Genomic DNA, 109312 nt, shown 5'->3' with positions numbered 1-109312 from the left:
TTTAGGAAAAAAACATCTGTGAGGGATTGTTCAGATTAGATAATTAGGGTGGGAAGGCCCACCCTAAGTCTGGTTGGCACCATTCTGTGTGATGGGATTGAAACTCAGCACTCTTCCGTGTTCACATGGCCGGCTGTCTCGAGCTTCTGTGGCTATGCTTCCCTGTCAGGACAGGCAATCCCTCACACTGCCAGCCCAAACAAACCTTCTCCTCAAGTTGTGTTTGTCAGGTATTTTATCAGAGCAGTGAGACAAGCAGCTAACACATGGAGTGAATTTCCCTTAATGCAGCCCCATAGACTGCAGGGTTCCTTTTTAGCCCGCTGTTGTGTGACTGAGGGATTACAATTCATTACCTCCAGGGTGACTACTATCAGTTTCCCTGGATACTTACACACACACACACACACACACACACCTGCTGTCCAATGAAGGGTCCAGCTGTGAAGGCAGGAGAGGGACTCTTGTCTGAGTCCCAGGCTTGTCTGGATGCCAGAGTGTAGGTGCCCAGTAAGCAGTCCTCCAGGGGACCAGGGCAGCCTGCATCACCTCCTGTGATTCAGTCCTAGAGAGTCACATGGTCACAATCATCCTATTCTATTGATGGAGTGGATGCCAACGGATGGCAAAAGGCTGAGTGTCGGAGAACATGAAGACATATTTAAAAACAGTCACATGTTCCCAAGAACATGAAAATCCACCTAGCAACCACCCATTTGTCCGTCTGTCCATCCATCCACCCATCATCCATCCACCCATCCATCCATCCATCCATCCATCTTGAAGGTGCAGCCCCATGCCCAACTCACAGATAGAATCCATGAGACCCACAGCTCACAGCTTGAAGCCAGTGCCTTGAAGGGCTTGTATCTTGTGGTCTTTCTAGAAGCCACTGTCTGCAACCTGCCCCTCATAGATGGTGGAGGAAGGTAGGTAATAAAGAGGAAAGGGTCTCAAGACAATAGAGCTCATTGGTATTGAGTCTATGTAATCAGGATCTGGAAAGGCCTGTGGTCCTGCCTGCCAGTCTTTTATGTGCCAATGGGTAGCTAGATGAACCACACTGGGAAGGCTGGACCTTAGTGCTTTATGGTGTTTTGAAGCAGCACCTCATGTAGTCCAGGCTAACCTCAGGCTTACTAAATAGACAAAGATAACTTCTAATTTCTAATCCATCTGTCTCCACCTAAGTGTTGATCACAATCCAGATTTTTCTCTGAATTCCTCATCTGAGGACCCTTCTCCATCTCTGACAGAGTAGACAAGAAGTGGGATTGCACAGGAAACTTGGAAGACCTTTGTTTTCTGTTCCTGTAGCCAGAAGCAGGGGAAGCTAATGTTAGATAAAGCAAACTGCCACGGTGCCACGGTGCCACGGTGCCACGGTGCCACGGTGCCACGGTGCCACGGTGCCACGGTGCCACGGTGCCACGGTGCCACGGTGCCACGGTGCCACAGCTACCGGGAGATCTGTGCAGTGTGGGTGAGGAAATTTTAGTCTGCAGAAGGTGGCTCCTCAGCTTGGCCCTGCTCTTCCCTGAGACTGAGCTGCTTTCAAAGGGAGGTGGCTCCATCAGGTGACAACTGATAACAGTTGTCAACTTGACAGCATCCAGAATCATCTAGAGATAAACCTCTGGAGAGGCCTGGGAGGAACTTTCTGGATTGAGTTAATTGAAGTGGGAAGGCTTAAAGAAGGTGGCACTGTCCCACGGATGATTAAAGAGGGAAGACCTGAGCACCAGCATTGTGTCTCCCTGTCCCAACTGTAGGTGCAGAGCGACTCGAAGCCAGCTCATCCTCCAGCCGTGGTGGACTCTGGCCTCGAACCCTGAGCCAAATCACTCCTGCCTCCCTTATGTTGCTCTGTAAGATGCCTTGTTACAGCAGACAGAAAAGTAATGGGCTCAACCAGCATTTGTTCCCAAGTAAAGATGACATGGACCATGTGTCCCATTCAATCCATGATGGACTCATGACACATGTAAGAGGTGAGGATGCTTGTAAGCCACTGGGATTGGGATGCAAGATCTTACTTATGCTAATGGGTGCAAAGGCACTGATTGGAACTCAGTCTTCAGATCTGAGTGATCCAGAGTTTGTTTGTGTGTCAGTTATCTACTGCTGCGTAACAAATGGCCCCACGATTTAGCAGCCCCAAGCAGCACGTGTTCGTTACTTCACAGTCTGAGTGGACGTTGGTTGTGAGGAGGGCTTAGCTAACCCCTCTACCTCAGTTTCTCGCAACAGTTCCATTAAGGCGCTAGCCACAGCTGGAGTCTTCTCTGGCGTTTTAGCTGGGGAAGGCTTCACTTCAAAGCTCACATGATGTTGGGGCACTGTGGTCCTTTACAGGGCAGGCCAATCTGGGATCAGACTTGCCCCAGGTTTACCTAACTCTGTGCATTCCTTTGGAGAACAGGGAGGAACCAACAGAAACATTGCCAAGAAACCGAAGGGACCCTGAAGTGCATCTGCTGAGAGTGCATCTTCAGCTCTCTCTCTTTCTCTCTTCTAAGAGAGAGTCTTACTACATCTAACCCTGTCTGACCTGGAACATATTATGTAGATCAAGCTGGACACAAAATCATGGAGGTCTGTCTACCTCTGCCATTTGAGGGCTGGGATGTAGGCCATGAACCATCAAGCACAACTGGTCTCTCTCTTTAAGAAAAAAAATCTGTGGTGTGTGTGCGTGTGTGTGTGTGTGTGTGTGTGTGTGTGTGTATCATTCTATGTATGTGCACATGCACATATGGAGGCCAGAGGAGGGTGTTAGATGCCCTCCTCTGTCACTCTTCACCTATTCCTTTGAGGCAAGGTCTCTCCCTAAGCATGGGGCTAGGTTAGAAGTGAGGTCAGCCTGGTCTAACAGAGTAAGTTCCAGGACAGCCAAGGCTACACAAAGAAACCCTGTCTTGATAAACGAAGAAGAAGGAGGAGGAGGAAGAGGGTAGAGTGGGAGGGGGGGGAGGAGGAGGAGGAGGAGGAGGAGGAGGAGGAGGAAGAAGGAGAAGGAGAAGGAGAAGGAGAAGGAGGAGAAGAAGGAGAAGGAGAAGAATACTCCTCAGCAATCCTCCTGTCTCTGTCCCCATCTGAGCTGCAGTTATAGGTGTGTTCCAGGGATACCCATGTTACATGGGTGTTGAGACCCAAACTCCAATCCTCATAATTGTGGATGAAATGCCCTTAACCGCTGAGCTATGTCTGTAGATTTTATCTCCTTCCCCAGCCCTGAGCTGACCTCTCATACAGACTCTCTCCATGGCTTTCCTTGTCTTCAGATGCCCTGTCTCCAAAGTGATCCTGTTATTAATTAGCTCTTGACAAATAGCCAAGAAGCCACAGTGGCATACAGAAATGGTCATGTGTATCTCACCCACCTCACTGCAGCTCTGGGGCCTCAGGGCAGGAAATCCTACAACTTAGTGCAGCTCTGATCCAAAGAGCTTTTATTGATCTGGGGCCACTTAGGTACCAGAATGCCATTTTACTGATTTCAAATGGCAAAAATATGACAGAAGCCCAAAGGCTTCCAACTTTCACAAGTGCCTTGTTGTTAATTTCTCATTGGCTGGAGTAAGTCACGTGGTCCAACCCGAGCCTGTCTACCTAGGGCAGCTAAAGAGACTTGTGCACTACCTCATCAAAGTTTTGGGAGTGAGAACACACCCAAACACTTTCCCTCCCTCACCCCCACACACACCATGTTGGGGTCTCAAGTTAGTTATTGAGACGCCAGGAGTAAGTGTACGGCATATATAGGGCAGGCTTGTGCCTCCCCCTGGAGAGAGAGGTTTAAGGAAACTGACTAGCAAGCGCAGGTGAAGGGAACAGGTTGGTGAGGCTCCTCAGAGGGTCTGGAAAAGGGAGAGGCTCAATCCACCCATCCCTTTCTTCAGTCCTGTTCTTCCCAATTCAGGACACACCCATCAGCAGGAGGCCCTGGGAAAGATACCAGAGGAGCCAACACCCAACTCACTTGGGGCAAGGTCTTGATTCGCTGGCGGACATCCTGCCTGAGCTCTGAGAGCGCCCTTCTCTAGGCCAGCCTGTGGTGGTCCCTGCTTCCACTGACCTTCGCCACAGACCTTGACCTTTGGACTTGGAGTCCTTTCAGTCCACACCTCCTGGCTTCAGTTTGCTAACACTTTTATTTTGGTGGTGTTTATATTTGTAAGTTTGTCTTCTATTTTTGGAAGATGGCACTGGCTTCCTGTTTGCAACCCGGGGTTTCCTTTCAAATAACTATATTCAAATAAACAGGGTGTGTTATTTGGCAAAGAAAGAGTATAAAGGGGTGGATGCCGTGGGCCTGTGTTTGAATCCACGCTTCATGAGTCTTAGCTTTTTTGCTGATAAAATGTGGCTGTCCTTTTCAGGGCCGTTGTGTTACATTACAGCAAATGTTTGTCAAGCAAGAAGCTTGACTAATATCCGGAAGCCCTGGGTTCCATCCCCAGCACCACAAAAACTGAGAGTGGGGTACACGCTTGTCTTTCGAACACTTTGGGCTAAAGACAGGGGATCAGAACTTCATGGTCATCCTTGGTTATTTAGTAACAACTTGGAGGCCAGCTTAGGCTGTCTCAATAGCAACAAGAATAAGCTAATGCTGGTAAGGTATTTGACACATGGCTAGTGGTTAGTAAATATTAGTAGCCACTGGAACTTTCCCTTCATGAAAAGCCTTTGGGTTTTTTGTTTCTCAGATGATCATGGGACAGACCTTAGCTCAAAGTAATGTCTCCTGTCCCCTGTGCAATGACTCTCTTGCTTGGGGAAATGAGTCTTCATTTGCCTGGACCAATTCTACCAGCTGGAGGCCTGGGGAGTGACCCTATGTATTTAGGAGTATCATGTTCCCCAAGGAATCTCTAACTTAGACCCAGTGAGAGCTTCCCTCTAGGGAGATTTGCATCTCCCTAGGATTTTCAAATGATGCCCGTGAACATCGAGATGCAGAGGCCTGGCTTGGCGTGGTAGGGGTGGTGGTATTTGCCATGTGTACCTGTGACCCTAGCACTTGGAGGGTTGAGAGTTTAAGGGCAGCCTGGGTTACATTAAAGACCTTGTCTCTAAAAACTAATAAATAAATAATAAAATAAATCAAGGGCTGGCAAGATGGCTGTCATAGTTAGCTCAGCTGTCAACTCGACACAAATCCGGAGACACCTGGGAAGAGGAAAGATTGAACGGTTGCCTCATTAAGACTGGTCTATGGGCAAGTTGGTGGTGTATGTTCCTGACCAGTACTGCGGGGAAGCCATCCCTGGGTCCTTTCCCAGGTCCAGGTGGGCCTGGACCATATAAGGTATTGAGCAGGCCCAGGAAAGCAGTCTAGTAGTCAGCCTTCCTCCACAGTCTGTACCCGTTCCTGCTCCCAGGTTCCCATCTGAGCTCCGCTTTCCTCAGTGACAAGCCTCCCTGAAGTGTAAGGTGCAACCAGTCCTTTCTTCTCTAAGTTGTTTTTGGACCTGGTGTTTATCACAGCAGCACGGGCAGAGGATAATAGGGCACTTGCCACTAGATGTGAGGACTTGAGTTCTGTTCCCAGGATCTATACGGGTGGAAGGTTCTCTCTGATCTCCATGTGTGCTCTCCATACACACAAGCCAATAAGAAAATAAACAAATGTAAGAAAAATACTGAAAACAGAAATAACTGACGCGGCAAGACGGCTCCGACAGGTGAAGGCACTTGGCGTGCAAGCCTGGTGATCCACAGAAGCATCGCAAAGGAGAAAATCAGCACTGCAAAGTGCACTTGTGCATAGGTACACACAAACACACACACATAACACACACATACACACACACACAGAGACAGAGACAGAGACAGAGGGGGGGAGGGGGAGAGGGGGAGAAGGAGGGTGAGAGAGACAGAGACAGAGAGAGGGGGAGGGAGGGGGAGAGAGAGAGGGAGGGAGGGAGGGAGGGAGAGAGAGATTTAAAAATGCTTAAGAAAAGAAAAAGAAAAAGCAAGAGTACAATGCCCAGTTGAGACCACAACTTGGACCCTCTACCATGTTGTTAGGATTACAGTAGTTAGGATTACGGGCCTGGCCAGGCTTCAAGGACTCTTAAGACTGGTCCTGAAGGTGGGCTAAGTTACGGTTTGGCCCATATCTACTCCCCCTCTCCAGGAGGCACCCTGTGAGTGTGGCCTCTGGGCCTCAGGGCAAGGTCCCACTATATTTTCCGTTTCTATCATAGGAAACTTAGGCAGGAGAGATTAACAACTAGCTAAACTAGTAAGAGACAGAGAGGACTGCTAGGAAAGAAGGGGGGATCTCAGGCTCCTGACCCTGCTGTCAAAAGAAGAGGGGTAATAGTGATGAGAAGGGCAGCGATGCTCCCAGCGGAAGACTTCCAGCTCCCTTGAACTTTGCAGAGTGCCACTGGTCGGCCCGCCAGGGAAAGGGGGGTCCCGGTGGCCTCCCATGGTCCCGCCCCCTGGATCGGCGGCTCCTGACATCATGGGCAGGGAGGCGGGCTCGGGAGAGGGCGGTGGGGAGGAGGCTCGGCGGCCTGGAGGGCGGAGGACGCTGCGCAGTCCCAGCCTGGAGCTTCAAAACAGCCGGCGCCTCGCCCCACGCGCAGCCCGCCACTGTGTCCAGACGCCCGCGCCCGGTGAGTTGGGGGCGCGCCCGGGGACTGCGGCGACGTCGGGGTTCCGGGATGACAGGGGAGCGGTCTGCCCTCTTTAGGAATCGGAGCAGGCCGGGGGATCCGTGGTTGGCAGCGAGGGGTTGGTGGGCGGTCCGTGCGGCAGCCCCGCTGCTCCTTCTCCGGATTTCTGGGGCGCAGACCTTCCCTTTGGTGCCCCCTAAGGCCACCGCGCCGCCCCTGGGTGGCATTCGCCGCCTTTTGCGTCCAAGCGGGCGGGAAAAGTTTGGGGAAGAGTCAGGGCGGATCCCCTCTCCTCCACCACCTCTAGCCCAAAGCTCTGGAAGTTCAGAGTAACCCACTTGTCGCCTGTGGTACTCAGCGTCTGATTCCCAAGCAGTCCCAATCAGATAGGACCTGGTCCGCGGGTCCCGGAGGGCCGCGCGCTCCTCCGGGTCTGGGCTCCGTGGCGCCCCACAGCGGCGAGGGGCAGCTTCCTTGGGTTCTTAACGGTGTCCCAACCTGGGGGGTAAGCTCCCACCATGGCTCCCCGCCTGCTCCTGACTACTGTGGCGGATCTGTGGGCTTTAAAGGGAAGGAGGGATGGTAGCCATGATTCCACGGGAAAGGAGGTATAATTGAGTGTGCATGCGGAGCCTGGAGAAGGACTGAAGCTTCTAGGCTCAGTTCAGGAGGGCCCCACTACCACGAGGCACCTAGAACCTGCACGTTCAGTGGTAATCTAGTGGGTGGTGATCTTGCCAGGTGATGGAGATAGCTGGAATTTTAGACTGTTTAACAGGTACAGATTTAATGTGGATGGTGGAAAGTTTTGAGTAGCGATAGTGGTGGCTGTTACTCAACATTGCTGGTTCACTTCAGGCCGTGTGCTTGTAGAATTACAAATGGTTTACATCATAAATGCCATGTGTATCTTACCACAGTGAGAGGCACGGGAGACACCTCTAGCCACCTCCCTCTGCTTGAGCATTCTGAATCAGAGAGAAAGCCTAAGGCTGTCCACCTTGCCCTGTACTTTCAAATGAGGGCTGGGGCTCCATAGGAAGCATCCATGCAGGTTACGGAGGCGGCCCAAGGGAGGAGGACGGAAGGCCAAGGGGACACGATTGCGCTCCGCAGGCCTCCTGCTCCCCTCCTCCCAGAGAGCCACCACAGCACGCCCACCTGTTGAAGGTGGGCAAACCTGGCCTAGAGGCCTGGCAGAGTTGGCCACACCTTCTCCCTATGTTCCTGCGTCCCTGCTCATTCCCACCAGGAGACACCTCAGTGGGCTGCAGGAGACGGGGAGAGACCATTTAAGAGGTGTGGGTCCCCCCCCCCCCAAGGTATTATTGGGCAGATAGATACCAAGCCCACAGCCTAGGGAGGCACGAGGGGTGGCCAGAAGGTGCAGAACCTGTTTTTCCTCCAAGGGGTTTTGGATCTTTACCACCTCCACCTCCGCCCCCACAAGAATGGAGAGTCAGAGAGAGCCGGTCACACAGCCTGGAGCCTTCTCTGTCCCTCAAATGCAGAAGCTGAGGCTGGCCTGCAATCTGGGCAAGGGTGTTTGCGTGGGAAGCTGGGGAGGGAGCCAGTAGGGAGAGGGAGGGGGAGGGCAGGGCAGAGAGGTGTTGCCCCACCAACAAGGGAGGCCCCCTCTCAAGTTCACTCTGCCCCAAAGGAGAATTTAATTGTAAATACAGAGCATATCTATTTAGCAGCCCCCAAACACACACACACACACACACACACACACACACTCATACTCACACACACTCACACTCATACACACTCACACTCATACACACTCTCTCACACACACACTCATACACATACACACACACTCATACACATACACATACACTCACACACATACACATACACACACTCATACACACTCACACACTCATACACACACTCACACTCACACTCATACACACTCACACTCATACACACTCTCACACACACTCATACACATACACACACACTCATACACATACACACACTCATACACACTCACACACTCACACACACACTCACACACACATTCTTACAGGTAATGACATCTGGATCCCTCTCTCTCCTTTGTCTTATCTTCACCATAGGCACTATGCACAGGGAGGGCCAGTTGCCAGTGTGTCTTGTTTCTGCCCGGGTACACACTGCCACTCTCCCACCTGTGGTCCTCCCTCCTCCCAGAGCCTCCCTGTTCATCAGTGAGGTGCAGTGGAAGGCAGTTCTTTGTCACAGTGAATCTACTCTAAGGGACACCACAGGAACTATATAAATACCTTTCCAGGACACATGGGATGGCTTGGACCTTGAGGCTGACCAGGAGTCACGAGTCCAGCCACCTCCTGGGGGACAGCTAATCGTATATTTGCATGTCGCGATGTGTGACTGTGGCCCATGTCTGTCGTCAGGTGGGAGCTCTGACAGGTAGGCAGCTCCTTCAAAAGCTCAGCTGGAGCCCACAGGTGGGCGTGGGGAGCAGACCCTCTTGGAAGAGTAAACTAAAGGTGGACAGATAGCGGCTGGAGCAGGAACATGTGCTCCTCTGTGCTCCAAGGGAGCAGAGGCTGAGCCTGGGGGAAGATGGGGTCCCTGTGAGAGGATGAGAAGATACCCCTGCCTCAGCCCACCGCTAGTGAGGTGCTGTCTTGTTCCTTGCAGGTGTCGCCCTAAGACCATGATTTAGGTGGGATGTAGACAGCCTTTGTCAGAATCAGGGTTTGCGCACATCTGACTCTTGTTAGGCCCAGGCCCAGGAGGGCTCTAAAAATATCAGAGGCAGGGCTGCCACCCAGCCAGAGTGCTCGCTGGAAACCTGACACCCCAAGTCAGGCTGGTGGCTGGGACAGATAGCGATGACCATGTCGGGCCTTTGGGTTCTAGAGACACTTGGACTCCTCCAGGCTGGCCAACCTGGAGTCAGGTGCCTGCAAAAGGAGCGCTCTCCACATTCACTGGGGTGGGCGAAATAGGGAAGACTTTCAGGACTTAAAGAATGTCGAAAGCTCCATTTTTGACAGGGAGTCACATGGTATGAGTTGGTGTCAGACCCAGGCTTCTCTCTGGACATAGACCCCGGCTGAGGAGTTCAGTGACCTGAGGGGGTCAGTGGGATCACAGCCTCATGCCGTGAGGGACTCTTGTGGCCTAAGTCATTTGTCTAGTATTCCAGTGGAAGAGTGTTAGGGAAAACGCTCAAGGACTGGGCCACTTTCCCTGAGCATCTGGGAATTTTCAGTCTCGGGTGCTGGGCTCTCGAGAAACTGGCTCATCTCGGGGCAGGATGTAGGGAGGAGGGGGCTGGAAAGGAACCAAGTAGATAGTCCTTCCTCTTCCCAGCTGCGATACTGCCTTCACTTAGTAAGTTCTGTCAGATTCTGAGGTCCCGGGCGGCCGGCACCTTCCTTGGGCAGCCAGGCTTCTGTTCCGTGGGGACTGAGGGCTCCAGGCCGCTGCTCCTTTCTTGCCAGGATCAACTGCACCAGTTTCTAGAAACTTCCTAGGACTTAGGGTCTAGAGCTGAGTGAGGGGTCACCAGTGTGGTGTTTGGTATTAATATCATTCTCAGAAATCTGGGATGCAAGATAAAGGTTATGAGCAGACTACAGAGGCACAGCTTAGACCTCATTACAAACTGCTCCTACACGCACGCAGCAGAGCCCCCATGTAAGATTTTTCTTGTTTTAAAGATGTTATTATGCTTATCTTATTTCATTATGAAATAATGAAATTATCTTATTTCATTATCTTATATTATGCTTGTGTGTGTGTGTGTGTTGGCATGTGCACATCTCACGGCACAGGTATGTAGAGGCTGGTTCTCTCCTTCCGCCCCCTGAGCCCTTGGAGTTGGACTCAGGTCTTCGGGCTTGGCTTGGTGGCAGACACCTTTACCCACGGAGCCATCTTGCTGGCCCTTGACATTTCCTCCTGATGTGCTGTCACCAACCCATCTTGTCACCTTACCTTTCTTTAAAATGAAAGGTATTTTTAAACATTGCACTGAGTAAATATGGCCTGAGATAATTTTCCTCCAGGTGTTATGCATTTCTGCTGGTGCCCAGGATGATTTTAAAATAAAAGGTCTATGACCTGACATTGAAAGAAGAAAGACTAATTATATATTCTCCTTGGTTGGCATCTGAAAAAAAATCATAAGCGGTACATGAATCTATAGCTTCACAGATACTGCATGGTGTCAGATGAAAGTTGATGTTTTTTAAAACTCTAGACACCTTTAAAAATTAGTTAATAAGCACAGGTGACTTTCAAGTTTGACAAAAATCTTAGTGCTCTGTGCTTTTTCAGAAGGTCTTTGTCTAATGGGGATTGGAATGGACACATTTCACACATATTTAGTATAACATTTTAAATAGTTTTATGAGAATCTCATACATTCATACAATGTATTTTGATACTTTAAATAATGTATTATTATTATTACTACTACTTTTTGTGTGTGTGTGTGTGTGTGTGAAGTCACATACATGTCACATGCATGTCACAAAGGAACACTTTTAGAAGTTGGTTCTCTCCTGCTACCTTGTGAATATTCTCAAGCAGCTGTCTTCTGTCCCCAGTCTTCCAAGGTGACTGTCATCTAGTCAGGGGTGCTGAGTCAAGGTGTACCTGTCCACTCCAGGGAAGCTTGTAATATGATGTGCTAGGACTTCCTTCAGCCATGGGGCTGGCCGTATTTAGTATTCTCCTGGTAGCCATGCTTCTGGGGGAAGTTACTACAATATCCTTCAGGCATTTTACACAGTATTTTATAGCATTAGGAAGAACACGTTCAGGCTGTCAAGATGACTCATAGGGAAAGGTGCTTCACCACGAGGCTGCATGACTGATCTTTGTTTTGTTTTTTATTTTCAGAGACAGCATCTTTCTTTATAGCTTTGACTATCCTGAAACTCACTCTGTAGACCAGGCTGGCCTTGAACTCACCGAGATTCACCTGCCTCTGCCTCCTGACTGCTGGGACTAAAGGTGTGTGGCACTGCTTCCCAGTGCATTATTGAATTTTTTTAAATAAAATTATTGTGATGTGGAGATAGCTCCATCAGAAACGAAAAAAAAAAACTTGATTTTGACTCCCAAGACTCACATTAAAAACAACAACAGCAAAAAAACAAAACAAACAAAAAACTGAGTGTGCTTGCCTTTCTAGTGCTGGCCACCAGGGATGGTGGACCCTGGGGCTTGCTGGTTGGCTGACCAGGCCTATTGCTAAGTCCAGACTAGTGAGAGACTCTGTCTCAAAAGCAAAGAAGGGAGGGAGGGAGGGAGAGATGGAGGAAGGAAGGAAGTAAAGTGTACTGAGGTCCCTTGGCCTCACATGCACATGAGCACACACATGAACACATACACACATGATCAAAACATGCGAGGAACAGTAAAATGGCTGACTGGGTAAACAGTCCTTGCTGTGGAACCCTGACAGCCTGACCTGGAGTCTCAGAATCCATGGTGCAAGGAAGAACCAACCCTGGAAGTTGACCTCTGATGTCCACATATGTGCTGCAGCGTGTACACACGTGCCCATGCTCACTACACACATACACACATGAAGAACAATAACCAAAAAAAGCTATATATCAAAGTATGTCCTATTTATATAAAAATGAGCAAAACTCCCATTACATGTTCCATGCCCTCATATGAATTGCTTAAGGAACAAAGCCCAGAAACTTGCTAGCATCATCTAGATTAGCCTCTGAGGAAGGAGGCCAAGGAGCCGATGGAGCCTGAATGAGCGAAGGGCTTCCTGTTACAATGAGTTGGTCCTTACTGCACTGGGGGAGCAGTGGGGTTTCACAGGTACAGAGGCAGGAGCCACACAGGGTGCTCATGGCCTTGAGACCTCAGCTGGACCACAGGCGGTCACGGTCATCCGGGAACAAGATGGTGAGATGAGCTGTCATCCAGCCCTGTGGGCATCTCTGTGGAATGGCACATGATGGATGCCCAGTGAGTAAGATATGTTCTGTTCTGGCTGCTGTGGACGAATACTAACAGTGGTTTGGAGAAGACAGATCAAGAGTACGCTTGTGGCAGTCATCCAAGCAGGTGACAGCATCAGGACTGGGTGTCCAGGGCTTGGCAGAGATCTCAAGCAGATGGGTGAGGTCTCACACTAAGCATTATCTTGACATTATTGAGAGCAGGAGAAAATGGCCCCTACTTAGCAGTGTTATCAGCAGTAATGACAGTAATTACCAATGCTGCCTTTAGAGCAGTTTGCCCGCCACGTGCTGAACCTCCCTGCACTTATTTAAAGGTAGAAACTGTTATTATCTCTGTTCTCATGAATGGGCCTGTGAAGGAACATGCTCCAATCTCACGGCTTGCAAGTTAGGATCTGCTGCTGGGCCTCCCAGACGCCGTCAGACACAAGTCAGAGATCCCCCTTTGATTCTTCCTGTCAAAACCCAACATATGCTTTTTCCTCTTGAAATAATCTGGGTTTTGGGGGGCCCAGAATGTTCTTTTGGTCTAGAAGTCCTAATGGGCATCCTAGATGTCAAATATAGGTGATCTCAATCGTCCAGAGCTCTCTATGACAAGATGACATGTTATCTTTCTCCTTTGCTTCTTAGTGCACTCCGTATGTGAAAGTGCATGTGTGTGTGTGTGTGTGTGTGTGTGTGTGTGTAAGGCCAAAAGACAACCTCTTCTGTTGTTCCTCAGGCGTCGTCCACCTTGGTTTTTGAGGCAGGGTCTCTCACTAGTTTGGAGCCTTCCAAGTAGTCTGGTCGGATGGCCAGTGAGCCTCCGAAGCACTTGGATTATAAGCATACACCAGTATTCAAAACATTTTTATGAATAAATTCTGGGGGTTGAACTCAGGTCATCCTACGCAAGGCAACCACTTTACCAACTGAGCCATCTCCCAGACCCTCCTTTACATAAGACTACGAATACAGTTAATGTCGTGAAATGGCACTTTCTTTTTAAAGTCCAAAGGTGGCAGGGGAACTTTTTATCACTATAGAATGTGTCCTAAAGTCCAGCCGGATGACCATGGACCCAAGTACCTAAAGGAGGCTGAGTTTCCCACCCTTAGTGAATGCACTGACAGCATCGCCAATGGCTATGGCTGCTAGGGCCATCTTTCCCTTTCCCCTGCAGGACCTATTTCCGATCCCTCCCCCTCTCGCTCATTAGGACCACCATCTTGACCTAGACCACATCATCTTTCTTATTGATAGACTGTCCAAACTTTTGATTCCCCTCTCTCCCCTTTGTCTTATCTTCACAGAGAATTGTCCCCACATCCACCCTGGCCCTGAGATCCACCTTCCATACGTGCCCAGAAGGATCAGACAGAGGCAGAGCTGGCAGGTGGCTCTCTCTCTCTCTCTCTCTCTCTCTCTCTCACACACACACACACACACACACACACACACACACACACACACAGAAATGAGGCTTTGCATGATATGGCTCCAAAGTCTTTGGCTGGCTGCCCATCAGAAACCACCCAGAGAGCTGTGATAAAATGCAATTCCCAGTTCCCAGTGGCGGGAGTGACATCAGCCCCTTGGGAGGGTGGGGCCACTCCCAGGTGGTTTTTCAGGTCCCCCAAGAGTGCTGGGCACAGAATTGCTCCTTCCCTGAACTCACCAGTTTCTGTTGCTATTCAGCCCTTGGCTGCCTTTGTGCGCTGGTCACCGGGCTTTTCCTACTTTCTCTGACTCTTTTTGGTGTCCCTGTGGATTGAACTGAGCGCACCTCGATGCTAGACAAGAGCTCTGTCTCTGAACTACATTCCAGCCTTCTTTCTTCTTTTTAAAAAGTTGACAGTGGATCTAAATTGCCTAGGGAAGCTTTGAACTGACAGTCTCCTGCCTCCACCTCCAGAGCTGAGATTCTGGGCTGCTCTTAGGGTAGGTATCCTGTAGCCTGTGGCGTCCTGGAATTCAGCTGGAGATCAGACTGATATCACATTCCAATGTGGCGGGAAGACTCCCCCTCCAGAGCAGTAAGATTACAGGCGTATACCACCATCCCTGGGATGTGCTAAGTAGGCAAGCAGTCTACCGCTGAGCCACACCCCAGACCCTGAGGTCCCTGCAGGTCCCAACTCTCGGTCTGTTTGGGTTTTTTTGTTTGTTTGTTTGTTTGGGGTTTTGTTTTGTTTTGTTTTTATTTTGAGACAGGGTTTCTCTGTGTAGCCCTGGCTGTCCTGGAACTCACTCTGTAGACTAGGCTGGCCTCGAACTCAAGGATCCACCTGTCTGCCTCCCAAGTGCTGGGATTAAAGGCGTGCACAAGCAGCAGGCTCCATCTCTTAATGCGCTTTTAACATTGTTTCAGCTGTGAGTAATGTGAGCTCCGTGCTTTCAGAGGAACACACTCCTTAAGGCACACTTCCTTCCTGGTCACTTTCAGTGACATTGTGTTAAGAGTGACTAGAGATCGGGCAGTGGTGGCACACACCTTTAATCCCAGCTCTCAGGAGGCAGAGGCAGGTAGGTTTCTGAGTTCAAGGTCAGCCTGGTTTACAGAGTGAGTTCCAGGACAGCCAGGGGTATACAGAGAAATCCTGTCTCGAAAAACCAAAAACCAAAACCAAAACCAAAAACCAAAAACCAAAAGACAAAACCCTAAAACAATACAAAACAAAACAAAAAAAACCCCAAAAAACCAAAACCCAAAAAACCAAAACCCAAAAAATCAAACAAAAAAATGCCAAACAAACAAAAAACAAAGAAAGAGTGGCTAGAGATGGTAAGCTCGGGGACCCTGCTTCTCTGTCCTCAGAGTCCATGATTGCACCCCACCAGCCAGCACAGGTGCCCCAGCCTTCTTGGGCCCCTAGGCAGGAGTCTCAGAAGGGGGGATCTGTGAGCTGGGTGAACAGTTGGAAGCTGCAGGCTGCAAGGATGGTCAAGGGAAGGGGGCACAGGGCAGGGCATGGAAGAGACCAGAGATGACAGCCAGGACTGGGGCTGTTGCCACCCCCACCCCATACACACACTTGTCTCTGCTGGGGTCACAGCAGACCAAGGGACACCTGTTTATGTCCTGGAGACAGAGCTCACTCTTCCAAGTCAGGGGCCTAATCATGGGCACAGCAGGGTGAGGGCCGAGTGCCTGAGCCTTCTTAGAGATGATTTCTGTGGTTAACAAGAAATGTTCAAGAACAAACGAGAGTGACATGTCTTAAATGCCATGAGACTGGCACGGTTAAGGGGCACACCTGTAACTCCTCACTTGTGGGCAAAAGCAGGATGATTTGTTCAAGGGATTTCTGAGGTGTAGAGCTAGTTTGAGGCCAGCCTGGGCTATGTGAGACTCTTCTGCTGGGGAGAAAAAAAAAAAAAGAACACATGCAAACTTCATCTGTTTTAAGGGAAATCTGAGCAGTAAGTAGGGCAGGGTGCGCCTGACACTCCAGGGGTCCATCCTAGGTCCGTCACTGGCTGGGAACCTGCCTTCCTAGCTGCTGAAAGCATGGAATGACGGACAGTACCTCAGATTCCCTGCCGTCTATCCTCTGGGAAGCTGTGCTGTCACCCCGTCCCAAGTCTGTCCTCCAGAGACGGCTGCTGGGCACAGGAGTAAGGCCGGGGCACTGAGTCTCAGGGTTGGACAAGCCTGTAGTGCTGCTCATTGTTTGGAATCCCCTGCAGGCTTGGCAAAGGTGGGGCTTCACAAGGCCACCTCTCTTCCAAAGAGCTCCGCCAGAGGAATGTCACAGGCTGCTCCCACGGGACCCACTCAGGGACTGCCATGCTGCACACTGCTTGTCTCCAGTCCCTCCGTCTGCTGAGGAGCCCAGGCCCGCTTAGCTTAGCAGATGCTTACCTGCCCCAGAATGCTTAGAGACAGAGCTGGTTGGAGATCAAGGAGGTGACAACGGGCCAGGTAAAGAGCTTGCCTTCCTTGACAGTGCTAATGGTGTAGTGTGCACCGGTGGGGTCTTGGGATTAGAAACAAACAAAGCAAGCCGCGTGCTGCAGACGTGGAATTCCAGCTGCTTGGGGTTCAAGGCCAGTCTGGGCTACAGAGAACATTCTTGGGAAGCCTAGATAATGTAGTGAGGCAGCAAGAAGAAGCTGTAGATGCATCGGGGCAGTAGGCAAGGACCCGCCCGCCTGGCACGGGAAGGCCTGGAATTCTATTCGTCTCAGTGGAAAAAAAATCTCCCAGAAGGCAGCATTCCTTCCTGAGTCTCAAAAGAACACTGTCAATTTCTTTTTTAAAAAAAATTATTAATTATAATTGCACTGTAGCTGTCTTCAGACACAACAGAAGAGGGTATCAGATCTCATTACAGATGGTTGTAAGCCACCATGTGGTTGCTGGGATTTGAACTCAGGACCTTCCGGAGAGCAGTCAGTGCTTTTAACTGCTGAGCCATCCATCTCTCCAGCCCTCAATTTCTTTTTATACACAGTATATAAAAGCATAAACTATAAATTGTCCACATATTTTAAATCCAACCTCAGCACTTGGGAGGCAGAGGCAGGCGGATTTCTGAGTTCGAGGCCAGCCTGGTCTACAGAGTGAGTTCCAGGATAGTCAGGGCTATACAGAGAAACCCTGTCTTGAAAAAAACAAAAAAGAGAGAGAAAAAAAAGAAAGAAATCCAACCTCAATTCATAATGTTAGGCAACTGGTCTTTAAGATATTCTTACCTGAGGACCTGTGGGATGGCCCAGTGGGCCTAGACACCTGCTGAGTAAGTCTGGTGGCCTGCGTTCAATCATGTACCCCACATAAACGTGGAAGGAAAGAGCAGACCCCATACAGTAGACCTCTGCCTCCAGGTGTGTGCCACGTGGCGCTTGCACACCCATACACAATAATCAATGTGATGAAAATTCTTAAACACGGTCAGTGGGCAGCCGTCAGCCTGCAGGGGTCAGTTTTCTCCTCCGTCGTGTGGATCCAGGGGGTCAGACTCAGTCTTCAGGCCCTGTGCTTGCCGCTGCTTCCTGCAGAGCCCGAGTCTTCGGAGATCAGCTGTTTGAGCTGTGCGGGCTTTCATCTGATCAGACAATACCTCTCCACATCTGGAAAGACTGTCGGCTTGCTCCAAAGCCTACGGCTTCTAAATGTGGATTTTATCCCAATTACCTTCCCAGACAAACTGACCCATTACACACTCCTACGGGACTTGATAGCTCTGGTCTGAAATTCTCCTACTCAGGAGGCTGAGGCGGGAGAAACACTAGTTTTCTTGTTTAAGACTATCTCAGAACTTAGTTTTTAAAATGGCGGTCAGGGAAGCTGGAAGTGTGGTTCAGTGGTAGGGTGTTTGCCCAGTGTGCAGGCAATTCAGTCCTCTGTATCACAAATTTAACAGCAGAAACGGAGTTCCCACTGGCTGCTTATTTGTTTTGATTACATTTACTTATATCTGTGTGGAAGTGGTTGGGCACAGCTTTGCCAAAGCACACGTGTGAAGGTCAGAGAACGGCTTGTAAGAGTCAGTTTTCCTTCTAATGCGTGGGTTCTGAGGATTGAACTAGAGTGGTCAGGCATGGAGCAAGTGTCTTTGTCCGCTGGGCCATCTTACCGCCCCCACCCCCAGCAGTTTAATGGGACCAGGCACATAGCATTAAATAAAGCAAAATCCTTCTTCAATTCCCCTCCACCCCTTCATCTTGGCTTTGCGTTTACACATGGTCTCCTGATCTGTCAGAGAACTAGCTGGCCTGGCCCTTGGGCCTTCAGCAGTGAGGGATTCGGCGGCCTGCCCGTAGGTGGCCTTGCCCCTGTGACTGTCCCAGCATGCTTTCGAAGGCTTTCCTTAGTGAGGGAGGATGCTTCCTCTTATAAAGCTGCGGGCTTCAGAAGTGAGCAAATGTGTCTGGCTGCTCATTCCACAGTCCTTGGACTACGGTAGGGACAAGATGCCCTAAACACCCCTGTTGTCCCCACGACAGCTGCCTGCTTCCCCTCCCCCTAAAGACAGCCCAGGTGGTTTGCTCTCCTGCCCTGCAAGGGTGCTGGGCAAAGAAAATTGGCAGTGGGGAAAGACAGGAGATGGGGCAGGGGATTCCAAGGAGTTTATGAAGAACACAGCTCGAGGTCCAGAGTGAGCGAGAGCAGTGGCCCAGGGAAGGCAAGCTTGCGTGGCCCTGAGTGACATGTTCCAGTGGAAGCGGTTACATGAGCCCTTCATAGTCATGGAACAACAGGAGGTCACAAATCAAGGCATTTTCCAGATGCACTGGTCAGGGGCAGGTAGGTGGATACGGGAGGCGATGTCTGCACGAGGTCTCACGCTATCTGCTGATGTCTCAGCTCCTGTGGTCGGTGGCTGCCGCTGTGGTACGCTTGAATGTTCCAAGAGGATTCATCTGACAGTCACAAGATAGATGTGGGGTCTAACGCCCATGAATTGCTGTCAGGAGGATTAAAGATAGAGCAAGGTAATCTGGACTGGCCACATTCCAGCTCTCTATGATCAAGGTGCCATCGGTCAGCCCTGTCAGATCTTTACCATAGGTGTGGCCTTGTCTTGTGCACCTCTGCTCACAAGGGTCTATTTCCTGACTAGTGATGGCCGCAGGCCCATAGCATCTGCTGTGAGCCGGGTCTGGTAAAATCACTTCCATCTGACTATCTCCTAGCAGCTCCAGAGGTGGGTATATCCCGCACTGTTTTTGAATGGGGAATTTGAGGCACAACAGTTATACGATAGACCCATCCAGTCTTCCCACTCCAGTCTGTGGCAGTCTTTTATTATTATTATTATTATTATTATTATTATTATTATTATTATTTATTTATTTATTTTAGACAAGTCTTCGGTAAACCTTGGCTGGCGTCAATCCTGCTATATAGCCAAGAATGACATTGAATTCTTGATCCTCCTGCCTCCACTTTCCAAGTATTAGGTTCCCAGGCGTGTGTCACTACGTATATCCAGTCTTATGTGGTGCTGGGGATCAAACCCAGAGCATTGTGCCTGCTAGGCAAGTGCTGTACCGCGGAGCCATGTCCCCAGCCCAGCCTGTCTGTGTACCTCATTTTGTGGGAATCACTTCCTGCCCCTGGGCTGATTGATGGCTCCTTCCTGTATTGACTTACTAGTTAATCAGATGGATACCTGGTTTCCTTGAGCTGCCTGCAAAATCCATCTGCAGAAGTAACAGCTCTTGTCCCTTTTGAAAGAGGAAGCGGCCATTAAAAGGAATTCATCTGGGATTACTTCCGAGTCACTAATATGAAGTGCTCTAGAATGAAACAAATATTGTGAATGGGTGCACGGACTGGGAGCACCCTGAATCTGGAACCCTCCTTACCCCTAGGAACCCCTTCCAAGCCAGCCCCCACCACACACACCCAAATGCCTGTGCTGCAAGCACCTCTGTGGGGTGCCTGCTGGCTTTACTGGATACTGTTAATTATGGGGCCTGGGCCGATGACAGCCAGGGTGAGCTCGGTCATTGTCTGGGGCAGGAAGCAGTCCCTGGTGGGATAACCGTAATTATTCAACATTCAACAAGCATTGTGTGTGAGGTCATCTGGCTGTGATACTTGTCATCCTGGATTGTTGAGGGTGTTTTTCTATGACAGAGGAGGGCTGACCTCTACACTCAAGGGTTTAGAGTAGCCGTGCTCCCTGCTCGAACCTGCATGTAAGCTTAACACACACGTGCTGAGCAGCCTTGCCACTGGGGGAGATGCGAAGTGGTTTCTGTCCTTGAGGGACTCCCACTGTAATAAAGCAGTGTCACCTCCAGGTATCAGTCAGCTACTGCTGGATACAAATCTTCTCGGAAGGTGACAGCTTCAACAAAAAGCGCAGCTTTGGTTCATGATTCCCCAGGTGGGCACTCTGGGCTGTGTTCAGTTGGGCTCTGGGAAGGAGAGAAAAGTTGTGGTTCTGAGGCTCTATGTTCAGCTAGGGTAGGGATGCCTTTTCCAGAATAGCCTGTCTGTGAACCATGTGGCCTTATGTACTCCAGCTAGCCTCAGGACAGAGGGCTAGGGGTGGAGACATATGCACCTCTTAAAGCTGTTAGTCAGGATCTGGGCAGTTTCCTTTCTGCCACCTTTTGTAGATAAAACAAGTAGCCAGGTCAGCTGGGGTTCTGAAGTGGATCCTGCACCGCTGTTCCCTTTACACTCCCGACAGAACAACTGAAAGGGAGAAAGGTCTGTTTGACCTATGATGTCTGAGGGAGTTCAGCTGTGGGGAAGGGAAGGATGGAGTGGTAGGAGGGTGTGGCCCCGGCTCCTCAGTCTTAGTGGACTGGGAGGGAGCTGGTATGAAAGAACCAGGGCTCAGGCCCTCAGCTGCAAAGACCCACCCCGCCTTACCTACTTCTATCCAGGACCACCTCCTAGAGATCCCACAGCATGGGACATGGAGATGACATAGTGGGCAAAGGGGCTTGCCACCAAGCCTGACAACCTGAGTTCGAGTCTCAGGCCTCACACAATGGAAGGAGAGAACTCACTCCCAAAAGTTGTCCTTCCACCTACACACACACACACATACACACACACATACACACACATACACATACACACAAACACACATACATACACATACACACACACACATACACACACACACATACATACACATACACACAAACACATACATACACACACACACACACACACACACACACACACACACACACACGCACATGCGCACACACACATTTACTCCTAAATATAACCTGTTCAGCCCATGTGATTTTACTCTTGTGTGTTTTCAGGGCTGGCCATTCTTATACTGTCCAGCCATGTTGGCCTTACCACCCGAGCAGTGCTAGGGATGGTTGTTGCTCTGTCTGGCTTCCTGGGATTGGGGTTATTCCCCTTTCAGTGTTTGCCTGAATTATCCAGTGAGTTTATCTGGGCCTGGAGCTTTGCCGCCATGGCTGCCCTATAGCTCTTCGGGTCTGTTAAGCTTCTGCCAGCAGGAGCTTCAGCTCCTGTTGGGCACAGGCTCCCCTACATAAGTGCATCTCAGCATCTTGGGGCATTCTCTGGTGCTCACCTTGGAGACCAAGCTTGGGTGTTATTTATGTCACCCAGGGCCTACCATACCACTACACACACTGGCAAGCCACATCTGTTTATTTATATACACATATATTTATATCCGGGGCCTAAGAGCTCCTGTGATGCACAGAGCCTACAGTATTCAGGTATTCACATGTCACTGGGTGCCTGGTATACAGCAGGTGCTCATTATTTTGTGAATAAAGGCCCCTTGGGAGAGTCTGGTATACTCAGGCAATGCACGTTGGCTGCCCTCATTGCTGATGCCATGGTTATTGCGCCACTGGGCTAGAAGACCTACAGGGTGCAGACGAGCCATTCAGTCTCTACGGCTTCTGCACTGGGATTCCGCCAAATTCCAGTGTCCCGCCTGTGGCCATTTCCAGGCAGAGCCAAGGGCTGGCCTTTAGCCCAGAGCCCCAGAGTGAAGCCTGAGCACGGGTCTGGACAATCCAGGGCCCGTGGGCTTCCACTGTCCCCAAGGCGTCCCAGAAGCCCCGATATTCCCTTCTGGCTGGTGTCCAGACGCCGGCCCAGGAGGCTGCATTGGGCTCTGTCTGCCTGAAAACAGGCCAGAGCTGGCTTTCGGCTGGCAGGCTGAGGGAGTGAGCGAGACCCGGGCTCTAGGCGCCTGGGGAGGAGGCACCAGCTCAGGGTGGGTACCAGATTTCCTCAGTCTGTATGGCCTAGCATTTCCCTGGCTCACCCTTCCCAGTGCTAGGCCAGTGCCCATGGAGCAAGACTGTGGAGGGCTTTGGATTAGAGGACTGCCCAGATCTCATCAACTAACTTAGGTCTGCCTTGGAAGGCCCCACACCTCCAGCCTGCTCTTGTGTCTGTCCTGGGAATTGTCCTAGCCCAGGCCTTGGTGTCAGTTATAGAAAGGAGCAGGAGGGACAGAACAGCCATCCAAACAGTAGATCCTCCCTAGGCGCTTGGTTTCTCTACATGGATGTGGCCTGTGCCAAAGCCACTTCCTCTTGGCGAAAGTTGAGGTCCTGGGCTTCTGCCTTGGGGATTATATGAAGAAAAGACAGAAGCGGACCCTGGGCTGCCTGTAGGCCAGTCCCGAATCCTTCCTATCAGCGGCGCCTTGCTAACAGTACGGCATAATCCTTGGCAAGGTGAGAGTGGTGTCATTGGAGGGCCAGTGAGCCCTTCTGTGTTTCCCTTGGTCTCTGAATCTGTGAAGGAGTGGGAGAAAGAAGGACAGAGAAACAGAGAAGAATCAAGGGTTGGGTCTTTCTCTGAAGCCGTCAGAAGCCTCAGTTTGTCATCTGTGAAATGGGGCTAACAAGGCCTTGCTCAGCTTCACGAGGCTTTGACACCAAGACTCGTTGTGTAAACACAACTCCACCCTTCATCAACAGCAAGTCTGGTTTCATGTGGGATGGATCCTCTGGGCACCCATCTCCTGGAATCTGTTCTAGTTCCTACAGGTCTTGAAGTTCTAGCCGCCCGCCCACAGCGGGATTTGCTGGTCTTCCCTGAGGAATGCTGTGTGTGGTTGGCTCAGCCTGGGGCAGCCGCAGCTGCTGAGGCTGCACATGGGAAGGGTCTGGGGAGGACAGAGCCAGAAGAGGAACAGAGAGAGAGGGAATGCCCTCTGCGAGGGGTAGAATTGTACTGAGGGCTCTGTAACCAAGGCCTGTGTTATTTAAAAATTAAAAAAAAAAAGTGGAAGAACATATAATAAAGTAGAAAATAGAAGGAACAGAGACAAAGGCAGATGAGGTGGCATTCTTGGGGGAAAAAGACTGGAAAATGTTTGTATGATGACCAGACAGGGATGACAATTAGCTGCACAGAGACACTTAGGTGATAGGAGAGGGGAGGGGCGTTGTGTGTGAGGGAGGAACCTGAGTGCAGCAGAAATGAGGCAGAGTTTCCTCAGCCCAGTGGAGGGAGAGAACCACTCCTGTAAGTTGTCCCTGAGCAGCCCAGGCCACCCCAGCACACTGACTAAGCGATGCAGTTAACAGGCTGTCAGGACTGCTCAGAGGGTAAAGCTCACTACTTCCGGTCCAGACTACCTGCATTGGAGTTCTGGGAGGAGAGAACCCACCGGCTCCCCGCTGTGGCGGGCCGTGGCCAGGGTTGCGTGTAAAATAAACAGTTGTAGTAAGCATTTTAAAAGGATGTTAATAAGCGGCGGAGGAGACAGCTCAGTGGTAAAGTGCTTGCCTTACAAGCAAGGGGACCAGAGTTCAGATCCCCAGAATTCAAGTGAAAACCAGTCAGGAGCTGTAATCAGTGTTCAGCCCCTCCCTCCTCTGGCCCTTTCCCATCCCCCTTCCTCCCCTCCTCCCTCCCTTTCCCTCCTCTTCCCCTCCCCTCCCTCTTCCTTCCCTCTCTTGTTTCTTCTCTCATCTTTTTTTTCTCCCCACTCTCCCTTTCCTCTCCTCTCCTCTCCTCTCCTCTCCTCTCCTCTCCTCTCCTCTCCCCCTCCCCCTCCCCCTCCCCCCCTCCCCCTCCCCCTCCCCCTCCCTTTCCTTCCCCCTCCCCCCTCCCCCTCCCTTTCCTTCCCCCTCCCCCTCCCCCTCCCTCTCCCTCTCCTCTTCTTTTCTTTTCTGGGACAGGCCTTCCTGTAGGCCAGGCTGGCCTCAGACTCACTGTCTGTGCCACCAAAGCTGGTTTTGAGGTCCAGGTCCTCCCACATCTATCTGAACACAAAGTTTACCATAGTAATTTTCTCCAATTAATTGCTTTAAAACCTGAATGGGTTTGTTTGAAAAGATGCTGTGTATCACTGCTATAAATGGTATTATGAGAAAGAAAGAATCTTTTAAAAATACAACTAATTGTATTAATTACAGAATAATCATCTAGAGTACTATTAAATTCTAGATACCAGCAGTGTGGGGCATGAGTGGGGAGCGGGGAGTGAGACAAGGTTGACAGCCAGCTCTGTCTTTTTCCATGGGGTATTCAGAAAAGTTAGAACAGGCTCTTCCACACTATGTGAGGAATTAGTGCTAGCTCATGCCAGGCTGGTACACATCCAAAGCCAGGCCTTGGGCTGGCAGGATGGCCCACCGACTTAAGGTGCTGGCTGCCAAGCCTGATGACCTGAGGAGGCGTGCTAAGCCCACAGCTGAAGAAGAGAACCGGCTCCCCCAATTCTCTGATTTCTACATGCAATGTGTGCTGCATGTGCGCTTCCACAAATACACACACAAAAAATAATGCAATCAGGTTTTGTCTGAATACCATACTTTGTTAAAACTTCCATTCGTTTTTTAGGAGTTTTCAGTCTTGTACGTGTGCATGTTTGTGTCGTGTGAGCAGGACTCTGAAGAATACTATTACAGTCCTGGAGATTTGTCCCGGTGACAAAGGTCTTTCTGCAGATGGCAGTGCTGGCCTGGCTGGCGAGTTTTTGTCGGAAGGTCAGGGGTGCAGTTATTTGGAGGCAGTGTGTGGTGGCACTGGGCGTAACGCAGCCTCAACAAAGGGGAATTTGTCCCTTAGCGGAGAATTGGAGGAATCTCTGAGTTGGTGAGCCAGCTGCTTCAGGAATGGCTGCCCGGCTGCCCTGAATGTCTTCTGTGGCTTTATATCTCCTGGGTCATGTGATAATTTCTGGTCTCAGAGACTAGCCCTGTGTCAGCCCACAAGCCTCAGTCAGTTCTAGAGGGAATAATGGGGGGGGGGCAGGAAGCATGGTGGGCAGAGAGAACTGGCAGAGGGGGTAGAGCCTGTGTCCATCAGAGAAGGTGGCAGGACAGTTGGTACCAGAAACATTCAGACTTGGACGATTCCATTTCACACCTGTGGGCACTCAAACTATTAAGCTTCATGAAAGCTAGGTCCTTACTTCATCTGTGTGTCTCCATGACACACACACACACACAAACACAACATCTGGCATATCTAGGTCAGCCCTCTGTCATTGAGCTAGACCTCCAGCCCCAGAGTGCTTTGTGATTACAAAAGAAAAGTCAGTGAATGCAACAGACCATAACCAGCTGACCAGCTAGCCCTACCAGCGGTGGGACAGACAGACAGACACTCTGTATCTGCTGGTGGGATGTACTAAGCCACATTTCTTAGGTAGCATTCCTGCTAAGAAAACAGCCTGCACTGAATGATGGGTGTGATAAGTCTTAGCTATCAACTTGATGAGATCTAGAATCACCGGGGAGACAGATCTCTGGCCAGGCCTGTGGGGATTACCCTCTCTAGGTTGGTTACTTGAGGTGGGAAGACACATCCACCATTCCTCGGTCTTTGGGTGCACAAAGAGAAGAGCTGACCACAGGCGTCCAGTCCTCTTCGCTTCTTTGCCCACATTGAGTGCCTTCCATACCGTTGAGTAGGCCTGACTTTCCTGAGTGTGCTATAGGACTTCGACTTCACCTCACAGTTGCTTCCTGTTCTGAATTATTCAGATTTTCCTCTATCAGAGTTTAAAGAAATTTACCCAGAAATCTCAGGGACTGAATATCCAGTCTTGTCAATCATAATCTCAGTCCAAGGTATGAGGTTTCAATGTCACCTCACTGCACTGGCCCACCCTAAGTGCCCATCCTAAAGGATTCTGGGAAGTGTAGTCTTCCTGTGGGATCAGAGAGAAAAATGAAATCAAACCTATCTACTGTACATCGTATGAATATTTTTTCAGGAGCCAACATTGCTCAAATGTATATGTAAGCTTAACTCTGTGGCACATACCTTTAATTCCAGCACTTGGGGGGGCAGAGGCAGGTGAATCTCTGTAAGTTCCAGGTTAGCCTGGTCTACACTGAGTCCTAGGCCAGCCAGGACTATATAGTGAGACCCTGTCTCAAAGAACAAAAAGCAAAAAGCACCCAAAAATGTATATATGTGCACATATGGTGTGTGATATGTGTGCATGCATGCCACCACACACATGTGGCAGTCAGAGGACAACTTTGTGGAGTCCATTCTCTCCCTCTACCCGGAAGTAGGGTTCAGGGATTGAACTCAGGTCATCAGGTTTCCATTGTTGGTGTGACAAGTACTTGTAGATCCATGTGTCTGGGCTCTGTTGCTTTTGAGACCGGTCCTTTGCAGGCTGGCCTCTTGAACTCACCATGTTGCTAAGGAATTGGAATTATAATCCTCCCTCCTCCATTTCCCAAATGCTGGGATTACAGGCATGTGTCCCATGCTTATGCAGTGGTGGGGAATCAAATCCTGGGCCTCCTGCATGCGATGCAAGAACTCTACAGGTCTCAGCTCTGAATTAGAGAGAGGTTTGAGTTGACCTTTACTGCCTCTGCTCCACCTAGATCCAACACTGCAGAGCTTTCCAGACTTTGGTATTGTGAAGGCTCCAAGCAGGAAGATGAGAAGAACTGTCATAAATTTTCTGAGATCCTGTTAAAAGTCGTTGATTTGAGTTTTGTCTTGTCGACAGGTCTGGATTTGCCTCTTGCCGTCTTTGTCTCCTCATTGTCTCTGGACTTGCCCCTGACCCTTTGGCCTTTACTGCCCTGTGAACATGTTGGTGATCCTTGCCTTCATCATCATCTTCCACATCGTGTCCACAACACTCTTGTTCATTTCTACCATCGACAATGTAAGTTCCTGTTCCTGTCAGTCACCAAAGAGTCCATAGATCGGGGAGAGAACAGGGAGCAAGTGACTGTGACCCAGATGCTCTGGAGCTGCAGTTCCAGATGGATGTGAGGCACCATGTGGGCTCTGGAAATTGAACTTGGGTCCTCTACAAGAGCAGCCAGTGCTCTTGACTGAGCCATCTCTGAACCATCTCTCCAGCTCCTGTTTTACTTTGTAAGTTAGAATACAACATAAGTTCTCCAAAGCCTTGCCTGCTATACTTCAGTCAAGGAGCTAATATCTAAAATACATAAAGAACTGCAAAACTTTTAAACACACATACGCACACACATACACACTCATGTGTACACATGTGCACACACATACATTCACACACATGAGGGTGAATTCAGCTCCCCTGTGGTTCTGAGCCTACACACACACACACACACACACACAGAGAGAGAGAGAGAGAGAGAGAGAGAGAGAGAGAGAGAGAGAGAGAGAGAGAATATAAATGGACCAACAAATTGAACAGACAATTCTCAAAATAAGTACATGTAGCAAATAAATATTTTTAAAAGTGTTCAACATCCTTAGCCATCAGGGCAATGCAAATTAAAACTCCTGTGAGATTCCACCTCACCCTTGTCAGAATGACTCTGTCAAGAAAACAAATGACAGCATTCTCTTCAGTGGTGTAGCCACTGGTACGTTGCCTTCATTCCAGTGAATAACCCTACCCACACTCATGCAGACACGCCCAATTAAACTCAGTGGGTCACACAACTCTCAGGAAGACCTGAATGTACAAACGAACTTGTTGGAAAGAAGAGGGGTTCATTGGGGGGGGGGTGAGAAGGAGGAGAGGACACCCACGTATGTATGAAGTAGTCAAAGAAGCTAACGGAGACAAACAAGATCTCCCAAGGATTTGCAGCATGGTGGGGTGGGAGGGGAGGATTCTAGGACAAGTGTGAGGCAGATGCAGAGGGGAGGTTATGGTGTAGGAATGGTCAAGGGCAGGGCAGGATGAGGAAAGAGAAGATCAGGAGAAGCAATCAGCACAGATGGACTTCAATGGTGCCAGAGGGAAACCCAACACTGTATGTCTTGATTATTTTTTAAATAAGGTAAAAATAGACCTCCCACAAGCCCAGCTACTCTACACATCCAGGAGGGAATATTCCCCAGGGCCCTCCATCCTACCACAGAGACGCTCTCACACACATACTTATTGCTGCTGTGTTCCCAATGGCTAGCGGTATGATAACTCATGGGAAGGCCATCTTGTGCCTTGCAGATGGTCTAGGAACATCCCTGGCCTTTGACACTGGGTGTCAGTCTTGTTTCCTCTCAGAGCTGAAGGAATGTTTTCTCCAGATGTTGACAGCTGTCCTACAGGGAGCAAAATCAGTCTGTATGACCTGCCCAGGTCATCTCCTCCCGGTCCGGTCCCCTGCACCTTCTTACTAGCCCGGCACCCGTGTTAAGAACTCGCTCATGGACTCCCAGTAGATCTCATGAGTGGAACTTTCTAAACTCTCCACAGGCCTCTCACATGTAATTTGTTCCTTTAGCGTCCAGCTGGCAGCTGCATTATTATAACAGCAAGAGAGTATTTGATACCCTCTCGGCCCTGGGCCGTAAGTGATGCTTCTAACAGAGACCTGGTCCTGACACCAAGGCTGGGCTTCATCTCATCATTTCAAACTGCAGAGACTGTTAGAGGGAAGAAAACTGCTCAGAAGGCCAAGTCAGTTGGGGATCTCTAGGAGTGTGTGTGTGTATGTGTGTGTGTTGTGTGTGTGTGTGTTGTATGTGTGTGTCTGTGGTATATTGTCTGATAATCTATGTGTGTATGTTTGTATGATGTGTGTGGTGTGTGCATGTGTGTGTGTGTGTATGTGTGTATGTGTGGTATTGCCTGATAGCTATGTGTGTGTCTATTTGTGGTATCTGTATGTGTATGATAGCTATATATGCATGTGTATTTGTGTGGTATGTGTATGTATCATGTGTGTGTATGTGGTATATGTATCATCTGTATGTATCATGTCTGAGTCTGGTGTTTGTGTGTCTCTCTGGTGTGTGTATAACATTTAGATTGTCTAATCTGAGTTGAGTGGGCCAACAAAGGCTGTCTCACACTGGAAAGGTTAAGGACCGACCCCACAGTTGCTCAGACCTCAAGGCTGGATGGCTCTGCAGGACTGAGCCTCTTTCAAGGACTCCTGGGGAGCTGTTGGTATTCAGTCCATGGTGGCCAAAGATACCTCATTCCCATGTCAGCAAAGGGTGGTAGCGGTGGTGGACACTATCAGGAAAAGGCACATGCACACAGACATAGAGACAGACACACACTGCAGATAGACAGACATACCAGACACCACACACACACACCACACCACACACACCACACCACACACACACACACACACACACACACACACACACACACACACTATCTTCCTTCAGCTTCCTCCCATCCTGGTCACCGAGCTCCCTGGGTAGATAGCTCTGCCCGTATTCAGAGCAGGCCTTATTTTCTTATCTTACTTTTCTGTGTCAGCCCTCTTTGGAAACACCCTCACAGACACATAGACGTGAGTTAAAGTGCATATGGCGCCCAGTGCTGCTCACATACCCACTGTGATCGTAACGGTGGCAACATTAATCACTACACCTGTCAGTGTGACAGCCCCCTTGGCCCCCTTCAGCCTTCTTGTGTGCATCATCCTGAGTTGTATGGGAGGTGGGGACCTGCCGCTGATGGTTCCCAGAAAAGGAATCAAACCCCCAGTCGGTCCTGGCCCTTGCTACACTGTAGTAGGAGGTAGAGCCAGGACTCGAACCATCCCCGAGGCTCCTGGTTCTAGACTCTGCCAAGCGAGATGAACACAGCATGCCTGTTGGAGTGGCCCAGCTGGCTTGAAGTGTTTGGAGCTGCCAAGGAAAGGTCCTGAATTTTGTTCTGGAATTTTGTTTTTGTTTGTTTCCTGCATCGGCTCCGTTGGGATTCCAGCAAGGTCCCAGGCTTAGGGGAAGGGCTGGACAGACCTGGGACAGGAATGTGCTCCCATCCCCAGGGGTTTCTGTTAGCCTGACACTGAGAGGACAGGTGAAAGTGTGACAGCCATGCCTGTGAGCCTAGAGGGTGTGCAGGAGGCGGTGGGCCAGGAAAGGAGAGGCCGATGCAAGGGGCGCGAAAGGTGCTAGGCTAAGGCAGAGAGAATCCCCGCCGGTCGCAGGATGCTCCACTTTCAGATTTCATTTTAATTCTTTGTTGTTTGAATACTTTTAACATTTTTTTTTGTTTTTTGTGTGTGTGTGGTTTTTTTGTTGTTGTTGTTTTTTGTTTTTTGTTTTTTGGGTTGTTTTTTTTTTTTTTTTTTTGGATTTTTTTTTTTTTTTTTTTTCGAGACAGGGTTTCTCTGTGTAGCCCTGGCTGTCCTGGAACTCACTCTGTAGACCAGGCTGACCTCGAAACTCAGAAATCCTCCTGCCTCTGCCTCCCAAGTGCTGGGATTACAGGCGTGTGCCACCACCGCCTGGCTAATTTTTTTCTTATGTGTCCACGCACCACGTCTTCTCCGCCCATCAGCTCTCCTGGCCCCGCGATATCATGCTTTCTTCCCCACATGCCCCTGCCGTTCTGGTAGAACCAGCCTCCACTACCCTTCAGTATATTTCTCTCCCGGGTCATGAGGATCTGAGCCACTGAAGATCCTTCTGAAGACCTGCAGCCTGGCATCCCGTGGGACTCAGTAGACACCCAGAACTGACCTGAGGCCTCTTGACTCGCAAGTGCATCTGGACAAAGTCCCCAGGGGACTCGCTTGGGGTCTGCCCTTGAGAAGCAGTGCGTCTGAGGAGGGCCACGTACTCCTCGGCCCAGCAGGACCCAGGATCTGCATCCTTAACCAGTGGTCTGTTCTCTTTGCAGGCCTGGTGGGTAGGAGATGGCTTCTCAGCTGACCTCTGGAGAGTGTGCACGAACAGCACAAACTGCACGGAGATCAACAGCCTGAGCAGCGCTGAGGAGGGTGGAGGTGAGTCACCTCAGCTCTGTACTGGTTTCTGGGAGACCTAAAGCACCGAACACAATCTCTGCATGTCGTTTCATTGTGTGATCCGGGATGGTGCATGGCAAATTCAGATTTTGATTTCTGGAACTTTCTGGGTTCTCCCTTCAACGGACACACCTCAAAAATAGTCATTGAGTCCAAGAGTACAGAAGCTGCTGCTGTGGAAACCTGGCTGTCTTAGCAGGTGTTCTGAGGGGCTAACCCTGCCAGGGAGCACATTCCTGAGGCCCCCGGGAATTCCAAACCCACAGCAAGGTCACAGCCCTCCCCTGACTGACTTTCTGCTTTTGGTGCCCTTTCTGGGCTTCATCCCCAGGTCCATCATGGCCACCAGCCTCACACTCTGCTACTCACCGCCAAGGAACTATTCTAAAAGCACAGAGCCATTTTTTCTCACAAAACCAGTTTCTACATTTGCTTCGTCACAGGATATGACTCACCTGGGGCACTTGCTAAAAATATATGATCTTGGCACCCATCCCAGAGTCATGGAGGCTGAGTGAGGAATCTGCATTTTAAATAAGCCATCCTAGGTGGCTCCTTGGAAAATTTTAATAAGTAATGTTCAAAGCTATGGGGTCACAACCTTGGCCCACTTTGAAATTCCCTAGGAGACTTTAGAAGTGTTCTCAGTGCCTGGTGTTCTGGTTCATTCTTGTCTCAGGGAAGTCTGGTAATATTTTTAAGAATACAGCTATCATTTACAAATGTGGAAATGCATACTTCTTAGGGGTTCCTCGGTGCAATGGGTTTTGACAGTTGTTTATAATCCTGTCGAGCCACACTGAAAGCAAAAGCAGAGCAGAGGGTCCCTGAGACCGCACCAGGTCCTCGACCGCTCCCTTGGTTCCCACCCCCTACTAGCTTATTTACCCCTAACCCTGGACTTGGGGGGGGCATCAGGCGACACGCTCATGCTGGGGAGGCTTGTTTATTTACCATAAGGAAATAGAAAGCAGGACCAGGTGTTTTCTGTGGGACCCCGTGTGCAGCTTAATGCGGTAAGAGCCATCGCTGTGAACGCGCCGCACCAGCCCTTACAATCTAAGCCCCCCAGCCATTAGGAAAACTAGAAAGGTTGGGCCCTGGCTGCTGCTCCTTTAAAAGTCTCCTTTTCCCAAACCAAATAGGTGGGAGCTGCCATCCAGAGCAGGGAGAAGCCAGCCTTGGTTCTGGCTTCATCCTCTGTCCGAGGTGGCAGCAGCAGCGTTCACACCAACCAAGTGTATCCAACCTGTGGCCCATGGAGCACGGCGACTAGGAGTGGGGCCCAGCACGACGCTGTGGATTCATTCACTTAAGACACAAGCTTACCTTGGCTGTGCGGATCTCAGTGTGAAGTTTATAGATGACAACCCCGAGACAGTCCTGTGACCCTCTGTGTGAAGCCTTCATCTTCTGCCCACAGGTTACTCTGTGATGCAGGCGGTGCAGGCTACCATGATCCTCTCCACCATCCTCTCCTGCATCTCCTTCCTCATCTTTCTGCTCCAGCTCTTCCGCCTCAAGCAGGGTGAGAGGTTCATCCTGACGGCCATCATCCAGCTCATGTCCTGTAAGTGAACCTGGAAGCAGCGTGCACTGCCTGTACACACACGAGACAGCCTGTGCTGCCTGTACACACACGAGACAGCCTGTGCTGCCTGTACACACACGAGACAGCCTGTGCTGCCTGTACACACACGAGACAGCCTGTGCTGCCTGTACACACACGAGACAGCGTGCGCTGCCTGTACACACACAAGACAGCCTGTGCTGCCTGTACACACACAAGACAGCCTGTGCTGCCTGTACACACACGAGACAGCCTGTGTTGCCTGTACACACACAAGACAGCGTGCACTGCCTGTACACACACAAGACAGCCTGTGCTGCCTGTACACACACGAGACAGCCTGTGCTGCCTGTACACACACAAGACAGCCTGTGCTGCCTGTACACACACGAGACAGCCTGTGCTGCCTGTACACACACGAGACAGTCTGTGCTGCCTGTACACACAAGACAGCTTGTACTCGCACACGCGCGTGCACACACACACACACACACACACACACACACACGCACGCACGCACGCACGCGCGCGCGCGCGCACACAGGACAGGCAGAAAGTGCCTTTTTTTTTTTTTTTTTAGAGACAGGGTTCTGCGTAGCCCTGGCTGTCCTGACTCTAAAGTGCGTACATTATTCAACAGCGGACAGTCTGCCCTCGTCTTTTCCTTGGGCTCCCTCTAGTGGAGAGCCGAAGAAACAATAAATCAATCCCAAGTTCAGGAGTGGCCTTCCGGCCAGGTAGCTCTATTATCTGAGATCCACCTTTCCCCGTCCTCCTCTCTCTTGCACACACTAAGGCCATGAGTCTAGCTTTCCTTCTCAGTCACCACTTTGGACGGCATGTAGATTTAAGGTTAATTGGAACAGACCAGGTGACACTCAGACTCCTTCCTGCAAAATGAAGCTCTTCTCCCGTAGCTTGGGTGTTGTGGGGGTGTGGGGCAGAAGGAACAGTAAGGCAGGCAGAGGTGCTGTGAGGGCCAGAGTGACGAGGGAGACCAAACAGGCTCTCCTAAGCCATGGAAGGGACTTTTAAGGTCTGTATCCTAAGCTGGTGGGAAGCCATTAATAAGTGTTAAGCTAGATCCAGATCATAGCACGGTCAACAATGTTTCTGAACCCTGCCTTTGTTCCTGACAGGCCTGTGCGTCATGATCGGGGCTTCCATCTATACAGACCGGCGCCAAGACTTTCACAATCACTCTGGGCTCTATGACTTCGTGAAAGAAGGCAGCTACGGCTACTCTTTCATCCTGGCCTGGGTGGCCTTCGCCTTCACCTTCGTCAGCGGCTTCATGTACATGATCCTGAGGAAGCGCAAATAAGCCAGACGCCCGCTCTCCCAGGGCGGCCTCCGCGGCCACACAGCCATCTTGTGTATAATCTTTTTGTGTGTGTTTTTTCTAGCAAACATATTGTTTCCTTTAAAGGCTTTTATAAAAAACAAGAAGAGGAGGAGGAGGAGGAGGAGGAGGAGGGTGAGGAGGAGGAGGAGGACACAGACAGAGAAGAGGAGTTTCTGCATTCTTGGGATCACAGACCAGACCATGAAGGCAGGCATTCTGAATGCCTGCTTATCAAAAGTCTTAGCAAGGCCCAGCAAGGTCCACAGGATGCTTCTCATGGGGGTGGGGTGGGGTTGGGTGGGGTGTTCCGTGGTGTGGGTGTGGCCAAAGGTCAGGAACGCCAGTCTTGGGAGCAGGCTCTTTGTAGGGGTCTGCCTTGCCCCTCTTCCCTGCCCACTCCACTCTAACAGCCACAGGTGGGCTGATGAGGGCCCAAATGTGGGTCATCTGTGCTCAGATATTAAACCTAAGTTCCTGTAAGAAGTGGGCAAAGACTGGCCCTGGTTTGTCTGTAAGGGACTCAGAGTTTCCCATCCCCCCTGCCATGAGTTAGGTCATCACACTAATTTGTTGATGTTTGCTCATGTTTGCCTTAAAGATAGTGACCCTTGACCCAGATGTCATGTTCAGGCATTGGGTGTCCATAGGGTAATTCCATAGGGCATCTATTACATGTCAGTTCACAAGTCTACTTTCAAGACCCTCAGAATCCTTTATAGAAGGGGCGGGCCTGGGTGTCTGAATTTCTGATGAGCTCCCTGCAAAATGGTTAAATGCACTAAAACTGGAGGGCAGAGCCCTAGAACCGGGGCAGCAGAGCCACCCTGTAGATGTTACCAGGCTCATCACAATGAGATGGCCCCACTGCCAGCCACATCTTAGCCTCCACCAGCCCTTGCTGCCTCTTCCACAGATGCTTACATCTGGGACACTTGTGCCCTACTCCCAGACCATAAGCCTAAACCTGGGAGATGGTCTGGGCAGCCTCCTCCTTGACCTACATGGGAAGATCTCTCCATTCCTTCCTGCTCTTCTTTCTAATGCGGATGCTTCCATTAGGTCCCTGTTTCTGGAGCCTTGGAAGATCTGTTTTCCATTCATTTATCCACTCATCTGCCATTCAATATGAATGGATCTTGTCACGTGTTGGGTGCAAGGGTTACCCTTTCAAACAGTCCCTCACGAGACTCACAGTCTAGTGAAGAATACACCCCAGAAACCAATTAGAGAAGCTGCCACCATGATGGAATAGCAGGGATTCCAAACCCCCACGGTGAGAGGAAGCCCACTTCCTCTGTGTCTTTAATGTGCCTTGATAAATCTCTGTGCACTGAAGAGCAGTCCCCTTGGTTCAATGCCATTCATTGGGTAGTGCCCACAGGGTTTCACTAGAGAATACTTCTGTAGAACATCCTATACTCCCCACAGGGAGACAGGGAAGGGGTCCCAGAGCCATGGCTCTTAAGATGGTCCTTGAAGGAAAAAGTCCAATCATTTCCAAGTGTGCCCTGAAACCTGAGGCCATGGGGAGGTTTGCAGTGGTCCTGGAGGAGTGATTTCCGCACCCGAGACGCAGGAGCTCTACGATGGCAACCTTCTTCCTCTGACATCCTTTTCCATTTTTGAGTTGGAGAGGTGATTCTGGGACAGGATGTGTATATTTGTGTTGTTTAAACACATTCACATGTGAGCTGTTTGAGGGGAGCACTAACTCAGTGCCAGTGGAGCTGGGGATGTTGGGTCTGAGTGGCTTTAGTACCATCATTGACACCCCCTTACTACAAACTGACTTCCCTCCCTTCCTCCCGCTCTTCTGTCCTCCTTTCCTTCCTTCCCTTAGAGGCACTGCCAAGGTGGCATGGGCGGCAGCAACAGGGCAAATTGCCCGAGTGAACTTTTTACAGCCCACTGCGGCTAGATCTCAGCAGTCACTCCATGTCTTTTGAGGAAGGAGGCCAATCTAAAGTGTCCTTATACCTTTCCCTTGGGGTCTTTTCTGAAATAGTTGTTTAAAAATTGTTCTGATGATCGTGATGGAAACAGACCACCTTAGAACCAGAGGCACGAAAGCCTGACCTGAGCCAGCACAAATTCCCACCTCAGGAACCTCCGGGGTTACAGGCGTGTCCTCATCCGATGCGATGGGCATGGCCCTGTGGGTTGTTCCTGCTTGCCACAGTGGCCAGCAGTCAGGGCCTGTGACGTGAGAAGTGTCTCTCCTGATCTGTGCCCTGCATTCGGGATGCTAAGAAGAGGTGAGGGTCCTAGGTAGGATGGGCTCTCAATCGGTGCTTATCACTAGTTATCAAAGAACAACAGCAGAGTCAACTGTGTTATCCAAGAAGCAAGTATTAGGACCAAACCTGTCACTGTATTTAAAGGAACTTTAGTTTGTGTATCTTACATTTTTATAAAGTACTGTAATTCAGGGGGAGGGGCATGCAACAGAGACAGATTAACCCATGTTTGTCATTTGCATTAAAATTATTTTGGGTCTCTGTTTAAGGAATTCGGGTAATGTTTGTATGTTGTGTTTGTTCGTGGTCCTGGATGCAGGTCCCTTACCATCCTCTGCTAAAGCTGTGGGCCTGGTATAACCAAACAACCGAGCAAACTGGCTGATGTTCTAGAAAGTCCCCTGTGGACTAAAACTGGATGTGGACAGCCTGTGGACCCACTACTCCCAAATATAGACTCACTGTGCAAGCCACCCCTCCCCCGGAACTGCGTCAGTAAACCCACCCAGGTGGGTGGTTATTGGTGGCTGGCATTTTTGGTGGCTACTCTGTGGTTTCTCTCTTCCACCCTTCTCTACCCCTTTTCTTCCACCCTTTCAACCCCCTGGCACTAGGTAGGAGGAAAAATGGATAGAGAGGACAGGGGGTGATGTTATATCGTTAGACTACTTCCTGCTGATTACGGGCATCAAGTTCTTTTCTGGGAGCTGAGTCTTCCCTGAAAGAATATCTAATTTCTTTTTCTTCTTTGCTTAACAAACAGTGACCAACAGCAACCAACAACCAACCAGCAATCCACATTGCCTTTCAGGCCGTAGCATTTATATATCCTCTGAAACGTCTCCAGAATTCCAAACCCTACACAATTACAGAAACTGGCTACAGCTGACAAAATCATGCCCCTGCTAGAGCATGAGGCAAATCATAGTCAGCTGCTGTGGACAACCTGAAGCAGTGCCACATCCCACCCCTGGGATTAAAGCAGAAACAATAGTTCTGTGTTTTTCAAAGACACCAAAATTCCAAAATTGTCATTTACCATATAGCAAGGCAGAGTTTCATTTCCCAAAAGCAGATGTAACAGGCAAGTGCTATGGAAGCCAAGAGATTAATATTGACTCTTGTTTGGGGATAGGTATGGATTTGGGAGCAGAGCAGCCAGATTTAAGGTGTGTGTGTGTGTGTGTGGGGGGGGTGTTAGTATTTAATGTGGGGCAGGTTTAGGAGCAGGGACTGATAATGCACCAGACCTCTGGTCTGGGAGGTTTTTGAGTACTCCCTCGAGGGCATGCGGGGTAGTTAAAATCGGTTCTTGTCCCGGTGATCTTACCTGCGTCCTTCACCAGCAAAGCAGCAACTCCACAATATCTAGGCAAGTTGTCCACCCTTGTGCAGCAGAGTCCAATTTCTTAGGCCATTTGCCTCTTCCAAGGACCCATGGTCTGAGTCTGTACCCCTTCCGCCATGCCTTTGTTACACACAAGCGGAAAGGCTTATAGATGTCTGGCAGGGCAAGTGCTGGGGCCTCGAGCCTCTGAAAAGCTTTGTCCGCCTCTAAAGTCCACTTTAAGGTACTCTCCTGCCCCCTAGTGGCCTCATAAAGAGGCTTTGCAATCTCTGTGAATCCTGGTACCCAGTGTGCAGAATCCCGATGAACCCAGGAACTCATGAATTTGATGCCCCAGGTCTTGGGAACAGAAATGTTGAGAACGTTTCTTTTCTAGCCTGGAATAGCAGCTGTTGCCTGCCTCTCGAGTATGAATCCGAGGTAGCTGTGCTCTTTTTTTTTTTTTAAACAAACCCTCAATATTCCATCCGGTCTAGCTTTCTGACTTAGCAAAGGCATCAGTTGCCAACGGCAAGTACCTTCATCTGCAGCAGCTACAATATACTGCATCAATATCCTGCAAGAGGGTTATCTGGGGCTGGGCCTGACTTGTACTCACCCAGGTCTTCATGTAATGCGTCGTCAAAGATGGCGGGCGAGTCCTTGTACCCTTGTGGTACAAGGGTACCGTGTTAGTTGCCCATTGAATCCGCTCTCTGGGTCGCCCCACTCGGAAGTGAACAATGGCCGACTAGTGGAACTAGTGGCAAACTAAAGAAGGCATCTTTAAGATCCAATATGAGCTGGGCGGTGGTGGCGCACGCCTGTAATCCCAGCACTCTGGGAAGCAGAGGCAGGCAGATTTATTTCTGAGTTCGAAGCCAGCCTGGTCTACAGAGTGAATTGCAGGACAGCCAGGGCTATACAGAGAAACCCTGTCTCAAAAAAAAAAAAAATCCAAAAACAAACAAAAGATCCAACTGCTCAATAGGGAGTAAGGACACCATGGGATGAATATCTTCTACCCTTTTGTTGATTTCACTTAAGTCTTGCACGGGCTGATAGCCATTGGAGTGGCGTTTTCTTACTGGCAAAGGGGTGTGTTCCAAGCCGATTGGCAAGGACCCAGTATCCCCTGCTCTCATAGTCGAATTATGTGTGGCACTATTCCTAATCTTGCCTCCCTAGGCATGGTGGACTCTGGCCAGGCTGGCATTGACCTTTAGCTGCATCAGGATTGGTGCATGATGTCTAGCCAGCTCTGTGGGATTTTTCTCAGCCCATACCCCTGGGATTTCTTCCCATAACCTCCCTAGATATGGGTCCTTATTAATGTTTGGAGAAGGTATGACATAGTTTATATTCATCCAATGCCACAGGCAGGACATGTACAGGGCCATTTGTTCAGGACCTGCACTCTCAGGGCTAAAATGGATCTGTGCCCCCATTTTGGTTAGGAGATCTTGGCCCAAGAGCAGATATGAGCAGTTTGGGACCGCCATAAAAGAGTGAGTTACACATCCCATTCCTAGATCTACTTTCCCACAGGTAGTCCATGAATATTGGTCAGTCCTAGTAGCCCCTTGGAGCCATGATTTTTTTATTGGATAGGAATCCCAGGGGTTGTTTCAGGATTGAATGTTGTGCCCTGGTATCTACCAGGAGATCTATTGGCTTCCCTACACCTTTAGGGTTACCCAGGGCTCATGGAGGGGATATGAGTCCCAACACCCTCAGTCACTCAGTTCTTTTATCTCCAAAACCTTTGATTTTCTCTTTTGTGCTTCTTGGAGCATTCTTTCTTCCAGTGGCCTGCTTCTCTACAGTGTGCACATTGAAGACGGGGCCTGTGCTCTAGGTGAGGTTGTCTGTCCTTCCTGGGGACGGCTTGTTCCCCCCCCCCCCCCCGTTCTTTTCCATATGCTGTATTCTTCAACTCGTGGGCATCAGATCTCTCTCTCCCAGTAGCTGCCAGAAGCGCCTTGGTGAGTCCCCTAGTCTACCTAACCTCCCTGTTGTTAAAGATGTGTTTGGCTATAGCCAGGACCTCAGCCATGTGCTTACCTTCAAATCCTTCCCATTGCTGGACTTTTCAGTGGATGTCTGGCGCTGCCTGGTTGACAAATGCCAGGTTCACAGCAGATTGATTTTCCCTTGCCTCTGAGTCCAGAGACGTAGATGTGGTAGGCTTCCATCAATGTTTTGAGAAATGCCCCTGGACACTGATCACCTCCTTAACTTGTATAACTTGTCCTATCTTAGACAAACCTTTGGGCCTCTTAGAAGGGAGCCGACACTTTGAAATGTAGACTTAGAGAGCGCCTTGAGTTTGCAGGAGCCCAGGGAGAACTTGGGAAGTATAGTCCCAACTGGAGCCCGAGGTCAGGTGGCCAGGCGTCAGACAAGCTGCCACTAGAGGGCGGCTGCGACAGCGGAGGCAGAGAGGCTAGAGGTGCGGCTGTGCACTCTTCAGGTCTGCTCCTTCTGCCCTGCAGGCCCAGTCCTGACTTTCTCTAACTGGCTCAGACTATTCCTTCTCTCCCCCGGACTCCCCTGTTCACTGTATGTTATCTACTTCTTTTTCTACCCATTGAGCCCTGAGTACCCTGGCTTTTGTTTTTAAATAAGATGATGATATTTTTTTGTGCCTCTGTGTGTGTGTGCTCGCTTACCACAAAGGAAGGGGGCCAGGAGGGTGTTGCATCCTCTGGAGCTGTTGTGACCTGTCTTGTGTGCTGAGAGTTGAATTCAAGAGCTGCAAGCACTCTGAACCACTGACCCCTCCCCACCTCGCTTTTGTTCTTTTCAGTTTCGTGAGCAGAGCCTGCTGATCCTGCCCTCTCCAAGGTCTTTTAACTCCGGCTTCATAATTTTTTGTTTTTTTTTTTTTTTAAGTAAGTTATTTACTTCACATCTGATTGCAGCTTTCCCTCCCTCCTCTCCTCCGGTCCCCTCGTTCTTCCCTCCCCGTTTCTCTGGCCCCCCCTCCTTTTCTCCTCTGAGAAGGGAAGCCCTCCCATGGATATCAACAGGCCTTGGCATATCAAGTTGCAGTAGGACTAGGAACATCTCTTACTGAGCCTAGACAAGGCTGTCCAGTTAGGGGAAAGGGTCCAAAGGTAGGCAGCAGAGTCAGAGACAGCTCCTGCTCCTGCTGTTAGGGGGTCCCACATGAAGACCCAGCTGCACATGTGTTACATATGTGTAAGGGACCTAGGACGGTCCCCTGCGTGCTTCCTGATCACTGGCTCAGTCCCAGTGAGGCACTATGGGCTGAGGTTAGTTAGTTCTGTAGGTTTTCTTGTGGCATCTGGCATAGGAGAAGGGCTTCCCTAGCTCAGGGCTGTGGCTGTTGTAAACATCAATTTGCTGATGTCCTGCAGGTGCCTGCTGCTTCTCTTTATCTGCAACCTGCACTCTTCAAAACTGGGTTAGTCAAGCTTCTTTAAAGGAACAGGACCCATAGAATATGAATCCCCTGCATCCCTTAAAGAACACAGGACTCGGCGTGCACACTTCGCCCTCAGATCTCTTTCAGGTGCCAGTCCAGGATGTTCTTTCTTCTTCACACCTGGCTATTACACAGATAAAACTACCAGCACACTCTTGGGGGTCTTTTAGATAGGCCCATTGGAGGAGTACCCTGACTACTGCACCTAGAGAAATCCAGACTGGTCATGGACCCAGTTCCATAATGCTAGTTAGAGTTACCTCTGAAGGGTAGTAATTTTAAAAATATAAAGAGAAGCCAGGCGGTGGTGGCACATGCCTGTAATCCCAGCACTCTGGGAGGCAGAGGCAGAGGCAGAGGCAGGCGGATTTCTGAGTTTGAGGCCAGCCTGGTCTACAGAGTGAGTTCCAGGACAGCTAGGGCTATACAGAGAAACCCTGTCTTGGAAAAAAACAAAACAAAACAAAAAAGTAAAGAGAAGTTGAGAGAGACTTTCTTTTTCTCTCAAAGATAGTTAACCCAACAAGTTCTCTTCCACTCTTCCCCTTTGCCAAGGTCAGGCTGTGGCGACCCCATTGTGGGATGAGAGCTGTGCTCTTCACCTACGTCAGGGATAAAGACAGAGGCCATCTTAGTCCTGCTTGCTATCAGTGTTCAGGTTCTGGCATACTCTTTTTACAAAAAGAAATTGCCTTCCTAAATTTTCCTTTGTCCTCTGCTGCCAAGATTGTTCTTTCCTAATAGAATGGTTCACGTTGTCATCTCTGGGTGACTGTCCACAGGAAAGCCTTCCTTGCTCTCACAGACAGCAGACTAGCTTCCACAGCCTCAGTGGCATCAGATATCCTCTCACGTATGCTGGATCTGAAGTGAACTGGTAGAGTCTTCTATCATTCAGGTTTAGATTTCATGAAAAGGCAAGGGCATAGTGTGGCCTGAGGTTAACTCACCAGCTCTGAGGACTCATTTCTGTGTGTGTGTGTGTGGGGGGGGGGCTCCTCAAGGGAGGCTGCATTCAGGAAGATCAAGGCAGAAAAGCTACAGCAAGATCATTTTAGGCGAGATTCAGGGTGCAAAGGCCAAAACAATGGAGATCAGGGAGGAATAAGGCTGGAGATAGAGACTTCAGTTGAGAGGCGTGCTCCCTCAGCTGCAGAAATAAGACACTTCTGCCACCTAGTGGTTATATGCTAGAATTGTTCTCTTAGAGAAAGAATTTCTGCCCAGTGTTTTTCTCCACATCAGTGTCTGGCAAAAGATATCCCATAATCCGTTAATAAATGAACCCATAGATAGATCTCTGAAAATTTAACAGATGCGTGGTAATATAGCTTAGGTTGCCTGAAGGGGTGTGTGTATGTGTGTGTGGGTTCTTTAGCATGTCATAATTCTTTCAGCTCAGGCTGGCAAGAGGGCTCAGTGGCTGAGGGTGTCTGCTGCCAAGATGGGTAACCTGCGTTTGATTCCTGGGACTCACAAAGTGGGAAGAACTGAGTCCTGCACAATGGCACCCAAATACCGCACACTCATACACATGCACACAAAAAACCAGTCAATCCATCAATGTAAAAATCATTTAAAATCTAATTCAGCTTAGCTGCTAATCTATCCTTTGTCTGGCACTATAATCCAAATCACCAAGGTCTGGACTCTGCATTGCCCAGAGTAGTAACCATGCTATAAATTTACCAAGTCAGACTCACAGAGAGAGGACTGGACCTTTGGTCCTACTAAACTGCCGCAAATGTCTGTGTTTGCTACAGTGCATACCAGGCTGTGAACAAGATTTGAGAGTGTTTCTGGCTGATGGTACATTTTATTTCCTCACGAGTAAGGTAATATGAATTGTCCAAAGCTGGGTGGTGGGTGATGTGCTTCAGCCCAGATACTGGGGTAGGCTGAAACAGAACCAGCTCCACAGCGCCACCTACAGCATCTGATCCCCACTACCACTCACATGAAAATAGAAAGCCAGGGTTCTTTCCTTTTTCTTTCTAGGTCTCTCTATGCAGCCCTGACTGGCGGCCATTGAACAAGGTCAGCACCTTGTCTCTGCCTCCTGAGTGCTGGGACCAAAGGTGTTTGCCATAGTTCTGGGCCAGCTCATGTTATTTAGGTCTGTCATATTTAGGATTCTGGTGCAATATGAAGTTACGATCATTCAGTGGATTCTGAGAGATACAACTGATAGGGTTATAGCAGGACACAGGAAGGTAGGCAAGATCTTTACTATAAAGTTTTATTTGGAGAAAGGAATGAAGCCCCTACCCACTGCCCCCAGCATCCGTCCAGTCCTGAGGCCGGGTCACTGCCCTCTGAGCATGAGTATCTATAGATAAGAGACTCCTCCATGTTCGCAGCCTTAACGCAAGTGTTCGTTGTGCTGGGGTCTCTCTCAGCTCCTGGGGGCTTTACTAGGACTTCTTCCCTCATGGTCTTTCTATCTGGCCCTACACCACTACATTTTATTTAGGAGGTTGTCTATAAATGCTGCTTTTTCAGAGAGATGGCCCAACTCCCCATTGTCTACTGTGCCCTGCAATGTGACCACACACTGACCTTTCTCCCCAGTCTTTCCCCTTACCTTTCAAATGGCAATCAAAATTCTGTTATATCACACGAATAAACATACAGAAAAAATGTATTTGAAAAGAAGATGCAGGTGACAGGCAGCAGGAGGTCAAGGTCGGAGGTCTGGGTAGACTTTCAAAGAAAAGCATTGGAGAGAAATGCCAGGATTGCCACTGTGCCCCATTTAAGCCTCTCACTCCATACAAGTTTTAACACCTGACTCTGCAAAGATGAGAGACTGGATAGAATGGTCTCCTGTATGTCCTCAGAGCCACAAATACAGTCCGTTCTCTCTAAGAGAGGTAGGCTGCTGTCACCATCTAGGGGAGGTCTTTGGTGGTCAGAGTGTTTTTTTCAAATATGAAATTGGCTAGCTTAAAGGGAAGCTGGCACCTATATAGCCGTTCCAGGATGTATGTCCTGAAAAAAACCCTGCTTCTTGTTAAAGATGGGAAACAGGGTTGGGAAATCGGGCCAAAAGTTTAAAATGACCCATGTAATTTTAAATATGAAGTAAAATGCTCCATGGTCTTAAATCATTACTGCCATATGTGGTTCCTACAGTGGCAGTGTAACTAGTTTTAGGGCAAAACCACAACAGTACTGGCAACTACAACAGGCTAGACTCACCACCCATCCCAACATGCCAATAAAACTATTGGGGAAAAGCAGAGGGAGGTTAATCCATGAGGCCACAGTGGGAAGCAGTGAAGATAACATATTCTAATAACCACTAGTTCTCTTCTAGGTACTGACATAAGCTCTAGGTTTAAATAGAGAGGTAAGACATGTGCAGAATTGTCCATGTCAAGATGAGCCCTTCTTGCCCAATCCTCCCAGAAATCAGGCTGCAAGAGTCTGAAGAAGTCTGTTCTGCACCAGGGTGCTGTCCCCCCATGGCTAAGAGACTGATCTGGTGGTGTGTGTCATTCTGCAATGTTATGTACATCCCAGAATCCAAGATGACCATAGGTTTAAAACTATGACCTTACTTACCTCTGTGTCTTCAAACGATGGGCAGATTCAAAATGAAGGCATGAGGGCATGGAGACATGGGGGCGTGGGGGCATGGGGGCATGGGGGCATGGAGGCATGGGGGCAATGGAGGCATGGGGTCAATGAAGGCATGGGGGCAATGAAGGCATGGGGGGCAATGGAGGCATGGGGGGCAATGGAGGCATGGGGGCAATGAAGGCATGGGGGCAATGGAGGCATGGGGGCAATGGAGGCATGGGGTCAATGGAGGCATGGGGTCAATGGAGGCATGGGGGCAATGAAGGCATGGGGGCAATGAGGCATGGGGGCAATGGAGGCATGGGGGCAATGGAGGCATGGGGGCAATGGAGTCAATGAAGGCATGGGGGCATGGGGGCAATGGAGGCATGGGGGCAATGGAGGCATGGGGGCAATGAAGGCATGGGGGCAATGGAGGCATGGGGACAATGGAGGCATGGGGGCAATGAAGGCATGGGGGCAATGGAGGCATGGGGGCAATGGAGGCATGGGGGCAATGGAGGCATGGGGACAATGGAGGCATGGGGACAATGGAGGCATGGGGGCAATGAAGGCATGGGGGCAATGAAGGCATGGGGGCAATGGAGGCATGGGGGGCAATGGAGGCATGGGGGCAATGAAGGCATGGGGGCAATGAAGGCATGGGGGCATGGGGGCAATGAAGGCATGGGGGCATGGGGGGCAATGGAGGCATGGGATCAATGCAGGCATGGGGGCAATGGAGGCATGGGGGCATGGGGGCAATGGAGGCATGGGGACAATGGAGGCATGGGGACAATGGAGGCATGGGGGCAATGAAGGCATGGGGGCATGGGGACAATGAAGGCATGGGGGCAATGAAGGCATGGGGGCATGGGGGCAATGGAGGCATGGGGGGCAATGGAGGCATGGGGGCAATGAAGGCATGGGGGCATGGGGGGCAATGGAGGCATGGGATCAATGGAGGCATGGGGGCAATGGAGGCATGGGGCAATGGAGGCATGGGGACATGTAGTGGTTCTTCCTGGTTGTCATCTTGACTATATCTGGAGTAAAATACAATCTAGAATTGGAAGGCTCACCTGTGATCTGAGTCTGGGAGCTGGGAGATACAAGTTTCTGACCTGGATCTCGGCATGGAGATCTTGAGGCATATTGGCTTTGAATTCCAGAATATTAAAATAGGGAGATATCTGACTTCAAAGTCATCAGGGACAATACAAGTCCCAGATCCAGGCATGGTGGCACACACCTTTAATCTGGAACACACCTTCTATCGGAAACCTACTTAAGGCTATTGGAAGGACGATTCACTCTCTCTTCTTTACCTGCTTGCCTTGTGGGACTGAGCATCCGCTAGATCCTTGGGCTTCTGTTCACAGCTGCTGCTAATCATTGCTGGGGAGTTGGACTACAGACTGTAAGTCATCAATAAATTCCCTTATTATATGGAGACTACCCATAAGTTTTGTGACTGTAGAGAACCCTAATTCAGGGCATGTAGTCATGTAGCATGGGGTATGAGAATAAGAGGGCATGGGAGGCATACAGGCATGAAGGCATAAGAGCATGCAGGCATGAGGGCAAGGATCCATGGGGGTAAGGGGACTATGGGGGCATGGAGGCAGGATGGCATGAGGGCACGGAGTCATGTGTGCATGTGTATATGCGGGCATGGAGGCATGTGTGCATGTATGCATGGGTGTATGCAGGCATAGAGGCATGTGTGTATGCAGGCATGGAGGCATGGAATCTATGCTTTTTTAGCATAAGTACCTTCAAAGTGCCCATTTCCTTGTGTTTGATGCCATCACAGTTTTGAGGGAATTCTGGTGCTGGCTCATCTGGCTTTGTAGGCTTTTTGGCCCAGTGATAAAGTAGTAGAGAAGAAGGGGACAGGTGACAATGACAGATGCTATAAGTGAAAGAGCCAGCAGACATGTCATCAGACAAATTCTCCCGGGAACCATCTTTGGTTTCACATAGTGCTGAATGTAGCACGAGTGACTTCATTTATTTTTTCTTGTTGTTGTTGCTACCTTTGCACAGGGTCTCATAGTATAGCCTAACCTGTCCTCAAACTCACGATTCTCAAACTTCAGCCTTCTGTGTACTGAAGTACTTCCCTTGTGATTGAACACCCCTGGTTAACTGCTTTGTAATCTGGTCTGGATTGTCTGTCCCAGCTGTGCTCCTCTGATCCCACATCATAGGCTATGTGGGGAGAGAAGCAGGTGCCAAGGAGTCGGTGCTAATAAACCTTTTGGGAAGGACAGGATTCAAGCAGGTAACTGATGTGAAAAGAATGGTCCTTAGGCCTGGCTTCCCTGGGGCCCATTCTCATCATTCATGTTTGCTGTGTAGGTGATATCTTAGCATCTTAAAAATACTGCTCATGAGCTGGGGAAATAGCTCAGCAGTTCAGTGCTTGTTCTGTTCTTCCAGAGAACCTGAGTTTGGTTCCCAACATACACATGGTGCTAACAGCCATCTGTGACTGGAGTTCCAGGAGATCTGTCACCCTTCTGCCCCACCCGTAGGCACAAAGACATTCATACATATAAAATATAAAATTTTAAACCCTGTCAGGAGGTGTACTTCTGCAGAATGTCAGCAGTCAACAGTCAGGAAGTTTTGCATAAAACACCACAAGAACATATATTTAATGAGCTAGTTTGAAAAATAGCCATTCTAGCCAATTTTTCATGAATTTAATTGTAAAATAAGGATCAAAACTTTAGAGGACGAATATTTCGGGCAGTCATGGCTACTCTTGCAGAAACCTCAGCAGCAGAAAAACCATTTATTTCCATTGCATTCAGCACTTGAAGAAAGTGATTATGATTGGCAGCATTAGGCTAGGTCTCCCAGCCATGCATTTACATTTTTGTTTCAGGTTAAAAGAAGACATAATTTGTCAATAACATTTTAATGTTCAAATCCCCAAGTGCAAGGAACAGCACAAGCTGCCCAGATTTGATTCTCGATGTCAAGTGTTCCTTAGCTACACGATGAAATGTGTACTGCGTCAGTCCAATAGATGGCAGCCAGAGCTGCCTGAGCTAACTGAGCTATCAGGCTGGCTGCTGGTGGGTCCCATCAGAATGGTACAGAGACCACAGAAACATAAAAATTTGTACTGAACAATTCACATGTTCCGAGTTATATGTGATGCAAAATTTAGAAAAGAGAACTCTAATAGGGCATTTGTTTGCTTAGTATAGCAGCATACAACTGTACTCCCAGCACTGAAAAATTGAGGAGTTCAAGGTTATCTTGAGTACACGGTGAGTTAAGGCTAATCTGCATACACCAGGCACTGTCTCAAACAACTAATGATTGAAAGAGCACCAACTGCGCTTTGCACATATCCAATTCAGATGCCTTTAACTCTTTAGCCTTTGTATAATATTTCGGTTTAGACACACAGATCTTCCCATTTCTAGACATAGCTATACAGGACATTCATTGTACTATAATCACTTTAGCTTATTTAATTTTTACGTGGTCTTTTAAAGTCTTTGCCATGGACATACATAGTTAAACAACCCTGGTCAAAGTAAGGTCCGCTTCAGACTTTGAAAAGTGTTGATGAAACCTTTCCGGTTGTCACTGCTGGAGAGGCTCGATCTAGTTCTTGTAAGATCTAACTTCTGTCTCTGCTGCAGCCTGCTCCTCCTCCTCTTCTAGGGGTGTTTTCTCTCTGAAGATTTTTTTTCTGGAATTCAAAGCAACTGTTTAGAACAACTTCTCTCTCTGCTTTCAGTCAATATATAGGAGACAGACATGATGAAGGCAGAGATGCCATCCATGCTCCCCAAGGAGAAGTCAATACTTCTCAGCAGACAAAGCTTTTAAAATGTTTTGACTGTTCTAACACTGAGAGAGAGGATCAACTTCCTCTACTCTGTCTTTGACTAGAGCCAGTTAGTGCAAGGTAGTGTGTAGGGTAAATCTGTAGCTACTGGAGCTGAAGCCACAGCTGCAGATACTAATGTTTTCATATACCTATGGAAACACATGTGCTGTTTTGAATGAAAATATCCATCGTAGGTCATTTTCATGCTTAATCACCAGGGAGTGGACTGTGAGAACATTTAGGAGATGCAGTCTTATTGAAAATGTGTCCATTAACAAAAGCCCATGCCAGGCCGTGTCCCTCTCTCTCTGCCTTCTGCCCATGGATCATGATGATCATGGACTAACCCTTTACAACTGTAAGCAAGCCTCCAGTTAAATGCTTTTTAAAATAAGAACTGTCTCAGTCATGGTGTCTTTCCACAGCAATAGAGCAGTAACTAAGACAACCATAATTAGCTTTTCCTTCTTTTTTTTTTTTTTTGGTATAGAATAGAGTTTATTCAGTGTAGGGGATGGGAGTTAGTGGTAGAGAGAGGTGGGGGGGGGGAGAGAGAGAATAGAAAGAGAGTGGAGGCCGGCCATGACCACGTGGAGGGAGGAAGAGCCCCAGGGGCAGAGAGGTGAGAGAGTGTGGGAGAGCGGAGAGCAAAGAGCCTTCTTCTTCTTTTTTTTTTTTAAGGAAAATATGGGTGCAAAATTCCCAATGTATCTGGGGTAGCGGAATTGCAGTTAAGGCACAGAAAGAGCCTTTTCTTGTTTAGAAGTATGAAAGAGAGAAAATTCTCAGACTGTTGGAAACAATATTATGAATAAAACATCACAGTTGCATAAACTGGTGATTCTGTGGCTGGTAGAGGACTGAGGAGGCTACCTGGGATCTAGAAGGAAGAGGCCGGCATGAGTTGAAATTTGTAGGAGAGATAAGGGGAGGGAATGGGCACATGGCCTTGGATTTCTGACCTTCCTGCCTCTGCCTCCAGTGTGCTGGGATCCCACACTTATTTTATGCAGTGCTGGTGAGTAAAGCCTGGGTCTTGGGCATGCTAGGCAAGCCCTCTACTTGGTGAGCTGCCTCTTTAACCCTAAGACTTGTTGAAGTGAGTGAGGGAATGTCATACTACTGCACTTTGTCTGGCATCGATTATTTAAGCTTGGAAGCTGCAAGAGAAAAAGGAAATGTATTTGGGTCTGGGAAATTGCAACAGACTGACTTAGTGCTCCCCAAAGGCTTGGGTTGTATGGAACTTTTAAAGCAAAGAAAGAAGACAGAGGAGACCCCACCAGTTACAAGGAAAGGAAGTGACAGGTTCAGGAAAGCCACCTTGACACTTGGCTGCACTAGATGAACTGTTAGGATTCCAGCTGCAAAGTTTGTTCTTAGCAGTTATAGTTTTAATAAAAAGACTTCACGAACCAGGAAACACTTCATGCTGAGGTAAAAGGTTTCCTTGGAATAACTGCAGCTGCATCTTCCATTGTTAACTCTGTGGCCTTTGCAAAGTCTTTGGCCTTGCCAAACTTATCCCTACACCAAACCTCAAGACTTCAACCTCCCCACTCCCCACAGGCCAACAATTCACATGGCCAGGCTGTGCATGATTCCTGAGTCTTGAGCTTTGCTGGTTCTACTTTGAAATGCTCTTAAAAAGTTGTTTTTCAACACAATTTCCTTCTAGATTCATCTTTACTTCCAACAATTCTCCCTCTAAAAGACCTCCAGGGCCAACAAGATGGCTCAACAGAAAAAGTGCAAGACAAACAGGCAGAGGTCAACCTCAAGAAAACTGATTCCCAAGGGTTGTCCTCTGACCTACATACACTGAAGGCCAGGCATGCACGTGGATCAGCTTTGATCCAGGCTCTTCCTGTTACAGAAAGTCGTCTTGCACGTATTCTCTCCTTTTCTAAGGCTGCATTTGTTTTTTTTTTTTTTTTTTTTTGTCAGACATAAAGAATTTTATTAGGTTAATCTTTTTCCCATGGTATTTTTTCAGTAACTCTACGACAAAAGTTAAATACAATTTGATATTTGAGAAAAGTCACTAAAAATAAACAAACAAAAATAAGAAAAAATAAAGTACTGTCAGACAAGCGGAATTCCAGAAGGGAGGAGCAAACAAGCAAGCAAACAAGAAAGAACAACACCCAGAGAAAAGACCAAATGACATGTTACAGATGAGTCTCTCCATGTCAGCAGCCACCAGAAATGGCACTTGATGAATCTATCAGAGTAGAGCAGCATCAGCCAGCTCAGATGCCTGGAAGATCCCAGAATGCTCAGTTTATCCCGATACAGGTGCTTTGGGACTTTGGGGGATCTGAACCAAGAGCCTTTGGAGGTCTGATGAAGTACTCTCGTTACGGAGGAAACACATTTAGAAAGGCAGTCACTTATTCTAGGTGCATTTTGAATGAAACCCAAGGGTCAAGAATAGAGAGCAGTGCTAGAATATTTGCCTGAAATGTGCAAACCCCTAGTTCAATCACCAATACTGCTAAACACCATCAGCTAACTGGATCAATCAATCACCCAATTACTAGGAGTACCTGAAGTCAAAACTCCTTCCTGCATCTAAGATACCTGTTTTCCTAACAGCACAATATTAAGATTAGTCTAGGGATCTGAGTGTAGTGCAGATTCCTTTAATCCCTGTACTTCCTAGGCAGAGGTTGGTGGATCTTTGAAACTTCAAGGCCAGCCAGTTATATAATGAGACCCTGTCTCCAGATTATGTAGTCAACCAACCAATAAGCCAATCTAGAGAGTAAATACTAAAAGTTCTCAATCATATGTGGAAACTAAAACACGTGGATCTCACAGAAGCAGTAAAAGGTAGGAAAGCAGACAGAAACACTGTTCTAGTGTACACTACATAGGACACTAGAGACTGTGACTGGAGACTGTGACAATTTCTTGTATGTTATTATGAATGTTTAAGGAGATGGCGATGCTAACTACTGTACTTACTGATGTACACTGCATACATATATCAAATCATCATACTGTATTCCATAAAGACATGCAATTACATATCAATTAAAATGAAGTGACATTAAGATTTCATCAGAATTAAGATCTTGCCTCATCTCAAGAATAAGAGACCAGCATTGAGGACAGCATTTGCTCTGCTCTGCTAGAGGTGTGGGATTCTATAGGAATAAATGCTATGAGGTTCTGAACCTCATGAACTGCTAAAGCAATGCCACTTCCCGACTGTGTAGTGGACACACAGGGCTTTGTCTGCAATTCCCACTTTAATCCCAGCATTCAGGATGCAGAGGCTCTGGCCTACAGAGCAAGTTCTAGGACAGCCAAAGCTATACAAAGAAACCAGGTCTTCAACAAACAATGATACTTTTCTATCCAGATGGCCAGCTCTTGTGGCCTCCTTGTCCCAGTACACTGTTAATAGGAAACAAGGCATTCCTACCCCCTTAATTCCTGCACCCCACCTTTGCTTCTAACTATCACTGCTAGTAAGGGCTTGCTTTTCCTTAATCCACTCTTGAAGTCTCCCTGGAAAGGCTATAAACTCCAGCCTTGGCCTGAAGGGGTCAAGGAGTAACAGTCATAGAACTTTGTGGTATACCTTTCACAGGACACTTCTTTCTCCTGGTGGAGGGCTTGGTCCCTATCTGTTGCACTCTGGATCTGGAATAGCCCCCAAAGGACCCTGTGTTGAAGGCTTGGTCCTCAGCTGATGATGCTATTGGGACATGGTGCAATCTTGATGAGGTAGGGCCTGATAGAAAGAAGGGAAATTATTGGAGCATGTTCTTGAAGGGGACACTAGGACCCTGATCTCCTCTTATATCACATTTGATTACAGGTCACAAAAGCAGCTATACAACAGACTACAGGCTGAAACATGCAAATCAATCTTTTTTCAGGCCACCGGAGGTATTTTATTATGGCAACTGAAAGATGACCGACCAACAGTGTCCAGATGTCCTGCGCTTTCGTTTTGCCAGCAAGAACGCACGCAGGACACTAGGATCCTTCTGCAGCCAAGCTTTTATTGAAGCTTTTCGTGGAGGAAGACCCCGAGCCCAAAATGGGCGCTGCTTATATACCCCTTTGGTGTGGCGTGTACACAGTTAATTGGCTGTTCACTCATCACCTCATTAGAATGCCCCGGGATGGGCAGAGATTTGGCGCGAAAATACTCTTGCACATGCGCAGATAGCTTGTTTACTAAGAACACTGAGCTGGCACAGCTGAAGCCAGCGCCATCTTGTAATGGCGAATACTGTCACGGCTTTCCACATCCAGATGTCCCTTTAACAGGAAGCTTGTGGAGGTGGGCAGACACCCTTGTTGCTCTGTACCACAACCAGTTTCTTACCAAGAGAGCCATGCTTTGATTAGGGCAAATTAGGTCCAACCGTGGACCAGAGGAGGCAGCACATCAAAAAGCACATAAAACAGAAACATTTTATTATTCATAGGTCTGTGAGAGAAGAGGGGTAATCACAGGACTTGATGTCAGGAGACAGCAGGGTGCTCATCCAGTGGGTGGCAAGGGAATGTAAATTCAGAGGGACTAAAGCCTTCACTTGGTGTCCAGAATGTTACCTGAAAGGGTTCCCTGAAAGGCTTCTGACAGGTGGCTTTCAAGCTCTATAGGTCATATAAAGAGACCGTGACTGCCACGAGCATCTACGCAGTTCATACAGATGTAGGGCCCATCAATCCAGTTGTACCTTGTTATCTCATATAAACAGAGGTCATGGGAAGCAGTTATATAGAACAGACAAATAGACCACACTGAGGCACTATGAGTAAGTGGAGATTCACATCCTCATTAAGGATAACTACAGTCTGCTTCTGGTATGAGAAAGTCAAACCGCATCTAAAATGGAGGCTGGGACCATTAAGTTAGAACTTACTACAGCAACTGTGTATCCAGTCAATGTTTCAAGTCTCATTCAGTAGAACCTGTTAATTTAAGAAAAGAGAAAGGGAGAAGGCAAGAGAGAAGGGAAAAAGCTAGGCTCAAAAAACAGCCCCCCCCAAAAAACCCCCAAAACCAAGCCAAAACTCAACCAACCAACCAACCAAACCAAACCAAACAAACACAAAACCCAGAAGCTGGTTTAACAGAGAAAAAGGAGAAACAGAAAGATGAATCAAGTTGCTCAAGCCTGAGATAAGTATCATTGGCTTTAATTAATTGATTTAATACTTTCCAAGGGTAGCCTGGCAGCCCACTGTCCCAGTCAGTTCCCCACAGCAGTAGTCACCGTGAGATTCCCTCGTGCAGCAGGGATGAACTGAGGCTACAGAACTAAAAAATAGGTTGGGACTCAGCCTATGTAACACAGGAACAGAATCATCCTGTCGCAGCCTCCCAAATACTATTACAGGAAACCCCACTAGGTACCACTAGAACAAGGCACTTTGTACAGAGCTGGTGGGGACTGCACCAGCCTCTCCATGGCTGTTATTACCTAGTTTGTGCCAAGTAAGCCAATCTAATAAATCCTTTTGCTACCCACATTCAATCAGTTCTGTTCTTCCAGAGCAGAATGGTTCTCAACCTTCCTCATGTGGTGTCCCTCAGCCATAAAATTATTTTTGTTGCTACTTCATAACTGTAATCTTGCTACTGTTATAAATTATAATGTAAATGTTTTCTGATGGTCTTTACATAATATTTTTATTATTTGGGAATTTCACCCCATGAACCTTCACTTCCCAGTCCTCCTAGGTACCTCTCAACCCTTGAGCAAGAAAACAGAGGAGGAGGAGGAGGAGTCCAATTTTGTGTTGTCCACATATTCACTGGAGCATGGTGGGCAGCTCCTTAAAGAAAAATGAGTTCTTTCCCACCAACACACCTGCCAGACGCTATTAAGTGTGGAATATACTTCAGCATTCTTATCACAATTTTTAAGAGTTCTTTTTGATAACCTCCTGTTTAGGCTTTTATATTTTTTGCAGGGAGGGGGATAGGGGTTGTCACAGAAGCCTTCTATGTCCCTCTTCCTCAGCTGTGAGTCTGCAGACATTGAAGCCAATGCAAAAGTAGTTTCCATGTCCTTTATAGTCAGCAGGAGCATCAATCATGGACTTACACATCATTTTTGTGACAGCATGGACTACGGACATCCACATGGTCTCTGGTGTCACTATAAACATAGACATCAACATGGCTTTCTGCTGCAGCACTGGCCATGAACACCCTTGGCAGCAAACCAAGGACACCAACATGGTACCCAGTAAAAGTACCACCATCATGGCTATTGGGAGCAACTGAAACCAAGGACATCAACTTAGCACCTAGTAACAGCATGGCCCACTGACATAAACATGGCTTCAGGCAGTGGGCAAAGGCCAGAGAACCAACACAGACCCCAGCTACTGTAGAACCACAGACATCCACACAAACCTTGGGCTTTGAGATGACCTGAGCAGTGGACTATGGATACCAACACGGCCTCTTAGGGCAGCAATCCATGGAGGTCTTTCTAGGAGATCCAACCCAGAAAATGAGCCATTCTTTATCTTGGACACTCTGTTGTTGCTCAGAACCAGAACAGTTGTATGACTGGGCAGTGTATTCAGGGGCTGAGTCCACACAAGCTCCAGACTGCTGCACACCAACCTGGTGGCCCGACTCAGCAAGGCCACTCACAGCCTTCTTTCACACCTGTCACATTTCTAGTTCTGCCTGTCTTCACTGTACACTTACTGCTCTGTTCCTCAATCCCTCCCACCTCTCTATTGCATAGTCATTACTACTGCATAGTAGTGGGATTGGAAACTACAGTGTGTCACCCAGTATGGTTCTTTGCAGCTTTACACGCAAATATCTATTCCAAGGAGTTGGTCTGGTTCAAGGTCTCTGAAGCACCATAACTACTATACTATCCACTGCTGAGAGTTTTCTCTGATATCCTGCTGTTGCCCAGAGTCAGGGTAGTATTGCAGTTAGGCAGGGTATCCAGGGACAGGTTCAGTGAGAGCCTCCTGGCTGCTACACACCTCCTTGCCTTGAGAAACTAGGAAGGGTACACATTTGTCATTCTCTGGCATGTGCAGCTCTGTTCCATCCTCTTTCAGATTTCATGAGACCACTTTTTAAAAGCATCTTCCTAGAAGACTAGCCTCACCCCCACTTAGTTATTCCAGTGCTATTGTGAGCCTGCAGACCCATTTTCAGTGCTGAGTGACCCGTCAGAACCTCCATGGGTTCCTCAGACTCCTTGGAGCTCCACAGCAGGTGCCAGTGGTGGCCACCATCTTTATTTTTTCTTCCAATGGTCTTTGGTGACCCCTGTGAAAGTTCTTTTGACCCCCAAAGGGGTAGGAACCCAGGGGTTGAGAGCTACTGTTCTATAGAACACAGCATATACTAGACTTGCATTGTTACTTCAGCTTCTGTAGCTGGGCTTTTAACATGGGACCCTAAGGCAGAAAAGATGATGTGTAAATCTTGTTCCATCTATCCATCCCTATCACTATGGCATACACCTTATGGACCTAGGAACCAGGCCCTTGGCATTGAATCTTGAATTTTTATGGGGTTAGTGCCTATGACTTCTATGAATTCTGGCATAATTTTCTCATCTAAAAAAAGATGTGTCAAAATGTTATTTTTATAAGCCTTCACAAATCTAAAGCTATATAGGACGTTGCAATAAGTCATTTTCTTCTATTGGCAATTGTATAGGCCTGGGTCTCGGACTCTGAGCCACCAGCTGCCATTACTCAACATTCTCAATGTTGGCTTTTTGGCAAGTCTGAAGGAAAAAGCATTTTTGTCTTATCTACAAGTACAGGCAACTTTTATGGGGTATTAGTTTTCTGTGCTGTGTGGCAGAAATGTTCCTTGAAAGGACAAAACCCAGCAATGTTTACCCCTAAAAGGTCGGATGGTAGCCTTCCTCTGGGCATCCTGTGATCCTGTTAGCTTTCCAGATATACTGCTGATATACACAGTTACCTCAACTCTTGCTATCCACTACAAAATGCCTGAAAACAGGCAGGTGACTACATCTGGAAACAGTTTTCCCCTTTAGTTCTTTGAGACAGGTAATTGACATGTGGCCTTGGCTGCCCTGGAACTTGCTATGTAGACCAGGCTAGCCTTTATCTGGCTCTGCCTCCTGAGTTTTGGGATTAAAGGCATGTACCACCATGCTAGTCCCAAACCTGCTTCTTTCACAAGCTATACAGACCAGTCTGCCCTTGAATTCACAATCCTTCTGCATCAGCCTCCCAAGAACTAAGATTTCTATATGCCACCACACCTGATTAACTCATGTTTCATAAAGAAACAGCTTTATTTGTGAAGATGGAGTCATCTCAAATACTAAGGAAAACGGTTTCTTGATCATATCTCAGAACTTCCACTGTATTCCAGAAGGGTACCGTACTTGAAAATCATGATTCAGTTTTGCTTTTTAACATCCCAGTAACTAGCTATCTAGTCTGTTTCTTTTGGGTGGTGACTTAAGGCATCTCAAGTCTCTCCTGAACTGCTTGTACTACATTCACTTCAGTGCAAGGTATGCATAGGGTTCTTCTATTAGAACCTTTAGTGTTATGTTCTCTGAGTTCTGATAGAAGCCAGGAAATTGGCAAAGGGAGGTATTCAGAGTAATTAGGAATCAACGAATTAAAGCCTCAAGTCTGGGAGAATAACTCTATGGCTGAAATAGCAGGTTGAATGACATTTTTTTATATGAAGCACTGTGCATTTTCATGTTCATAGTACACAGAGTCTAACAGAATCATTTTTTTTTGAAACAGCCTGTCATTATGTAGCTCTGGCTGGATTGGAACTTTCTATGTAGATCAAGTTGGCATTGCCTTTGCCTCCCAAGTCCTGGCATTAGAGGCATGTCCCACAATGCCTGATCTAACAAATTGTGCTATTTAGGCAAAACATCCAAGCTATTTCTCTCAAATGATTGCCAGCCAAACAAAAACAAAGACAAAGGGTACAAATCAATAGCATGCTTTAGAATAAAAACAACAGGAAAGAATTTCTGTATACTAGATATGGCAGAGATACATTCAAGGATGACCTACCTCTGGCAAATGGTTGGTTTTGCTTATAGCTGATTGTCAAGAATGGGAAAAGTGGCCAGGCAGTGGTGGCACACACCTTTAATCCCAGCACTTGGGAGGCAGAAGCAGGTGGATTTCTGAATTCGAGGCCAACCTGGTCTACGGAGTGAGGTCCAGGACACCCAGGGCTAAACAGAGAAACCCTGTCTCAAAAAACCAAAAAAAAAAAAAAAAAAAAAAAAAAACAAAACAAAATAAACAAAATAAAAACAACAACAACAAACAAACAAACAAAAAAAAAAAGAATGGGAAAAGTGTCTCCTTGTACCTGAGGGCTTCAGACACAGTAGCAATTCTATAGCCACCATAAGGACATATAGTGGCAACATGGGTCCATGATAGAATACATATGAAAACACAGATAAGTATATATTGAATGCAAATTAGAAACACACAAAATTCCAAGACGATCACAATACATGTAAGACTGTCCCCAAACAGAGGGTTCACAAACTGCAACATGGGATATTACAATGTACAGTTAAACACTGTAAACAAAACATTCAAATAAGAAAACATGACATGTATACAACATAAAATTACTGAGGACTTTTAGGAAAGGATTTCAGAAAACCCAGGAACAGATTTGATATTACAAAATGGTCCATATCTCCCAAAAATGTCTTTTGATTGGACAGCAAAATAATACTTTGTAGAAGCTAAAATTTGAGATAAGGTGCAAGCCATCGGGAGTGGTAAAGCTTTAATTTCTGCAATTTTCTTCCAAGCCAAATGATCAGAGTTCTCATAGCACAGGAAGAGGTGGTAGCTCTCCACGGGAGCACACTTGGGGTTGACCTTGGGAATGTTCCATGTCAGGGCAATGCTTGTGGGACTCAGCACTCGCTTCACTTTCAGCTCAGGCTTTTGGGGAGGAAGTGTGTCTTGGATTTTGTTTGCCATCTCAGGGAGTGGTGCGGGTGGCTCTGGGAGAGGTGGAAGGTGTTCAAATAAACCCAAATCCTACAAACACATTTGTAAGAAAGTCCATTGAGATCATTTGGTGAGTAGAGACAAAAGTGCTCAGCTCGGCCTACAAATCTACGTCTAATTCTTCAGACCTTCAATAAAGCAATAAAGTTATTTTTAAAAAATGAGGCTAGACTCATGATTTTGTTTGCGTGCGCCCGCTGATACATCTATCAGTGTTTCTACACATGTAGGAGGTTGGAGAATAACCTCACATGCTATATTCCTGGGGAGCCATTCACATTGCTTTCCTCAGACAGGAACTCTCACTGGGTCCTGGATCTTGGGTGTCACTGCATTAAGCTAGTCTGGCTCAAGAGCAAACTCCTGTGATCCACTTGAGATCTGCCTTCCCAGCTCTAGGATTACAGGTGAGTACCACCTAGTTTGGCTTATCTCATTTTTAAGCACGGGTTATAGGATTAGACTCAGGTCTCCCTGTTTGCAGTGCACCTTAATGGCTGAGCCAACTCCTGGCCTCTAGATCAAATGTTTTCAAAACAGAAGGTTCTTTTGAGGTTGAGATTTGTTTTTGAGTGCTCCTAGGAACTAGACACAGTACCTTGCACATGCTGGGTAAATGTTCTACCTCTGAGCCACATTCCAAGTTGCTAGAAGAATGATTTCTACACTGTGGAATATTACTAAACCATAATGAAGGATGTCTCAGGCATTCTGGAGAACAAACCATCTCATTTCAACATTTTGTTTCCAAATACTGCAGTAATTTCTCCAATAGCCTCATCAACAATGGTTATTATTCCTAAAATAAATGAAAAACTGTATTTGTTTTCATTTCTGTAGCTTCTGAAAGTAGTAATTGAAATTTTTTTATTTTATGAGTGGATTCACAAGAACACTTTAAGAAAAGCCATTTTGGTGTTTTCTAAGCTGAAACGTGGCTCAGATGTTTCCAGAGTAAGACAGATAAACCCCACTCTGCTGGAGTGAACATCCGTTACCCAGCATTTCAAGTTAGTACCTCATTTCCATTTTCTGCCACTGGGATTATTTCTTTTGATCTTAAAACAGCTTTCGAAGTTGACTTCAGGGTGAATGATGGGCTTTCTGTGAACAAGACAGTATAATTTAGAGCTGGGGGTGTGTCTCAGTGAGGAAGCACTTGTCTACCATTAGTGAGGAGGCCCCAGCACTATAGAAAAATGGAAATAAGTAAAATGTACTTGGAACAAATTCCCCAGTATTTAAGCAGTTGTACACCTTGGGTTGTAGATACAGTTACAAGGATAAAATTCATATGAATATACACTTTTGATTCCCTCTAAGAGTAAATCCTTCATCATGCAACTAGGAACTAGGTATTTACATGTAGGAAAGGGATCCACAGTAAGTGACAAAAAGAGGTAGACTGTTCTGTTAGATCAATAAGGTCTACAACACAAAGCTACTTATAAACACATAAAATATGTAACAGCATAAGAATTCAAACAAAAATTCCCAAATGAAAATCCCAAAAGCTGAGGCAACTCTCTTCTGAGGCATGTGTTCACAGGGAGAGAGTTAGAAGATGTTGATTGTGTAAAAGGGGAGAGGAAAGGAAAAACAGATATAACAGGAAAGGAAGAAAAACAGAGGTGGGGAGGGTGGAGAAGCTTTAGTGGAACCGAGGGAAAGACGCATCAAGGTGTGTGGGTGGTGTTAAACAGCCAGGCAGAGGACATATGGGGAGGATTAAAATGGGTAGAGAACACTATAAAGGACAAGGGCTAGATCAGTAATCACCATGTGAGCTCTGTCTAGCTTGATGACCTCCCCTATCCCTACCGCAATTCCACAATGATTTGCTTGTACTTTACTTCTCATATATAAAGATTATTAATATTTTACATTTGTCAGTTTTTTTTAACAGTGGCAGGGAAGAGAGGGAGAGAGGGAGGGAGAGAGAGAATGTGTTTGTCTGTATTTTGAGACAAAGTCTCATTATCTAGCTCTGGCTGCCTCTGATCCACCTGCCTCCACCTCTTAAGTATTGGGATTGAATATGCATCCCACCATGGCCAACTATTTTACAGTTATTAAGAAACTGTCTTAGAAGACGTAATGATTTTTTTTTAATCTTAATTCTGAGAGTGTATGTAGGTTTTTAATGATGTTTTAATTAATCAAACCTGGATTTGCCTGAAGTCTTCAAATAAATCATTATAAAACAACTGTTAATAGTTTAACACACAAAAAAATCCTAAGAAACAAAATTTCATAGGAGTAACACTACTTATTTCAAAATATTAATCAATAAGCCCTGGACAAAGCAACACAGGCCTAGAAAAATCTCAACTTTGTGGTGGTAAGAGACAAAGGATTTCTGCCAACTGGTGGTATTGCTCTCATTAGTGATGACAATGTTTTAAGAAATATTTTCCAGTTCATTCTCTCTCTCTCTCTCTCTCTCTCTCTCTCTCTCTCTCTCACACACACACACACACACACACACACACACACACACAGCAACAGTGGCATTGCTGTTTTGTGTTCCTAAAGCAACAGCAGCCAGAACTATGTTATTTTAAGGTTCTCATTAAACAGGTGAAAACTATGGCCTCTAGTTTCAATTTTTTTAATGTTGTGTTTTTGAAATGATCTACTCAGAGTTGCAATTTATACCCAAGAAGATACTTTTGAAACCTGAAACCATCACCAAAACAAGATATAGAATACTGTTATCTAACCATGTCAAAGTTCTTGCTGTTATCTATGCTTGCTTTTTGAGACAAGGTCTCACAGTGCTCAGGCTGGCCTTGAACTTCTGATCCTGTTGCTCTACTTCCTAAGAACTAGAATTATGGGCATGCAGTATTATGTCCAGCTTATCTTTGGTATTTGTTTTAATATCTCTCACTTCTGACCCCACAAAAATCAGTGGTTTATTGTCACTAAAAGTTATATATATGTAAGCTGGGCAGTGGTATCACAAGCCTTTAATCCTAGCACTTGGGAAATAGCCTGTGGGTTTGAGGCAAGCCTGGTCTATGGAGTGAGTTCTAGGATAGCTAAGGCTACAATACATACATCTAGCACTGAGAAAAGATTTGCCTTTTCGAGAATTTCAAATACAGGATTATTATGATGGTGTGTGAAATTATACATAGGCGTTAGGAACCAGCGAGCTTGGCTCAATGCCCCCAGCTGAGCTGTTTGCACAGGTTTCTTGAGAGCAAAACATCCCTCAGCTTAGCTTGATTCCTGCCTTACCACCCGGTGTGGCAGGGACTTCCCAGGTGCCTGACCTATGGCTATAATTGTTTTGTCCTGTTCCCTTTCCTGGCCTTAGTATATATATTGCTGATTTCTCAGTAAAACTTGGGCATTCTCCTTACAGAATGACCCGTGTCTGTGTTTTCTGTTAATCCTCCAGGCCTACGCCTGATACTTGGTACTGTGGCAGCGCGGGCACATATATAAACATATGGGCTACATATATAAACAATTTTTTGATTGTTAAGTTATATAGATAAGGCATATATATACATACATATTCATTCTATTCATTCATGAATATATGTGTGTGTACACATAAACACACACACATATATTCATCAGTTGGTGTAGTATAGAGCTGTTTGCAGTTCTGACCTATTATAAATAAAGCTGTTATGAGAATTTGTTTTTATTGTATATAGCTATAATCCCAGCACTTGGAAAACTGTTTAGCCATTCTTAGATACAAAGAATTCCAAGTTACAAATGCCCTCACTAATCATTCAACCTTCAGTTCATTTTGGCTATTCTATTGGATGTGCTTTATATCGCATTATGGCTTTACTTTCCCTAATGATAAAACTACTTAGTAATAAGTTTGCTCACTTATTTCCTTATTTATATTGAAGTAATTGTCTTTCTGCTTTGAATTCAGTTTTGTTTTGTTGTGGAGTATCTTGGATTGAGTATCTTGAAAACGTCATTTTATTGCCATAACAGGTTTATTATTCTTCTATTTGAGGTGTTATCATATCCATCCTTATTGTACCACAATCTGGTTAGCACTCTTTAAGATGAATCCACTTTTCAGTTATCTTATTTCCTTTAATGAACTTTCTTTAGGGTCAGGGTGATGGTTCAGTGGCTAACATGTTTGCTATGTAAGCAGGAGGACCTGCTAACACCACATGAAAGCTGGACACAACCATCTGTTAACTCCAGAATTGGGGATGTGAAGATAGGTAGATCACAGGGCTTGCTGGACAAGTCTAGCTAAAATGGTGAGCTCCAGATGTAGTGAGACTGTCTAAAAACTCCCTGACATAAACTTCTAGCCTCTACAGTATCAACAGGTGCATATGTACACACACAGACACACACCCCAACCTTTATTTCTGACAGTGAAGATCTGCTGGCAACAAATTTTGCTTATCTGAAAAAGCCTTAATATTGCTTATATTTTTGTTTTTGAGACAGGGTCTCACATTGCCCAGACTGGCCTTAACTCTTAAACCTCCTGTCTCGAACTTTCAATTGCTGGAATCACAGGTATCCACCATTACTGATTCATTTTTGAAAAATATTAACTAGATAAAGAATTTGAGGTTGATACTTTTTTCTTGAAATTTCTATAGGTCACAGTCATCTCTGTGTCAGGGCACAGGTTCCTCCTTTGTTTCAGTTGAAGCCATCTTTGATTTAACCTGAAATTATCCCCCTTCTTTTTATACATCTACCATGCAAAGTCCTGTGGGAAAGTGCCCAACTCTATTCTAGAAACTCAGGCCTGAAATGCCCCAGCCTACTTCATGGTTTTGGCTTCTGTGAAACTGCTTGCTTGATGCTTGCAACTTCCAACCAGGATGTAGTTTATCTATGTTCTTTGCCTCTAAAGTTGTTCTTTGTTCCTACTTCATGGTTTTGGCTTCTGTGAAACTGCTTGCTTGCTTGATGCCTGCAACTTCCAACCAGGATGTAGTTTATCTATGTTCTTTGCCTCTAAAGTTGTTCTTTGTTCCTACTTCATGGTTTTGGCTTCTGTGAAACTGCTTGCTTGCTTTATGCCTGCAACTTCCAACCAGGATGTAGTTTATCTATGTTCTTTGCCTCCTAAGTTGTTCTTTGTTCTATGTTCTTGTAAACATAGTTCCCTGTAATATGTACATGAGGCTGGCTGTTCCATGAGAAAAGTTTCTCTCCAGGCAGTCCTGGCTGGCTTAATATAGACTCTCAATTTGGATGGTTGTACTGAGTGGTCTTTGTGTTTCTACTTGGCAACATTCTCATGAGACACTGTGTCACCATGACTGATCACATCACTGAAACATCTCTGCCAGTGTTGGCCTTTCATTCAGATTTGTACTCCTTTTACTGTTTTTCTGAGGCCTTTTCCCCCCTCATATAAGCCATGTCTTAAAAATCTATATTTGGGTTCGTTTTTCTTTGCATAATCTAAAGAATCATAAACCATACTGAAGCCAATAGTCTTGTGGCCTCCAAAATGAGTTATGAATAAAAATAAATACAAACATAACATTTGGTATGGCTTTGTACATTTTGGCTACTCTTCTGTTTTCAGTCCTGTTGTCTTACTCTAGTGAAGGACATTTGTTTGCTCTGAAGTAGATGGTTGTCATGAACTCCCTGGTCTAGATAGTCTCATTCATGATGGAGGTGACCCCCTCCTCCTGCCTTTTAATGATACCATTCAATTTTCTTTTGGCTTACCGGGCTCTAACTGGTAAATCTGTGAAGCCTTAGTTTCTACTTTGATTGCATTGGGTTTTTTGTTTGTTTGTTTGTTTGTTTTTGTTTTATAAGTATGGAAACATCATGCATATATTTGTATGCTATCCTTGTACAGAGGCCACGCTAATCATTTTTGTGTTGGTTCAATGCTAACATTTGTAATTTTTTTTGCTAGTTTTTAAGAAAATGAGCATATATGTTGATATGGTATTCTCAGTTCTGATTCTGCTTGAAGGTGACTGAATTTCTTGGCTGTGTGAATTATTCTTTTCAGTACTCAGAATAAGACTATATGACTGACTTCTAGTCCCAGAAAACTGTATCTTTTGGTTCAAATTAGGGAGGCACAGGAAACTTTTGTCACAATTCTTCATTTTCATATAATATATGAATAACATTCCTCTATTCCAGTATCTGGGCACATCCACTCTGGCACTGTTGTTATGGTGAAAAAAAATGTGTGACACAGGGAGAAGAGACTCATAGTATTCCAACAACCTACGTGCCCTTTAAAGGGTGAATAGATGAAAAGATTATGATATATCCATACCTGGTATTACTTGACCATAAAAAGGAATACATTATTAATAGAGAACAACATGAATAACATGAATAACCTGACAAAGAACCACAAAAAGCCAATCTCAAGATAGATAGTGCATAATCACACTGAAATGATTGAATTATAGCAAAGAAAGCAGATCAATGTTCGCCAGGGCTTAGGGAATGGGGTAGATGGTATGTATGCCTTTAAGAAGGTAGCATGAGGGAGCCTTCCAATGACAGAACAATTCTGTAATTTCTGGTACAGTCATATAAACTCACATACATTTTCTTAGAAAGATGTAAAAGCATCCTTTACCTATGCTGTAGTTGGACAGGCCTTCTCTTGTCAAGTCAATAACAAAATCAAATTTCTTCTCTACAGGCTGAAAAGGTTTTGTAAAAAGAATTAAGTTTAACATCAGAATTTTTTTTTAAATATGAAAACACATTTTTATTTTTCAGTGCTAGAACTGAATATTGGCCTTGTTCACATTCATGCTTGTCACTACTGAGTTAACCCCAATTCCACCTGGGGTTAGAATCTGGCTTCTCAATGTGCTCTAACTTGTTGGAGTTTATTGTGTGATGGTGTCTCTGTATATTCAACTGTTATTTCTGTACTAGCAGAGAACTAAATACTGGTAAGAATGTGCTATTGTTATTTCTATGACCCATCACCAGTATCTTATTTTGCAAATATTAATTCTTCCTCACCTGCCAATCTAGAAATTTATCTGTTTGGCTCTAATAAAGATCTGAAGGCCAATAGCTGGGGCAAGAAGTATGTGGTGGGACTTCTGGGTAAAGAGAGGAACAGTAGGAAAGAAACACAGGAGACTCATCAGGGACACTCCCAGGACAGAGAGGTGAACTGACAGAACAAATAGGTAAAGCTGGCCATGTGGTAGAACATAGTGCCAGTATTAGTCAGGTTAGAGTAGTTGGGAGACTGCCCAGTAAAAGGCCTAAGCTTTAAAATATTAAAACGCCCCGTGTCATTATTTATATCATTAGTAGGTCCAAGATGGCCCCACCATGAGAGACACTGATAAAATACTGAAGTGTCTGAAAATATGGTTAAGAATCTCAATGAATTGGAAAATATGTCTATTTCTGAGATCTATGTAGCTGTTTGTTTTTCAGTGTGCAAGTTGGCTAGAATCTGGATACACAAACTAGTCCTATCTTAGTTCATGTCACTGAAGGGGAGTGGTGAAGGGACAATTCAATGGACACTTTCAGTGCAGCCAGATGAAAGGCAGACAACAAAACTCATTTCATACCACACGCACAGCACTGCAGTTCCCATAGCATGGACATTCAGATTAAATATTCAGAGACAGCAATTATTACTTACCCCAACTTTAATCATGCTATTAGGTGAGTTGCTGAAATTTTTTGATGTATTTTTTCTAGTTTCTGGAAGAATAAAAAAAAAAAAGAATACATCCAATTAAATTTATTATTAAATGTGGTCTTTGCAATACGAGATACCAAAACACAAATAATGACAGGGATACTAATTCACTATATTTATTCCCTAAAACTGATAAACTAGTTTACAAATTTGACATGGAATTAAAACCTATTTTCTTTTTGCAGCTTTACAACTATACTAGCAGCTCTTGTTTTTCAAAGGCTGAAACTATTTTAGCACCTGGAATTGTGACACTTTGCTATTCACAGTATCTTTAAGTAGAGTGCTTGAGGGAGCACCTTCCTAGAATGTGCATTTCCCCATTTCTTTGGAGCTCTTTAATGTACAAGCTATTGAGATAAATAGTTTTATATGTGGGGTAGGGGAGCATACTGATATTAAGATATAAACATTCCAGGCTGGAGAGATGGGTCAGTGGTTAGGAACATTGACTACTCTTCTAGAGGTCCTGAGTTCAATTCCCAGCAACCACATGGTAGCTCACAACCATCTGTAATAAGATCTGATGCCCTCTTCTGGTGTGTCTGAAGACAGCTACAGTGTACTTACATACATAAAATAAATAAATCTTTAAAAGAAAGATATAAACATTCCAACACAACAAAACATAACATGAACATAGGGAATTCTGAGTAAGAAATGATGGACAAGCAATATGGCCATTTTAAAGTTAGGAAAGCTAGAAAGTTTTCTACAAACTGCAAATGCTTATAACCCTAGCACCTGAAAAATATAAGCAGAAAGATCAGAAATTCAGTGCTTCCTTACCTACACAGTTTATCTTGTGAACAAAATGTTACTTACACATACAACATGCAGATACATTTTAAGCAGAGTTCTATAAAGGTAACCTATGTCATTTAAAAAGTTTGTTTAAACAAAGAGACACAAACTCTAAATCCAAAAGAAATTTAAAACATTCAAAATAGTTGCTAAAGAACAAACTTTTAATCTAAAATAGGTTGTTAAATGATAGACACACAAATTACCACTACCAACAACAAAAGACAAAAACAGATATACATAAAAGTTGAATAATCATTCGATGAAGATGTAAATCATTAGATAACATAGTAATGAAGCAAAAGGCCTTAAGCTAATAGACACAAGAATTAAAAAAAAAAGTCAACTTTATTCACGAATCATTGATTTTTAATTAGGTATTAAGTCTGTAATCACAGATATAAACAAAGATTTTTGAGTTGACAATTTTATAGCTTATTAAAAGATAATGGTCTAGAGAGATGACTCAGAGGTTAAGGGCACTTGCTACTCTTCTAGAGGATCAGAGTTCAGTTCTTAGCACCACATGAGGCGGCTCGTAAATGCCTACAATTCCAGCTCCAGAGGAATCAATGTTCTCTCTGGCCTCTTAGGGCATCCACACACATAAGACAAACACACATACACATAAAATGAAAATAAAAATCCTTTAAAAAGCCATTGTTCATTATTTTTAAGCTTTCTAATTTGGTAGGTCACATTCTAATTATATTAAGATACCTGTTGGATCTGACGTAATTGAAGTTGTCAAATTAGGATTTTCCACAGAAATCAACATAACATCATCAGTGTTACTAAAATGGTTAAAAAGAAAAAAAGCATGCATTATCAGGCTTAAATCTGCAGTTAATTGTCAAAACTCCTCTAATTTCTTATTTAATAATGCTATTTACCAAATTCATTAATTAATTTATCTTTGAGTTCAGGACAACATGTGAGAATCAATTCTCTCTGTGGAGATCATTTGGATCTCAGGTGATCAGCCTTGGCAAAAAAAACCTTTACTTGCTGAGTTGCAGGGCCAGCCCTACTGGATTTACCTAAACAACTGTGTGAGGACATAACATTAAATATTTAACAAAGCCCATGTACTAACAATTCATTTATATAATCCATAAGTACAGGTAGGGCTGGAAAGGAGGCTCTACAGGTTAAGGCACTTGATGACAAACTTGATGGCCTAAATTTAGTCTCTGCAACCCATGCAGTAGAAAGAGAGAACTAACTACATGCGCTGTCCTCTGACATCCACAAGTGACATTGCATATACCAATTACCATATGATTTTTTTGAAGTAAAAAAAAAAAAAGATTTTTTGAAGTACAAGAAAATGCAGTAATAGATAAGTAAAATTTAGTGGGAATATAGTCACAATATAATATACTAATATACCAGACACATAAGCATATGAAATATCACTTTAATGCATATAGTTCTGTTCAAAAAAATACTTATAACTGAAAAAAAAAATTAAGACCCAAAGAACACATGACTGAGGCTGGGCATCCCATATATCTGTGGTTCTAGCACTCAGAAAGCCAGACTAGAGAAACAAAAATTACTAGACCATAGCTGCCACTACCTCACCACTAATTCTAAGCCTAAGGTCCATATTTTTCTGCCATTTCAACCCATACTTTTATGACCTAGGCTTTTTATTAAGAACTTTGTTAAAATATAGCAACTACATAAGTGTGTTGAAATGCTAGATTAATTTTCCATAACTCAAAAATATAAATACTGTGCTTGTGGATCATATAAATGAATTGATAGTACATGAGCTTTGTTAAATATTTAATGTTATGTCCTCACACAGTTGTTCAGATAAGTCTGGTAGGCTGGCCCTACAACTCCGCAAGTAAAGGTGCTTATTGCCAAGGCTGATCACCTGAGATCCATCTTATGAGATGTCATATTTTTAGTATTTATATTCAGGATTCACTTTGATTCAAGTTTTATGTATAAAGTGCTGAGGGCCAGGTATGGTGGTGCAGGAGGCAGAGACAGTTGGGTATCTGAGGTCAAGGCCAGCCTGGTCTACAGAGTGAGTTCCAGGACAGTCAGGGCTACACAGAGAAATCCTGTCTCAAAAAACAAAACAAAAACAAAACAACAACAAAACCCCAAAATCCAAAATGAGCTGAAGTATTATTAATTTTACTCTTTTGAGCCAGCACCTTATATAGTCTAACTGGTTTCATTATATAGCTAAGAATGACATTTTTCCCTTCTAGCTATCCCAAGGAACATTAAAAAATATATATATATATATATACATTGATCTACATGCTTCTCCATGCAGCCACTATTGTAATTACTACTGCCCCAGTAGGTTCTGAATGAAGTGAGTCTACCAACCTTGCTTTCATTTTAGAGCAGTACTTATCAGTCATGTCTTTTTATTTCCTTAAGTTTTAATCAGTTTGCTATATTCTACAAAATATCTGCCATGGCTTCTTGAAATTACATTAAACATATATCGTGATGTCTTAACAATAATCAGCTTTCTAAATCATAAAGACATATTCCATCATATATTTAGGTCTCCTATAATTTGGCAATATTTTGTTGTCTAATTTGTTTACATTTTTTTGGTTCACTGATAGTACTGAAAATAGTACTGTTTCAAATTCTAATAGGTGTTTTCAGGCATGGTGGTGCAGCAGATAACTTCAGAGGCCAGTGTGGTCTATATAACAAGTTCCAGCCCAAAAAGCTATACGGTGAAACCTTGTCTAAAAAAAAAGTTTCCCATGTGCATTAGATATAAAACCAAAAATTACTTTATATTTACCCACACCTGTCTAACTCTGTGGAAGTCTTTATTATTCTTCATATATACAAAAACTTTCTTCAACCTGCAACCAATCCACATTACTGTGGACTAAATAGATTTGTCATGGTCTATTGATGCAAAGACATAATTCAGCAACAATGGATAAACCACTGTAGTTAAGCAACAGCATCCATGGATTTTCAAGAGAGGACTGGAGAGATGGCTCAGCAGTTAAGAGCACTGACTGCTCTTCTGGAGGCCCTGAGTTCAATTTCCAGCAACCACATGGAAGCTCACAAACATCTGTAATGGGATCTGATGCCCTCTTCTGGTATGTCTGAAGAGAACAATGGTGAATACATAAAATAAATAAATCTTTTAAAAAATATAAAAATATATATAAAAAATGATCAAGAGATAAATTATTCATGAGTATGATCTCATGTGTACAAATTCAAGAAACATGCAATTCATGGTGCTGGAATACTACGGTGGTTAAGTAATTATGGCAATAGTCAGATTAGTGATTGTTACACAGGCATAAGGTAGGTAAGGCATCACTGATGCTTCCATCTCTGATAGACAAAGTAGCCCAGGCTGGCTTGGACTTGCTATATAGCTGTGATTTCTCTTTTCTGCCTCCAGTTCCTCACTACTAGCATTGTAGGTATGTATGCTCAGCAACCCCTGGTATTTCTCAATGGTTTATTTTGTGAAAATTCAATATTCTTGTTACATTTTGCTAGAATTCAATTAATGATCTGTACCTTGGGCCAGTGAAATGATTAGAAGGTAAAAGGCCTGATGACCTAATCTATATCCCGAGACCCAAATGATTAAAGGAAAAAAAGTCCTGAAAGTTGTCTTCCTAGTTCTATACAAGTGTGAGCATGCATGCTGTCATGGTCTGAATGAAAATGATCCCCATAAACTCATAGGGAATATTGAGGGTGTGGCCTTGCTGGAGGAAGTATATCACTGAGGGGTGGGTTTTGAGGTTTCAGAACCTCAAGCCAGGCCTAGTGGCTCACTCTCACTTCATGCTGCCTGCAGATCTGGATTTAGAACTCTCAGCTACTTCTCCAGCACTATGTCTACCTGCATACCACCATTTCCCATCATTATGATAATGTGTATAAAATGAATCATTTCTCCAGGAAATGTTATCATATGATAAATAAGAACATTGGTTCCAAAGACGAAATTTTGATTTCAATTTTGACTTGCCAATTATTAGTGTGCTTTCGTTTCCTTGTCTGTAAAACATGTATAAATGATATCAGGCTGGAGATGTAGCTAAGTGGTAGAATATAGTGGGTTTGGCCTAATGTAGCTTGTATTCTAATGTTAACTGGGTCCCCAAAATTGTTTGCATGAAGAGAGTCTGCACATAAGACACTGAGGGACCCAGCTCCCAGTTAATTCTGATTGGTAAATAAAGATGCCAGTAGCCAATAGCTGGGGAGAAGAGATATAGGCAGGGTTTAGGATTACCTGGCTTGAGACAGGAAGGAGGAGATCCTGACATGCTGAAAGAGTATGGAGGAGAGGAGAGACATGATGACCAAGAAGAGTGCAGGACAGGGAGGCATGGCCACCAAATGAAAGAGTTAGGAAATCACAACCCAGTTGGGCAGCCCTCTGGGTTGTGAGTAGGCAAGATAGAACACAGAATAATAACTGGGGATTAATGACATGGTTAGGCAGTGGCCCATCTATTAAGCTGCTTAAGACATATTAAAATATAAAGGCTTAGTATGTTTGTTTCATTTGGGAACAATGAATTCATTTTTTTCATTTTTTCACAATTTCATTGAGGCAGGTAGTGATCCTATCAAGGATTTATTTTTTAAATATTTAATTTAACAGATGCTGTCCAACATGTCTGGCAAGAACACAATTTTGGAGATTCCCAAACGGAATACACATGCCTTCCCTTTAAGATTAAGAGGCAGGAAGAATTGGGTTTCTCAACCAAGCTGAGCCATGCCATGTGGTTCCTCCTTAAGCCATGCAGGTTGGAACTAGGATAAAAGTTCATGCTAGCTTGGCATGTATGGCTCTGGGGTTTGTGGCTTAAGGCTAGCCAGGCTGACCCAGGAACAAGGGCAGCAGGCTAGTGATCCAATAGGATGCTCTCTTAGATAGAAGGGCTGCTGTGAGAGCTCAAGTCAGGGATGCTAACAGCTCCTGCTGGGAGAAGGCAGGCTGCAGAGAGCTTGAACAAGATTGGAATGGAGGAGTTGATGGAAAATTAAGTAAAGGTTTCACAACCAACTGGATTCTTGGGAATTCTGGGATAGCTTAGCATGGCATTCACTCATAGGTTAGCCTGAAAATAGGATTATAAATACATACATAGGAAATTTGAGTTATTTAAAGAAAAAGGGGATATAATTACATAACCACAGATACTAATCTCCTTAGAAGGGAGAAATAAAGGAAAATAACTTTTTTTTAAGAATAGAAAGGAGAAATAGTTTTAATTGCTTTAAGTGTTTTTAAAAAATACATTCAGGCTTTTGATTTCAAATGTAGGGAAAAAGAGGCACAGAGACAGAAACCCTATCTCAACACATATTAATATAAAGATATTAATCTCCATAGAAGGGAGAAATAAAGAAAAATTGCATTATCTTAAGGATAGAAGGGAGAAATAGTGGTAGTTGCTATCTACAGATATTAATCTCCTTAGGGAGGAATAAAGGAAAATTTTAGTATCTTAAGGATAGAAGGGAGAAATAGTGGTAATTGCTTATACATGAAAAAACAAAGAAAGGCAGGCATTTAATCACAATGGAAATAAAGATACAGAGATAGAGAGCAACTCTATTTCAGTAGATAATAATGATTGTTTAAAATTAATTGCTTTGAGTTAATTATCAAAATGAGGGTGGTTGTAAGTTTTGTGGTATTAATGACATTATTAATCCTTTGGGAGATAGGTCAGAGTAGAACCGGCCCTAAGAAAAAGGAGGCTATAAAATTGAACCAATCAATCTTGGGTTACTGGACCACAGATATGCTATTTTGGGAGTGAGGCAGGAAAGACAACAGGAAAGGAGAAAAGGCTTTGGGCCCCTTCTAAAGTAATATGCATCAGATGTGATAGGGGATGACCCCCCTGAAGAACTTGGCTACAGACAGGAGAAAAAATTCAAGAAGACTAAACAGGATAGGTAACATAAATTGCTGATCCCTCCACAGGAGAACAGTCCTGAAGTTGGATTAGACATAAAAATGTCTCTAGCCAAAACTTCAGCTAAATTCACCAATAAATCTTTTTGGTTATGGCATCCTTAAAACTCATCATGCCGTTCTTCACATGGCATGGATGAAGACTTATTACAATTGGTTATTGATCAAACTAAATCATAAAGTAACAACAACAACAAAACCAACCAGTTGTCTTTCACCTGCTCAAACACGGAGCAAAATTCATCCTTAACTGATTTGTGCACCTTGCACATTCCATACAAAAATCTTTATAGAACTAAAAATTTGGTTGTAAGATTCATATATTATAGAATGAAACACCAAGGTGCAGCTCTGACAAGACTAACCCTCAGGGATGCTGGGATGGCATGCTGTTCCAGCTCCCTGCCTCACCTGCTTTTAGAGACTGGCTACCAGAACAGGTTCAAGGGTGGCTACTAATTCCTAATGACCTTGGTTTATTCAGCCTTTCAGAGGACTCCAGTGAGGACCTCAGTAAAGCCCTGAACTTTCTAGCCATACAGAGACTAGATAACAAATGCTAAAGCTAGCTTTCTTAAGTCTAACCATTTTTTCTTATTTAAATACTTACCCCTCTCCACCTCTTAAAAAATTTATTACCCCAATTCAGCAGGAAGAAGCTATAGAGAGTTGTCATCTCGATTCTGTGGGTTTGGGTATCTGGCTATGGTTATTTTATATATTACGGCTAGGTTGTCATTTTAAGTGATAATTTGGAAATGGTCATAATGCTGGACAGGGAGGAAAAATAGAGAGCTTAGACTTGGGGATTTCTATCTTTCTTTTCTTCTTCTCTATGCTTTCTTTTGTAGATAAAGGGAAGGGGTTGAAAAGAAAAAAGAGATAGAATAATAGACAAAATAGGGATTAAAAATTAGACAAATAGGGATAAATTATTATTTTTACTCTTAAACAAAACATTTTCTTTTTTCTTTTTTTTTTTTTTAAAGATTTATTTATTTATTGAGTACACTGTAGCAGTCTTCAGACACTTCAGAAGAAGGGGTCAGATCCCATTACAGATGGTTGTGAGCCACCATGTGGTTGCTGGGATTTGAACTCAGGACCTTCGGAAGAGCAGTCAGTGCTCTTAACCGCTGAGCCATCTCACCAGCCCAACAAAACATTTTCTAACCATTATCTTACATTGGTAGAAATCTGTGTTTTGATGCAAAATTGAAGTTATATTTTTTTACATTGGTACAGAATTTATATATTGATACAAAATTTAAAATTAATATTGTATACTCTTAAGATAGGCATAGCGCCTATTTAACTCATTTAAGAATACAAGGCTTAGAACCAGTCCTTTTAATAGCTGCTATTACAAACTGTTTAGGATGATTAAGTAATACAAGTTAAAGGCCAGATAGTAAGCTTATGGTAATATTAGATTCTTATTTAATTACAATAAAGTGTTGTAGTAGGTTTGGCCTAATGCTGCTTGTATTCTGTTAATTTGGGTCCCCAACAATGTTTACACAAGAGTCCATATGTAAGACACTGAGGGACCCTGACCCTAGTTGGTTCTGATTGGTAAATAAAGATGCTGGCAGCCAATGGCTGGGCAGGACAGATAGAAGTGGGACCTTAGAATTTTCCTGGGCTTGGGACCAAGATGGAGGAGAAGGGATCCGTGGTGGTGGGAGAATGTGGAGGAGAGGAGAAATAACATGCCTGAGAAGGCGCAGGAAAGAGAGGTATGGCAGCCACACGAAGGAGCAGGGAGTACAGTCCAGAGTGCAGCCCACTCGGGCAGTACTCTGAGTCCACAGCAGCCAAGGGAGAATATAGAATTTAGGAAGCGATAAACCGGGATTATTAGCAGGAGGTGGATTAACCACATGGAGGCTAGGCAATGGCCCAACTACTGTGCTACTTAAGGCATATAAAATTATAGAGGCTGTGTGTGCCTTTCATTTGGGAATGTAAAGCATTGGGGTGGGCAGCAGGAATCTACTGACAGGATTTATTTATTTAATTAATTCTACAAAGTATTTCAATGTGATTCAAACAGTAAATAGCTACAAGTAGTCAAAGTTTAACAGACTAGATATACTATATAGATAGTCTTCAAAAGCATTGGAGATCCATAGAATATGGCATTTGAAATCATTTCATTATTAATAGATCTTTTGACTAGGAGACATGTCTTCTTCTGACAGTAACCCCATTCCACTTAAAGATACTGAGCACCATTACCTCCAAGTGGAATTGTCTCAATTGTGGCAAGCTAGCTAGCCACTGATAAGAGAAATATCCTACTTTCATTCTGCAGACAATTACTGTCCAAAAAAGGACACATGGATGTGGGATAGTCAACTACTAAGCTCTGCCAAGACAGTCCTTCATAATTCCTGCTTCACTCAAGATCTGTCAGATGGTTCTGGGCCAGAAGAAAGATGATACTTCAATGTTATAGGAATGGGGGGAATGACTAGGCAGTCAGCTGTCTCTACAATTTTTTTTTGAAAGATAATGTACATTTCTTAAAGATTCCATTTTTAAAATTTATTTTATGTATGAGTACACTGTCACTGTCTTCAGACATACCAGAAAAGGGTATTTGATCCCATTACAGATGGTTATGAGCCACCATGTGGATCCTGGGATTTGAACTCAGGACCTCTTTCAGAGTAGTCAGTGCTCTTAACCACTGAGCCATCTCTCCAGCCTCTCTCTACAAGTGTTGGAAACTATGTCTTTGTGCTTCCTATATATTCATGTAATATTTAATTCCTTCTCAGATCTCTGACAGGGTTAGACTAGTTATAGTCTCGTAATTGAACTTCAGTTGTTTAGCATTAAAGAAAATGTTCTAGATTTGAAAGAATATAGTTTTCAGATGGCAATGCAAATTCAAATCAGACATAATTCAGGTACAGAATTGTAAGCTGTTTAAATTAGGACAGATGATAGAGTACTTTATCTAAATTGACAAATATGATGGAATGGACATTACAAGTGTATATCATACCTTAAAATTTACATAATCATAATTGTGTTCAATTTTTGAGGGAAAAGAGCCTTTTTAACTAGACAAAACGGAGGAAATACAGTGGGTTTGGCCTAATGCTGCTTGTATTCTAATGCTAATTGGGCCCCCAAAATTGTTTGCATGAGAGAATCCACATGTTACCTGCCTCAGTTAATTCTGATTGGTAAATAAAGATGCCAGTAGCCAACAGCTGCTGGGGAAAAGAGACATAGGTGGGGTTTAGGATTCCCAGGTTTGGAACAGGGAGGAAGGAGAGAGATCCGCCATGCACCTGAGCAGAATATAGGATAGAGGCGTGGCTGCCATATGAAGGAGTTAGGAGAGTGCGGCCTAGCTAGGCAGCCCTCTGGGACAAGAGTAGCCAAGACAGAACATGGAATTATTAAGTAATAACTCGGGATTACCTAAGTAGAGAGAGGTTAGGCAGTGACCCAGCTATTGAGCGGCTTAAAGCATATTCAAATATAAAGTCTGAATGTGTATCTTTCATTCAGAACCTAAACCACTGAGGCAGGAAGCAAACCTACTCCTGCGATTAATTTTGTAAAAATTTAACTCAACAGTAGAGCACTTGGCTAGCATACTCTAGGCCCTTGGTTCTGCCCCTAGCAAGATGTGAGGAAGGGATGAACTGAAAGAGAACTGAATTTAAAAATAGTGGTTTTAAAGCTTTATGATTTTATTTTTAAAAGTTTATTTTTAACTTGTGTTCTACCGCATGTATGTATATGTACTGTCTTTGAATGCCAGAAGAGGGTGCTGCATCTCCTGAAATTGGAGTTGCACATGGTTCTAAGGTACAATGTGGGTGCTAGAAACTGAATTCAGATTCTCTGAAAGAATAACAAATGTTCTGGGGCTAGAGAAATGGCTCAACAGTTAAGAGCACTGATTACTCTTCCAGAGGTCCTGAGTTCAAGTCCCAGCAACTACATGGTAGCTCACAACGATCTGTAATGGAATTTCATGCCCTATTCTGATGTGTCAAAAGACAACTATAGTGTACTCAAACATACATATCAAACAAATATATATATATTAAAATAATTCTTTAAAAAAAGAATAACAAATATTCTTATCAATTGAGCCATATCTCTAGTCCTAAACCTTATTATCATCGTGTAGGTCCATGTGAGTGTGTGCATGTATATACAGTGATGCATATAGAGAGAGATCAGAGAGCCAACTCTGTAAAATGGATCTCTTCTTCTGAAACCTTTTATGTGGGCTCCAGAAATTGAACAAAGATCATAAGGCATTAAGGCAAGTTTGTTTTTACTTCCTGAGCCATCTCACTAGCTCCTAAATGAGAAGAAGCATTAGGTTTTAGAGACAGGGCTACATAGAGATGTAGCCCTGGCTGGCCTCAAGCTCACAGAATTAATTCTGCCTGCCTCTATTTTCTGAGTGCTTCTTCTAAGCAGAAGGTGCTTAGAAATTATAGTGGACTGACATGAAGGCCAAAAATCACAATACAACATCTCACAAGAAACACTTAAGAGTCTACTTGAGACTGGAGCTGTGTCACAAGAATGGGGGAAATAAAAGATTGCCTTATAAAAATTATATAGATAATTTCTGCTTAGCTCCTGATGCCTGAGTACTGTACTATTTATCAAACGCTATATAACAGTGTATCTAAGACCACAAGTGACATTTAAACAAAACAAAACAAACAAAACAAAAGAAAAACCCAAATCTTTATTAGGAGACCCTGCTTAAGGTTTCCTCTTATGAGGTTAATGCAGGCTGCATAATCTGACAGTTTGACCAGTACTACTATGAAACAATCAACTTTTATAGACTGTTCTATTTTCTTTATGATTCATGACTCTTGTGGGTAATTTGTCATATATATAATATTTTTAACACTGATTTTAGTGTCAAGGTTCATGTCTTATAAAATGAATTCAACAAGCATCTTTTCATATTTTTTGGCAAGAGTTTAATGTTTGCATTTTTTTCCTTAAATGTTTTATAAAACTCACCTTCTGAGGCAAAGTATAATGGCACATGCCTTTAATCTCAGTATGCCAGGGGCCAACCTGATTTACAAAGCTAGTTTCAAGCTAGCCAGTCAATAAAGAGCACCATCTCAAAACAAACACAAAAAAGAAAAAAAAACAATGACGAAACACAAAAGTTATCATGGCCAAGTTGCATGTGTGTTACACTTTGTAAAGGATGCTTAGCTGCCTGGAACACAGCTACATGAACTTCAGGTTGTTTCAGTATACAACATAAAGTGAGTATCTGTGTTAGACAAGATCCACTGTTTAAGTGAACTTATTTGCTATGCCATGCCAATACTGTGGATCGTCAGCTTCTTCACTTGTATCAGCAGCACTGGCTGCTTCAGTCTCACTTCAGTGACTGTATTTATGTGCACATAATTATACACACACACACACTTAAAAATAATAAAAATAGGGCTGGAGAGATGCCTCAGTGGTTAAGAGCACTGACTGATCTTCCAAAGGTACTGAGTTCAAATCCCATTAGCCACATGGTGGCTCACAGCCATCCATAATGAGATCTGATGCCCTCTTCTGGAGTGTCTGAAGACAGCTACAGTGTACTCACATATAATAAATGAATTTATAAAAAAATAATAAAAATAAATGAAAATGCAGGACTAAGTAACGTGGGATTAACAAGGGTAGCTCTAGAAAAGTCAAAACTGTATGTTAAGTTCCAAATATCAGACAAGCCAGGGTAACACAGACCCTGTCTCAAAGAAATAAAAGCAAAAGACTATCACTATGTTCCCTTAGAACAGCGTTGGTCTAAGTCACAACCACCAAGCTTGCTTCTTTGCCTCTAAAAACACTCTTCTTGTCCCCATCCCTCAGGCTAGGCAGTGCTTTATGATAAAACTAGAGAATTAAGTATATCCCATATGGATGTTATCATAATAATACTTTCAAAATGGATGGAACCAAACATGACCCATTATCATTGTGACAAAGGTAGGAAGCAGCACAATGGCCCATCACCTGACCAGTTCAAGACCCAAGTGTGATTAAAACAAAACAGAAGGTAAGAGAAACAGCTGAATTCCTTCAGATTGTTGATGTGAATGTGACGTTTTAAGCTATTTTATATGTAACTAATATAACTATAAACATATATTTAGATAAATAACTTTTATGTATTTTTATAGAAATTCCTACCTTTCAGAAGCAAACGCAACACAAGCTGATGGCAAATTACTTGCTTTTTCTGAAGAGTTTAAAGGGGTATGGTTCACAGAAGGCATTTTTTTACTTCGATTTTTAACTGACTTTTGGGTCACATTCAAATTCACAGCCTCTGAATCTGTAATCTGTTAAATGGACGAGAATAAAAGCAGGTGAGTGGAAGGTAAAATTTCACATGGAAGAGTCTTGAATATATATGTTAAAATATATATTAAATGGTATGTAATTCAATGGCTGATGACCATAAAAGTGATTTCTCTGCCAAAATGAGTCAAGGAATTAACAATGAAATTACAAACCTAGACTTTGAAAACAGGGCAAACAAATACTGAAATATATATGCAACATCTTATTTCTAGTAGTTTAAGTTTTAAAAACTAAAATAAAAAGAGTGATTTTTAACTTCCAATTGTTATATTTAAGCCTTGAGGTTCAAGGTGACTCCATGCCTCAGCTGAGAATGAGCATGACCCTTTCTAAGGGGTGGCAAGGACACTGCAGTAGACACATTTAGCCCGAAGTGCTATTATACAAATAAACTGATGTTACATATGACTATGTCCAAGCAGCACTGGGAGGCAAAGTAGGTCACTGATGTCTGCACTTCCAGGATAAGGTAACTTGGATTCATTTTCTTCCTCTTCTCTAACTACAACTTTACAGCCTTATAAAAAATTCAATGGGTAAGCATAAAGCAGCTAAAAAGTTTAATGAAAAAGGGAAACTAGATACAGACCTCATGACCACAGTGAGTACATACTCCATACTAGATTATAAGGATGGCAGACATCTATCCATCCCTTGTTTCTAATACACAATAGTGGTGCTGACCCAACCCCAGTATCAGAAGACATGATCATTCCACTTCATAAACCACAGTGGCAGCTGGGTCAACACTTGGGGCAGAGGAAATGTAACTTGTAACTGGCTTCAGCAGCAATAGCAAGCATAGTCCAACAATGAGAATGCCACCATATCTACTTCAAAAGCAATATTGGCATCTTCCCACACATAGTAGGCCTGTAAAAGAGTGTAGACTACTGTAGCAGCAGTAGCAGCACTCAGCACACCAGAGCCATCAGGCCAATCCACTCTGTGATGATCAACACAGGCTGACAGCAGTGAGGACAGAGGCAGCACTTGCATAGTGATCACAGGTAACTGTATGGAGCCCAAAGAATGAAGCCAAGCAGAAGAGCACACAAAGACCATTAAAGAAGTTGTTAGTGAAACCACAGCTCAGAGGAAGCCAGGATGCACATACTGACCCAAATAGAGTGACTATAAAGGGAGTAAGTAGCAAGAACATTTTGGTTCTTCCAAGGACTTGGAAAAGGTAGTGGCTGTACATATCCTTGTACCCCATAGCTATTTTTCTGTCCACAAATCTAATTTTAGAGTTGTGCTCTGGATATGCTGAGAATTTCCCAGATCATCAAGTCCTGGCTCCTTTTCATTATACAGTCCCTCCTTCAGTACCACTTCTGTATTTTTTTTTTCTCATTCAAGTTTAAAAATCAAGAACCAACATTGTGTCCAAGCTTTATGTCTTATTTGGAAGTATATTCACATCTTATGATCCAACAAGTCAAGCAGAACATGTGTATATACAAACCTTATAGACTGTATTATTAGGTAATATGTTTGTTTCTAAACAATTTCCTTGAGACGATAATACTGTTTTGATACGTTTTTGAAGTCTTCTTATTTTTACCTAGAATAAAGAAAACTAAGTGAATACAAAACCAGAGTACCAAATACTACAAAAGAATGAAAACAACTACTTGACCAAACAGTCTTATGAAATGCAAGGCATCTACACAAATAAATGAAAAGGTCTTCTTTTACTTCATTACCTTTCATGATTCTAGGCCACAATGACCCCCAACAGGGAATGCCTTCTAATCTCCCATCTTTTTAGCTAGCATCTTTACTCTTTAAATGCACTTATTTATTCATTTATTAATCATTTGTAGGTATGGTTTCATGTATTTCAGGGTGGCCTTGATAGGGTGGTCCCTATGTAGTCAAAGATGTCTTTGAATTCCTAGTTTTCCTGACTCCATCTCTAGGTAATGGAATTGTACAACAGTGTGCCCTGTTTATGTTTGTTGGGGATCAAACTCAGGACTTACTACTAGCTATGCTAGCAATACAACTTAGCTAGATCACCAGCCCCAGTGATAAATTTTTACAAGGTCATCATCACTTGCTATCCATGGAGGAATAGTTCCTAGTATTTCTATAGGTCTATAGATATCTATAGAACGTATAGGTGCTTTAGATAGAAAAATCTGCAGATGTTAAAAGCATATACATTCTCTTGTGCAGTTTAAATTAGTTTTGCTTACAGTGTCTAATGCAACAGAAATGTTACTACAGAGTTGTTACACTGCACTGTTCAGGGAATACTGACCAGAAAAAAAGATGGTATCTATTCAATACACTTTTTCTCTAAATATTTCCAGTCTGTCTATATTGGTGCATGCCTTTAATCTCTGCATTAAGGAGGCACTGACAGGCGGGTCTCTATGAATGAGAGGCCAGCATAATCTACACAGTGAATTCCATGATGGTGGGGTAGTTGGGGCTATGTAATGAGACTTCATTACATTAAAAGCAAAAATATGTCTGTAGTTAGTGTCTTAGTCAGGGTTTGTATTCATGCACAAACTTCATGACCACGAAACAAGTTAGGGAGAAAAGGGTTTATTCAGCTTACACTTCCACCCTGCTATTCATCACTAAAGGAAGTCAGGACTGGAATTCAAGCAGGTCACAATACAGGAGCTGATACAGAGGCCATGGAAGGATGTTTCTTACTGGCTCACTTCCTCTGCCTATAGAATTCAGGACTACCAGCCCAGGGATGGCACCACCCAAAATGGGCCCTCCCCCTTTGATAATTGAGAAAATGCCTTACAGCTGGATGTCATGGAGGCATTTCCTCAACTGAAGCTCCTGTGATAACTCCTGCTTGTGTGAAGTTGATAAACAAAACCAGCCAGTACAGTAAGTACAGACACAGAACCCAAAATGTAGAAAACTGATAAGTGACAATTGGTTACATAAGATAGTTAAGAATGGAAAGGGCTGGTTCTGATGGTACATGGTTACAATTCCAAAATTAAGGGGACTAAATCAGAATGATACAGAGTTCAAAGTTATCCTAGACTATATATAGCCAGGTCCAACCTCAAAAAACAAAACAGGAAACTTAACTTGTCTGCAATAAAACTGGTGTTGGTCAAAAATGTCAGACCAAAAATCCTAGAAATCTTTTTTTTAAAAAGAAAAAGTTCTGTCTTTTTTTTTTCCAAAAAAGTTTGAAAGATCTTAAAATAAGTTATGTAAGTTCTAATAAGACACATATTAGAATGGAAATAAAATACTTACATACCTCAGATAATCCTCAATGACTATAGAATGCCTATTAGAACTAAGACTATTTCTCAAATCTTAAATTAGTTGAGCTTCTTTTATTGCAGTGGTTCTCAATCTGTGGGTCACGACATTAACAGTAAAAAAATTATAATTATGAGGCAGCAACAAAAGTAATTTTATGTTTGGGGGGTCCCCATAATATGAGGGACTGTACTGAAGGGCTACAGCATTAGAAAGGTTGAGAACTACTATTTTATTGCCTCCCTTTCCTAACATACAGCACATAACCACATTCTACATATATTAAAGGAAGAAAATAAAGTGAGATACTTACAAAGAGTTCATTAGCTATTGCTTCATGCTTACTCCTGCACTGGGTCTTCCCAATCCGTTCATTCAATTCACTCAGTTTTTTATCAAATAAATTACAGTTTATCATGCAGATCTCCTGTCGAATCCAATGTTTAACCTAGAATTTAAATAAAAGCCCAAACTAGTATGTCTTATGCAAGTTTTAAATTTTAAAAAAATTTTAAAACAATTTCACTTACTACTTTTTATTTTTATGTTTTGTGTGCATGTATGCATGTGCTACATCGCAGAGGCCAGAAGAGGGCATCAGATTCCCCTGGAACAGGAGCTTAGAGATAATCTGAGGTGGCATGTGGGCGCTAGAACTTGAGGGCCCGCTAGAGGAAGTCAGTGTTATTAACTTCTGAGCCTTCTCTCCAGTTGACTCCTACTTTTATTTTTTGGGGATTTTATCTATCTATCTATCTATCTATCTATCTATCTATCTATCTATCTATCTATCTATTTTCTATATTCTTTGTTTACATTCCAAATGCTTTCCCCTTCCCGGGTCCCCCCTCCCCATCGGTCTCATAAGCCCTCTTCCCTCTGCCCATTTCCCAATCACCCCCCTCCCATTTCTTTGTCCTGGTACTCCCTACAATGCTGGATCAACTCTTTTCAGAACCAGGGCCCTTTCTTTCCCACTTCTTGGGTTATCATTTGATATGCTAATTGTGTCTTTAGAATTCAGAGCTTCTGGGCTAATTAATATCCACTTATCAGTGATTGCATTCCATGTGTATTCTTTTGTGATTGGGTTACCTGACTTAGGATGATATTTTCCAGTTCCAACCATTTGCCTAAGAATTTCATGAATTCATTGTTTTTAACTGCTGAGTAGTATTCCAGTGTGTAAATATACCACATTTTCTGTATCCATTCCTCCATTGAGGGACATCTGGGTTCTCTCCAGCTTCTGGCTATTATAAATAAGGCTGCTATGAACATAGTGGAACATGTGTCCTTATTGCATGCCAGGGAATCCTCTGGGTATATGCCCAGAAGTATAGCAGGGTCCTCCGGAAGTGTCATGTCCAGTTTTCTGAGGAACTGCCAGACTGGCTTCCAAAGTGGTTGTACCATCCTGCAATTCCACCAGCAGTGGAGGAGTGTTCCTCTTTCTCCACATCCTCGCCAACACCTACTGTCTCCTGAGTTTTTAATCTTAGCCATTCTGACGGGTGTGAGGTGAAATCTCAGGGTTGTTTTGATTTGCATTTCCCTAATGACTAACGATGTGAACGTTTCTTAAGTTGCTTCTCAGCCATCCAAAGTTCTTCAGGTGAAAATTCTTTGTTTAGATCTGTACCCCATTTTTTCCTTTTTTTTTTATTCGATATATTTTTTATTTACATTTCAAATGATTTCCCCTCTTCTAGCCCCCCACTCCCTGAAAGTCCCGTAAGCCCCATTCTCTCCCCCTGTCCTCCCACCCACCCCTTCCCACTTCCCCGTCCTGGTTTTGCCGAATACTGCTTCACTGAGTCTTTCCAGAACAAGGGGCCACTCCTCCTTTCTTCTTGTACCTCATTTGATGTGTGGATTATGTTTTGGGTATTCCAGTTTTCTAGGTTAATAATCCACTTATTAGTGAGTGCATACCATGATTCACCTTTTGAGTCTGGGTTACCTCACTATGATGTTCTCTAGCTCCATCCATTTGCCTAAGAACCTCCACATAAAGCCAGATACTCTGAAGCTAACAGAAAAGAAACTGGGGAAGACCCTTGAGGACATCAGTACAGGGAGAAAGTTTCTGAACAGAACACCAGCAGCATATGCTCTAAGAGCAAGAATTGACAAATGGGACCTCATAAAATTACAAAGTTTCTGTAAGGCAAAGGACACCATCAAGAGGACAAATCGGCAACCAACAAATTGGGAAAAGATCTTCACCAATCCTACATCAGATAGAGGGCTAATATCCAATATATATAAAGAACTCAAGAAGTTAGACTCCAGAAAACCAAACAACCCTATTAAAAATGGGGTACAGAGTTAAACAAAGAATTCTCACCTGAAGAACTTCGGATGGCGGAGAAGCATCTTAAAAAATGCTCAACTTCATTAGTCATTAGGGAAATGCAAATGAAAACAACCCTGAGATTTCACCTTACACCAGTCAGAATGGCTAAGATTAAAAATTCAGGAGACAGCAGGTGTTGGAGAGGGTATGGAGAAAGAGGAACACTCCTCCACTGCTGGTGGGGTTGCAAATTGGTACAACCACTCTGGAAATCAGGCTGGCAGTTCCTCCGAAAACTGGTCATGACACTTCGAGGATCCTGCTATACCACTCCTGGGCATATACCCAGAGGATTCCCCACCATGTAATAAGGATACATGCTCTACTATGTTCATAGCAGCCCTATTTATAATTGCCAGATGCTGGAAAGAACCCAGGTATCCCTCAACAGAAGAGTGGATGCAAAAAATGTGGTATATCTACACAATGGAGTACTATTCAGCCATTAGAAACAATGAATTCATGTACCCCATTTTTAATAGGGTTGTTTGGTTCTCTAAATTCTACCAGAGAACTCCTACAGCTGATAAACAACTTCAGCAAAGTGGCTGGTTACAAAACCAACTCAAGCAAATCAGTAGCCTTCCTTTACTCAAATGATAAGCAGACTGAGAAAGAAATTAGGGAAATGACACCCTTCACAGCAGCCACAAACAACAACATAAAGTATCTTGGTGTGACTCTAACCAAACAAGTAAAAGATCTATACGACAAGAACTTCAGGTCTCTGAAGAAGGAAATCGAAGAAGACCTCAGAAAATGGAAAAATCTTCCATGCTCATGGATTAGCAGGACTAATATAGTTAAAATGGCCATCTTGCCAAAAGCGATTTACAGATTCAACGCAATCCCCATCAAAATCCCAACTCAGTTCTTCATAGAGTTAGAGAGAGCAATTTTCAAATTCATCTGGAATAACAAAAAAACCCAGGACAGCAAAAAAAAGTAAAAAAAACTTCTGGGGGAATCAGTATCCCAGACTTCAAACATTACTACAGAGCAATAGTGATAAAAACTGCATGGTATTGGTACAGTGACAGGCAAGTGGATCAATGGAATAGGATTGAAGACCCAGAAATGAACCCAAACACCTATGGTCATTTGATCTTTGACAAAGGAGCTGAAACCATCCAGTGGAAAAAAGATAGCCTTTTCAACAAATGGTGCTGGTTCAATTGGAGGTCAGCATGCAGAAGAATGAGAATTGATCCATTCTTATCTCCTTGTACTAAACTCAAATCCAAGTGGATCAAGGACCTCCACATAAAACCAGACACACTGAAACTAATAGAAAAGAAACCAATAGAAAAGAAACTAATAGAAAAGAAACTGGGGAAGACCCTTGAGGACATGGACACAGAGGAAAAGTTCCTGAACAGAACACCAATAGCTTAAGCTCTAATATCAAGAATTGACAAATGGGACCTCATAAAATCACAAAGTTTCTGTAAGGCAAAGGACACTGTCAAAAGGACAAAACAGCAACCAACAGATTGGGAAAGGATCAAAGAGATCCTTCTGCCTTTTCATCACAGGTGCTAGACTAAAGGTATGTACTATACCTAGCACTGCTTAAAAGCTGCTTTACTCTTTCCTGATGTTTTATAATGAAAAATTAGTATACATTACTATACAAGTAAGTTCTATAAAAATTGATATTAAATTTTGCACAGTAATCTAATATTTAGCACATAAACATGTTAAATTCAAAAATCAAATTCATCTTCAAAATGTCGACTTCAATTCATATAGCTCCAGTTTACTACTGTTTTCAATAATATATATCAATCTCACAAATAACAATCAGACTCATCAAAACAGAACCAGAATACAGCTATCCCACTAGAATTGAAGATTATATCCACTCACCCAACCCCAGCCTTTTGTTGTTTTTGTTTTGTTTTATTTCTTTGAGACAGGGTTTCTCTGTATAGCCCTGCCTGGCTATCCTGGAAGCTACTCTAGAGACATGTCTGGCCTCAGAATTAAAAAAGAGATGCCTACCTCTAATTGTCTCGAGTGCTGATGATTAAAGGAATGTACCACTATGCCTAGCCTGAAGTTATATTTCATTTCATAGTTTATCAGACAGATAGGCCACATAGAAACACATAATTAGGTAAAAATGACAACAAGAAGTGTAGTTAACCATGTTAAAAGGCAGTTTACCTAGGTTAGTTTGGAAGAAGAGGTATATAACTTGAATGTATCAAGACTCCAAAATGGACTACAAGGTTGTCTGAGTCTATGAAATAGTAAACAATTGTAAGGCAATCAATAAAGAGCTACTGCTGTTGATCAAAAAAACCTCATGACCAATACAAAATGCTGGACTATAAATAAAGCTCAAGGTCATCCCATGTTCGACTTACACATTTGGCAGCCTATTAAATAAAAACTCCATCTCTTTCTATGAGACATTTACAGACATGCAATTCAGTAGATTACCTGAATCATTCCTGAAAATAGAAATATACTGGTAATGTAAATCATTTATCTCTTATTGATTTTGTCTGAATTATGTCTTGCTAGTTTTATGTCAACTTAAAGAATAGAACTTAAAGCTAGAATCATCTGAGGAGGAAACCACAATTGAGAAAACACCTCCATTAAGGTTGGGCTGTAGAAGCCAGTATGGAATTTTCTTAATTAGTGATTGATGGGGGAGAGCCTAGTCCATTGTGGGTGGTGCCATTCCTGGGCTGGTAGTTTTAGGTTCTAAAAGAAAGCAGGCTGAGCAAGCCAGTAAGCAGCATTCCTCTATAGGCTCTGCATCAGCTCCTGGTCCCTGCCTTGACTACTTTCCCCAGTGACTTACTTTGATATTTAAGCAAAATAAATTCTTTTCTCCTCATGCTGCTTTTGGTCATGGTGTTTACCAACAATAACAATGGTCACAACAACAATAACCCTAAGATATTACATGGGGATGGGGGTGGATGGGTGTGGGTGTGTGTTGAGATACATGTTGTAAGCCACCAAACATGGGTGCTGGGATCTGATCTCAGGTCCTCTGCAAAAGTAGCAAGTACGCTTAACTTCTGCTATCTCTCTAGCCCTTTCAACATTTTTTACTAATCATAAGTTCCTAAGGTAAATATTTTAAGCCAAACATTACCTGTTCTAGCAGTGCTGTATGCCTTTCCAGAGCCTCACAAGCATTTTCATTAATTTGCTCTGAAGTTTTCATGACCTTAACATTTTCTTTGTTTTCTGAAAACATCTTCTGATTATGGCCTTGAAGAGAGAAAAAGATTATAGATAAAAATATTCCTTCCTAAGAAGAAAATAAATAATTTAGGAGTATAATCAAGCAAAAAAATTAAAATGTGATAACAACAGTACTTAAATTTTTTTTTTTAATTAATACTTTAGCTGGGCATTGTGGTGCATGACTTTAATCCCAGCACTCAAGAGGTAGAGGAAGTTAGATCTCTGTGGGTTCAGGGCTAGACAGTGCTACATAGTGATACTTTACATAAACAAACAAACAAACAAACAAAATAAAAAACTACATAAATTTTTTTTCCATAAAAATGTTCTTTAACAAAGAAATCTTTAATAGGATTCTGGTCTCAGATATAAACCATTTCAGTCTGGTTTTATGGAATATCTACTGGACAAGGTGACAAATGGTTCAAATTACAACTTTTGGGAGATAGTAAGGAGACCAAGAATCAAGGCCAGACTGAGCTGTATAATGAGGCCCTATCTCACCAAAATACATGAGAAAAAAAAAACCCTGCCAAATATATAACCACAATATAAAAAAGCAAAACAAACAAAACATCAAAACACAACCCTAAGTGAATTGTATAATTTAAAGCTTTCTATATATAGGCATGTAAGGAATCCATTACTTTGATGAAGTTCTTCAGCAATTTAAATTATCTTGTTAAAAATAATTATTCTATACTCTAAACATACACAAAAGATTCTATATAGTGTGTACATGTGTACATAGTACACAATATATGTTTGTGAACATGCCATCACATTAAGTGTGGAGGTCAGAGGACATCTTTGTGAAGTCAGTTCTCTCCTACCTTTATGTGGGTTCCTGAAATCAAACTCAGGTCACCAGGCTTTAAATGTGCCTCTTGTTTTGTTTTTTGGATTTTTGTTTTTTTCGAGACAGGGTTTCTCTGTATAGCCCTGGCTGTCCTGGAACTCACTCTGTAGACCAGGCTGGCCTCGAACTCAGAAATCCGCCTGCCTCTGGCTCCCAGAGTGCTAGGATTACAGGCGTGAGCCATCACCACCTGGCTAAATGTGCCTCTTTATCTACTGATCCATACATAGACATATATGAATTAATGGCATCAATCATCTCTTATTTGGTATATGATCTATAAATCAATACTATGGAAAGAAATAGATTTACCAATAACTTAATATACTTAAATGTAGGGGGACTTATAAAGTTCCCAAGGAGCTATTGGCAGTTAATGTTCACAGAAAGAGGGGAGTTACTTAATTTAGTAATATATCCATGTTCCTGTAAGCAACACTAATTAAACTCATTGGATCACAACAACACCCATGAAGGTATAAGAGAGATTATTTAGTTTTAACCCTCTTCTTCTTTTGCTGTGTTAGAAATCAGTCAGGATAGATAAGAGATCTGCCATTAAAAAGTATTCTCAGTCTGAAGAAGAAGGAATCATCAAAACAAGGAATAGAGATGGTAATAAGGATGGGAGCAGATCAAAATATTCATGTATGTATTTTTATACATACACGTCAGTGAAACCTGTCATGTACAATTAATGAATGCTAATAAAAACCTATGACCTAATAAACAAAATCTTAAAATAACAAGAGACAAAGTTAAAATGAACAACCTACAACAAACTACCTTTTGAGACTTTCTATACATTCATGGAAAAAGTGATCTTTTTTTGGAGTAACAATTCACTTTCCTTTAGATATAGTGGGTATCATTAAATGCAATCAAGTTTGCTCTAAAGCTGCCTGCATAGGTATTTGTAGTTTGGTTTTGGTGTCTTTCTCTATGTGGTAAATCATAATTTAACTTGATGTGTAAACAGACTATAGCTGACTTTTTGGGGGAAGGGGTACTGAATGTCTGCATCCTCAGTGTATCACGTGTATGATGGAAAAGCACCTGAAAAGGGCATCAGATATCCTGGAACTAGAGTTATAAATGCTTGTGAGCCATCATCAGAGTGCTGGGAATCAAACCTGCATCCTCCACAAGAGCAGCCAGTGCTTTTAATTGCTAAGTTAGTTCTCTAGCTTGTATAACCTACTTCTATGGAAACAAGCTGTTTCAAAACTCAAAGGTGATTGAATGATTAAGTATAACAGACACACACTAGCCAGTCAGGCTGCTTCTCCTCTGTATCTTATTTCTTTTTCTTTGGCTATAATTTTAACCTGCCCACATGATATGAAGGTTTATTGTTGTTTCATGTAGAACAGTCTGTCCTCAAATTTGCTATGTAGTCAAGGATGACCTAAAACTGCTGATCCTTCTGTCTCTACATCTTTAGTGCTCTGGATTACAGGCATGCACCACAATGTCCAATTTATGTGGTGCTGGGGACTAAATCCAGAGTTTCACATACAGTAAGCAAGCACTCTGTCAACTGAGGTAAATACAACCCCAGATTCGGAAAAGAGCGCTTTTCAACCATATTTGGACCTGCCTGTTGCCCACTCTAGCAATGGCAATAAAGCCAATAATTACAGTGACTAGCCATAATTTCTCCTTTAACAACATCTTTCCATCTCAGAATCAAGAATAGTTCATAAGCAAAACAGTTTGAAAACACAGCCATCATTTACTTCTTGTCCTATCTATACACCCTTTTTTGTATGTTTAAGACTTTAAAATCCCCCTAAGGAGAGTGACTATTTGAATTTCTCCAAAGGATGCAGAGGCATACACGTACTGTTACTCCTATTAAGGCCAAGTAAGAACTTCCACTTTGACTATGAATATGTTCACAATTTAAAACACCACAGTAACAGACCCAACTACATTTTTCAGTTTTCAAATGGCACTACCAGCACAATTACTCTGATTCACTTTAAACTGGAAATTATTTTGTTGATTCTCGTTATCTGTAGTATTGAGTTATAGCACTCAATATAACAGATGGCCACCAACTTTTTAGTATAAAGTTATATTTCTCATCATGTCCAGAAAAAGATCTTGATACATTCAACTCCTGTTTAAAATGAGTTTCAGACATGTTCTGCAGGTCTGCTGCCTCTTGTGTGGAGTATGTGCTGGAGGAGTCAGTAGCTGTTCTTAGCAGTGCGTAAGGATACACAACCTGTTCATCAGTGTTTCCTGCCTTTGTTTCTGAAACAACTTCTATTTAATTAAATTCTGAGAAAATGGTATACATTTCTGTGAAAATATTGAGGAATCAACATGTTCAGAAGGAGTACACTTGCTAGCTATAAACCCAGGATTTAAACTCTGATTACCATTTGGAATATTAGTTCCAACTGTTGTTTTTGGAGCTTCAACATTCTTTGACTTGTTCAGGATCTCCAACTGCTTCCGGCAACTTGTAGGCATTGTTTTCTTGGCCTTTAAAACCTTCTGTCTTTTTCTGTCTGGACTTTCCATATTTCATATCCTAGAGTTTAAGGTATATATAATATGATACTTTGTCTCAAAAAACCCAAGATTTAGATGCATTTTCCCAGTGAAATAGTTATTATAAAATTAAAATAATACTGAAACTATCTTTCCATAATTATTTCTATTTGAAAGTTATATTCTAGGCAGAAATAATTAGATCTAAGATTATAATTAGGTCATACTATAATGAAGACAGTGGTACCAATAGGACAGGATCAAAACCAGAAAAAACTCACATACAACCATGTGACTTTTTTCAGAAGTGTCATCTGGATAAAGGAGAAAAAGACTTAATACCAGTATTAATACATGATTCAGACTTACTACACAGGTGTAAGGGGCGGGGGAAACATACTTTAATCTTTACCCCATACCTTATCTTAAAACCAATAGCAAAACATTAGATGAGTCACATGATAAACATTTTTGGAAGAAAACCAGACTACATAGTCATCTCTTTGAAATGGGAAAAACGTATTCCTGTAGAAAGCGCTAATGCACGAATAAATGTAACAATAAAAGTGTGTCCATTGGGGTTAAAGAGATGGCGCAGCAGTTAAGAGCACTGACTGCTCTTACAGAGGTCCTGAGTTCAATTCCCAGCAACCACATGGTGGTTCACAACCATCTGTAATGAGATCTGATGCCCTCTTCTGGTGTGTCTGAAGACAGCAGCAGCGTACTCACATACATAAAATAAATAATTATTAAAAAAAAAAGTGCGTCCATATATTCACTAAAAATCAGGTACATGGAGTAAGTTGATAGAGAAGTAGGAAACAGTTTTCCTGTCTAACCTAGCACCCTAGTAGGTAAGAACAGGTAGACATGGTGACACCAGATTTGTGGGACAGTGGACCATGCCAGGAAACTTGGTAAGACTGAGCTGGTTCAGAGTCTCCAGCACGCAGGCACCCACCTGAGACAGTAGGCAGCTTCCTGCTACCTACTAGATTCCTGGCCTGCAACAAGTGCCATACTTCCCACATAGTAAATGTAACCTTTGGTCACATAGCCCAGAACAGAGTTCTCCATGCTAATGAGACATCTAGAGGCCCTGAAGGTTGAGCCAATAAGCTTCCCTTCTTAGACATTCCTTCCTGTAAAAGGTATTTAATCTCTGGTTCATCCTGAGGAGATAGTATGCACCCATTTTCCAAGATGAGGAAACCAAGAACTGTCTCTTTCATCAAGAACTGCCATGAGGAGCATAGAGAAGGCCTTAGTCTTCAGAGCTGAGCCATCTAAACCTCTCACAGAAGGCTCCTCTGCACTCCTAGAAAACTGCTGCTAAGCTAAGGACAAGCCAGAGTCCCCATTCCCCCAGACCCAGGCTTGTCCTCACCTGGGGGGTCCAATTCCATTCCCAGATCCCCTAGACCTTGCAGTGTCTGGAGTTTGGGAACCCCTGGCCCAGGCTCTTCATCACAGGCCCAGGCACCCCCCGACCCTCCATTCCTGATTCCTCTGTGTGATTTTCCAGAGGCAACTGGATTCCCAGGAATCAGGGAACCCCAGCTTCAGCCTCTCACAGCTTAGGCTGTGTTTTCCCACCTGCAACAAACTACCTTTGGAGACTTTCTATACATTCATGGAAAAGTGATCTTTTTTGGAGTAACATTTCACTTTCCTTTAGATATAGTGGGTATCATTAAATGCAATCAAGTTTGCTCTAAAGCTGCCTGCATAGGTATTTGTAGTTTGGTTTTGGTGTCTTTCTCTATGTGGTAAATCATAATTTAACTTGATGTGTAAACAGACTATAGCTGACTTTTTGGGGGAAGGGGTGCTGAATGTCTGCATCCTCAGTGTATCACGTGTATGATGGAAAAGCACCTGAAAAGGGCATCAGATATCCTGGAACTAGAGTTATAAATGCTTGTGAGCCATCATCAGAGTGCTGGGAATCAAACCTGCATCCTCCACAAGAGCAGCCAGTGCTTTTAATTGCTAAGTTAGTTCTCTAGCTTGTATAACCTACTTCTATGGAAACAAGCTGTTTCAAAACTCAAAGGTGATTGAATGATTAAGTATAACAGACACACACTAGCCAGTCAGGCTGCTTCTCCTCTGTATCTTATTTTTTTTTCTTTGGCTATAATTTTAACCTGCCCACATGATATGAAGGTTTATTGTTGTTTCATGTAGCCCATTCTGGCCTCAATTTTGTTATGTAGTCGAGGATGACCTAAAGTGGTGTATCTGTACTTCCCTAAAGCCCAGAACCCTACTGCTGTGGCCCAGGGTAAACACAGCCTAGTGTCTCTACATTTTCTTCTGCCCAGTGGTGTTTCCACACCCTAGCAGCAGGGTAAATAAAATGAGGAATCACACAGACTTACAGGGATCTTACCTACAGGAGAAACTAACGGGCTAGACTGGCCAAGAGAATTTTGGGATCCTCATATCTCCTTTCTCTAGTACTGGGGTTAAAAATGTGAACCATCAACAAAAACACGATTTGGTTTGAATAAGAATGGCCCCCACAGGCTCATGTTTGAATACTTGGTCCCCAGTCGAGGGCAGTTTTGGATAGATTGAGTAGCCTTATTGAAGGAGGAGTATCATTGGAGATGGGCTTTGAGATTTCAAAAGTCCAAGGACATTCCAAATTAGTTCTCTCTGCCGCTTCCAGTGCATGTTTGCATGCTCCCAAGCTCCACAGTGATCACTGAATCAAGCCTCTGTAACTATAAACTCCAAATAAACACTTTTATAAATTGCCTTGGTTATGGTGTCTTATACCAATAGAAATCTAAAAAAGTTGTTACCAGGAGTGGGGGGTATTGATGATATAGGCCTGACCATGCTGCTCTTTGGAGGATTTTGGACTAGGAATTTAAGTAAATGCTGTAAATAGGGCTTAAAAGACTATTCTAGTAGGAAGATAGTAGTGCTGAGAGTAATGTGAATTACTGGAGGTTTATATGATGAAGTTTCTGAGGAAAAAACATTAGCAACTGGGTCAGAAACTATGTTTATGATACTCAGGCAAAGAATGTAGCTGCTTTTGGTCCATGTCCTAAGAATCTTCCTGAGGCCAAATTAAAAAGCTCTGGATTAGTTTCCTTGGCAGAGGAAATTTCAAGACAGTCTATTAATAACTATTGAGAGGTTATTCATCATCACTCTTAGGCAGGTTTACAATGAAAAGGTATAAGCCAGGCAAGAAGAAATTTTAAAATGTACTGTTTGAATAAAAAAGGAAATATAAAATGTACCATGTGAATCAAAAAGAGTGCCAGGGAATTCAATTTTGGAGCCAAGATTTATGTTGAAAGAGATTAAGATCTGCAGTGAAATGGAATAAAGGGAGTGTGCCCTCTTCAGGGCAAGACCCCATACAGCAACTTGTAAAAGGAACAATCCTGGAGTTTTTTTGCTCCTAAAAACAAACAACAAATACAAAGATAATGTACAGTAGTGGAGCAATGATCTAGCCAAAGCAGGCAGCTGAACTAGGCAATTTTGGCCATGTGGTTCTGTATTTAGAATCATGAAGGAAACAGGAGATGCGGCAGGGTTGGGAGGTTGGGAATCTTCCTTTGCTGCTAAAGAGAATCACTGAAGCCAGACAGTTGGAAAAGGAGTCCCTTTGCATGGAGTCCTTTACAAATTAAGGTGGAAGCTTTACAGGAAATCACCAGAGTGCTGACTCATTCCTTGTTCACAGCCCTGCCCAGGAGTGGAATTTGCATCAATTACAAATAGTGCCAGAGCTGTCCAAAACACGATAGTGTTATCGGAGACACCTTGCAAATAAAACTGACCCAAAGTTTACACAACTTAATTGCCTTCATATACAATCAGTCCCTTCGAAAGAAAGAAAGAAAGGAAGGAAGGAAGGAAGGAAGGAAGGAAGGAAGGAAGGAAGGAAGAAAAGAAAGAAAGAAAGAAAGAAAGAAAGAAAGAAAGAAAGAAAGAAAGAAAGAAAGAAAGAAAGAAAGAAAGAAAGAAAAGATATAGTAAAAAATTTCAATGAAATAAAATTTCATTTGGGGCCTTCCTAACTCAATCTTATCTCTTGTTAGAGTCCTATGAAAGTTTTCCTTTTTCATTCAGTTTTAGTAATTCATGAGTCTTTGGGAATGTTTGTATTTCATATAACAGCATAGCATACAATTGTAGTCATTCCTTTGGAATAGTTTTTAAATAATTGCTTGTAAGACAAATGGTTCTCAATCTGTGGGTGGAGACAAAGGTTACCTAACCACAGATTCATTACAATACAAAACAGTAGCAAAAATAACAGTTATGAAGTAATGAGGAAAATAATTTTATGGCTGGGGGGGTCACTACACTATGAGGAACTGTGTTAAAAGATCACAGTTAGGAAGGTTGAGAATCACTGCTATAAGGGACATTTCACATTTCAAACAACATTCATTCCCTGCCCCATAGATATATGGTCATAATGCAGAATGTAGTTAAAAATCCCATAGTCTTTAACAGTCCAAACACGTTTCAATAGTCCAAATTTCTTCAGAGACTAAAGCCAATCCATCTTTTGTTTGTTTGCTTGAGCCAGAGTCTTACTATGCATCCTGACCAGGATGGAACTTACTACATAGACCAGACTGACCTTGAACTCAGAGATCTACTTGCCTTGGCTATACTACCATGCCCAGCTCAAGGCAATCTCTTAAATGTTGAGTTACTGTAAAACAATTAAAACCAAACAAGTTACTTTCAGTAACCTTGCCACAAGACTCCATGATCCCTGCACTCTTACATTTTCCATACCTGCAAAACCAGTGTCGTGTGAGCAACACCGTCACATTCTGCTGCCACTTTGGAATGTAGCATTGCCCTTTTGTATCAAATCTGTAATTGCCTCAGTATTCTTTAGTGTCACAATCTGAGGAAATATTTTCCTAGTAGGTTGTTTTCAATCATGGAACCTCTTCAACAGTACTCAAATTAAACTCTCTTAATGGCAATTGGTAAACCAGGGATGGCAGTGCATGACTTTAATCTCAGCACTCAGAAGACAGAGGCAGATGGATCTCTGTGAGCCGATTCAAGGTTAGCCTAGTCTTCAGAGTTCCAGGACAGTCAAGGTGACACATACACACACACACACAAATTGCATTGGTAGACCCACTGAGCTGCTTACAGGATGTACAGTGTGTTCCAAGTTCCCAGCTGTGTGATCTGTCATCCACGTTGGAGTAGACTTTGGTGACTCAGCCATCTTTGGGTCATTTCTACTACTGTAACCCTGAACCCATATTCCTGTGAGTAACCTCATTAAAACTCATTGGTTCCCAATAATCGAAATTGGACTTTGGTGGTATCCATACTTTGGTCTGTCATGGGTTCCCTATCTGGGTTGAGTAGACCTGAGTGTTTTGTCTCCCCAGGAAAGATTTTGTCATATAATATGTGGTAAATGTACATATATGGCTCAATGAGATTAATTTTTTCCACTGTGCTATTCAGGAACTTCTAGCTATCAATAAAGTGAAATGCTAAGATTCCAGATTTGTGTACCTATTTTAATTTTATATCACAATATTTAAATTCTAAATTTAAAGACATGTCCAAACCTGAGACTTTCAGTAGGACTGTTTGTTTCCTCCTTGTTCTGGGCCTGCATGTCCTAGCATACGCAAGTCTTACAATCCCCACCTCTGCCACCCTTGAGGCAGTCCTGTAGCCTAATGGCCAAATTACAGGTTAAATTTCCTCTATTCCTAGAAGGATATGTCCAGCAAACACCCAGAATTCCTCTTCATGAAAATGAAGCATTCCCAGTACCTTAGTCCCAGCCAATGATGTATACTCACCCTCAAGACCCCTACCCACTCCCTAAGGTTTATATAGCCCTTGTGCACCCCCAATAAAGAGAGCTGTTTCACTGAAAACTGTTTCTGGAGATGGCTCTATCTCCCCTACTCAGGACTGAGATCCTGCTAACTCACCCTCCTGGCTAAGCTTCATTCCTTCCAGCTCGGCCCAGTGCTAAAACAGTGCATGGATACACTGGGGGCAGAACCAGATCCAGATCATAGTGCCAGTGAAGGTCAGGAGAGATCAGATCATGAGATTCACTGATCTGGAGTTGATCCCTTGGGACAACAGGGGATTATAAAATACCATGTAGGTACTGGGAACCAAATCCAGATCTACAAGAGTACTCTTAACCACTGAGCCAGCTCTTTGGTACCTAAAACTGCATTTACTTATTTATTCATTTAGTGTGTGCACCAATGCCAGGAAAAAGTGTAAGTGTATGTATATGCATCATGCCCTGAGTATATCAAGAAGTCATAGGACAACTTGTGATAGTTGGTTTCCTCCTGTTACAGGATATTTGATAACTGTATATGGGTAACCTAATTGTGCTGGTAGTGGTGGCACATACTGTTAACTTGGGAGACAGAGGCAGGCAATTTCTGAGTTTGAGGCCAGCCTGGTCTACAGAGTGAATTCCAGGACAGCCAGGGCTACACAGAGAAACCCTATCTTGAAAAACCAAAAACCTGGGGGCTGGAGAGATGGCTCAGCGGTTAAGAGCACTGTCTGCTCTTCCAGAGGTCCCGAGTTCAAGTCCCAGCAACCACATGGTGGCTCACAACCATCCGTAATGAGATCTGATGCCCTCTTCTGGTGTGTCTGAAGACAGCTACAGTGTATTTACATATAATAAATAAATAAATCTTTAAAAAAAAAAAAAAAGAAAGAAAAGAAAAACCAAAAACCTAAAGCAAACAAAACAAAAAAGTTAGCAAAACATAAAATCTTAAATAGATATTGTATTTTTCTGATGCCTCAGACTTTTTGCTCTGCTTGGCCTCAAACTAACACTGGCAATCTGTTCTAACCTTCTGGATCCTCATTCTCTGGTTCATTCTGTCATCATCTGTGTCTAGCTTGTTCTTTCTTCAACCTGCCTCTGTAAAACTGCCCTGGTAAAACTGCCTCTTTTCTCTTTCTTTTTTTCCTGGTTCCTATCAGAGTTGGGCACATCCTGTCTCTGACTTATTCCGTCAAATCTTTCTCTGATTCGTCACTTTGTCTGCCACTCAATTAGACATCACTTCCAAACATGACTGCTTCCTTCTACAAGCTAAGTTTATCTTTATTGTTTGGGATTAAAAGGCTGTACTAAAGCCTTGTCTGTATTCTAGTCAGAGAGATTAATACAGCACACCAGAAATATATTTCTGTTTTCCTTTATTCAGTAAATAATTTCACATTCATAATGTTCCTAATAAAGAGTTTGGGGTATATATAAGACTGTACCTCCAAAGAATAGCTAATCTACAATCAACACTCAGGAAAGAGGCAGAAGAGTAGCTATTTCTGAGCAACATGGAGGAACTCATTTGTTTTGTTCCTGTATCTTCTGAGACAAGATTTCATGTATGCCAGATTACCCTAGAACTTGCAGGAGACCTACTACAACTACCTATTAAACCTTGGTTTTACAGACATGAGTCACCACTCATGGGGTATTGGGATTTGGATGTTTTGTTTTCTTTTTAAGACAGGGTCTCATTATGTATTCCCAGCTGGCCTGGAACTTGATATGTAGACTAGGCCTGCTAGGAACTCAAGAGATCTGCCTCCGTTTCCCAAGCCCTAGGATTAAAAGAGTGACACACAACACAGGACCCACAATTAAAACAAAAAAAATTTTTTTCCTACCTTTGGATGATTTCCAAAAAGAAATGCAGTACTAGAACAGTCCTCAGCCACGTTTACCATTGCTCTATTAAGCTCTTTCACAACAGTACTAAACACAGTACTGCCTCAGAGGTATATTAATGGAAATTACATTTAGAAGTGAGTGCTCTATTCAGCTGGTGACTAGACTTAGAACCACAAACATAACTTACACCCATAATTACTCACAGCCAAAACTTAAAATCATATCTCATCATCTTCTCCCTCTCTAATTAGGTGGGAGTGTAGTGGGGATTGAACACACAGCCTCATTTATGCTAGGCATTTACCCTATCACTAAGATATATCCTCAGCTTTTACTATTTTGAGACAAGTCCTTACTATCATGCCCAATCTGACCTTGAACAAATGTACTATTCAGGCAGGCCTTTCAATTATGATCCTATTGGTTTACCCTCCTCTGAGCTGGATCTATAACCCTTAGCTCCTTAAACTGATGGCTTTCTCTTTAGATCCTGAATAAGTACAAAATGGTTTGCCTATATTTATAAAGATGAAAAAAAACCTATCCTATTTAATTGTTATGTGGGTTATAGGATAGGTCCTGGCTTAATTCTCTGAAAGTAAGAGTGCTCAGAAGATAAAAGACCTTGCCATGCAAGCCTGATCCCTAGAATTCAGAAGCAGCAAATCCCAAAAGTTGTACTCTAACCTCCACACATGAACAGGGACATTTACATGCCCATACAAACACAATACTTGTATTATTATGTATATATCAGAGAACTATGGTATAAATGCATGCAGAGAGAAGGAATTATTAACTTTACCAAGACTCAAAATATTAAGTAGCAAGGAAATATAATGGAATTAAAGACTGACATCAACTACAGGGACAATAAAGTAAACCAAAATATCCAAGTTACCTAAGTTGCATTAGTTGTTAAATATATTTTTAAAATGTACTGCTTACATATTTCTACTGAGGTAAGAGTTAATCTTAGAATATAACTATCTAGTCCGTACTAAGTTAGGGAGACTAACTTAAGGTTAGATTCATCTTTTCTAAAAATATTAAGGGATAAACAAAGATAAAAGGCAACAGTCACACGACTTAAATTTAGTGCATGCAATTAATCTTCCATCTCGTTTTCATCAGGGCATTTTACATTTGATGACTGCCTCTGCTTTTGAAGTACTGGGATTTAAATCATGCCTGACAGAAGTCAGTTTTTTAAGCAGAGAGACCATTGTTGTTTGCTTTGTGGAGACACATTCTTTAACTTGTTTGCCAAAATTGGGAAAAAAAAAAGAGATGAGAATAAGAAATTGCTGCTTTTTTTTCTTCTGTTTTTAGGCACCATTAAAAAAAAAAAAATCAACCTCTACCCGAAAGTTCAGCATCAATTCACTATGTCCCACTGTGGTGGGCACTGAACTACAGCAGACCAGCCATAATAAACTTCTACATGATGTGCCCCCGACCATAAGGCTCCGCGGCTTGCCGACAGCCTGACTGCTGTCGGTCTGCTTCTGTAAACAATGCTTGCTTGCTCCCTGCCAACACCCACGCTGCCTGCCTTTAAACTGTTAAACAAACTGCAGGTCCAGGCGGCTCCTCGGCTCCTCGGCTGGGGAAGCCCTGCGGGTGGTGAATAAAAGTTCCACAGCATCTGACTTATCCCGAGGAGACGGGGTCGGGGGAGGGGTCTTTCTTCAGGCACCCCACACCCCGCCTAGCAAGCTCCAGGCGCCCGTCTTTATTAGCAGCAGATTGGTCCAGACGCGCGACTCCTCCTCAGCGGCCGGTCCGCCTCACAGTTCAGGACGGCAAAGCTGCATTGTTCTGACCAGAGCAGAGCGACCCGGCCCGGGACCTAACACCTGGCACGGACACTGGGAGGGGGCTGCACCTCGTCCGTTCACCTGTGGGGCCCGGAGAGCGCGCAGCAACAGCAAGAGCCAGTTCCCCACCCCCACCCGGCCTCCGCCTCAGGCGGCGGCCCACGCGTACTTCCGGCTTCCCGCCCCCCGCTACCCCTGCACTCCACAGGGCCAGGTCCCTCAAATTCCGGCGGGGCACCTGGGTGCAGACCTCATCCGGCTTTCGAGGGCCGAGCGCCGCCATGAAGCCGGCCACAGGCGCCGCCAACTGCCTCCGTCCCGGAGTCACCGGCGGCCGGCCGCCCGCCACGTACCTGGAGCGGCGTCGCTCCTCCGCAGTCCTCAGCCGTCCTCAGCCGCCCTCAACCGGAGCGGAGACCCTAGACAAAATGACCTCCGGTTGGGCTGGAGCTAGACTAAATCTCCCTCCCTCTGCCCAGGCCCGCTTGCCAGCCAATGACAGCGCGAAGGTCAGAGATCCCAGCCAATCACAGTGGCGGTGGGCGGGGAGCAGCGCGGCTGAGGGAAAAGCAAACTGACTGAAAGCGCGCCTCTGTTGCTGGACTCTGAGCTTCAGGCCCTGTGCTAGCGTGGCCTGTGAAGCTAGCAGGCGAGGGAGGCGTGGCGCGAAGATTTTGATGGTGTTTGGGAAGTTATTACTAATGAAACCCTCTCCATAGAAAAAAGCCCCGGAGGAAAAGGGTTGTAGATTCCAGCCGTGACAATTCAGCTGGCTTGGAACCCAGGATGGCGATTGGCCAGTGACCTGTGAATTCCAGATACCACAGTAGACTCAAAACTCTGCTGCTCAGGGAGCCTTCAGTGACATTCTGTGGAGCCTTTATTTCCATAGCTCGGTTCAGAGAAGGGACTGAGGAACCATAAAGAACAGTGTTTCTCATCACTTTGGGTGTGCTTCGAAGACAGAGTGTCTCACAGCCAAATTGGGGGAGGGAGGAGTCGAAGGGGAGAGGTGTTTGCAAAATGTCCATGACTGTTTAAGCTGAATTGCTGAGGTGCTGGAGGAATCAACTTGAGGCTGTCACAGTCTTCTTTCACACACAGCCCACCGAAGGGCAGTATGGGAAAGTGCATTATTTGCATGCTATGCCTTGATGGTCCACTTTAATCCCAGTAAACAGAATGCAGGGAATGGCTGATATGGGTGGGTTTAAAGGCCAGCCTGGGTGAACACCAGGCTCACCAATCTCAAAATAAATGAACAAATATCACAATACACTAACATGTAACCTTGTGATAGTTTGTATATGCTCAGCCCAGAGAGTGGAACTATTAGAAGGTATGTCTCTGTTGGAGTCGGTGTGGGCTTTAAGACCCTCCTTCAAGCTGCCTGGAAGCCAATATTCTGCTAGCAGCCTTCAGATGAAGATGTAGAACTCTCATTTCTGCCTACACCATGTCTGCCTGGATGCTGCCATGTTCCTGCCTTGATAATGGACTGAACCTCTGAACCTGTAAGCCAACCCCAGTTAAATGTCCTTTATAAGACTTGACTTGGTCATGGTGTCTGTTCATAGCAGTAAAACCCTAAGACAGAAGTTGATGTTTGGAACTGGGGTATTGTTGTGATACGCCTGGCCATGCTTTTATTTGGAAGAATGTGGATTTGGGGACTTTAGATTTGGGAAGCAGTGGAATGCTTGACGTTGGGCTTAATGGGCCATCCTAGTAGGAATATAGAAGACTTTGTCACTGAGAGTGATTTGAACTGTGCAGACCTGGTCCAAGAGGGTTCAGTGGAGAACTTCAATATGTGGTCTAGAGACTGTTTTTGTGTGATTTTGGTGAAGAATGTGCCTGTGTTTTGCCCTTGTATGAAGAGTCTAGCTGTGGCTAAGGTAAAGAGATTTATATTAATTACACTGACAAAGGAAATCTCAAAAGAGCCCACAGAGACTTTGTTTTCTGGTTAAGTCTTAAGAAAAACAGTTTGAACAAGTGTAGCAAGCTTAGAAAGAAAAAATATAAAATATATGGTATTAAAGGGGCACCAGGAAGTAAATGGAGCTGAATCCTGTATTAAAGGATATTAAATTTAATTAAGGAGGTAGTGGCCTTGGGGAAAATCCCACCCCACTAAACTGTCAGCAAAAGGCATAGTAGTATAGGCCTTTAATCTTAGGTATGGCCCCCATAGACTCATATGTTTATACAAGCCTATGGGGGCCAGGGAGTGGCACAGAGGTGTGGCCCTGTTGGAGTAGGTGTGTCACAGGTGTGGGCTTTAAGACCTTCCTCCTAGCTGCCTTCAGATGACGATATAGAACCCTCAAATCTGCCTGTACCATGCCTGCCTGGATGCTGCCATACTCCTGTCTTGATGATAATGGACTGAACCTCTGAGCTTGTAAACCAGCCCCAACTGAATGTTGTCCTTTATAAGACTTGCATTGGTCAATGTGTCTATTCGCTGCAGTAAAATACTAAGACCATCGTTATTACTGAACTGTTGGGTGTTAGTCACTTAAAGTTTTCTATGTCAAGTGGTCCTGTGGGCAGAAGAGATGGCTCAGCGGTTTAGAACACTTGTCCTCATGCAGAGAATTCAGTTCCCAGCATTCCACATCAGGCACTTCACAACTGCCTATAATTCCAATTCCAAAACCCTCTGGCTTCTGAGGAAACATGCATGCATTTGATACAAATAAATTCATGGAGGGACACTCACACATTTATAAAAAAATATTTTTAAAAACATGATCTTGCTATCTAGGACTCAAGGATAACTCTCTCTCTCTCTCTCTCTCTCTCTCTCTCTCTGTGTGTGTGTGTGTATGTGTGTGTGTGTGCATGCACATGCACTACACGCCAGATTTGCTATTCATCCTCAATAAGCCAACTAAGGAGCCAAATACATATAGAAAAGCAGAAAAAGAATTATTTAATATGGCCACAGTGGAAAGAGGGACAAAGAGATCCCAAGGCTTCCCCAAGTCAGTCTTCGGGGTATAATGGAGATGCAGCTGTTATCTCAGTTCTGTGGAACAGGCAAGAAATTGACTGACTGGGAGAAACAATCCAGCAGTTAAGAGCACTGGCTACTCTCCCAGAGGTCCTGAGTTCAAATCCCAGCAAGCACATGGCGGTTCACAACCATCTGTAATGGGATCTGATGCCCTCTTCTGGAGTGCATTAAGACAGCTACAGTGTACTCACATATAATAAATAAATAAATCTTTTTTTTTTTTTGGTTTTTTTGGATTTGTTTTTTTCGAGACAGGGTTTCTCTGTGTAGCCCTGGCTGTCCAGGAACTCACTCTGTAGACCAGGCTGGCCTCGAACTCAGAAATCTGCCTGCCTCTGCCTCCCACGTGCTGGGATTACAGGCATGTACCACCACCGCCCTGCTAAATAAATCTTTAAAAAAAAAATAATAATGTCCTTGTGTTGAAGAATATGCCCTTAAGGCCTGCTGACCTGAGTTGTGTAACAGTTTCTTCCAAGAATGAAATAATCCATTCTGTTGAGAAGCTTATCAAACAGAAGTTAAGCAAATCAAAATAGTTTCAGGACTTCCATGAAACTGACTAGAATTAGTAGGTACTTCCCTGCAAAAATAGATATTAAAAGTTGAGGGCCCTTCTAAGACTAGCTGAAAAGACCTCAAGAAGACTGGGGGCGGGGAGCTGTTTCCAACATCCCCTATATAACTGATTACTAATAAAAGTTTTATTGTCTTTCCAGAGGACCTGAGTTCAATTCCCAACGTATGTTACTGGCTTATAGTCTATAATGAATTCAACATTTAATGATATAACACGCCGGGCGGTGGTGGCACACACGTTTAATCCCAGCACTTGGGAGGCAGAGGCAGGTGGATTTCTGAGTTCGAGGCCAGCCTGGTCTACAGAGTGAGTTCCAGGACAGCCAGGGCTACACAGAGAAACCCTGTCTCCAAATAAAAAGAAAGAAAAAAAAGATATAACACAAAGTGTGATGGTTTAAATAAGAATGATCCTCATAGGCTCATTTAATTGAATGCATAGTCACCAGGGAGTGGAATTCTTTGATAGCATTAAAAGGATTATGAGAAGCCGGGCTGTGGTGGCGCACGCCTGTAATCCCAGCACTCTGGGAGGCAGAGGCAGGCAGATTTCTGAGTACAAGGCCAGCCTGGTCTACAGAGTGAGTTCCAGGACAGCCAGGGCTACACAGAGAAACCCTGTCTTGAAAAACAAAAACAAACAAAAAGATAAAGAAACAAAGAAGCTTCCTTTTATAATAGTCATCTTGGTCATGATGTCTGAAGGGATTGCTATCAGCTCAAGACACACCAAGACCAAGTTCTCAGTACAAAGGAGATTTGCCCAAGAGAGACAAAAGGCAGGGTTTTAGAGACAAAGACAGGAAATAGAGGATGAGAGAGAGGGGAAGGGATATCTATACTGGGGAGGGGTGTGGAAAAGGCCACAAAAGACCGCCTCTGGATAGAGAGAAGACAGATGTAGCCCATAGGCAAATGGCAGTTTATAAAGGTAAAGGGTGAAGCCCCATCTTAGGATGAGGTGTTTAATTTTAATTGGGCATGTTATTTAGGTGAGCCAAACGGGGCTTTTGATTGCTAGATTTCAGTACTTTGATAACTAGACTTTAGTAGTCAGTCTTATGGCTAACTAAGGGAATAGCCCTTGGTGGCTTGTGTTAGGAATGCGATCTAAGGGATTTTAGCAAGGAACAAGGAATGGGGGAGAAGGGCAAGACCTTCCCAGAACCATGTTTGCCCCAATTGGGCTGCCTGGAGTTCCTTCTTCACAACAATATGGATTTTTTTTTTTTGAAACTCAATTATGTCAAGTGATGTTTTTCTGAAAGCTGCCTTATGAGAGGATGTTTTTGCTGAAGTAGACATGTAGGAGGATGTTCTGCTGAAAACACATACATGGTGGTTTTTTGGAAGCAGCAGCTAGAAAAGGGGCATGTGATGTTTTGCTAGAGCAGCTGCTTGAGAGAACACATGATGTTTGAAAAGGGTATAAGTTTAATGCAGCAGACAGTGGATGACGCTGTATGGTACTGGTTTACCTTGTCACTTTTTGCTGCTCATCATTTGTTGTGACTTTGTAGACGGAAATGCATCAAAGAACTTCTCATGATATTTCGGCAACTTCTTGCTGTTTCCATGGACGCAAGCTGATCTGCAGAGCCTTGGAGTTTCTTCTTGATCAAACTGCCTTTGCTGATTCATGAATGGTATTTATGAGTGGATCAAGCTACTGCTGCTAAATCTTGTAAAATGAACTGCTGATATCCTGACAACACAGATTAGCTACAACAAAACAAAACAAAAACAAAAACAAAACAAAAAAACCCAACCTGTTCTAAACAGGTCCACATCCTTCTTTGTGCTACTAAGCTCTACTTTCTACTACCCTTGGAGGGTGGTAGACTAGAAGGGAAATTAAAACGTTTAAGGACATTAAGTTATTAAAGTAAGGTTTTGAAAAATATAAGCCTAAATAATAGAAGAATGATTAAGTACAATTGTTATAATTAATTTTATGTTCCTGTGTGAATAATATATTAAATGATAGCACAAAGTATGGTTATTATGGTTACTTTATGTTAACCAGGTTATGGTTTCCAGATATTACCATCAATTAGTACTATGTAGACTTACTATCTATGGCTATCAGTCTCTTCTGATTCAAGGAGATGATCCTCAATAATATGGGTGAGCTTCAAGGCCTTAATAACAGAAACAGCTTTGCCAGATTACCAGGACTTCTGCCTCTACACTTTGCTGAGTTTCCAATTTGCTAGGCTGCCATACAAAATTTAAAAGACCACAGCATCCATTTTTGGGTTTTATTTTGTTTGGTTTTAGCTTGATTTTAATATCACTATATAGCTCAGATAATCCACTAATTCACTAACTCAGGCTATACTGGAACTGTGTAGCCCAGGTTGGCCTTGAACTTAGAGATCTGTCTTTCTCTGACTCCCAAGTACTGGGAATAAAGATGTATACCCCTATGCCTGGCTCACAGCATCGGTTTGTTTGAATCTGTAGATTTCTCTCAACATTTTAAATTTGACAGCCCTCCCATAACCACGAGCTAATTATTTATAAATCTCTTCATATATGTAGTTGTAGTATTTACTATACTAGTATATATAAATGTGTTGTTCTATTGGTTCTGTTTCTGTGGGGAACTTTTATTTTTGTGTGATGGTAGGATAAGGTGGATATATGTTTCATGATACACATTCTGAAGTCAGAGGATAATTTTGTGGAATAAATTTTACAAATCAAATTCAGGTCATCAGGTTTTTCAAGTAAGTGCCTTTATTCATTGAGCTATCTCACTAATCCTGGGGCGGGGGGGGGGGGTGGTGGTTAATATTGACTGATAGAATTCTGATAATCTAAATATAAATGGAACTGTCATGTTAGGACTATTGAAGATTGAGGGATAGGAATGATCTGAACCCTTGCCCTAGATAAATCCAGGTAAATCTTTCCAGATTTACTATCTTGCCATAATGGATCTCTGCTTAATGTTTAATGATTTTACTTTACTGTATACTGTTCTTCAGGTATGATGTGTCTGTTGCCCTGAAGAAAATCTGTACAAGATCAGGCCTGGTAATATTACATCACTTAGTGGGGATAAATTCATAAGGCCATACTCCTCCACAAAGATACAGTTAACAGTTGCTAGGAAAGGGACTCTGAGGCCCCTCCCTTCCCTGAAGTGATCTGGCAGTTAATTAACAGTTGTGGGGGCAGGGGTAGGAGCAGGGAGAGCTTACAGGGCCCTACTCCACTCTAAGGATCTTTTAAGAGTTAGCAGTTGCTGGGAGAGTTAAGAGTTGCTGGGACTTGTTTTCTTTAGTGGTGTAGATGCCTAAAAGTCACATGTACTTCTGTAAGTAACTCCAACTGATCTAATTGATTCACTAAGCTATACCTGGATGAAGGTGTTTGTTTTCATTGCTGGTGCCCTGTGTGGAATGAATAGACTTTTGTTTACGACTCTTCTGAAAAAACTCTTGACACATTATCAAGCAGATAATAACTATTAGAAGTGTTTGTTATGAAATGCTTGGTAAATGTATTTACACCAAAGGATGTAATTTAGAAAGCACTGACAGGAAGGCAAAAAAGGCTAGTAAGGATTTCCATGTAAGGTAAACACTTCAGGGCTGACCACTTTTTGGCAAATGAAGCTTTGTTATAACAGAGCTTGCTTCTTCATAAATGTTAGCAGGATTGATGAAGGCAACTTGGAAATAAAAGAAAGCAAACAAACATCTCCAAAAGCAGAATCCTTCCCTTAATCAGAACAACTGAAGGGCTGCAGTCACTCAATGGGAGAAGAGGCACTGCCACAGAAGAGGCAGAGGGGTCTTGGGGTTTTGTAGCTTACTAAGTCACTGAACTATAGTTACATCATGTTGTCAAAGCATTCTTTAGAAAAACCTTTAAGTGCTAAAACTATCTTGTGTAAACTGGTCAATGGTCACAAACACCAGCTGTACTGGCTGATTTTGTGTGCCTACTTGACACAAGTTGGAGTTATCACAGAGAACTCCCTTGAGGAAATCCCTCCAGGAGATCCAGCTGTAAGGCATTTTCTCAATTAGTGATCAAGGGGGGGAGGCCCCTTTGTAGGTGGTGCCATCCTTGGGCTGGTAGCCTTGGGTTCTATAGGAAAGCAAGCCAGTAAGTAACATCCCTCCATGGCCTCTGCATCAGCTCCTGTATTGTCACCTGCTTGAGTTCCAGTCCTGACTTTCTTTGGTGATGAACAGCAGTGTGGAAGTGTAAGCTATTGAATAAAACCTTTCCTCCCCAACTTGCTTCTTGGCAATGATGTTTGTACAGGAATACAAACCCTGCCTAAGACAAATTGGTATCAGGAGTGGGGTATTCCTGTGACAAATCTGACCATGTTTTGGAGAGGTCTGTGGAAGGATTTTGGAATTTGGACTAGAAGAGCCATTGGGATGTTAATTGCTCTGTGAGATGTTCTGTAGGAGCTTGGAAGATAATGTGGAGAACAGCACAGAAGATGGAGGCCTGGCTTGTTTCAGACTTAAAGACTCTTATCAGGGGATATTGCTATTTTGATTGTGATGATTCGGTGGTTTTGGTTAGCTGAGGCAGAAGAAATCG

General features: G+C 44.0%; 2 protein-coding genes across 4 annotated transcripts; one reads left to right on the top strand and one right to left on the bottom strand.

Moving 5' to 3' along the window:
• The first annotated feature begins 6503 nt into the window (after positions 1-6503).
• Positions 6504-36628, top strand: Emp2 (epithelial membrane protein 2). Its single transcript, XM_052196373.1, has 5 exons — positions 6504-6632; positions 26989-27150; positions 31078-31183; positions 32628-32774; positions 33914-36628. Exons 2-5 carry the CDS (start codon positions 27073-27075, stop codon positions 34096-34098), a joined length of 516 nt encoding a protein of 171 aa, XP_052052333.1. The 5' UTR covers positions 6504-6632; positions 26989-27072; the 3' UTR covers positions 34099-36628.
• Positions 36629-48166: 11538 nt separating this feature from the next.
• Positions 48167-101595, bottom strand: Atf7ip2 (activating transcription factor 7 interacting protein 2). Of its 3 annotated transcripts, XR_007979816.1 has the most exons (12): positions 101487-101595; positions 91497-91651; positions 88153-88271; positions 82989-83123; positions 80886-80984; positions 79244-79395; positions 67780-67853; positions 66196-66257; positions 65155-65221; positions 59590-59675; positions 53450-58601; positions 52150-52302 (listed from the first exon to the last, which is right to left on the bottom strand). XR_007979816.1 is itself a non-coding variant. In XM_052195734.1 (11 exons), the coding sequence occupies exons 2-11, from the start codon at positions 91639-91641 to the stop codon at positions 48345-48347; spliced, it is 1011 nt and encodes a 336-aa protein (XP_052051694.1). In that variant the 5' UTR covers positions 91642-91651; positions 101487-101595; the 3' UTR covers positions 48167-48344. The 3 variants fall into 3 exon arrangements, 2 of the variants coding, with proteins under 2 accessions (XP_052051694.1, XP_052051693.1); XM_052195734.1 differs by lacking the exons at positions 52150-52302; positions 53450-58601 and adding an exon at positions 48167-48416; XM_052195733.1 differs by lacking the exon at positions 52150-52302 and having other exon boundaries at positions 52981-58601.
• Between the last annotated feature and the right edge of the window lie 7717 nt (positions 101596-109312).

Source organism: Apodemus sylvaticus, chromosome 10 (genome assembly GCF_947179515.1).
Source record: "Apodemus sylvaticus chromosome 10, mApoSyl1.1, whole genome shotgun sequence".
NCBI lineage: Eukaryota > Metazoa > Chordata > Mammalia > Rodentia > Muridae > Apodemus > Apodemus sylvaticus.
Note: the sequence above shows the minus strand (reverse complement) of the source record. Positions and strands in the feature narration are given on the sequence as shown.

What these genes read in the sequence shown, in the direction of transcription:
- Emp2 (XM_052196373.1), top strand. Translation starts at nt 27,073, where the DNA reads ATGTTGGTGATCCTTGCCTTCATCATCATCTTCCACATCGTGTCCACA. An exon ending in TCATTTCTACCATCGACAAT is followed by an intron (nt 27,151 to 31,077) that starts GTAAGTTCCTGT and finishes TTCTCTTTGCAG; the next exon opens with GCCTGGTGGGTAGGAGATGG. An exon ending in CAGCGCTGAGGAGGGTGGAG is followed by an intron (nt 31,184 to 32,627) that starts GTGAGTCACCTC and finishes TTCTGCCCACAG; the next exon opens with GTTACTCTGTGATGCAGGCG.
- Atf7ip2 (XM_052195733.1), bottom strand. Translation starts at nt 91,641, where the DNA reads ATGGAAAGTCCAGACAGAAAAAGACAGAAGGTTTTAAAGGCCAAGAAA. An exon ending in TGGAACTAATATTCCAAATG is followed by an intron (nt 88,272 to 91,496) that starts GTAATCAGAGTT and finishes TCTCTCTTCAAG; the next exon opens with GCCATAATCAGAAGATGTTT. An exon ending in CTAATAATACAGTCTATAAG is followed by an intron (nt 79,396 to 80,885) that starts GTTTGTATATAC and finishes TCCATTTAACAG; the next exon opens with ATTACAGATTCAGAGGCTGT.